The sequence below is a fragment of the Anas platyrhynchos genome, chromosome Z, assembly GCF_047663525.1.
Source record: "Anas platyrhynchos isolate ZD024472 breed Pekin duck chromosome Z, IASCAAS_PekinDuck_T2T, whole genome shotgun sequence".
NCBI classification, from domain to species: Eukaryota; Metazoa; Chordata; class Aves; order Anseriformes; family Anatidae; genus Anas; species Anas platyrhynchos.
Window position 1 is genome coordinate 17,842,111 of NC_092621.1, and position 144,179 is coordinate 17,986,289.

At 38.7% G+C, this 144,179-nt stretch overlaps 3 protein-coding genes and 1 long non-coding RNA gene across 4 annotated transcripts in view; 1 reads left to right on the plus strand and 3 right to left on the minus strand.

The window, feature by feature from the left end:
- Nucleotides 1-2,256: 2,256 nt before the first annotated feature.
- ITGA2 (integrin subunit alpha 2) lies at nt 2,257-69,358 on the plus strand. Its single transcript, XM_038170903.2, has 30 exons — nt 2,257-2,425; nt 21,422-21,545; nt 27,885-27,994; nt 29,145-29,236; nt 33,021-33,135; nt 33,433-33,560; nt 34,726-34,874; nt 36,030-36,180; nt 36,611-36,776; nt 38,025-38,098; nt 39,317-39,455; nt 41,341-41,486; nt 42,190-42,333; nt 44,643-44,846; nt 45,682-45,818; nt 47,243-47,382; nt 48,565-48,716; nt 49,815-49,925; nt 50,232-50,314; nt 51,738-51,879; nt 53,521-53,613; nt 54,544-54,620; nt 54,719-54,802; nt 57,623-57,725; nt 58,537-58,647; nt 59,168-59,272; nt 59,583-59,696; nt 61,907-61,996; nt 65,492-65,608; nt 66,360-69,358. The coding sequence occupies exons 1-30, from the start codon at nt 2,386-2,388 to the stop codon at nt 66,447-66,449; spliced, it is 3,531 nt and encodes a 1,176-aa protein (XP_038026831.2). The 5' UTR covers nt 2,257-2,385; the 3' UTR covers nt 66,450-69,358.
- A 5,985-nt stretch (nt 69,359-75,343) lies between these two features.
- On the minus strand, nt 75,344-79,738 carry LOC101801359 (molybdopterin synthase catalytic subunit). The gene is made up of 5 exons (XM_038170971.2): nt 79,623-79,738; nt 79,373-79,508; nt 78,294-78,447; nt 76,706-76,829; nt 75,344-75,453 (listed from the first exon to the last, which is right to left on the minus strand). The coding sequence occupies exons 2-5, from the start codon at nt 79,491-79,493 to the stop codon at nt 75,385-75,387; spliced, it is 468 nt and encodes a 155-aa protein (XP_038026899.1). The 5' UTR covers nt 79,494-79,508; nt 79,623-79,738; the 3' UTR covers nt 75,344-75,384.
- An 868-nt stretch (nt 79,739-80,606) lies between these two features.
- Nucleotides 80,607-83,420, minus strand: LOC113840208 (molybdopterin synthase sulfur carrier subunit). The gene is made up of 3 exons (XM_038170972.2): nt 83,289-83,420; nt 83,050-83,171; nt 80,607-80,745 (listed from the first exon to the last, which is right to left on the minus strand). The coding sequence occupies exons 1-3, from the start codon at nt 83,298-83,300 to the stop codon at nt 80,619-80,621; spliced, it is 261 nt and encodes an 86-aa protein (XP_038026900.1). The 5' UTR covers nt 83,301-83,420; the 3' UTR covers nt 80,607-80,618.
- Nucleotides 83,421-90,332: 6,912 nt separating this feature from the next.
- Nucleotides 90,333-144,179, minus strand: part of LOC110354079 (uncharacterized) — an 80,531-nt gene continuing 26,684 nt past the window's right edge. The window contains exons 2-3 of the long non-coding RNA XR_002405535.4: nt 123,174-123,312; nt 90,333-97,601 (exon numbers count right to left, since the gene is read on the minus strand). This is a non-coding gene — a long non-coding RNA (uncharacterized lncRNA). The remainder of the gene's footprint in view (nt 97,602-123,173; nt 123,313-144,179) is intronic.

Sequence of the window (144,179 nt, forward strand, 5' to 3'; positions counted from 1 at the left end):
TCAGGCAGACACAGTATTTTTGACAAGTGTTCTTGTGATTACTGATGAGCAAACACAACAGGGTGCTAAAAAGAACATCAGTAAACAGTGAAGACATGTAGAGCACAGAACGCTTATCAGGCCCCCTTTTAAATTCCAAAAATAATGAGTACTGAGCTAGCTTGTCTCTGAATTTTTGTTTGTTTTTGTTGATGAAATAGATTAAGGAACAAGTGTCTTATTCTTTCCTTCCTTCTTTCTTTCTCTAATTACATAAAGAGTATGTATAGTGTAGCTGAAAAAAAAAAAAAAAAATCTAAATTGTGAAATACTGCACAGCACAGAAAATAGGTTTTCTGTAATACACAATATGTAGTTCAAGATTATGTGATAGGATTATTAAAAAAAAATGCCTTGTAATCTATTTAAAACAAGTATTCATCAGTATATTGTTACAGAACTAAATAATTTATGCAGCATATATTCTCTTTTGACCTACTCTTCACAGATAAAGACAAAAATTAGTTAGGGAAGCAACACTCTGGGAGACAGCCTTTGTGTGTGTGAAACTATTTTTCAACATTGTGCCTGTATGAGGAAGAAAGTTTCGTATCCTGAGGGTGTATTTATAATTAGGATGATGTAACTGAATCAAAGACATTGTTCCTTAGGAAAATGAGGTGCCTTGGTCTTCAGAGGCTATTTTAAGGTGGGGCAAAGCATGATTCTAGGTGTATTTGATTTAAGAAGTCGTTCTTCCTATGCTCTGTTTTTTGTTTATTATTATTATTATTACTTTTCTTTGTGGTAGTATAGATTTCCCTCTTAATCCCAAAGCTGCACACATACTTACACACTCAGAACAGGCAAGGAGAAAAGAGCCCAGAACTGCTTTACACCTGGTACTGGAGCAGATGTTTCTGTTTTAGGTAGCTGCTCCTTGAAGTGTATATTTGCAGGGCTGTTGAGACACCATAAAGAGGAAATCGAGGGACTGAACTGAGACATGTGAGTCATTGTCAGTAAACGATTGACTGAGTCCTCAGAGGGAATGTTTCCTAGGTCAGAACTGACGAAGTCTTGGGAAGTGAGTCCATGTACTAGTTCATAGGTTAGGCTGAGTAACAAGACTTTGCGTCCTTAAAGAGTAAATATGTGCAAGAGACCAATATGAGTTATTCCGTGGCAGGTCCCTGCTGTACTTCCATCAAGGACATTAAATTCCCGATGAAGTTTTCTTAAACTATACATAGTTCCTAAAAAAAAAGCGATGTCCAAATAAATTCCTGTTGAACAATCCCCCATGTTAACAGGCTCTGTAAGTCAACAGACTCTGAAGTTAACCTGTCAACTTAAAATTCAGATTCACAGCATTAAAAAGACATAAGACAGTGAGAGAATACATGTATTTTTATAACACTCCTGAAATAAAAGCTATGGTCTATGTCACACCAAAATGACTGTGACCTAGGCGATGAACAGGAGGAAGGAAACATTTCTATTTCAAGTCCAGACAAATTGCCTTTTTCACTCCACTGTGTTATTGACAGAAAGTTCAAATTCATTCATCAAAAATCATTGTTGCAAAAACACAATGTATAAAAACAGGCAGGTTGTACCACAATATAGGTGGTACCACAATTTCTGATATATACCAGAACAGAGGGACTGAGAAAAGGAAGGTTTCTCAAATACTTTGAATATACAGTACTCAAACAGTACTCAAACTGAAAGCTGCACAGAATGGAGGTAAACCTGCACTTTGTGCTGATTTCTGATTTCTTTGTGAGCAGAATCCTCGCCTTCATGTTTTTACAGGCTTTCACTCCCATTGTGTCCCTGGACATTGGCAGGGCAGCTAAGGCAGCATTTTGCATAGGCATCGTTGGGTCACTCGGGTGGCAAGGCTCCCTATTGCACTCCTCACAGCCGAGGGCATATTCTGCAGGAATTTCATTTAAAGGAGAAGATGCCGGCTTAAAGCAATTGAGTACAAAGTGCAAAACTCGGTGAAGACAACTGCCTCAGCAGCCAACAATTTCACCACGGCTTGCAGCACTTTCAGCTGGCTCCCAAAGTGGGAAAGAGGACCCGTCCCCCGCCTGCGGAGGATTGGCTCAGGGTACCCGGGGCTGCCTCCAACCCGGCGCAGCCAGGAGGAGCGGGCACACACCGGGAACAACCGCCCCCTCGGGAGCGGCACCGGGGGCGGACCGCAGCGCAGGGTCTCCGCGGGGCGCAGGGGGCGGGCGGGACGAGGAGGAGGAGGAGGAGGAAGAGAAGGAAGAGGAGGGGTATTTTGGGGGCGGCGAGGAGCAGGTGGCGCTCAGTGCTGCGCTGGGAAGCGGCCAGCTCGGAAGCGGCACCGGCCCGGCTAACGCGCGTAGCACCGCTCAGCACCGCACCATGGGCTTCGCGGCACTGCCGCCGCTGCTTCTGGCTCTGGGTAGGTCTCAGCGCCGGGCTGCGCGCCCGCGGAGCGGGGCGAGGGGAGCGCGGAGCCCCTGCGCTGTTGCTCCTCACCGCGGCGCGTTGCTGCGCGCATTTCTGAGTGCGATGCTCCGGGGCAGGTACAGCCCGTGCTCTCCGGGCAGGTTGGGTCAATTCCTGCCGGGTTGGCACCGGGTTGGGATTTCAGAAAAATGGTGGTGGTGGTGGTGCTACGGGGAGGGTGCAGTTTGCTGCGCGGGTTGGCGGTTGTAAGGGAGTTGTGCCCTTTTGGGCAGGTGATACTCTTTCTTGTGAACGCTGCTCCTAATTTGCAAAAATCATCTACGTCTAATCCCACCCTGCTGGGCAGATGTTTGTCCTTGGAAAAGGACAGAGAAACTTGAACCATCTCCTCCTTCTCTTGGCTGACTAAATTACCATTACATATATTTTCCTGGGAACTATAAGCCATTATATTCATTTGCCATAAGCAAATTCCCAACCACGTTCAGAGTTTGTAATATTACTGTATGCTCTCTCAAACCCTTAATTAGCAAGTCACTGAGGAAGAGGCATAAAAATGAGTTTTAACCGATGAGCTGTTCCAACTTGTTCTTACAGTAACTATAGCAAACACTACAGTGGAATGTGCGGCTGCAGGGTATGAAATCAAATGCAATGATATTAACCTGTGATGAGATATACACTATAAAAACAACTTGGTAGTTTTCTTTAAAATTCTTAAAAGCATCAGGGGGCAAAACATCCACTCTGCACTTTTGCTCCGTCCATCCTTTATGTTTCTGGTTATGGTCACTGCACACTAGGAGCAATAACAGGCGCTGTCAGTCCCAGGCTAAAAGTCCTAGGACTGCAAAAGTTTGTCAAGCGGTGCTGAAAGCAGAAGATAAGGACTGGTTGTGAGAGCAGGATTCCCCTGGCAATGAGACTGACAGGAATGGGATAGGTCTGCTTTGTTCAGACACTATCAATGATTCATCTTCATTTATACAGTTGAAAGCTGACATACTTTTGATTTCAGATCTTTCGTGACATTTGATGTTAATAGATGTAATTGCTGGGTTAATACTCACTTTAAAGCCTTTTTTGATCTTACAGAACTACGAGGAAAGTAAGGAAAAAGTAAGTTTCAGTAATGGAGTGTTTTCTCTGAGTGGTTTTGTCCTGCGATGATTGAATTCTGATGAACTCTTTAACTTTCAAAGGCAGAAGTCTTAAATTTAACTGGGCTACCTTAGGCCATTCAGCAAGAAAATACCCCAAGTATATTTTAAACTTGATTTTGTATAATATATTAATTTCTGAATTATCAGCTATATTAAATGGACCACATAAGTGTATTGCTTTGTTCTATCTTCAAACTCTACTAAAAGTAACGCAACAGTTGGTAAAGGTGTGGGTTATTTGTTTCTTTATTGGTTTTGTTTTGTGTGTATTTTTATGGTTGCAAAGTCATTAAGACTTTATAAAAAAGTCTTATAGACTTTATATATATATATAGTCTTACAGCAAAGAAGAACTTTCTTCTTTGCTACAAGAAGAAAGAAATAGAAAATGTAATAGAACTACCATTTTGGTATTATAAACTTGTTACCAATCTTTTATTTGTTGGCCAAACATTATACAGTCTGTAGAAGTAGATTCTTTTATGAGGAGAAGCACAGAAGTAGATGAAGTTAAGAGGAGTAACTTCATAGTGCAACCTATACCTGATGCTTTCTGTTGCAATACACTGGTTTTAGCTGCTTATAGCTTCACCACAAGTAATTCTTTAAATCTGTATTTTCAACATCCGGTTTCTTCCTTTAGGCTGTTCTTTAAAAATTGGAGCCAAAATAGCCCAGTTGTTCCTGAGGGTGAGGCCAGTGGAAAATAAAGTGCCTTTCCTGGGCTCAGTATTGGTACCATTTACTTTGGAAAGTTCTAGTGCCCTCATACTTCAGAGCAGATATTTGAAATTTGTCAGAAGGGTGTTATTCGCATCGTCTTGAAACCGTACCCAAAGTTGGCCAAGAAACAAACCTTTGGAAAACTTCATTCCTCTGGAAATAAATTGATTTTTATCCGCATGGTTTTAACATAAATTCTGTCCATCCTTGATGTGGAGCTCAGTCAGGCTTTATTTGCAATTGTAGTTGCAATGGGCTGCATGAGGTCTAGGTCTATATCTGCAAACATGGAAACTGTCTCCCTTGTGTTCTTGTATTATTTGGTATTTTTACAGCAATCTCTTCTTTCCAGTTTGAATCTGGATGCTTCAGGAGATATAACTTTGCCATGTTCTTAAAATCCCTGCTCTGTCAAGCTTATATCACTCACACTATTCCACTCTGAACTAAAAAATCCCAGGTAAATAACAGTTATGCCTTTTGGACCATGTGTACCACTTGGGGACCACAAGCTCTTAAGCTATTAGGCCCAGACAGCCTGGAGAAAGAAAGCAGTCCTATGTGAAATGGGGAAGGGGTCGTTCTCTGAAACTTCATATAGAATCTGGAATTTCCAAGTGTAATCTTTTGGGTTTTGTTCTGTATGTATCTGATCCTTGCTGATGAAAAGCATCACATGGTTCCAGGAAGCAGCAGTGTCCCTCAGACTTGCTGGCAATGGGCTGAGATCTGTATGGTGAGAGAGGGGAAGACCCCACTAACACTCTTTTTCTTCTGATCAGTTTTGATCTTTTCTGATCAGACTTAAGTCCCAGAGAACTGGCAACTATTAATATGAATGCTATGATAAAACAACTGAGACAAAAATGTAACAGTTAGGAAGTGCAAGAAGTAAGTTAGAAACCTGGATTTGTCCCCTTTGCACATCCAGCACATCACACAGTGCTTTGAATCCAGGTCCATATCCTTCCTCCTCACTGATGTGGTTGTCTGTGAACAGGTGAATGTAGTCCCTAAGAATGTGAAGAAAAGTAGGATGAAGAGAAAAGAAAAGATGTATGTATGTATGTATGTATACATACATTGTTCCTTGCAGAACCGGATTTTTATCTGTTTCTTTTCTCTTTTTTTTTTTTTTGTCTTTTGGACACAAAGCCAGTGCAATTTCAGGCGAGTCATTTAAATCAAATCTTTGACACGTGGTTGGAGCTTTTGTGCTACTCTCTTTCTTTTTGCTCAGCCAGGGGTTCTCAAAACTGTAGCTGCATTTTCACAATCTGGTTAAGCTGACCTGAATGTGGGGCTGGTGCTGCAAGGACATTTCATCGTCTCCTGATTGCATGTTCCCACCAGTTTCCCCATGGTGATACTGGAACATGGTCTGGGGAACAGGTCAGGGACCCATTTGCCTGAAAAATTTTTTCCTCTTTTTGGGCCAGGTCAGTTTTGGAGATCAGCTAACCTGATCCTGTTCATTTGAGCAGTTTAAGTGTTAGCACTGGCATAAGGGACAGTCAGAACTTGTAGCCAGAGGTAGGAGGGAAGCTGGAAAACTTTCTTGCACTGGTAGCCAACACTTCCACTGGCTTGAGCTGCTTGTGAAAGTGCATCTTGACATGCAAGGCTGCTGTGTATTCACAGCTGTGAATGAAGTCAATGGAAATTGTATTTTGAATGTGCTATGTATTCTGAAAAAACAAGGTTTTAGCTGTATCATTAGATATCCAAAAGTGGTGAGTACTTTTGTCCTCAATCTTTTTAAACGGGATCTCTTCACATGAGTGTTCAAAAATAAATTCACAGTCATTTGCAAATACTTAGATGTTTATGGTCAAAATATGTAGGGATGAACACACAAGGAAGCTGCTAATTCAGCAGGTTAAGTTAGCAAACGTAAAAAATACAGACCATGTGCTGACCGGAAAGGAGGAAACTCTTAACTGAATAGCAGTTAGAAGTAAAAATGTAGTGTGTAATGATAACACACAACCCACCACATCAATTTAAAGCTGTACAGCTGCAATTAATTTTTGCCTTTCTCCCTTTTTGTGATCATCTTTTGTCATCTTGCTGTTTTAGTATCCTACTCATGAGTAATCTTTTTGTTTAAAATCATTCTAAAATCTGAAGACTGTTCAAAAGCCAGACCCAAATGTGAGCTTTTCTGAAACTAAAACTATCTCTAGGTTTTCCTACTTTCAGAGAGCTTGTCAGGTAGCAGGAGTGTTATTATATATTATTCTTGGAGTTGTGCCTTTCACAGCATTGCACATTGAAGCAAGGCATCATTCATACTGTGTTACAGGACTTGTATTTTGTACAAACTACATTTATTTTAGAAACTACACAGTGTATTACTGTCACACTCATAAACACATTAACAGCTAATGTTTATTTGTGCATAATTTGGGCAAAGCAAACATGAGATCTTACTAACAAGTTTTAACTATGTGCTATCTGATTCTGGAACAATTTTTGAATTCTCCTATGCTTTTTATTATTATTATTTAGTCAGTTGCACAGAATTTTCATTTAGGAAGTCAAAGTAAAAGGATGGATACTTTTTGATTTCATTGTGTTTCTTAGTCACTATATAAACGTTATTCATTGTGGTCTTTCTTCACTGTTGTTAATTTTGAATGAATAAAAGTAGTTTCTGCATGTACTTTGTGTAATGTATTTTCATGAGGGCCAATAATTGGAACTCCCAATACAATGCCTTAATCTCCAAATGGGTAAATGTGAATAAAACACTGTCCTTTACGGGTAATGCAGGTAAAAGGGAGTTTATCCATCTTCAGACCAGTCATTTTCCCCAGCAGAAATCTTGGCCAGTCTCTTGTCACTGTTGTTATTTTCATTTCAAGGTTTTCTTTGTTAGGCTCTGTGCAGGCTGGTTCCCATTTCCATGGTTACCATGCTGAAATGCAGACAGGACACAGGCTGGCTTCTCATCAGAGTAGCCATGCACTTGCATACCAACACATGCTATCTGCTTGTTTTAGGACATTTCCATTAGCAATGTTCATGTTTAGGACTTCTTCTTCACAAAGTGATCCCTGGCCCTGTGATAAAGAGCTGTGTTAGGATTTCAAAACCTTGCAAAGCAAGAGAAATTGAGTTGATAAGCTATTTTGTGTATGTATAAATAAATTGGCTGTACTGTTTCCATTCAAATTAGTCAAGGACATCAGAGAACAGTCTCAGCCTTAGTTTTCATTTCTGTTAAAACGGGTAACGGATCAAGATTTTTATTTATAACACATTTAAGTGAAATACTGATATGTATCTGTACTAAAGGGGTATGAACATCCCCCTCTTTCGTGGCACCGATAAAAGGACAATAAAAATAATTGAATGGGAATATGCTGGGTAAATGATAATTTCTGTCTATGTTAACTGAGTGTGAGTATATATCTCTGTAAAACAATATGAGATAATGTTCTTTCTGCTCATGCTGCACTCATTTTTTGGATGTGGAGGATACTAAAAGCATCCAGCAGAGTCAATATAAGCTGTGTGAACATTTATATCACTTCCAAATTAGGCTGGTATTTCTGAATTAGCAAATGAATTCAATAATCTGAGTGCCAGCAATTGTTACTTTGAATTAGTCCTCTGAGGATCTTAAAATACTATTCAGGGACTAAGTCAGTTTTATTTTCTCCTGGAGATGCATATTCTTCAAAAATCTAATAAGACTTGCACACTGATCAGGACTTAAAAGAGGAACTATACAGGCAAAGAAGTAAGATAAACACAGACTCTTTGCTGTATGAGCAAGGACACCTTGTGTTTAACTGAATGGCATGTTCATGGTTGAATGTCACACGTGATGAATGTCACAGATTCTTTTGTCCCTTTCAAATCACTGGTAGACAGGGTGAAGGGCTTGCAAGTTATGAACAGCTCTGGTGGAACTCTCCTGACTTATTGCTGATTTACTTTGCACTTTTAATCCTGTTTCCAAGTTTGTCATTCTTCCTTTAGTTCATACAGGGTACTTTTTTAAAATCATATAGATCACCTTGGCTAATACGATTAGTTATTTCTTAAGAACAGAGGAAAATTACTATTAACAACAAACTTCTGGAAGATAGAATATTGCATGTTGAAGGGGTCATTCTTAAATGAGATTTACCTATGGAAATAATGGAGTTATAATGGAGAATAATGAAGGATGGGGCTGGTGGTAGGGAAGGTTTGATTGTAGGTTTTTACCTTTTGTCTGTCTTTCTCATATATCCTTGTACAGGAAAGCAGGCAGCACTGGATGCTATATTAAGGCTGCAGCACAAAACTGTATGGAATCAGTAGAGGTAAAACTACAGATGCGTAGGCCACCTGACTCTCTGATTACCCAGTTAAGTATTAACTCAACCATCTGCAAGATCACTTACTTCACTGAGGAATAATCAACCTGTGCTTGCTTTATGGGAATTTAGTGCAGCAATGTTGCCACCTTTTGGGGTGTGAAGGTGCCATGCTCTATATTGCCTGCAGTAAGGCAGCTGCCTGGAGGTAAACCATAGGGATTAGAAAATGGCATGTCTAGTTTTTCCACATACGTAGCGGTCAATTCTAGTTTCCCAGTTGTTGTGACTTGTTGTGGTAGACCATAGTTAGTGCATGTCTCCCTCTGACTGTGAAAGTGCACTGAGTAAGAAAGAAAGTGCATAATTGCTAAAACAACAAGTCGGTAAGTTACAGAACTTTAAGTCTAAATCTACACTTGGCTACTCCTGTTCTCTTAGTGAGGTAAATGTATACATGAAATGTGTAAGTCAGTGTAGCCTGTGCTAAGACATAGTGTCCTGATTTCTTAATAGTAATATGCTATGATTCACTAAGGAAGGTAAAACATAAGAAGAATCTGCTTCGTATTGACCTGTCTTGTTCCTGGTCACCTAGTGCATCTTAGACAATTAAGAAATATCCATAGAATCACAGAATCATTAAGTTTGCAAAAGACATCCAAGATCATCTGGTCCAACCATCCCCCTACTACCGATATTACCCACTAAACCATGTCCCTAATCAACGCGTCCAAACTTGCCTTAAACATCCTCAGGGACGGTGACTCCACCACCTCCCTGGGCAAGCCATCCCAGTGTCTAACTACTCTTTCCTAAATTCCTACCTAAAATTATTTTCCAACATGAAAATATTTTGCTGCAGGATGTGAGACAAGAACGCTGGAAAATGTTGCCATGCATATATCTTTATTTGCACTTTCTCTTTCAAAATGAGGAGAACAATAATGATTAAGTAAAGAAACACACAACATTTTCATTAATAGCTTATTATAATATTACAGTATTCATCTGTTATACTGTCATAACTGTATATGTTAGTGTGTATATGTAAGACAGTCCATGTAGTGCTTTAATAAAGAACTAGATAGCATTTTAATCTTATTATACCATACTTTCCGTGTGGTATAAAACTGTGCTAACACTATGTGCACTACTTCTGATGTATATAGAACCAATTAATTAAATGCAGATTTAGGTGAAATTTCTCAAATGAGAGTTTAGCTGACCTTTCATAAGTGGAAAAAAAATTATCTGGCCTTACCCTTCATTTAACTATGCCCACCAAGTAATGTTCACATTCAGATATGCTTGCAATATATACAGATCAAACTTAGAACAACAGAAATTACTGACAGTGAAGTAACTCCCTTATTAAGATGGGCAAAATAATAAACAAAGGAAAAAAAATAAGCAGTACTCCTTGGATGGTAGTCAGTCCTTTAGTAGTTCTCTTAATTAGTAGTTATGATATTTGTTTTTTTCTAGTCAAATTTGCTTTCATTTCACCATGTCTATGTGTTCCCCATTTTTGTTATTGTTTGTTTTCTTTTCCAAACTGCCCAGAACCAGTTCAGTGTATTGAACAAATAAGGTAAAGAAAATACTTCAGGAGTCTCTGGAGTTGTCTTTCACAGAAGTTGATTACAGATACAATAGACTCTCCTTCTCTGAAGACAAAAAGCAACTGTTCAGCTTTTGTGGAAACAAAAAAGGAAACTCTTCTTAAATGTACATGTGCCCTGCTGTCTGTGCCCAGATTGTACAATGGCTGCATTTTTCAAAAAAGAGAATTTCTTTCTGAACTCTGATCGGAGATGGCATCACCCACCTGACCACAAGTGTCTAGATACACTGCAATCCTGTGTATGGTCTGGAGGGTAAGGCAGTGCACGATTCTGCCCCACAGCACCCAAAGACCGGCACCCCTGCCCCAGCTGGCATGAGTCAGAGTGACTGAGTTAGAAAAGACACTTTAAAAGGCACTTTTAAAGTGCATGAGAAATATTTGCACATGAATAGGAAGGCTCTCAAAGTCAAGCAGTAGACTGAGAGGGTATTTGAATTTTGTCTTCCTCAGACACCTGCTTTAGGTGTCTCCTTCCCTTGAGGTATAGGCTGGGGACAGTTTTGGGGAAGGAGGCATCTAGTTGAGCCTTTTTCAAGAAGTTGCTACCTGAGAAGTAATGATAATAATCACTTGGGACTTAGCTCTCCATTGAGGTGTGTTCCAGTGTGGATTCACCTCTCTCACTTTTCCAGAATCATATTCACTACCAGGCAGTAAAGCAGTCAAAGTGAAGTACTCTCAACCTCTGCTGCTGAAACTGGTCTCTGCTCATCCCAGCACATGTCTGCGGGCAGACAAGCGAAGGCACATCTTGCCTGTGGCCTTTTGGCTGGGGTACTAAGCTGGGAGAAGAGTTCTGAGCTGGTCATTTTGGACTGCTGGTGTAATTTACATTTGGAAAATAGACAATGCCTTAAAAGAACTTACTTAAATGTTTAGTTTAATTATTTACTTATTTAGAGCAGAAGTTATTCAATCCAGGAGTCATCCATCACCACTGGCCGTGATAGCAGAGTGTGTCTTAGGTAGAATAATTTTGCTGTTTGGGGTGCTTCTGCACCATTATGATATTCTAAGTATGCATATGACTTTTTTTTTTACACTACAAAACCTAGGAGACAGGTGATTTTATGTTCAGTCTGGGTTAGGCAGCTGCTGAAGTCTGGGCATCCTTGAATTGTTTTCCTGATTTTAATGAGTCCACATTCTGCCTGGTGCCAGCTGATGATTTCGATGTGCATTAAGGATGAATTCCAGGTGAGTGGCTGTGAGCACCCACCTACCATTCAGTCTGCTGGGCCATGAGCTACCCTTCCAACCAGTGGAGACAAATAGTCAGTAAGTCTGCTATAGGAAAACAAAAGTTATGATAATTATAGCTCTTCCAACTATTGTATTATATATCCTGTGGAGCTTTGGGGGTTTTCTTGTTGCAGGAAGCTAATGTAGTGAAGTTGTTACAGCTGATGCAGTTCTTGTATACAGCTCAGACAGCTGAGCTCCTGGCTAGTTCTTGAGAAGCTGAAATGGATGGTCAGGGTAGTAAATGTGGTGTCCTAATGTGATCGTGATGGTAGAGTTGCTCTCAAGTCACTTCAGTCCTCATGCTGCAGACTGTGACACTGGATCTGTCATAAGATACATCCCTCAGACTTTTTCTAATTTAGCCTTTCCAGGTGCTATAATATGAAATGATTTAATGTTCTTACAGGATACACACACTGAAATTCTCATATAGTCTAGAATATGCTAAGCATAGGAAAATATAGATCCCTTTGATTGTTTTTGGTGTTCTTGGTATCTGTGTACAAATGTGCATGTTCATCTGTGTACAGTCTTTCATAAAAGCCAAAAAGAGGAAATGCAGAAAATAGGATACAGAGATAGATAGCAGTTATATTGGTTTCTGTGTGATGACATGCATTTCCTCTTTTACAGTCCTAATGTAGCTCATGCTGCTCTGACTATATTTGGAAATATTGACGGTTTATAAAAAGGGTCAACAACCGATAATGTGAGCATGATGGAAGAGAAGTTGCTGGAGTGGAATTCCACGTGAAAAGTCATTTTTTTTATCGTAGGGAAACATATGAAACTTCTTTTCATGATCCTTAGTTATGAAGCCAGTAACTTAACTGCATATGTAGCATATATGTATGTACAGCTTGTTAGCCATGCGTACTTTTAATCTCTTTGTGGTATTATTGAGAACAAATTGTGGGAGTCTAAGAGCTAAGACAAAATAATCCTGAGTTGTACTGAGATCAAGGAAGAAAAGAAAAAAACTGCAAGTCAGTTTGTAAAGATGCAATTCCTGTCATCTTTCTGTAAAAGAAAAGTTATTCCTACTGGATTTAAAGATGGAAACATGCCAGGATAATAAGTCTGCGTAGGTCCAAATACTTGCTGTCTTTATTAAAAACATATAGGAAGTTGTCAGTCCAGCAGGAGTTTCTCTTGAATGTGACTTTGGAATCAGAACATGATTTTGGAATCAGTCCTTGTATATACAGTAGGTTGTTGAGATTTCTTAACTCCAGATGAAGAGCAGCATGTTCTGCTTTGGGAATGGAAGAGACAGCAACATGTAGGCAAAAAAAGGTGCTACCAAGGTAGAATTTTCAACAGTAACTAGTGCAGTGGTGGCTAAATTTATATAGATCTTGTACTATGTAAGAGTGCCAAAGCAGTAAAACAGACAGCGACTAGCAGCATTGTCCCAGGTTCTTCTACTTTTCATTCACTATTTGTTGTATTATATCTTATTTGCTATCATAGCAGGTTATTGGTAACTCTTCAATGCGGATTCTCATAAACAGCTGTAATTCAAGGGCAGTGACTCAGACTTAACACACACTCAGAAGCTTTCAGGCTCAGAGCTGACCTACTTCCATGAAGACACAGTTGGACAACTAAGCCAAAAAGACTTTATAGAGGGAATGAGAGAAAGGAAAAGGGAGGATGATTTATTACTAAATGAGGCATTGGCCATTAGTTTTTTCTTCCCTTTTTTTTCCCTTTTTTTTTTTTGCTTCTAATTTATTTCTATACTAACCTGTGTAATCTCGGTTAATTATTAAATAGTTTGATATATTGTAGCTGATGGGAAGAAAACTTCAGTCTCGAGATAAAAGAAAATAAAACAAACAGATGAAAGAATAAAGTAATAAAGACTTACCTTTTTAAGACTTCTGTAAACATGACGATACATAACAAAGTAATAAAAGTGAGGATTATTAGATATTCTGATTTCTAGTACAAAAGATCCAGTGTTGTGCCATTCACATACTTTTCTTCTGATTTCCTCTTGAAGGTTTACATTTTGTTTATTTATTTATTATTTATTTATTTAGAGGGGTTTTTCTCCATAAGGAATGTTCATTTTAAAATAAAACAGGTTAACTGTGATGATAAAAGCAGTGTTTCAGTACATGAGCTGAAAATTTCTAAGCATTGTTGTGAGTATACACTGATAAGGTTTTGCATATTGGAGAAAAAACACAAGCAATAGAGACGTATACAGCAAAAATCTAATAAGAAATTATTGTTTTACTTATCCTGACTTCTGCAGGTGAAGGTTAGTAAGCCTTTCCAGGTTAAATTATAAGTTGTTCTCTATTTTATCTGCTATATGCAGTTGGATTCTAATGTATGAGTATACTTGGAATACACAAAATTGTGATTCATATTTACATTCATGTACAGAAAATCCCAAAACAGTGCAACCAATATAGAATTATTTGTTTTACATTAAAAAGAATTTGGTTTGATGTCATTACCTGTGCACGTGCACAATGCACATAGCAGTGAAGAAAAGCAGATCACACTGAAGACTAACATGTCGGCAAAAGAAAAAAGTGGTTTTTGGCCAGATTTGCACTTCAAACAAGCTCATTGCAGTGAAAATTACTTGGTGGCTTCTGAAAGGCACAATGAAGAATTATTGAGAATTATTGTTCTCATAACATAGGTTTTGAATAGTAAGGGAATAGCTTTACTCTTATACTAAAAAAGCTTTTACGCTTTTTTTTTTTCCTTAAATAAAATAACACTGAATATATTTAATATGAAGCAAATACTACTTGACTGCCTTCTTTCATAACTTTATTACTCTCTTCCTGCCTTCATTCCACCTTTCTGGCCAGTATTTAAAGGACAGTAGGTCATTCACAGTGTGAGTGCCTGTAGATGCCTGTATTTCCCTGCTAACTCTAGAACCTGTTAGCCAAATTAAGCTAATTTTTGCAGAGGAATGAAAACAGTAAACAGATGAGCATTGGGGTGAGACAAAAGTGGCTTTACAAGTTCCCTGACAAATAAGGAGATTTAAAGTGAGCTTGCACAACTGCAAAAAGCCCATCGTAAAGAGAGCCCCTAGAATTGCTTCAGAGGTAGAGGAAGTTGGAACTAGAGCGTGCAATTCAGTGTGTTGACGCCAGAGGAAACCAAGAGTTAATTTCTCTCTTCCCTTCCACTACTTTCTTTTTCTCTGTCCCCACTGGGGGCTAGCAGGTTCCAGGGCATTGCTGATGTATATTATTTAGAGGAAGAAATCCTTAGGACTAAAGGGAAAATTTTCTTTGTAGAATCCTTTTTTGTGTAGCAGGATCCTTTTTTGTGACAGGACCCGCGGGAACAGGGTTAAGCTGAGGCAGGGGAAATTCAGGCTTGACATCAGGAGGGGGTTCTTCACAGAGAGGGTGGTTGCACACTGGAACAGGCTCCCCAGGGAAGTGGTCACTGCACCGAGCCTGACTGAATTTAAGAAGAGATTGGACTGTGCGCTTAGTCACATGGTCTGAACTTTTGGGTAGACCTGTGCGGTGTCAAGAGTTGGACTTGATGATCCTTAAGGGTCCCTTCCAACTCAGGATATTCTATGATTCTATAATTCTATAACTCTTTTGGAGCAGATTAAAATTAAATGCAACTTAAAGTATCTACTATTTCAGGAAGACAGCTTTAAAAAAAAAATGCTAGACCAAACTGTTACGAAGATGTAGGCTATACACATCTGACTGGCTGCTAATGTATGGAACTGCTTCAGGAAGCAGACAATAATCCATTGGGTTTTTTTGATCCAAAGCAATTAATGGACTAAAAAGCTATACAAGGATGTTTGAAATGCTGTCATGCTAGGTCATGGCCTTTGTCTTCCTCAGTGACTATAGGCTTAGTCCTTCCCAATCCATTACTGTATTTTTATTGTTGTTATTATTCCCTTGTATTTGGATGTTTTCCTAAATGAGTTATCACTTTTTTTAAACTTGGCAGTTGTTTCTGTTCAGTTACAAACCTGGCAGAGGTGCGTTGTTGATGTTGGGTGTGTGTTTACTGGGTTCTGCTGCCCTGTTTTGGGAGAGTTTCTGAAGCTGTGGTGCTGCACAGTGGGCAGCAATTGTGGTCATGTTTCAAGGCAGAGAGCAGCTTTGCATAGGGGCTGTTTCTGTTTCCTCACATGACACATTAGTGGAGTGAGGGCTCATTTACAAAGACAAATGGTAGCTTTAGTCGGATTATGTAATGAAATTTTTCTGTTTTATAGCTAATAGCTTTTTGAAGAATAAAATACCATATCATTGAGGAAAAAAAAAAATGAAGGTTCCTTCACTGTAATATTTTCTACTTGCAAGGTTAATACTAGATAAATTTATAACTAATGCTTAAGATGAAATGGATCTTTATAGTAGATCTTTATAGTGGATCTTTGTAGTAGATCAAATTCCACTGACTCTTCCTTTTCTTTGTATGGCAGTTGCTAGACCTATTTAGTTCAAACTATGGCAACAGGATATGCCTCTATTTGACTGTATATCTTAATCAGAGCTGAGATTTGTTTGGGCATAACTAGGTCAATATGATTATGAAATTCTGTCATATTGCTACCATTTCAGACTGCAGCATTACTTTTTCAGTGTAGCATCAGCTGACTGAAAATTCAGTGTTAGTGTTTAGACTTAAAAGAAAATGAAGGATTTATTGGAACACTTACTATGATAAAAAATGCAGCCCAATAATATTCTTAGTATATTTTATTAATCATTTATAAACTTTTTTGCCAAAATAAATTATCCAACACAGAGAATTGGATGAGAAAAATAAAATGAAACAATTAATTAAACAACTTTTTCTTATACTGCTTAATCCAACTAAGAGATTGCAGTCATTCTATTGTTATAATCACAGCATTAAATGATTATCTATTGACGAGACAATAGATATTTTCTGCTTGCTCACTTTAAGATCTGAATTTTGCTTACAAAATCAAAACAATTACAAACTGGGTGTACCTTATATAAGCCATTACTTCAAAAAACTTGCTCCAACTTGTCTTTGATGCTGTTGAAGTACATCATTAGACGTCATTTATAGTTACAGAAGAATTCACACATGTTCAGGCTTAAAGGTGGAGAGTCAGGACATGCATTATTTTTCATTCTCCCAGGAGCAAGAAAACAGTGGTGCAGAAGTATAAAAGCAGCTGTACTTCTATGCTGCAGTTCTTACTGCAAAAGATGGAATGCAGTTGCTGAAATGTGGGAATTCCCAGAAAAAAAAAAAAAGAAATAAAAAGGAAAAAAAAAAGGAAAAGAAAAAGCGAAGTGATATGGCAGTTTTATTGGAAGTCTTATAGTTCTTTTTATACCATTCAGGTATTTTTAATAACTTCTGTTTTTTTCTGAAGCTTTAGGTTGGAAGCCACCCTGCTTGATAAAGTAATCCTCTTTAAACCAAAGTGAACAAGTCCCCTGCCCATCCAATGGAGAGAAAGAGACGCTTTTGAAGTTTTAAGAGGGGCCTTCAGAAGCTTTAGGCTTGTATCTGGCTTCCTTTGTTCCATGCAGTCTGTTTATTTGACTGTAAATAAAGTGCCATTTGCAGACTGAAGTTAGGAGGTGGATTTTGACTTGCCTGACTAATCTCTCATCGTGATCGTTAAATCACAAAACAGAATTCTGTCACCAAAAGCTATTAAATCCAGATAGTGGATTAGTTTTCTTTATTTTGAGATTCTCAAATTATCAAAGTTCATTGCCTGAAGGCAGCAGCAGATACTGAATCTTTCCAGCCTAGAATGTACAGTACTTTGAATCTAGATGCTTCAATGATTGGCACCCTTTTAATGCATAAGAGACCCTCTTATTCTGGCACAGGCTTAAAATAGGTTTGCAGCAATTTTAGCATTTTCTCTTTTTTTTTGGCTACAAATACTTGATTTTCTTGTTCTGAATATGGTATTTAGATAAAAATACAAAAAGGATAAAGATGTCCTTATAGTGTAAGCACTATATAAGTTGGAGGAAAATGTATATTCATATATCTATATATAATATAGATATATTTTATATATACTCATAATATTCTTCTCAGGCCATCACCAAGGTCATAGTGAGTAAGACTTGTGTGGAATATAAAATAAATAAATTAATTAAAACCCTGCTAATGATTATCGAATTTCATGTGAAATTTTAAAATGACTGTCAATGAAGTATGTTTACACTATGGTTCACTTGGTAATGTCCCTGGTGAGTCAGAGCATCTTTGCCAGCTTTTCTACTTTGATTTTGTGAAGTAGTCATGGGTGAAAGGCAAATTTGATCCACAAAAAATTGTAGATGATAGTACATCTCCAGAGAGAATGTTCTCAGGTTGTTTTTTTTGTTGTTGTTGTTCTTTTCTTTGTGCTCTTTTTTGGTTGGTTGGGTTATTGTTTTTGCTTTGTTTTTTGACCATGGGAGGACTGGGTAGGGATGCTGCAGTGCCCACAGGAGAGCAAGGGGAGAGGTGGACAGGGAATGTGCAACCAAGCTTTCAAAACCTGTATCTGACTTGACACCATGCCATAGGTGAATTTGAGCCAGCTTGAGGGTTTCTCTTCAGGCTGTTAGTTGTGACATCTATTCTTTGTAATTTTGTCCAAGTCTGGCATTTTTTGCCCTGGCTCTTGCATTTAATAAAACCATAGCCTTGGACACATATGGAGAGATCTTCAATGGATTTGCACCTAAGTTGGCCAGTGCACCTAGAATACATTTAGATAAATTACAATTTGGCTAGTGGACTGGATTTAACACATACCTTTGAAACACAGGAGCATTAAAGCATGACAGTACCCCTTTCTACCCAGTGAAAACTGGGCACAGCAACAGTGTTAAGACATGTTCACCTAAGTCATACAAATGGAAGTTTATTTTGCAGGGTTTATCTTGCCCTTCTTCCAGGGCTGTAGGTTCCATTTGGGATGGCTGCAGTGTCAGTAGATGGCATTAGGAAGATAAAATCCTTTTAGATAAAATCATTTTAAATTGTGTTAGACAAATAGAACTGCTCTCCCTGCCCTCTGCAATCAAGTCCGTCCATCTAAGGCATAACCACATTACACTGCTTCCTAATATCACAGATGGAGATCCCGTCTAGTTGAAGCTACTGGAGGGTGGCAAGAATGTGGCCAGTGAATCTCATGAATGCATTCATCTGTTTCTTGTATCTTTTCTCTGCACTTACAACAGCCTGCAATTAGAGCAGTGCTGTGTTTCAGCTTTTGGCTGATTATAAATAGGCTCTACAATGCGTAGTTTTGGGAGCAAATCAAAAGGAAACCTTTCCGTACTCTTATTTTCTTTCCCTCTATCAACTTGTTAGGACAGGCTTACTAGTATGTTAAAACATATTTCACTCTTTAACAAGTGTAGTGACCAATGTTAGCAGTAACCTAATGCAGACATACATAGAAGTGAGTGTACAGACTTGGAGAGCAATGCAGCTTGCTGTAAGTGACATGAGGATAGAGAGCAGCACAGCAGATTAGGAACACATTTAAAATTGGTATATGATTTGCTAATAACTGTGTAACAGAGTCCAGGCAGTCAAGAAGATTCTTTGCCTATGCCACTGGGGTCGAACTTTAAATGTTTATCATTCTAGGATCTTCTTGGCTCCTTACTCCAACGTCAGGGTTTATTTGCATGTACACTTCCGGACTTGGAGATTTATTCTTCTCTTGAATTTGCATGTGGGAACTTAGAGCATACAATGTTGCTGTGGTGGAGCCTCCTGTGGCCTTTGAGAGTAATGGCACTGCTAAATGGTACTTGATTTGGACAAGATCTCCACTGGTCCTTTCCAACCTCATCCATTCTGTGGTTCTGTAATTTCTCACTGAGGACAATAAAACTTAAAAACAATTAGGACCCCAAAATAAGCCTAGAGTATAACATATGCAAAATATTTTGATGAAATGTCAATACATTAGATCACAAAAAAAATAGCGACAAAGTCTCCACAGTAATCTTACCTTGTATGTAGTCAATACCTAACCTATTCTTTTCTCCCCTTCCCAAAACCTAGACTTGAGCTATGACTGTAAGTGGTTGTAATTACTGTCAAAAGTATTGTGAAACACAGAGTGATACATCTGTACACATTCTCTTCTCCAGTCTCAAATAACATGACTGAGAAAATATTTTCTTTCTCTAATGATGTTTCTCAAGGAACTATACTTTCAGCAAATGGTGATTGTTTGCTTTCCAGAAGCCAGCTGTAGATAGTGGTTGTTTGAAATGACGAATGTATGATTTCCTGTTTTGAGTTTGTGGTCAAAAAGTAGTAATTGTGTGAGCTGTATTTTGTATTTTGCTAGTGACATTTGTCTTTTCTACTATATGAAGATACCTAAGATAAGAAATTCTATGATAGTTTGTACATGTAGTGAACTTTGCTTGCACACCTGCAGTTGTGATATTAATGTTATCAGTATGATGCTCTTTTTATTTCTATTACAGCTAAGCTACTGTGATGAGCTGTTTCATGCTAATTTAATCCCTTTGACCGGCCGATTTGGGGACCTGGAAGAGAGTAATAGCATGAAGAGTTCTCTCTGCCCATCAAAACTAGAGAAAATTTAAGCTCAGACTATTTGAAGAAGTCAAAGATCAGCATGTATTTCCTTAAAGGATCTTGCTATAAAGAATTGTCATAAACCCCCTCCCACTTTATTACAGAATGACTCGTACTAAGTAACTGTGATGAGACATATTTTGTGTGTAGAACAGATAAACTCATTCTGTCTGGGCAGACAGGAAGGGAGGGAAAAACATGAAGGAATTGTTTAACCAGTGAGTAACTCTGAACTTTTCTCACCTGGGAACCTCAGCAGTGCAACCAAAGGTCACCATTTCTTCCTTTGCTGTCATTTTTAGAGGATTGTCAGGAGCCTGAATATGTCCCTGAGCTGGGTGGTACCTTATTTCTGGGATTTTTCTGAATTTTCCCACCATTGTCTTAGTCATTCTACCTCCAAGCAGGGTTAGAATTATCTGTTCATGGTTATTCGTGGTCTCAAATAACATATAATAATAAACTGAGGTCCTCCAGCTTCTGTAGTAGACACTCTGATAACCACTTACAGTCCTTGATTAGAAAGAATTCAGGTCCTTTATGAAGGAGGAGTGAACCCATGCATCCTGCAGACTTATGACATGTACCAGCCCATGCTGCTAGTTAGAAGATGGAATGGAGTGGACCAAGACAAAGTTATTAATGCCATAATCACAGCAAAGTGAAGTTTTCAATATTAAGTGTCATAGTTTATTAATGCAGTGATATCTTCCATGTTTGTATTTCAAAGTTTTCCTGTTTGGACAACTGTTCTGGCTGTTTGGACAGAAAACAAACATGTTGTGATAATAAAATGACTCAAAAATGTAGGTTTTCTGATGCGGTAGATAATCTGATTTTGTTCCACTGTTTCAAACAATAAATAGCAGATAAACAGTAAAATATAAACAGTATTTACAGTTATTGTCAATGGATTTTCATTTTAACTTAATTCAGCAGGCCATTGATGTGTATGGGTGTGCCATAAGCTTAACACGTCTTCAGGTAAGGGAAGATAACAGACCTCTGAGTCACATTTCTTGCTTCCTTTCAGCTAAAACACTGCTGTTAGTAATGTTGCGACATTTGTTAAGCCAAACAGCGAACAAGTCATTAATACCTGCCCATAATATTATAACACCTGTAAAGAATGCTATATAATCATTATGCATTGGTATATGGGTACTGTAGGGAAAAGGCTTTTTGTTTGTTTGTTTTTAATTGCAGATGTCAAAGGCTACATCTTCTGTTGAGGGAGTTGGCACAAATTAAGAGCCATTTTCATTGGGATCAAAATTCTTCTTTAATTGCTTCTGTAGTAATATTAACCTTTCTGTTAACAGGCATTCTTCATAACTGCTGTGAAGCCTACAATGTTAGGCTCCTAGATGCAAAAATATTTTCTGGTCCATCAGCAGAGCAGTTTGGATATGCAGTTCAACAGTTTGTAAATGATCAAGGCAAATGGTAAGCAGTTTGAATATCTCGTTATATGTCCAATTAAACAGTTAAAAATATTGCACCTTGATTTTACACTTTAATTTGAAATTAAATTACTTCCAATTAGTTCACTTTTATATTATCTTTTTACTAGTAAATATTGACTTTCATAGAATCATAGAATTAAAACAAAAAAAGTTGAATATTTTAAAGACTCATTCATATGAATGTTCTTTTTTTTTTCCTTTACACAATGCATTCTGAAGTCTTTCTCTCTTAAGCTCTTACTTTGACCTCCAATATACTAGTTTCCTCAAACTCACAATTTCTTTTAACATTTTAAGTCTGATCTCAGTCATTTGTTTAGCAATAGGATCTCTGTTACACAGTCCATGTATTTGCAACATGTTTTCGTTTTAATGTTGGTGAGGTTAAAACAGATCTAAGAAGTTATATTTATTAAAATTAACTGAACTGAAACTTACATAATTTTGTTTCTGATATAAAGTTAAGTGCTTACTTCTCAAGGGACAACATATTTGGATGTATATCATAATACAATCCCAGCAAAGGCCTTGTGTCTGCTGCATTTTCTCAGGCATAAAATTTGATGTGAAATCCAGTGTTGCCACAACATTGGTCTTAATGAGTAATTAGTAAAATATTTTTTCTAGTAACATTGGTTTCAAAAATAATTTTAAAACATTAACCCAGAGTAAGCCCATTTAGTGGAAAATACATTGTTTTCTTCCCTTCTGCAATCTCAGCAACCACAAAGCTTAAGGTGTCTTTTCATGGGAAGGACTAATGAAAAGTCATGCAAACTACATATACTATAATAAACTTACACATGTTAGATGCATCATTCTCCCTAAATTGAAAGTCTCGGGGGGGGGGGGGAGGAAGGCAACAAACTAGCATGTTTGTCTAATTGGTGATGGAGAGTAGCTGAACTTTTTTTAAGTAAAATGTATTTTATAAATGCATAATAATGTATTTTATACTTAAAGTTCAGAAAAGCATAAACAAAACTACAGAGCTAGCTGGGACATCTTATGCATAGCCCTGTACAGCTGCACTGTGCAGTTGCAATTTTTTTCGTACGGAAAAATGTAAGACTTGACAGATCCTACTGCTTCTCTAGAATTCCTTCATTTACCACCAGTGACCAGGAGGGAAGTAAGAAGCTGTATCGTCTGATCTGAAAGCTCAATGTTTCCTCTCCCTCCTTTAGGTGACATTTCACCAGCTCCTTGCCTGATGCTGTGGTAGCTTCTTGCCATGTTTCTGCCTGCTTTAATCATGTGTTTAGTTCAGAGCATAAAATATTTTTATATATATATATATATATATATATTTAACTTCTGTGTAAAGCTGTTGAAGGAGAACAAAAATGTTTGCCTGAAGTGAATCAAATGCTTTGGTATTTTCTGGTATATTATTTCGTGCATTCTATTCCTGTAAATTTTTCTGTAAGCTTAGGAGCACTAGGTTCAGGACTCAAGCAACCTATTTTTGTTTTATATTTCCCTTTTTTATTATTACTTCTGATATGATAATTCCTCCTCCAAATCTCTTGGCTAACACTCTGGAGTTGGAGAAAGAAACTTTCTCTTAACTTTCTTTTCTCCCAGGTGTATGAATTTTATGAATCTGGGACTGTTTTCTGCAGATAGGCACTTCATCATTTGTTCATTCATTGCACAATGTCTAACTGTAAACTTTGGAGAATTTTATTAGCACTTGTTCTGGTAACCATGACTTGTTAGAGACTCTTGGTGAAAAAAAGCTCTTTTCAGTCTTCCTCTCAATAAATCACTAGACATGCTCAAAAAAAAAAAATCACTCATAGTTTACTTTCTTGTTCTCTTCATTTGTAAGCTGTTTTCTTTTTCTTGAGGACAATAGAGATTTGTGTGTGTGTGTGTGTGTGTGTGTTATTTGAAAACACTCAAACTGTTCATTAGAGTTGATTTCTCCTGTAAGTGATGCACAGGCTTGCAGTCCATGTGCAGAGCACTCGTTGACATGGCTGAGCTAGGAAGGAAACAGATAGAGGCTTTGCATAAGGATGGATGTTGCTTTGTGTTGGAAGGGAGCGTTTATCACCACGTGCTATTATAAGGAGTACTTCATTGTGCAGCAAGAGCATAAAGCACTTGAAAACGGTGTTCAGGAACAGTGGAGCTGCTCACTAGTTCAACACAGCAGGGGTGGCAGCTCTCTCCAAGGGAAAGGTTATCCAGAATGTGAGATCTATGGGAAATTTCTTCACTTCCTAGACCTTGCTTCTGATAATAAAATCAGATACAGCCATATCAAATATAGCTTTAAAACTCCTCTATTCTTTCAAAGAGCAGAAAGGAGAGATACAGAGGAAAATAAAATTAAAACAAACAAAACATAGCACATTCTAGTTATATTATTCAGATGTATTTCTGGGAGGTACAACAAGGCAATAAGAACTACAGGAAATGACAAAATTTTTGCAGATTTGGGACTCTGCATACAGAAGCATGTTACCACTTTTGCCTGGAGATGAGTTCAGAAAGAAGACAATCCAACCAGGAGTACAGGGCTATAGAGGGTGCTGGGTCATGTTTGGAAGCTGTGACACAAACCAGCAAAGGGAATCCTTTTTGTATAGAGTCAGATGATCCAGGATAATTGGACACTGCTCTGCTGTGCATTGCTGGCATGTGAAGCTCGTAAATAAGGACAAACTTGCAAGCCAAGCAAAGCTTAAGCTTTTCACAGTGTCTGGTGGGAATTTCCAGACAGGAACTCTTTAATGAGGTCAAGGAAAATTGTGAACACCAAAGAAACTCAACAAATAGAAAAATATAGGCTGACCACTGCTCAAGTAATTACCCACAACAGAAACATCATTCAATTTATAATCTGGTTCTCCCTGTCATGCAATTATCTATATTTGAATCTTAAATTGAGGCCAAATTCTGTGTTATTTTATTAACATATTGTGGGATAGATCCCACAAAAGAGCTAAAATCTCAGTATGCTGTCGCAGCCATTATTCTCAGTTGTATCTGCATGCTTAGGATGTGGAATTTTTCAATTTTGTTTTGCAATTTATGTTATGGATTTTGTCTTATTTATAATAATGTTACATTTGATATCACAAAAGTAATGATGCCTTAATATATACTGTCATTAGTGGGTATCACATGATCATAGCACTACTGAACAAGTTTAAAAATTATTTTAAACTGCATATTACCAATCAAAGTACAGCACCTTTCTCCTGAGGTGGTCTTTTGCCTCATTAGACCAATAAGACATTTTGTCAAAAAGACATATTTCTGAAGAAACTTTGGCTGAAATTGATGCATTTACAAAACCTTCTGGTTTTAATGAAGAGGATAGATTTTGGCCTTTTTTTTTTTTTTTTCTTCCTCAGCTACATGACCTACAGTTGACCTTTTCCCAGCTTGGAGAAGCAGCACTGTCTTCTGTCTTCAAGGACTTTTAAATTAGTTGGTCAAAACTCTTGCTACAACTCACTGTAGCTTTTGATGTTTTGAGCCTCTTGTTCAAAGGACTGAAAATTTTAGGTGGTGATAAGGGTTTTAGGGTGTGCAGAAAAGCAGCTGTGAGAGTGAAGAGTTTTCTGTTCTTCGTATCTATTAATCATTTCCTGTAATTGTAGAAAAAAGAACCACAAGATGAAGGTCCTTTCTACTTTTATATTCCTATTTCCTATTAGCCATCTTTGTTTTAAAAAAATACATTAAAGAGCAAATGAATAAAGAAAAAAATACAGCACAACAACATCACAAAATATAAAACATGGTTTGACAACAGCTGAGAATTTAGCCCTTCACCATGAATTCTGATTTTGTTTTTTTGCTACATCACACTTTGCCATTTATTCATTTTGTCATGGTGTAATTTCCCAGAAATAATTCCCGTTACACTTTGATCTGCCACTGCTGCAGCCTGTGTGGTATGGCATCGCTGCTGAACTTTATTTGACTTCATGTAGTTCACTTGCTTTGTATACAGTGTTGGAGACTGATTAAGAAGCTGACTAATAAAATCCATGGCAATATTACTCAGTGATCACTATAGTATTATGTAAAGATGATCAACAAGGATACATAATGAAGTTTCGCAAAAATAAATATTTAACTCATGCCTGAAAAAGGCCCTTAATTAACATACTATATATGATACAGTTTATTTTGAAACAAGTATTTTCAAGTATTTTAGTAATCATTTCTTGCATTCTTTCCTGAAACATTCTGTTTCATTCTGCTTCATCTACATCCTGTTTAATCACAGTCAAGAAATATTTTTGTCACTAGCAGGATACTAGCCAGATACTCTTGCTTAATTTCTGATGTTTTAGAAAGATACACATGTATTTTCCCAGAGCAGTATTCTGTAACTATGTACAGTAATGGTTTATTTTACTTTTCAAAGGAAAGGAGGACTTAATGATTTATAATATAGATTAAAGATTGTATTAAACTTAAGTAAGTCTCAAGACACTAGAGAAATAGTAATCAAGTTATTTCCTAGGACCTTTAAGATTGGAAACAAACAAACAAACAAAAAGTAGAGGCCTAGGGTTGGCAGAAATTGATTAATAACTTTTTCTCAGGCAAAGATTGATTAGTTAAGTCAAGTAAGGATATAGGCATAGTAACTATTCATTTTTGAAAATCACAGTGTTAGTTCTGTGTTAAATTCAGTGTGTAGAGTACCGTGTTCTTCTGGTTGTGCATCGTTGTTGTGCAGTGTTAACTAAATAAGAGCCAAAATTAAATTTATTTTAGGCACAGTTTGCATAGATTTGGATTTGGCTTTAGAATTCGAGGAGCTTACTTGTTTAGCAGGTTTTGTTTTTTTCCACACACCTACAGAATCACTATTGTTCCACAAGGTAATTGAGAAGGGGGTAGGTATTTTTAAAATATTCCTACACAAAGTAAATAGAATGTGAAGTTATGCTTAGCTGACCTGGTAAAACAGAATAACTGTTTCTCCTCTTAAGCTCATGTTTAACTGATGTGTAATAAACTTTTTTTTTTTTTTAAAAAAAAAGCAGATACCAGTATTTTCATTGACAAATCTGAAAACTACTCAAACTCTATTTTTTTACATTTAAAACATGTATTCTTATCAAAGCCATTTTACTCAAATGAACTACAGAAATGGAGAGATGAAATCAGACAATCCATGGGAAGTTAATATTATATTAGTATTCGAGGCAACTCCTTTGAAACATAATTATTACATAAAATGCTTTGTTTTGCAGTGCAAAGTATTTGTATTACCTACTTATAATTTCAGGGGATGACACATGAACCTTTAGCAATCTATTGGCAAATGGAAAAAAAACAGATGGTTTCATGTAAAACTCTGTATTCTGTACTGGGCTCCCTTTGTTTGTTCTCTTTACTGTACCATAAAGTCATAATTACTACTAATAGATTATGTTCCATGTCGTATGGCTGCTGGGACATCCCTGCTTTCTAATCATCTGTTTAATTTTTTTTATATCCATTGAGATCACATTTCACCTTACCCTTGTTTCACTTCATGTTAAACAGTATAAAGAATTGTCCTTCTCCCCCAGAGCTCCACTGCCCTATACTGTTTGGTTTAGTTCTTTCCATTGGCTGAATCTGCTCATTTTGTGAAGGCTTTCAGATTAAATGTGAAAGGTATTTTGAAGAACAGATCTTGGAGAGTGAATGGTACAGCAGATGAAGGAATGAGTTGGAGAAAGTGAATCACTTCATATTATAGGCATAAATTATCAAAGTCTTAAATTTCTTGTTCAGGATTAAGTACTTCATGCAGCAGTCTGTTATCACCTGAGGTATTTTCTTTCTTACTCAGTGTTGTCAAGGTGTGGTAGCTTTCAATCACAAACAAAAGAACCTTACTGTTGCTGAGCAGAACCAGTAGGAAAAATTTCATATCAATTAAAAAAAAAAAACAAAAAACTTAAAAGGAAGCAGTTAACTGTTACCTGACAGGAGAACAACATTTTTTGTCTCTCAATCCATAACCCATATATTTCTAAATTTATGTGATCAATATAAATATTTGTGCTGTGTTTCTTCTGACACCATGACACAATCTCACAGTAATAACAGTATACATGTTTGAGGTCTACTCCCCAGAGGCTTCTCTAGCAAAGCTGCCTGTTGTGAACACAGTATTAACATGTATGTAAAGCTCAGCTTCTGAACAGCTCTGAAGAAAACTCTTGAAAGCCTTACATTCTATATCTGGTAAAAGCCTCTTTATCTGCTGCCTTCAGTTTGCTTTGCATTAATGCTGTTGGGCTTTTCCCATACCGCTAAAGACCTAATGACACTCCTGTTATTTTAGGTTATTGGTTGGTTCACCCTGGAGTGGCTATCCATCTAACAGAACTGGAGATATCTATGCATGTCCTGTTGGTACCCCCAAAACCACGTGTAACAAATTGAATTTAGAAGGTAAGTCATAATAAATAATGTATCCCCGGAGATTGTTCAGATCTTCCTCATTATTATAGTAGGCCAATCTATCTCATAAAATAACAATGGGAAACTAGCAAGACCAATAGCAAAAATAGGTGTCAGCAAGGTATGCATGAATGCTGCTTCAAAGGAATTTCATTTTCACTGAAAAGGTCAGCATTCCTTGATCTTAGAATCCCTGAAGAATAAAAAAAGATCTTATTTCTCCGTTGTCCTTTTTTTTACTTAGCTGTATTTGAGTTCTAAAATTAACTATGGGTAAGCACTTAAATATATTTTTACAGCTGCCCCTATGATATGGATATTTACATGATTTTTTTTGCCTTTCTGTCATTTAAGGCACATATTCAAAAGGTCAATTTGATTTCTGACATCAGCTTATTGTACAACTGTACTATTATTGTTATTGTTTTTATTATTATTATGCACTATATCTTTTATGGAACTCTTTTTGTTTTGCCTTTATAAACTCTCCTATATTCTTAGTCATTTGTAGCAGCCCTATTATTAATGTTAGTACTAGTAACAATTGTAAGATACTTACTTAAAACTTGATCCTTGTTAAATTACCATTTTAAATTGTACTTTGTCAATACATATATGAAGCCTTTTCCGCTTCTGTGTGTTTACAGACTAAGTATAAAATGGGATTCCCTTCTGGATACAGTGAAAATACAGTATAACAGTATGTTTAGATGTGTACTTCATGTTTATTTGTGGTGCAGAGCATTTCTGTCCTCCACTGTTCCTTTCATATCTTTGTCTGAAGTGTGATACTGGATCAGAGAAGCCTGGTGTCCTGAGAAGTAACAGCAGTTGCTCACCTACAGCTACTGAGCGAGCCAAACATAACTGAATGGGAAGGAAGTTTCCTCTTCTCTTTTTCCTTCATATCTCGTAAGGGCAGGTACTCTAAATGGCCCTGCTTAATTAGTGTCCACAATAAATGGTTAGCAAATTTTTGATGGAGATTGGATTTCATTTCTTTTGTCTCAACATTTTATACAGGTATTTGGAAGAGTCATCTTAGATTCTGAGAAATCAAGATTTAGAAAAGGAATTCTAATTTACTAAATTGCTTCTGAATCTATTATTTTTGCTATTATATTTCCTGTTTTTATTTCAGCTTTAATAAATATTCCAAATGTGACTGAGATAAAGGAAGACATGAACCTTGGCTTGACTCTGATCCAGAACTCAAAAACAGGAGGATTTTTGGTGTGTATTGAGAACATATTCAAAAGATACATAAATTCATGAGGACAATGAATAAACTAGAATTTTCTACGCTTTTTAGTCAAGTCCAAACTAAATGTGCATAGCTTAATATATATATTTTAAAATACTCCATTCCACCCACTATCACTCTCTAAGATCTGAAATCAGGAAACTTATAAATTGTCTCCTTCTGCATTTATCCAAATACCCTGTGGAAGAAAGCCACCAAACATATAATTAATGATTCTGTAATTTAGGTCGGACAACATAGGCAGGAATATTTCCACCCTCAACATCTGTAAGGAAGTCTTTTCTGTCTCTGGTTATGCTTTCAGAAGATAGTATGAGATCTCTCCTCCAAGCCCCTTGCCCTTGCACAGTGACAGTTCTCCTGAGATGTCAGGATTTCCATTCCCATGGATCTGCCCTTTGCTTTAGCAATATGATTTATTTGGTTAGTGAGCTGGAGAAGGATGCATTTTCTGGGTGTATATCCTGCAAGCAACTCCTTGGAGCCTATAAAACAGATTTAATAACTGAAAGGAAGTTAAAGCCAATTTAATATGCTATCTTACGCTTTTAACCATAAGCCTGGAGTGTAGATGGTTATGATGTTGTTGTGGTTTAACCTGGCCAGCAGCTCACCCTCATCCTCCCTCTCTGGGATGGGGAAGAGAAACGGGAAAGTGAAGCCTGTGAGTTGAGACAGAGACAGTTTATTAAGACAGAAAAATAATAATAATAATAACAATGATGATGATAATAATACTAAGAATAATAATGTGTACGAAACAAGTGATGCACAATGCAATTGCTCACCACCGATACCCAGCCTAACCCTGAACGGTCCGGCCCTCCCACCCTGGCCAGCCACCCTAACAGCCACCATGTTTAGCATGACCCCATATGGTACAGAATATCCCTTTGGTTAGTTTGGGTCAGCTGTCCTGGGTCTGTCCCCTCCCAGCTCTTGCTGCACCCCCAGCCTGCCCGTCGGCAGGACAGAGTGAGATGCTGAAACCTCACTGGCTTGGTGTAAGCACTGCTCTTCAACAATTTAAACATCAGCATGTTATCAGCACTCTTCTCATCCTAATCCAAAGCATAGCACCCTACCAGCTACTAGGAAGAATATTACCTCTGCCCTAACTGCAACCAGGACAGATGTACACACTGCAAGTGTATGCAGTAATTAAGTAAAACAATAAAATACTGAAAAAAAGAGCTTTGAAACATACTTTAATCTTGGTGTCTTTCTGTTTCATGTTCATAGTAGTCGTAAAATTTTTAAATAGTTTATCTTCACTACCACATAACCAGCTTCGCTGAAGTACTTAAAAATAGACCTTATTCCAGCAGTTTTCTTAGCGTTAGTAAGGTTAATCCTAAATTGAAAATACAGCAACAGTTCTCTTTATTTCTGGCCTGAGAAGATATTTATTAAAAATGTTATTCTGGATCTTGAATAATACCTTTAATTACTATTAACACCATCCCACACATAACCACTTTAATCAGTATCAGTGATTGAAGCAGTTTAAAACATCTCAAGCAGAAAAATTTGCATTTTCAAATAATACTTGAACATCTTTCACTTAGGAATAATTTCCTGATCCATATTGTATTGAATGACTAATGTCTAAATTGCATGAAGTAAGTAACAAAACAAACAACATCAACGACAAAAGTTGAAGTCTAAGATGTGAACGGTTTGCCATTTTGGTGAAGGGAGTTCTTTTTGACAGAAGGAGAAATGAGTATTGGAGGCAGTTGCTTATCCGTGACTCCATGAATTTCAAAAACCCTGTGACTTAGATGTGACTGGAATTGGACAGCAAGCAGAGACTGTCTTTGCTTTTAATTGCAAGTTGGTGCCAGTGACTGAGATGCTGTCTGTGGCAGCTAGGCTCTGTGATGAGGCATGGGAAGCTCTGGGCTTCCCCATCCCAGCTTCCTGTGCTCCTTCCCTCTGGGGCTGCTTGTCTCTCATATAGCAGCCTGTGGTGTCAGTATGCGCTCCTTCTGAGGAGTTACCCAGGGCTGCTTGGCTGGTGTACACCTAGCCTAACGTGTATTTAACACAACATTCTCTTATATCCTTCTCTTTGCTGGACAATGATGTGGGTTTTTTTTGTTTTGTTTTGTTTTTGGCTAAAATGAGCTTTTTAAAACATACCTGTCTCAAATACGACTGACCAGATTTATGCTGTATTCCATATGAATCTTTCCTGGATACTGTTTTGTAAGTGTATTTAGTACTTCTCTGTCTCAACTACAAGTACTTCTTGTTGCGTACCTTCAGGCCATATTTGCTTTGAATGCTGGTCACTCTGTAATCAGCTAGTGCCTGATTCTTCTGCTCCTTGGTCTCTTCTATCCAATGAGCTCCTGGTTTATGTCCATATTTCATAAGATCGGACTTTAAGGGCAAGTCTATACCTCTTTCAAATATTCCACTTCTCATGTTCATCAATCAATTCTTAATATCAGAACTGGCACCTGTATTAATGGTGTGACTTAAATCTTTGACTGTAAACATGTATTTCTGACCATAATTATGCTAGATCACTGGAATGTTTCCCCATAGATATATGTCCTTTTTTTTTGTCTAGAAAAAATTGCCATCTTATCAATTGTATTAGGACAGTTTGATGCCAACTACTGCTGGTAAACCTGTGTCGTTTAGGTAATTTTCCATTTACTTCTGCCTTTAATTTATTTTTTATTTTTTTCCAGTATTCTTGACATGAGGCTATCACTCTCTCTTCTCTTCCTAAATAGACATGGTGCATTTTCTGTTTTACTGACTCTTCTGACTTTGATTGACTTGATAGGTCAGCCAGAAAGTATTTGTGTTGAAGCTAGTATTTCTTTTGGAAGTATTGAACACAAGTTAAGTGTTTTCTCCTGGAGTTTCTTACATAATTTTCTTTAAAATCATAATAATTTTAAAATTCCCTCAAATATCCTGCTGACAAAATACTGTCTTGATATTTGACTTTTTATCTAGGTACTTCTGTAAAAATCCTTCCAATATTAGAGTTCTTGCTTTTACACAACCAGCTGAAGACTTTCCTTAATACAGAGACCATTTTTCTCAAAGAACAAAGATTATTTTCTTAGAAAACAAGGGTTAAATGTATCTTTTTAGCTATGGTCAGCAGCTAAGTAGGATTGTGTATATTATACATCCTCACTGGAGTTGACAAAGAAGTTTAACATGCAAATATTTTGGCAAAGTGCATTTCCCTTGAGAACAAGTCTTTCCAAATTAATGTGTGCACTGATCACAAGGCTCTTCTGTGCTGTCACACGGTTCATGGTACTAGAATACACTGCAATAAAAGCACATCTCTGCATGTTTGGAGCTATGCAGATGCTCGTGGATATGGTGCCACCTCCTGGTTTAGTGGAAGTACTTCTCCACAATGTGGAAATACCAAACCTAGTTTTAAACCAACAGTTTGTAAAGCAGGTAGATTAAAGCAGCACAGATTCCTTGCACACTGAGTCATACTCCTAGAAGTTATAGCTGTGCATAGTCTGTAGGAAGATGTTTGCAGAAGGAGGCATTAGGATGACCACAAATAGAATCCTTTTTATGAAAAAGTATAAAGGGTTATCTGATGCTGCCATGGTGATAGCAAGGGACTTGGCCTGATATCCCAACAGGGTTCGTGGTATCCTATATTCCTGTTGTCCCACTTATTGTGTTTATGTAAATGAATATAGTCAGACAAATATGTATTGTTCTTATAGTTTCTTTTTGTTGTTATTTTTAAAGACTTGTGGTCCCTTGTGGGCACAGCAGTGTGGAAGGCAATACTATGCTACAGGAGTGTGTTCTGAAATCAGTCCAAGTTTCCAGATCCTAAGAAGCTTTTCTCCTGCTGTTCAAAGTAAGGCAATATATGCAAGACAAATTCAATTAAAAAAAAAAAAAATATATATATATATATCAAAATCAAGATACGTTGTGTTGAGGACCATTTAATTTGGGATTTTTAAAAAAATGTATACATGAAAAAGCAAAGCAAAGCCCCTGTGTGGTCTGTGTGAGATGTAAATATGCTCCTCTGGATTTAGCCAAACACTTGTAAATATATTGAGAGTGAAAGTCTCAATAAGTGCATTTAATGTCCACTTTTTATTTATTTATATTTATTTATTATTTATTATTTATTTTTATTTTTTAGAGTGTTCTTCTGTCATAGATATTGTGGTGGTTTGTGATGAGTCAAACAGTATTTATCCCTGGGATGCTGTGCGGGCATTTTTGAAGAAATTTGTACAAGGCTTAGATATAGGCCTTAACAAAACCCAGGTAAGTCAAAGACAGCTTTGGGGAGGGAACAATGGATTTTATTAGCAAAGTCTGACAATTTCAAAGGAAGCTAAATTCAATTTAGCATAATTACAGTAACTCCCCCAAGGCCATAGATTATGCAGTTGTCCTTTATGTTTCAGTATTGGGAGTTTTTTTCAATCTCACAGCTAATCTATTCCAAAAGGGACTAGTAATTTGATTTAAAATGTAGACCAACTACAATAGGAGTCTAGGTTATACCTCATATCTGACTCTAAAGTGTCAGATGTCTTTCATATATTAGATGTCAGAATAATTAAAATGCAGTCTGTGGGAATGTGTTAAAAGTAGAACAGTTTCTTTTATGGGATTTTCATACCAATTTTACTGTCCAACTTCTGTATCTTTAAAATATAGTTTTTCCTGCTTGGTTACTGTCTGATCTTCGAGTTCTTTTTACCTTTTAATTTGATGATGGTAAGGAAATTTTTGTTTCCTGCTTTTAAACATTTTCTGTCTTTGCAGTTGTCCATTTTCCATAAACAGTTCTGGAAACAAAGACTGAGGCACTGGAAATCTCTCTCCCAAAGGCTGCCTTCTTCATTGGGCGACTTTGGAAGTGAGGTGCTTAAAAGCTAGCCTTCCTGCTCAGTGTCACGAGTCCTTTCTGAACCTTACCTTTAGCATCTTCCCTCTTTTTTTTTTTTTTTTCATCATGCTACATGTACGTTTTAGCATATTTCTATAGCATTCATCTGTTTTAAAAATAAATAGGGTTAGCAGTACTGTCTTAAACTAACCTTTAGGACTTTCTTAGAAGAGATCAGAATGAGGTGCTATCAGCTTGTAGAATTTTTGCTAATTTCTTATTTATCCCACAGCTCACTGTATTACTGCTGTTCATAAGCTCTTTCAGAAGTAACCAAGCAAACATTTAATGCCTATTATTTCAGATTCTTTGTATTAACATATTGTAGTTTATAGTAAATGATGTACGATGCAAAAGTATTCAATTTTCTTTTAGCTTTCCGAATGTGTAAATATTAATGGGTTTAATGTTTTGAAAGAAAAATGGTACGTATCTGCAGATCCTTTACTCCAGCCTGACAAATAATTAAGCATCACTGTTCCATTAAAGTGATTGTAATGCATGATAATCTAACATTATTTCTTCATTTTGTAGGTGGGTTTAATTCAGTATGCTAATGATCCCCGGGTGGTGTTCAACTTGAATACATATCAAACAAAGGATGAGGTTGTTAAAGCAATGGAGAGAACATCCCAGAAGGGAGGAGATCTGACTAATACTTTCAAAGCCATTGACAATGCAAGGTAAAACACACTGATGATTACTGGTGCTATCATAACTTATGTCTCAAGGTAAAGAGCACATCATGAATTTCACTCCCCCATGGGAGTGCAAGTGCTTGGAGCCTCTGAGGAGATACATTTGTAAATAGGTACACGTAAATAAATGTACATCAGCTTTGTGTACAGTGCACTGAGTAGAAAAGGACAGGGATATGTATAATCAACTTGCTGAAATGCAAGTCCTTAACCTTTGGGTTAAGCTCTACACTGACATATTTCTGCTACCCAACAGACTTGTTTGGTCTGTCTCAGATACCTAACTATGAGAGTGCATCAAACATCATGGACAAAGCTTTAGGAGAGGTACAAAATCATTGAGAGTAGTAAAAATTATCCAGAGATTTAGTGGATTTGGTAACATTTGTGTTTGAAGGTCAGGTTAGCTGCAAGCAAAAATAATTCCTTGTCTGCTGTCAGTTTGTCACTATTGTACTAGCAGCATGAAAAACAGGAAAAACTTAAAATTATATGCCATGACTTTGAATGCATATACAAATCAGGGCCTCGGTTGGAAGGTACTGCTTTGCAGTTGGAATGAGAACAGGACTCTAGGCCTAAGCAGCTGTGGAATGAAATGGCCTTGGAAATTTTATTTAGGGGAAGTATCAATTTGGTGGAGTCCAAATCTGTAGCAGTATTGAGGAACCTATTCTTAATATTCCATACCTTTTGTTTGAAATTAGTGTAGCCAGTTTCTGAGTACTCTGACGTTACAAAACACTGATAGTTCTGACAAAAATAAAATCACCTTTTCTAAATAAAAAGTTTGTATTTTGTGTGTGCACAAAACGTAGAGCATACATTTCTATCATAAATAACATCTAGTTGTACTTGTTTTGTTTGTTTTCTACTTGCTAGATTACATTTTGGATGGTTCTTTGAGAGACCTGTACAGTGCCAGGAGTTGGACTTGATGATCCTTATGGGTCCCTTCCAACTTGTGATATTCTATGATTCTATGATTCGATGTAAAAGCTGTCAGGAACATAATTAAAACTCTAATTGCATTACAGATGCACATTGTTCTAAGTTAGCCATAGATGTATTAATTAAAAGATGTATACAGAATTCCATACGTTATAAATTACATCTGCTAAATCCAATATTTTATAACAGACAGTATGCCTTCTCACCTGAATCAGGAGGACGCCCTACAGCTACCAAAGTAATGGTTGTTGTGACAGATGGTGAATCACATGATGGCTCCAATTTGAAAACTGTGATAGGTAAATGTAATGAAGACAATATAACCAGATTTGGCATTGCTGTAAGTAATCCTATAATTATGTATCCTAAGGCAGTTTTAGAAAGATCATTTCATTGTATATATATGAAGGTGCATATTCTATGTATAAACTGTATATAATGCACACATTATTACAGTGCTGAGACTGCAACTAGGTGAAATTCGTCTCTATGAACTAGTGAAATGTAAGTCCTCTTTAATTGGCAGAAAAAAAAAAGCTGATATTATCTGAGAAACTTCAGTTGTTTTCTCCTTTGCTTTGGTTTACAACTTTTTTCCTGTTTGAATGGTACATTGGATTGGAATATAGTCCGATTAGCAATTCATTAATATGAATGAAATTAATTTTATTTTTGTTGTTATATGGAATACTTAAATAATATAGAAGGAAATGGAGGAACACTGTGGTTTCCTTTGCTTTTCTTATTTTGTCCATTCTATTCCCCACAAGGTTTTGGGATACTTAATCAGACATGAACTTGATACTAAAAACTTAATTAAAGAAATCAAAGGAATTGCTAGCCATCCAACAGAAAAGTATTTCTTTAATGTATCATCTGAGGCTGCGCTACTGGAAGAAGCAGGAACACTTGGAGAACGCATTTTTAGCATAGAAGGTAAAACAATCAATGTCTCTGAAAAAAAAAGAAACAAAAATTTAGATCAGATTCTCCCAGCAGAGAAGTGAGGATTTTATTTGGCTTTACCTTGGTGTAATACTGCGCAAATGAGAGGCAGCTGGAGCTGCAGGCTGCATGCTGCTTCCCAGGAGGGCTCTGTTTTGCACAAGCTTTTCCCTAACTACCAAATCTCTAATGAGCCTGAAATTCAAGTTTCTGCAGATCAATTGGAACAGTTTGCCAGTTGCTGAATTTCAGTCTAGTCCTGGGTTTCAGGAAACAACTTAGGGTTTATCCATACACATTCAAATGTTTTTGCAGCTATTGCCAATGGACAAATTAAGGTATCTTTTTGTTTTTAAGTCAACTGTATTTCTCTAACACTAAGCAAGTGTAAAGATAAAAAGTGAATCAAAATTTTGGGTTACTACATTGCTGTACCTTCTCAGTTTTGTAATCAATCTGCATGGTGTCTGCCATGCACTGTTCCTAGGATCATCCATGTCCTTGTACAGTTTAGTTGAAAGTGCTGTAGAGGTGGCTCAGAGGCACTTCATCCCCCTGAAAGCCATTTTTTCAAATCAAATTTAGACCTTGCTTGTGATATTTATAACTTGACCTCAGCCTAGGGAGCATTTTATGGCTGCAGCCTTACTGTATTCAGGATAAAATCTTCCCTCGCTCACCTTCTTCTGTTCCTTACCAGGGCCATGCTGCTAATCAAGTGGGTCAGTTGAGCTTCTCCTTCTTGGGTTTTGCTGAGTACTCTTGTTGATTTCCTGTTCCTCAAGTACCATCCATCTACCTTAGGAAATACTCTATCATGTCACTGTAGTTTCAAGACAATTGCAAGAGATGATAAACATTCATTTGGAAGTCGTGAATATAGAGTTCCTAAAACTGTTGATTTCTCTGTACTATTAGTGGTTCCTAGAGAACATAAAAACAGGTTAGCCATGTTGACAGCACTGTGCAGATGGATCCAAACCATCTTTATCATCTGCCTCTCTCGGAGTGTGCTTGTAATGTGGCTTCATGCAGCTATGTTAACAACTTAACATTAAATCCTCAAAATATTTGACTCTCAGATTTCCACTGTTCGTAAATGATGGAAATGTTTTTAGCAGAATTTAGTGAAAATGTCAAATTTATGGAGTCCTTGTATAGCTACACTCATGGGCAGTGGAATTGGATCTCCTGTGTGTTTCTGTAGGGTTAACCATACGCGAATTTTTATTTTACCAGGTACAGATCAAGGTGATACATTCCAAATGGAAATGTCACAGGTGGGCTTCAGTGCATATTACTCAGGAAAAAAGGTACAATCATTTATTTATATAATTAGATATAATTGCATAGACATGAAATCCAGTGTTTTTAGAAAGTTTTGAGTTCACCTAGCGTGAAAGATTTGTTCTTTCCAAATTAACATTTTGCAGTTGAATAACTTGGAAGAATTGAAATAATAATGTAATGCTGGTATATTTCTGGACAAGATTTATATAAATCAAGTCTGTAAATAATTGATTTAATATTTATAAAGTTAATGATATTTGCTTAAATTATATTTCCCTTAGAAATCAGAAAGGATAATAAATCAGGCGTATATTTCATGATAATCGATTTTAAGATTATCTTGACCAGATCTCACTGTAAAATCCAAGTGTGGCTCATTTTTCAACTGAAAATATAGGAAGTTTTTCTCTTTATTTTAGCCCTTAAAGATAATAAAACATGTTTTTTAAAGTCCCACATATTTGCACAAATTAGTATTTTAACTTACTAAGAATCTAATGCTAGGAAATAACACCACCAGCACCACCAAAAAAAAATAAAAATAAATAAATAGTCAAGTGCTTCCAAGTGTTTCTTCAGGAAAATTATGCATACTACTTTTGTTGCAATTTTCTACATTCTTATTTTGGTTCAACAATGAATTTTAATAATGTGAATAATCTAGATGACATTTGTTTTCTGTGTACATATTTAAGTATTTATCTATAAGCATATTAATCTAGATTTTAGATTTAACTATGATCTCCAGGATGTCTCCTTACAATACACCTACAGGATGAAATTTCTGACTTTTTCCAATAGCTTTTGTATGCCACTATTTACACTTGTAATGGCAAAAAGTGGATTTTAGCTTTTTCTTACCGTTTTGTTTGACAGTCTTAGGGGGATCATGAATGCATAAAAGCATAGATTTAAAGCCCAACACGGGGAGAGACAGGCTTAGGAAATTATCAGGCTTTAAATAAGCCCATTCTTACTTTTGAGTTTTAGTGCCATGGAAGATAAAGCTGACAGTTATCCTCTTGCAATAGAAGAGTGGTAATCCCTCTTAATGAGGTAGTAAAGTCCAGCATGTAAGTAAAAACAGTAAGCAACTCCCACCAACTACTTGCAGTCATTAGACTGTACATCACTACCTTAAATACAGTGATTTTTTATGTTATTACATACAGTAACTTCAACTTTGCTCACACTTCTGCTGAAATAGGGAGTTCTAAAATGTTGATTTTTATTTTTGAAAGGATGTTCTGCTGCTGGGTGCTGTTGGGGCTTATGACTGGAGTGGAACAGTGGTTCAGGAGTCTTCAGACAGAGTCACCATGTTTCCAAGCAATGTGTTTGAGAAAATACTGCAGGACAGAAATCATAGTTCATATCTAGGTAAGACGCTGAAATGCAGAGCTGGAAATGTATCAAACCTTTATTAAGATATTAAAGAACTTGGAAAATTCTCCTTTAGTTCCTGTTAACTGATTTGAGATGAAGAGACTTTTGCATCCAAAAACATTTCATTTACTAGACAAGAGAATATTGAGTGAAACACACTTTGTTGTGTTTTTAAAATTCTATTCACATCAATGTGTTAAGCTGAAAAAAAAATAAGTTTCTAGTTTCGTATTTGTTTGTAATTCCTGAGTTGCACGTGGATGAGACATTGATTCACTCACTGTAGTTTCATCTCTGCTCACTCTTTTCTTGGCCTTTTCCAGTACTGTTTATAGTTTTCGGCACATTGCTGCACTTTAACAGAGGCCTTATTTATAATCCCCATCTATTTTCTGACACATAGTTTTATGACCAAGTAAAGTCAGGAAGTTTGTCGTCTCAGTTCATTGAAATGTTTTCTGCAAACCTACAATATGCCTGCTCTGGCAATTTATTCCTGAGCAATACAATTGCATCTATCAAATATGATGAAGTTACTGAAAGAGATGCTATTTTTAACATTGATATGTACTCTTTTTCCTATGAGTTAGCATTATGTGTATCCAACACAATGAATCACTAAACCTACCTTAAAGAGCAGTAGCTCTTTTGCGTATCTGATTTCTTCAGATTTGCTGTTTCTCCCTTTTCTAGAGTAATTCTTAAAAGGTCAGGTTGCTTCTGTTGAACACTTCCCCACTAGGCAGTTTCTAGAGTATTGTCCTTATAATTTTTTTTGAGCCAACAATGTCTCTGCCTTTTCTTACTGCACTGTTTCTGTTCCCTCATTTATCTTATCCTCCTTCTGTTCCCCAGTAAGAGCTCTCCATGGCAGTGGACAGCTCAAGCCAAAGGGTTGCTAGCACAGCACAGCTTGCTAATTTGGACCCCATTCTGCACTGCACACTCTCACTTCCAATGCCTATATGCTGTATTAATTAATAATGTGGCCTTAATCTATGGAATAACGTCTTGTTTTGAAATTTTAGTCTCCATTGATGTTCTTTCCCTGGAAAAACAAAATGACCACACACAAATCCAAATTACACCAATATGTGTAAAGATCAAGACTTGATCCTTTTGGACTGCACTTCTTGCTTTGTACTCCAGCTTGCTAAAGACCTGCATGTTCTGCGCAATCACAGGGATTTTGCTACCCAGTTTAAGTAAAGACTTTAGAAAGGATGATTTTGTTTTCTTGTCTTGAAATAAACCTGGTGTAATTAAATCACAGATATGTAAAATATGTAGTAATACTAGCTTTACAGTGCTAATACATGTGTAATGTATTAGCAGGTATTAAAAGATGTTTCCTGAAAGCTAATAATGTTAGAATAATGGGAACAAGGATTAAAATGTTGAAAGAAGTTCAATCAACCTAAGCCGACAAGCTGTTACTGTGGTCTGTGTTTAGCCAAAGCACAGGGCTGTGGTTTTGTGAGGTGTGAGAAAATGCATTGAGAATTCTGCAGAAGCTAGGTGTTTGAAGCTGTGGTTGAAGGCTGGCTCAAAAGTTGTTCTCATGTTTCTCTTTATTTCCTCATTCCCAGGATACTCTTTACACCCTATGTCCTCCATAAGCATGATATTCTTGTGGTCTGTGTTTTACTGAATAGTCCAGGCTGTTTTCCACTCTATTCTGCAAACATGCTTAAACTTGATCTGTGTGTCATTGCTCTCTCTAGAAGACTACTGCAAGTTTGATGCTTATGTGACAGCTTAGCTTCCTGTCTGGAAGTACCATTCTCTGTCACTAATGCACCAGGTTGATGCCTTTATGAGCTGACAAATTGTAGTTAATGGTTTCTCACACATACTAAATGTTGACTTTTTCCCCCAGGTTATTCTGTTGCTGTTCTCTCAACTCAGAGCTCTGTCTATTTTGTTGCTGGTGCACCCAGATCCAACTACACTGGCAGAGTAGTGGTTTATGATGTTGATAGACATGGTAATATTGCAATTGTGCAGTCCCAGAGAGGCGAGCAGGCAAGTATATTTTGGTCATGAATGCAGCTTTTGAAGGCATCTGTTTTTATCAGCACAGCAGTAGATTGCAATAGATGTGTTTGTTTTGAAAATTCCTCTTTCTTGCAATTCATTTAGAATCCTGCTTGCATTTGTCTCTGCCATTAGACTGTTTTAGTTAGATTAGTTCTTCAACAGCATTTCAGGAAGTCATTCAACTAGTGGTAAAAGATAATGTACAAAACCTCTTAACGTATTATTCTGTTGATGCTTCTAAGTGGGAGAGACTTGATGAGCTCCACTCTTCCTGAGAAGCTGTGAAGTTGATGACATCAAAAGAGATTTGGAAGTTCATTCTATTTCACTATTTGGGAAAGGACGGAAAGCCTTTTGCTTTGCTTTGCTTGTATTGTAACAAAAGGATTGGGTAGTTTTACCTGTGCAGTTTAATATAAAAAGTATACCTTCCTTAGCTTGTTCTCTGTTTTCATTCATACTGTTGAGTGGTAAAGCCATAGCAGCAGCTACTGGGCAGAAACAGTGGACACGTAGTAAGGATATGATTCTTCAGACACTAGAGTATGTTATACAGGAATTTCATCCCAAGGGGTGGTTTTATTAGTGCTGGACTATTTCAAGTATAAGAGTTTTCTGGTTCAGCTGCTAAAACGTTATGCCTTGTAAAATCCACATAGAAACACAATTTTCTTATTACTGATTTCAGATTGGTTCCTACTTTGGCAGCGTGGTGTGTTCGGTGGATGTTAACAAAGATTTTGTGACAGATGTGCTGCTTGTAGGTGCACCAATGTTTATGAATGACCTGAAGAAAGAGGAAGGGAGAGTGTACATGTTTTCCATCACAAAGGTAAGAATGTTACTGTAGCAAATTGGCGTCCTGCATACCCTTCCAGAATAAGTGCTGGCACTTTCATTTTCATCTGAAGGATTTACCATTTTTCCCTGAATTAACCATTCCCTGAATTAGAGTTTTATCAAGGCAGTAGTACTTATTGATAATGTCTGTTCTGTTTCAGAATAGTGATCCCTGTACCCAAATCTAACTGGATCAGACTCACTCAATCTGGCATTGCTTAGCACTATCTTCTTGCAAAGCAGTCTGGCCACAGCTACACTAAAAATCCCTTGTCACCATATTTTGGGCCCTTAAGTCACTATTTTGTGTATCTTTCTCAAAGTGTTTGAAATACTGACAGCAGTGTTTTTATAATGAGAAAGTGTGTGTACTTTGTCTGGGTGTAATGTAATGGCAGGGTTAGGTGATGCAGACTGCCTGTTCAGAGGACTGCAGAATGAGTCCTTCCCAGTGCAGTCTTGCCTGTCCTGCTTTTTAGAAGCAGCTGCAAGCTTTCACTAGGACCACTTGTGGATGTAATCTGGTAGTAAGCCAGTAGGACCAGCCTGAAATAGAGCCACAAGGCAAGTCAATAGCTAAGCAGTATTAGTGATTAGGGGGCTGGCTGCTATAGGTTGCTCCCTGGCCCTGGTTTTAGACATTCTTCTATGTCTATGATTCATGTACATGAATCACAGAATGGTTTGGGTTGGAAGGGACCTTAAATACCATCTACTTCCATCCCAATGCCATGGACAGGAATGACAGCCACTGGATCAGGTTGCCCAGGGCCCCATCCAGCCCCTTGAACACTTCCAGGGATGAATATAACACAAGGTTGACCATTTCTCTTGAATGTTTAGCTCAAGGCTTTTGCTAACCAATTTTTTACCATTTGATTTTAGGAAGTTGGTTTAACACCTAACAGTACTCCCAAAACCATTTTGTAAATGCTTTTCTGCCAATACATTGTTTCATGAATGTTCACACTGAGTGGTCACTATTACTTATGTTGTCTCCTTTGTCAGCAAAGCCATGTTATTTACTTGATGCCTGCCCAACTGTTTTTTATTCAGACCTGTGGTAGGTGTTTTTAGAATATTCAAAAGTGCCAGAGTCTTCAGAATGGTTAATATAGGCAGTCTTGCAAACAATTGTGGGTGTCTGAATATGCAAAGGAATTTTTTCTGATTGAAGGCACATATTAGAGAAAATTGCATTTTTTCTAGGTAAATTGCAGTCAAATAAACAGAGATGAAATACCATCCTGTTCAGAGTAACTCACAGACAGTCAGATAGATCACCCTTGAGTAACATGTAAGTGTATCCTAGGGCAATTACACAGCTGACAAACTGCTGGAAGTAGTACTGTCGGCAGCTGACATTGGTCACCATGACTGTGGAACTGTGCTATTGTGACTGTAGACACAAAATACAGAAGAAAAGGAATTTTTTGCATGTTTTGAAAATGAATACATTGAATAACAACTCTTTGACAACAATTTGTCTTTGACAAATTTTGAATTTAAGATTATATAAAAGTTCAGTATAATGAGGGAATGATTTAAAATAATAAAATAAAGAAAGAAAGAACCTGGGCTTGTGTAACTATGTGTCTATGTTGCATAAATTACACTTTTCTACTCATTTTTAAAAAATAACTTGGCTGGTATTTTTTAAATTTTAAGCAAAGTGCGATAACTGAGGTTAAAAATGAGAGTCATACTTGCCAAGGAGTTGAATTTAACTTAATGTGATTATTTAAGTAAATGTGATTATTTAACTCTAAAGATCTCCAACCTTTCTTTCCTCATTGGCACTGGAGAGGTCAGGAGTTTACCATTTGGACACATGTTTTTTGCATTAGTTTAGTTAGGAAATTCCATTTCTGTTTCAAAGAATTATGTCCAGTTACATAATTTCCATTCCCTCTGCATAAAAACTGGTAATCCAAAACTGGAAACTGTATTTTTCAATGTATTGTGAAACTTCAGAACAGTCAGATGAGGACAGTGAGAGCATTTAAGCTTCATACATATGGTTATATTTGCTGTTAGTGCTCTGCATAGCATGCTTTAATTTTGCTGTGTAATGCTTGCCAAGACTCTGAGACATAATGCAAACTGAATGGGCAATACAATGGGGAAGGAATTCAGGGTTGAGCAGTCCGAGGGGAATGTACTGGGAGAGAAAAAAAAAAAAAAACACCAACAAACAAACAAAACAACAAAAGAAACAATGCACATAGATAATGTGTCTATGTCTAATCTGGTGCAATGATAGTTATGTTTTTGCTTTTTCTTCTTTTTCCCTTTTTAAAGGGAATTTTGGATCAGCAGGAACTCTTGGAAGGTCCACAAGGGTCAGAAAATGCTCGCTTTGGATCAGCAATCACAGCACTTGCAGACATTGATTTGGATGGCTTTAATGATGTTGTCATAGGTGCACCACTGGAAAACCAAAACTCCGGAGCAATTTATATTTACAATGGATTTCAAAAGAGTATACGTACCAAATATTCTCAGGTAAATAACTGTTGTATAATGCTGTACTTAGTGCCTTCATATCTGTTAAAGGAAAACTGAAGGATTTTCTCTCCTTTTCTTGGCTGCTACTTCATCATCTTAAAATAGTGTTATTATATGTTTATTCCAAGTTTTGTGCCCTCTCTACCCTCCCCACCTCGGCCCCCCTTCAATTCAGCCGTCAACACATCCTGGATGATATTGTTGTGGTGCTTTCAGCTGAACTGTGCAGAGAAAAAAGGCATGCCAGGTGCTCTATCTGAGTCTCTCATAATTTTGGTATCTGTGTGTGAAGTTGACTAATTTCCTATACCTTTTTTGACACACCATTATTCAAAGCTGAAGTACAACAATGGAGATTTGATACATTCCAGGTCTGTAAAATAATAATAATAATAATTTAAAAAGTGGTATTTGTGGAAAAGTATTTCAAGGATCTTTGCATATCTCATATATTAATATAATGGTAATAATTTTAATGTCACTGTCCATGCTGACTTTCTGGTCACAGAAAGTATTTGTCAGAAGTCCTGTTAGGATTCCTATTCTTTGAGTTGCTCAATGTAAGATGGAAAAATTTTCCAGTAAGTACTAGCTGGCATAAAGCAGCCAGTTACTTGATTTACTACCAAGACAGAAAAATCTAGTCCATTGTCTGCTCCAACAGGGGAGGAAAAAGTGCTTAAAAGCATTTGAGAAAACATTCACACAAATTTTTTGTTTAAACAATATATTACGTATTCAGAGAATATCTACAAAAATCCATTGCTTGGGCTAGTATCTACAGACTTAAACACTCTTCATGGTAATTTAGTAACCAGACTGTCTTTCCCAGAAAATTTTAGGATCGGATCCTGCTTTTGGAAAACAGCTCCAATTCTTTGGAAGATCAGTAGATGGCCATAGAGACTTAAATGACGATGACATTACTGATGTATCAGTTGGTGCTGATGGAAAAGCGGTTCTGCTTTGGTTAGTAAATTCTTTTAGAAAAGCTGCACTTAATGTTTCAGATGCCAGTCAAACATTTAGTTTATTAAACAGCAAAACAAACAAAACAAAAATCTCTTTTATTCCACGTGTTTTGCACTAACATGCTTAATGCCTCGTCACTACAATTACAGAGCTCAAAAACGGCATTGGACTTGTCGAACAGACATGACAAGCAAGGCTGCATGGTGGAAGCCAGGTGGCAGGGGCTGCTGAGAGGGATGCACGTTGGGATGGGGAGGGCTGGGAGACATGTGAGGGCATGTGGTCCAGAGGAAAAGGCTGGTAAATGGGAGTGGGGCTTGCTGGGCAGTATTTGAAACAGCAGGTCATACTTCAATAGCTGCAGTATAATTTTGATAGCTGAGTCTACCGAGATAGACAAAAGCTCTTCCCACACAACCTGCGTGACCTTTACTAGCTGGCAAGCTGATCTGCAGGAAACAGTAGTCCTGCAGGGTGAGGACAGAGAGCAGTGAAACAGTGTTGGCATCTACTTCTGGCAAGAAAACCATCTTTTCTGGCAAGTGGACCTTACCAGTGCAGTCAGAGTGCTTTTACAAAATAAAGAAGAAAGGCTTCACGGAACCCAAATCTTGTGGCTCCCTAAGTACCACTATTTCCATGAGGAGCTAAGTTAAAATGTAGCTTGCTCTCCAGCCTGTCACCTATCTTCTAGTCTGAGGTTCCGTGTTGTAACAAGAAAAAAATCACTGTATTGCTACTTATTTCATAATAAAACAAGATTATATAAAATGAATGGTCAGTTTGGACCCTTGACCCATGACAGAACTCCTGCTGGTGCTGATAAGGAGGGCATTAAAGAAAATTATGCTTCTTGGATTATCAGCATCTGTTTCAATTTGATTAATGAAGATGCTCATTTTTCCTTCACTCCAACATTTGGTCTGATTAACGAGTTTCACTTTTGATTAAAGTGTTTGCTTTTACACGTAGGGTTCCTTTGAAACTATTCTTCAAAATCTTGATTAATTTCATGAAAGTTGTTTTTTCTGACAAATAAGGATACAATTAAAATGAAGAATTACCCTTTGTTGCCTTCCTAGAGGAGCTGAATGACTTTTCTAAAGGAGCAGAAGAGGGCTACTTGTTCGGAAAACAGGGCATGGTCTTCATTTTGTTATCTTAAGGGAATACTTAGGGCATTAGGGTAAAGACATTGATTTTCCATTAATTTGATGTGATAAATTACTTATTTTAATTACTGAAAGCTACTGTATCAAAAAACTCAGTTACATGCAAATAAAAATAATTTTGCCAGTGCCATAAAATGTATTTACATTCAGGACCCAAAAGATCAATATTACATTTGCATGCAGAAAACAGCTTCTAAGCTGCCCAGTGCTCTTGAAAATCACATATAACCTTTTAAAAATATTTTTCAGGTCACAAAGCATTGCAAATGTGTCTATAATTGCCTCATTTAAACCTGAGAAAATCAGTCTGCTGAACAAGAACACAGAAATAACTGTCAAAATATGTTTTCAGGCTACATTTAGACCTGCTAACAGAAATAATCAAGTGGGTAAGAGTATTTCAATGGCTTGTTTTATATTAATTTCTTCAGAAGTCCATTATTCAAATGAGTAGTGGAAATATTGCATTAAATGTCAAGGAAGGTGAAATCACTATAAAATTTAAGTGCTTAAGAAAGTGTTTTTAAGACCTACTGTCATCACTGCCTCCATAACCTTTGATAAATGAGGACTTAACAATACAAGGAAAAGCTGTCCACCAAAACCCAGGAAATGTCATTACTAAGAAGCGATAGATATAGATATAGATATAGATATAGATATAGATATAGATATAGATATAGATATAGATAGATATAGATGGATCCTTTGCTCACTAATTCTATCGTTTTTCTTCAGCTGGTATCACTCAGATATGACAAGACACTTTAGGAAGGGTAACTGGATATTTCTGGAGAATGCGCCTTATGGGGACAGAGTCTGTGAGCTAATAGTTTCAACAGCAGACTGCAGACTTTTCTTCTCTCTGGCAAGCACAAAAATAATTCAGCACAGAATTTCTTCAGTACAAAGTTAATTTCCATAAGTTCAATGCAGATTTCAGAGAACAGTAGAGCACCAAATATTTCTGAGACTAACACTGGCCCCTTATGAAGCTATTTAGTTAAACATTTGTGTTGTGGATAACACCAGTTGAACTGCTTCAGTGCTCCATACAGTGTGTTTAGGAACTTCTGATTTTTAGTAATAAAATAAAGGTGAACTTCCACAGTGTATTAGTCATCATATAAAGAGAAGACCAATTATGATGTCATTGAAGAGAAGATGCAGGTTTTCTTTATAGCCTTCTCAGAACTGAGGAATATGGGTGCAAGGCTTCTTTACCTGCTGTAATCCTGGCACTGCTGGCTGGCTCCTTGCCTGAGTTGTGGGCTCAGACATCTGAGACACCTCAGACATCAATCAGTGGAGACCAGATTGATTGCCATTTAATGTGCTCTCTGTGGATAAGAACTTACTTCAGGATTTAAACTTATTTGACTGACTTGGAAAACACAAGGGAAAACTTCATTGTTTTGTGAATGCTCTGTGTTTAACAAGCCATGAAAAAAGTAAAATATTTATAGTGGTTTGGAAAGCCTGGTCATTCTGTAATGCTGGACATAGTAGTGAGATCATTAAGCATTAAGGCTGAGTGAAAAAAAAAAAAAGTACTATTATTCTTTTTGTAGCTATAAAGTATAACGCAACACTGGATGCAGATCTCCAGTCCTCTAGAGTGACTTCCAGAGGATTGTTCAAAGAGAATAATGAAAGGTACATGCAGAGGGATCTTCTGGTACGTCATGAAGAGAATTGTGTTCATGACATCTTCAGTGTACAGGTAAGTGCAACTGCGAGAAGCCTCATGACAAAAATGATCAGAGGAAGATATTGATGAATTTTATGTCTGTAAGATGAATTTCATATTCCTCTGATTTCATCTTCATGATTTAAGTTTCTCAAACTCTCCACTACTGAAAAATACACAATAAGAAGCTGATTTCAAAGAAACTAATAACAACTGACTTATTTAGCACAGCTGTTTAGGACAGTAGAGGCCATTGTTAATTATGTACTTCAGCTCTGATGTAACACAGAGCTCAAAGTCCATAGTTTCAATAGATTTTAATTTCCCTTTCAGTAGATTCTTCCATAAACAATCCTCCCTAATATATGCAAATGTTTTATCTCAGATTAACAACATTTCAGGTGGGCTTTTCATCTATGCTATCCCTAAGTATGCACAAGCTGTGTTTGGGAAAAATAAAAAACATCCACCTTTTCCTAGAACCGAAGACCAAATGCAGCACTGAGACTTGCAGTAAGCCCTCTGCATTGTGCTAGGTCAGGTAGTTAAAAAGCCAAAGGACTGATTAATGCTTTGCTTTGCAGTATTTGCAAACCACTAAGGTTAGAGCTGAATAGTAAATAGGAGTGTTTTCACATCCCTCTTTCTGATACTTCGTTGTTTTATTCATTGCATACCCAAATACTGTGAGGGCAAATATTTTTGAGTTGTTAATCACATCTAGTGTCACTGTGGAGCCATGGGCTAGAAGAGAATTTACCCAGAACCAAGAAGAAGAGACACAAGGTATTGTGTTTTAGTACTGCCCAGGGCCAGCTGCTCTCTGTGATGGAAAAGCAGAATGGAATATGAATTTGATTTCTGCAGTCAGGTGAGAAGAAAAATCACCTGCTGGTGGCTTTTGAGAACCAGCTTCCACAGATGCAGAAAGTCAGCATGTTTCTTAGCTCTAAAAGTGTGATGAATAGAGTCTCCAGGAATGTTCAGGAGTTTTATCACAGAAAAGACTGCATTGTTACTTCCTTTTTAGAGCAAATATTACTTTACTACACGTTATCAATTTACAGCAGAATTACCGGCTTTACACTATTTACTGTGCTGACAGCTATCAAATGAACATGTGTTTTACAGGAACCTTCTGATGCAGTGAATTCCCTTAGTTTGCGTGTTGACATTGGCCTTACAAATCCTGGCTCCAGTCCTGTCCTTGATATATATTCTCCAACATCTGTGGCATACAGTGTAAGTATACAGCCTTACTAACGGAAAAGACACGGCTATACTTCTGTGCATAACATGTGCCCATGCCAAAATGCTACATACAAATAAAAACTGGTGTTCTAGTTAAGTCACTGGACTGAAAGCAGGCACTGGTACTTTTATACCTTGGAATTGCATGGGCTCTTGATGCTATTTGGAGAGCCTTTCTCATCAGCAAAATAATGATGTACTTCCCCTCAAAGGTGTTTAAGACTACTGTGACTACGTAATTTTAAAGTAGAGCACTGTTATTACGGATTATTTTTATTATTATTATTTGTTTTGTAGATTCCTTTCATTAAAGACTGTGGTGAAGATGAACTTTGCATCTGTGATCTTGTTCTGAAAGTCCAGCAGAGGGGAGATCACAGGTAAGAGCTGAATAAGTGGAATTGGTGGGGTCGGGTGTTCTCTTAGTTTTCATAGGTTGGTTTTTCTATAGGCTCTGGATGAATTTCTAGATTAGAGTGTCTTTTTAGTCCAACACCTACTTTTAGAATCATAGAATCAGCACAGAATCACAGAATAGTTTGGGTTGGAAGGGACCTTAAAGATCACTTAGCTCCTTCTCCTCAGGGCTGCTTTCAGTACATTCTCCACCCAGCCAGTATTTGTGCTTGAGATTGCTCCAACCCAGAGGCAGGACCTTGCACTTGGCCTCATTTAACTGCATGAAGTTTGCACAGGCCCACTTCTTCAGCCTGCCCAGGTCCCTCTGAATGACATCCCTTCCCTCCTGCATGTCACCTGCACCACACAGCTTGGTGTCATCAGCAGACTTGCTGAAGGTGCACTCAATCCCACTGTCTGTGTCACTGACAAAGGTGCTAAACAGCTCTGGTCCTAGTACTGATCCCTGAGGAACACTACTCGTCACTGATCTTCACTTGGACATTGAGCCATTGGCTGCAACTCTTTGAGTGTGACCGTCCAGCCAATTCCTTACCCACCGAGTGGTCAATCTGTCTAATTCATGTCTCTTCAATTTAGAGACAAGGATATCATGGGGGACAGTGTCAAATGCTTTGCAGAATCCAGGTAGATGATGTCAGTTGCTCTTCCTCTATCTATGGTACTTAGAAATAGCAGAAGGGAGGAAAAAAATAGTAATAATAATTAGCATTTCTATCTAAATAACTAGTCAAGGAAAAAGAGGAGCAATATGATAACAGATACAGAAGTAGGATTCTAGTCAGTGTAAACACACCTGATTTTTGGTAGATTAGGGATGAGTAGCCAGTGAGGATTCAGAAGAGTCAGGTCTGGCTGTCTGCTGTCAGAAAAGGAAAAGTGCTGGGGGAGCAGCTGTGGCTGTTTTAGTCCCTCCTGCAAGGAGCAGAGGGGATCCTGCATCAGGCTGTGCTACTGGGTATCAGAGATCAGCTCTTTGGGCAGCACATAATCCAGAACCATATATTTACACACATATATTTACAGTATGCAGAAAGACTGTTTTCTCCTGGAGCTGCCATATGACTCAGCCACCCATTCTCTGCCCACCTTCTCACCAGGATGGAAACCTTGAAAATTCAGCAAAGTGACTATGACTGTACAGAATCAAGGTCCCAAAATTTAAGATGACATTAATTCTGTTTGGTTTTAAAAAACACCATCACAGAGTTTCTCATGTCAAAGGGTTTAGAAAGCAGAAGTCTTATGTGTATAGAACATAGGAAATGTCTTGCTGTGCTTGTTACTCTTTGTTGACTAGAGGCAACACAGTACAATATGTTTTCATGATCCACAGCTGTTCTGGTACCTCTGTTTACAACATTGATCTTTACCTTCCAACAGCAAACAGCAGTTCATTGTCAGCAGCAAAAACAAAAGACTAACATTCAATGTGAACTTGAGAAATAAAAGAGAAAATGCATATAATACCAGAATCCAGGCTACATTTTCAGACAACTTGTTTTTTGCTTCTTCGTCTTTACCGGTATGTGGTACTCATCTTCACTGTTTCTGTTACTGCCACTGATTTTTCCAGCTACTCAGGAAAACATTTTTTATTTCTATTAGTGTCTGTCCCAGGAAAGGAGAATGTGTGTGCAAACCTCTCTCCCAATTTATTTTCTTGGCTACCAGAATTATTCCCTTCAGCATATCAGTTTATATAGGTCAAGGAGAGACACTGCCAACTCAGCATAAAAGTTGGCAACCTGTTGATTTTGACCTCATCTCAGTATTTCAGTCATCTTTTCCTCACTTTAGGCCTTGGCACCCACATCTGCTGATTGACTCCCAACAACATAGTTGAATGCAGTTGCTGTGCCACAGGGAATTCATATCTGATAAATCAAGCATGCAGCATGGATGCACCTTTAAAGCACAGGCTTTAGATCTAGAAATAGTATTACTGCCAAAGCCATGTATTTCAGCTAGACAGTTAATCAGATTGAAATGATTGCTATACCAGAAACTCTTCTTATAATGAATTGTGTCTTAGAAAAGGAAAATAAAGGAATTTTACAGACTATTTTAGAGAGTGCAGTAAATCTTTAATCTGAATTGTTACTTCTAAACAATTCATGTAGGATGAAATCCAGACTTTAGTGGCTTTCTGTTGTCAGGCTGCTACTGCAGAGGTGTCTGATAATACGAGGGGTGAAATCTAGAGCCATACTGAAGGGAGAGGAGGAATAGGAACATTTATCACTCTCCAAGAGCTGTATTTTCCTGAAGAGTGGACTGGCAGAAGTACTCCATGAAGTGCTGAGGTTGCTCCTCTACTTCCGTATCCTGTTACCCAACAAAATTACTCACACCACTCATGTCAAAAGACCACACCAGAGCTATGATTTTTTTCTGCTTTGGAAGTCCATTTCATTAGAATTCTTTCAGCCTGCAAGTGAAGATTTTGCCTCCCAAAATGTTTCTGTTTCAAAGGGGAGGATTTTTTTTTTATTATTTTTATTTTTATTTTTATTTTTTCTTGTTGGAGTGTAAGTCATGAATATAGTGTCTGGTATATGTCTACCATAAGTGTCTGGTAGGGATGTGTTTAACAAAAAACAGTGCATTTTAATTAATTCTTTTCAATGTTATGATAACTGGCTATGGTCTATGTGTCTGTCTTTCCTTTGATGTGAGATGATGACATGCAAAATTTTCTGCAAAGTAATAAATAAACTTCTATGTGTTGTAGACTTTCCTACAAAAAGTATGATAGAGTTCTCTGCACACTAAATTCTACAGTGAGAGTAGTTAACCGTCTCTCAGGTCACACAAATATGACTGTAAAATTTGTGTAGTATTGTTGTAAAAAGCATGGTAAGACAATACAGTAGGCAGCCTGTACTCTGGGCTGTATTCCTTCTTCCAAGTGCCACACAAAATTCTCACAAGATCATGAGAGCCCACTGCAAGGACACAGGACCAGTCCTTATCCGACCTTTCTCCTGCCTCACCCCTAGCCTTGCCTCTCTTTCCCACCCATCTAATCTTTAGAAATTATTCCTGTAACACTTAGTTGTACTACCCCTTAATCTAACACAGGTCCTGTTGAAGATACGAATTGTGAATTTCCTGTCTTTTATCAAAAACTTATATTAAGATGACTTTTCTTTTTCCTCTGCAGAGCGATGGGACTGAAGTCTCATGTCAGACAGGAACAACACAAACTACAGTCATTTGCCAAATAAGCTATCCAGTTTTCCGAACAGGACAACAGGTACAAATTTAAATAACCTTGAGTGATACTCCAAAGCGTAGTTTTCCCTTATATCTGCATGTACTGGTGGTGAGCATTTTTAGATACGGCAGTTTTTAACTTCCCTTGGGTTTCAGAGGCACTAAAAGGAGCAAACTAAGGGCTAAACTTTTGTGACCAGCCTACTGGATTAAATAATAAAAAAAAATAGTTCTAAAACACATTTATTTCCACCCGTGGATCCTCTGTAGCTCTGTAACTCTTGGAGAATGAAGGCTGGGGACTGAGAGCAGTCAGGCACTGTGCATAGCCTCTTGGGAGCACAGCACAATTCCATCAGACTGAGATGAGAGGGGTGGCCCACACAGCCCTAGGATTGATCATATAAACTTTTTCTCTTATATCCCATAAAATTTAGGGGTATCCCTGTTTTTGTGGATCTTAACCTCTTATTCCCCTGGGGCAAAAGAGAAATAGTCTTCCAGCCTCTATAATAATCAATTGGAGCAATAAGAAATTTGCCAGAGGTAATATGACATTCTGCTAAACCAAAAAAATCAAAATAATAAAAAAATAAAAATAAAAGGCTTGTTTGTTCTGAACTTTTAATGGCATTCATCAAAGTGAACCTGATGCAATGAATCAAATTAAAATGCAAATAAAAAGCTTGTGTAAGTGCTGGTGTTTAAGAATGTGATTGAAGCAGTGCAAACACCTTTTGTTGCAGCTTGTAGCTAGTCATGTATCACTTGAAAGTGCTTATAGCTAATGTTTACAAAATGATGTCAATTTGTACATAAGAGAGAAAAAAGATTCTGTAGTCTTAGAGCTACTGAAATAGTACACAGAAATAGGAAAATTCAGTTACAGAGAAAAGTTCTAGATGTTTGCTCAGAGGAATAGTTGTGTCGCTATTGCTAAGTGTTCTTGGTGTTCTTGTCTCTTCCGCAGGTATCTTTTGATATTAGTTTTGATTTTAACCTGAAAAATCTTCAGAATATGGCAGTTCTAAGTTTTCATGCCTTGAGGTAAAGTATATAATTTTATGGAAGCAAATTTTGTATTAATACAATATTTGTTCAAAATAATATTGTAACACCTGACTTAAATGTGTTTTGTTGAACAGTGAAAGCAATGAAGAGCAAGAACAGGACAACCAGATCAGCTTATCAATTCCTTTGCGGTATGATGCAGAAATTCACTTCACAAGGTATGTTAAATAATGGAAAAAGTCATTGTCATTTCCTTCAAAGACATTAGAATATAGTAACAGTCCTGAAAGACCACTGATAATATACTGAAACTTATTTTTATTTTGGAATTCATAAGAAATTTTTATATTGTCAACAATAGCAGAACTTCATGTTCTTCCAGTAATCTTACACATAAAAATTTATAGAATATGTAGTAAGAAATTAGGGATCCATGTTTACCGTTGTACAATTGTTACAGGTGATCAGATGCTCACATGGGTGGAATATGTATAAAACTCAAACACTGCCTATGGTTTTGATAATAAAATTAGTATACGCTATATCAGGATCAGTCTCTGGTTCTCAGATGTTACTGAAGTTGGATCAAATCTGAAGTTAAACAGATCAAAACTGAACAAAACAAAACATTCCAGTTCAAATCCATACCTCTCTCAGCAAAGAACATTAAGGAGAATGAGAATTTCATGCCCTTGAAACTTATTATCTTCAGCCCTTGAAATATGCAGTGTTTTTGGATGTACTGAAATTAATAATTAATCTGTTACAGTTCTAGACAAGAATAATTCCAGTTACAGTTTATCCAAAATTACAAATGAAACAAAAATATACTGATTTGACTCTTAGTTTAAGACAGAATATTTTACTTTCCATCAAAGAAAAAAATGTGTTCATCTTTCCTAATTGCTGGATTTGTAGGATATAATATTTAGTTACATCTGATGCACTTAGTCACTGTTAGTGGAAAAAAAGACCTTTACCTCCCAAAGCATTCCAAAATTAACAAATGCAAAATGGTAGAAAACAAACAGCAATTGCTCAAACCATGACAGAAGAGTGAAAAAGAGGAAGCTATACAGAATTTAGGAAACAAACGTTCAAAGGCCACTGTAACCACAAGAACTAGCTCAGGTCGTGGCACAAATATGGACCCACAGTACAGAAGCTGATTTTAATTTGCAGTAGCAGTTTCAAAATATTATCAGACCCAGGATTCACCACAGTTGGGTGCACCAATTATAGTCTTGCAGAATTTTTCAGATTTTTTAAGTTGCTTAAATGCATGTATTTAGGTTAGTGATGCAAGTTCTTTCAACTAACTGGGAAAGTCACATGAGACATCAGCAGAAGAGATTTTTATTATTCAAGTTAGCAGCAGCGCAGAGACTACAGAAGCATCTGAGTAGGTGCCTATCACACCAACTTAAGTAGTAGTTCCTGAGAAATTTGAAAAAGCGCAAATTTAATCAGCAAATTTAATTTAACTGAGCACGAAGAACAGAAGCTCAGTGCTTCAGAAAAGACCAGGCAGAGAGCCTGTAAAAGAGTTACTCAAGATAAAATAGTGTTTCAAGTTCAGATGCATCTCCTGAAGTATGAGAAAATGCAATTTCATATGCAAGTCAGGGCATGAAGGAATCTCTAGAGTTGGAAAAAAGATTTTAGTTATTTTTGGTGATGAGCCAGCTTAAAGGAAGTACACATTAAGCCAATGCACAATTTTTAGTGCTTCCCTTGGAGATAGCTCATTTATACACCCTCTAACACTTAGGAAATATCTATCTGGAAATAGCTCCTTCCTGAGGCAGGTAATTTAGCAAATAACTAACTTTTTAATTTACAAGGGTCGAGAAGAAAGTATCAACTCATTGAAGATAGGCTTTTCTAGTGAAAAATCTCCTGATGTGGGTTTTCAGAGGTGGGAATCAGTCTTATCAGTGACTTCTGCGAGGACAAGGAATCTGATACCATGTAAACTAGAAAGGCTGGATATTTGAGCAGTAAGGAAGCAGAAAATGCTTTATGGGGGCTTTCCTAGCACACCTTGTCAGGAGGGTCTTTGAGGAAAGGGCCCTTGGGAGGAAGCATGAAGAAATGAGAAGGATTCCTGAAACAGTATGGAAGAACACAACTGATCAGAAAACATCTCTTTGAGACTGCACACATTAGTTTGGGATTGTGTACACAGATGTTACCCAGATTAACTGGATACAGCTGCATTGCCAAACAGAAGGGATCTGTGCTGTGTGCTACATGAAGAGCTGATGTAAGGAGTCATGATAGCTCCTTGTTAACTCACTCACTAGCTTTTCGTATTCAAAACTACTCAACTAAGCCTCCTGTAGGATGAACACCAAAAAGATTATGGAGTGGTTCAGCAGTAGTAGGTGGTCACAAGGAGCACATGGATGCAATTAACTACACAGGGATGTTTCTGTTGTCTTTGAGCACAGGCTCACCTGGTTGAACCCCTTGAGCATCCACAGGCCCTCACAACCTGTTTTTCCATCTCACACTTGTAATTTCATGATATAGCGGGCTGCAACCACCTTCACATTACTTTAGAAATTTTGAATGATAAAAACAATAGTAATTAAGAAAGTGGATGAGAGCAGACTGAGGGCTGTAAGGTATGTGGCATGCATACAAACAGGGTGCTGTGTGTTTCCACACCCAGGCAGTGAGGAAACAAACCCACTTGTAGCACAGGGCATTAGGGCCAAAAGTTGTAATTTCTGCCTGGGAGGGGAGCTTGCAATAGGGTTCTAGATGCACTTGCCAAGCACGAGTTTGAACAGAACCTACATCTCATGCTGCCCTGCTGTCTTCATGTGCTCAGTTGGCTTTGGGCTTCAGTATAGTACTTATTTTCTTAACTAAATTTTTAAAGTTCAAACAGCAGTACAAGTGACTGATTTTCCTGCAATTATAATTCTGACCTGATTCACAAACTTAGAACAAACCAAAGCACATTCAGTTACATATGTTTTCAAAGTAGCTGCCAAACTGAAATGTATTGTTTTATGGTTGTTAACTAGGCTTGCCAACATCAACTTCTATGAAGTATACTCTGGTCATAACATTCCTTCCACTGTGAATAATTTTGAAGATATTGGCCCCGCATTCAACTTCTCAGTTAAGGTTAGTAAATGTTTCTGTTTCTGTTTTGAGAAGCTGCATTACCTCCGCCTGCAGCTGGGTCCCAAAACGCAGTTGAAAAAAAATGCTTCTGATTTCACTATCTGATTTTGATGCTTTTGAATCAGTCAAATAGGGGAAGAAAATTGCAAATAGCAGGAGGGATAAATCTTTACAATCTTCATGAGGTCAAAAATGAAATTTGAACTTAAGTAGAATGGTGGAGCGATTGGTACTGCACTGTTTACGTATTTGGAAGAGAGTTAATATTAACTTCAGGCCAGCTTACACTATTTGTTCACAGAGTTAATTTGTCTTCTGCTCACTTGATAAAGGAAAACAAGTCTTTGCAAGCTTGGACTTTGAAATCGGAAGTTTGGCAAGGGTTAAGTGCTCAAACAAGATGCAGGAACTAGCCAGATCACAGCATTTATTACACAGCTCAAAAAAAAAAAAAAAAAGATACAAATATGCAACATGGAAGAAACTTTAATTATATTCCCTTTATATTCTTGTAACTGCTTTTGTAAAAGCCTGTTGGCTGTTGTAGAATTTTTGCTTTTCAAAAAATATTTAATGCAGATAATAAGAGCTTTGCTAAGGAAACAGGTAGGGGCCTGAAGCTATAGAGTATGCTTTCCACTAGGGCATAATTTCATTGTTTACCCCAGTAAATGTGACAATACAAAAACATTGATGCAAAAGGAATCCAGTTCTTCCATAATCGTCTGTGATTTCTGATTTTCTTATTATACCAAATACTTCATGTGTATAAAAGTATTGCTAAATTAATTGTGAGCTATTTATTTTGCAGGTAACAACAGGAGGAATTCCTGTGAAGATGGCAACTGTGAAAATCCTTCTTCCAGAGCTGACCAACAAAGACAACCCATTGATGTACCTAACTGCAATTGACACAGATCAGGTGAAGAACTGCACTATATAAGCTGATATGTTTGGGGGTTTTAACCAGCACCATTTACATCAGTTATTTCCTTCACAGTGTATCTGAGATTCAGATAATCCCTGCCATTTCTGTATGCCCCATGCCCCTTCCTACAAAGGGATGGGGGAGGACCACAACATCAACGGTACACCAGTCTATTCCTTAGCAGATGCCAATTATCTGTACGGTCCACAGCTGACTTTTCATATGACCCTGGAATTAGGTGGTTCTCCAAGATCCTGGGAAGACAATAGTAAAAATGGAATTTTTAGATCAGGACAAAACTTTCAATTTAGTCTGGGGGGGGGGGGAATTTATAAGAGTAGTTTAATTCTGATTAAAATACATAGTCTGTTAGATTCCAAAATCACCCAGTATTACATAATCCACAACCTATAATTTCACAGCCACCATGTCATCAGAAGTATATATTGTTATGACAACTATACATTTTGGAGTACGAGGTCAACCAGTTTAATTCCTGCCATCCCTTTCCTAGGCCAGAGGTGTTACTTGTCAAGCTCAGATAAATCCACTGCAAATAGGAAAAAGACCTTACTCTGCATCCTTCAAGAAAGAGAATTTCAGAGCTTTGAAAGAAATGGTGAGTACACGTCAGGTCTGCATTACCGCAGGACAGGGGTGCAGAGCTGATAATTACTGCTGTACCTCTGGGGATGGCTGTGGTGGCCATGGCGTTTTTCACTCACAGTGCAGGAGTGCCTCCTGTGGATATTCTCACACATCCTGCATCTGTCTTAGAGAGAAGCAGCACTACATGTTCTTCACTGTGTGCAAGCACTCAATTTGCAGGCACAGAATAGTAAAATTTTAAACTGGATATTAAAGGACCTATTGTTACAGTGTACTTTTTAACACATGCTGTTGTCTCTCCTTGCTGTTTTCCCTGGAAGAACTGTAAAAATGCAAAGTGCAGTACCATCACATGCAAACTGGAAGACCTTGTGCTGAAAGGAGAGTATTTTGTGAATGTCTCCACCCGGATCTGGAATGGTACTTTTGCTGCTGTGAGTATCACCTGCTTCTTCATGAAGGAACCAATACCCAAGTATTTCCTAGTTCCTGGTATTTTTTTAAAGTTCATTAAAGAGAACTTTCCAATCTAGAAAGATACTCTTTTATGTTATTGTGCTTTTCCAGATTGAAAAGTTGAATAAAAAAGTGAGGCAGCATAACAGAACTGCAAATTTCAGTCCAGGACAAACTCTAAGAAAATACAGTGATAATACAGACCTTCATAGCTATAAAAACATTTTCTGCATCTGTTAAATTCATTTAAGGTGAACTAGAGTTTCCACAAAATTCGATGTAGGACAGCAGAGCAGAGTATAGTCATAGCCTGGAAAATAATGTTGCTTTTAGCTTTTGAATGTCATAGGCTACATAGTGATCATTTTAAGTCACATCAAAATACGAAAAACCTATTGGTGCTGCCAGTTATATTTGCTAGAGAAGGTGTGGATTTTTATTTTAAATTGACTTTTTGTTTTTATCAGAGTTGGTGTCAAGGAAACATTCCTTGCTTAAAGAGCTAGAGGATGCTTAAAAATATGCATCAATAAAACCTTGACTTTCCCATTTTAAATCATAATGTGTCCTCCAGAATATAAATCATCTTGAATTACCAGACTTCTGAAATGAGACTATGTTGGCTCCTCAGCTAGGCAACCAACCAAACTGTCCTAGGCTTGCACAGAGCATCAGGAACATGACGCAGTCTCATTAGTCTGTCTGGCGAGTCTGATGGCAGGTATTGACATTGAACAGCAGGATTGTTGTCAGCTTCATCTTTCAGCACTTAAAGGAAAAGGTCAGGTTGATAATGTAATATACTTATGCAAGTGTGTGAAGAAAAGCATCTGCCTGTCTTTAAAGATGGTGTTTTTCAAGTCAGCTGGGTCAAGAACATTTGTTAGTGCTGATAGATATGCAGAAGGTGGAGGCCTGAGTAAAAGGTTGCTACCCTCACAAGACAGTGCATGGAAACAATTTGTTTTCCACTGGGAGATGGGAAGGGAAGACTGAATGTTCTAGTTCTCCTCTCATCTTCCATTTTGTTTTCTATTTTGTTTTCTGTTTGATTGTCAGTGCAAATACCCTTGCAAGCACTCAATGATGCACATCATAGCCTTGTTATTTAGTGGTTATCAATCACTGCCTAAGGAGAAGGCAGCAGATTTGCTGATACCTGCTAATCAAAGCAAAGAAAGATGTGTTTAGGAATCAGCAAGGTGCTTTGAATCATGCATAAGCAGGTTTCTACATATCTAGGAATGCAGGACAGACTACTTATGCAGGTAGCGGTAACCTGCACAGTCAATTCAATGCCTTGGTAGCTCATGTTCCCTCTGTCAAGTCCACCATGCCTGGTCCTGCCAGTGGCTGTAGGCTTTTTAGAACCAACTGCAGATATATGGCTGCAGAGGCAAAAAGACAAAGCACTCACTGCTTCTAGAATGGCTGGCTAGTGCTCCCATAACCTGAATCTGTTCTCAGCAGTCCTGTGGGAATCAGGAATCGCCAAGCCTAAGGCATGGGTTTAAGACCAACACTGAAATGGCAGAATAAGCACAGCCGTGCTCCTCTGCCTCTGGATACATTTGCAGAGGAAGTGGTATCTGGCATAAGATCTCATTTCAATTGGGAATTGGCCTAGATTTTTGTTGTCTTTGTTTAAGCTGAGGGCATGATGTCAGAGTTTGACTAGTGGAGAGGAACAAGCCATGGTAGGAAAAAATAAATGAGGAAAAACAGAGAAGCATTGGATAGAGGTGAGGGGGAAGAGAAGGGAAAGAACATCCAATTTCCATTTCTTTCAAAGGCCAGAGAGATTTCTCCCTTTCTCACCGTTATATTTTTCCCTATCTCTTCTCAGCTAGCAGAAGCCACAGATTTGAAATGACTATAAAAATGGGTATATAATCCAATTCTTCTATTTTGTTTGAACTATTCGTTAAAGAGGAAAAGTTAATAAAAATAGCAAAATTAAGTCTGTATTACTGATACATAATTACTTCCGTATGCACTTTATCTTGGGACAAATAAAAAGAAATATCATTTTAATTTTCTTAATTTTCTTAATTTTCTTACTGTGAATTTCTTCTGGTTCTGAAGACTTCATTTCAAAACAAGATAATTACTTTAGGATGTCTATATTCTAATGAGTTGTCCTGTAACAGAGCTTTACAGTTGTTTTTTTCTTAATCTTCTCTTTCAGTCAACTTTCCAGACATTGCAACTCTCCGCAGAGGCAGAAATCAATACACATAACACTGATTTATTTATGATTGGAGAGAATACCCTAACTGTAAGTGAAGTATAAGTAGACTTTTTCAATCTCTCTTTTCTTGAATTAAACTGATAACATGTAATTTTCAGTGTCATTTAGCAGTACATAGCAAATTACAAGCTCTGATGACATCTGAGTATGTTGAACTAATGTATCCTTTTGGTTATATACAAACTCCCTTAAGTTACTAACATGTTTTAATTTCAGCTGACTGCTATATAAACAAGACGGTTAAAACCTGCAGATTTTAAATAGATAGGAGAACTATCAGCAAAACTCAGCTGAAAAGTTCCGAAACTCATTCAGTTTTCTGTGCATGAAAAGATCAAAATTTGGACTTCTTTCTCCAACAGAATTAATTGCTGTAGATATATGAGCTCTGGGAAACATTCTAGCAAATCCGTTTTATAGTCTTCTGTTAAGTGTATTTAGTTTGATGTTTGTAGACAGATGTTTTGTACAGCTCTCCAGCAAGTATGCTTAATCTCATTCGTGAAAGACTGAGGAGCATTTTTGCATATGGAATGGCTGCATATGGACAATATGGACACAGCTAATCTTATGAAAAGTCACCAAACTACCACTTTGCTAGTTTAGAATCCTTTTCCCAGGGATAAGTGCTTAAGAATACATTTTCGCTGGGCTGTTGTAATAATAACAATAAAATACCTTGTTCTCCTGACTTATCTAGAAAGTGACACTCTTCCATTTGCAAGACTAAGTTTAGATTTATTTTTACAGGAGTTACCAGCCTCTTTCACCCATAAAAAATAACCAAGTCCTTTGAAGACCAAAATACAAATTAGTAAGGGAGACTGTGAGAGTATCTAGTATAGTCCATTCACAGGCAGTGGAAAATTCAGTTAAGTGTGTACCAAGACAGTTACTGACCAGCTGATCTGAATGTGGAAATAAGACTATATTCCAGTACTATTTTTTCAGTATTTTCTCATGGAGAAATTTTATTTTTATTTTATTATTTCAAGGAACCTCTAAACAGACCCTTCTATCCTAGGAAACCTACAAACCCTGAAGAAGGAAAGGAAATAGATGCATAGGCCTGGAACTAATGCCATTTTTTTTGTAGAAAAATTACACACCTGTATTTGAAGTCTGCTGAGTGTCTCTGTTTTGTGACATGATACTGCTTCTGCTAGGATATGATACTCATTAACATACAATACAAATATTCCACTTATGGTACAGATTTTTTAAATAGCTCACTGTGTATTTTTCCTTGGTTGGACCATGATACTACCAAATTGACCATGATACTACCAAATTTATATTTCCAGCATTGCTTTTGGTGATTCCAGGAGCACCAGAATTCAGCTATTCAAATTACTCTTACTTAAGTTAGATGACAAATAATAGGTAGTTCCTCAGCCAGCCATTAAAACATCAGTTGGACTTGATGATCTGAGAGGTCTTTTCCAACCTAAAGGATTCTATGATCTGCAGCTGGGACTTCTACAGCTCTGAGGCAGTGGCTGAGCAGACCCTGAAAGTAATCCACGGGGTTCCTAAGAAACACAATGTGTTTTAGTGAAGTTTACAGTCTAATTCTTACTCGACAGCCTCTTGCCCTGTGAAGACTCTTGGCAAATATGCCAGCTGACAAATGGCAGAGTACCATACACTCTCCCTAGGGCAGTTTCCTTTGCCACTCCAGAGATGGTGCAAGTACCCAGCACTGCACACAGTGCTTGGGAGCACAGAGTGGTACCCACTTTTTGCCCTTTCACACTTAGTTGGAATGGGACAGTGCAGTATCAATCTGAGTTTATTTCCTACTGAGGTGGTAGGATTAATCCATCTTAGTAACTACATTAGATATCCACACAAGAGTTAGTACTCCTATAAACCCTAATCAATAGAAAGAATAGGTATTTTTGAGATGCCATTCATCTCAAAGGTGCTGCTAAAAATCAGAAGATGAATTGTGCCCGAAAAAAAGGCCATCCTTCTCCATTGGAAGCCAAGGGCTAACTTGTAGGTAGACACAGTGTTAGATGAGGTGAATTCCAGCCACAGTGTCTTACTGACCGCAGTTTGACTTTAAGGAAGACATTTGTTCTTAGGCATAGATTTACCATTCCAGTAGTGCCACTTCCCTGTTAATCTAATACAGAAAGCATTATTAGGCAGGCTGCACATAGAAATTACACTGTGTTTTTTTTTTTATATAATTTCGATGAGCTGGATTGACATGTAGTCAAATAAATTAATGTGATTCTAGGTGGGGAAGCTGCTTGATATTTGTGCGTAAAAGCTTTCAGTTTTTTTCCAAGTTGGGAAAGACTGCCAGCTGGAGGACATAACATTAACCTGCTACAATCATCATTACAGCTATTCTGTTAGAAAATACCTAAAGCCAGCCTGCCTCAGTGAAATGAATACATATAGCCACAACTAACACAACATTAGAGCCTTCCAGCAGAAATGACTTAAATCACCGAGATGTCAGTTCAGTGCAAGTTTCCCAGAAAGTTTAGGATTAAATTACACCAGACAAATGCACTGAGCAAGCAACCTGAAGAAAGTAAACCAACATGACTTCTTTTATCATGTTTCAGGAAAGAAAAAAAAAGTCTTCATGCTAAATGCATGTCATTCCAAGCTTAAATCCAAAGATTTGACAGTTCATAAATATTAGAGCAATATCTCCCTGAGCAACTGTGTTAGATGTAACTATACAGTTGGTTATACTCAATGTAACTAGATACAGTATCACCTGAAAATGAATTTACAGACACTATGCTGTTCTGTGAGCTCTCTAGTATTGCTCAGGAAGCACAGGTGTGCTAGAAGCACTCCTGTTTGACCCATACATCTTACTGCAAATCCATAAAGTTAACTCAGGAGAACACAGATTAACACGAGAAGACTAGCAAGCTGTTTTGTGGTTTCCAGGAAGGCAGGAACAGCAGACAAAGGAGACTGAGGTGGTACTGCCAGGCAGGAGGGAAGAAATTTGAGCAGCCACAGTGACTGCATGGTGGTGTCTGGCCTCCGATTAGTATTGCCTCCTACGGTTGCCCACCACAAATAATGGATTCTGTAAACACTCAGCTGGACGTAGCTCTTCTCTAGCATCAGCTAGAGAGCAGGAGAACTGTCTGTTCTGAGCAGATGGGGCAAGGCTATTCCCAGCCTGCACTGAAGAATCTGTGGTTTACCTAGTGGTAGGGTGTCCATGTATTGTGGGGACAACTGTGAAAGAACTCTTTCTTGGAAAGGCAGAAAGCTGAAAGGAAGAGATTGCTTCTCTGCCTGTTGTGTATAGCCAAGAGTGATGAGGGTCCCTAATGGTTAAATGGCACTGCCCTGTGCTACTGTGGTGAAAGCAGGTGTTTATGAACACCAGTGAAAGGTTTGCAGTTCCCTGGCATGTTCCAGTCATTGATCCTGGAATGCATGCAGCACAGCTATTCTTGATAAGTATTTGGTTTACAAATCCTACTTAACGTGCAGTTAACGTTAACCCTTAATGCATAATCTCTCTGCTTTTAGATCCCAGTTACAGTAATGAAGCCAGATGAGAAAGCTGAGATACCCATTGGTGTTGTGATTGGCAGTATATTGGCTGGACTCCTCTTGCTGTTAATACTGGTTGCTGTTTTATGGAAAGTAAGTAGGTGTTTATATACTTAAAAAGAAAAGCAGAAAGGGATAAATACATTTGGGCTATTTTCTCTGGAATCTCGATTCTGCTGAACAAAATTGCACACACAGTTTGGTAGTAAGAATAACATTGCATTGGCATTGCACACTTGATGGGAGCATTTAGAAATGCTTTTAAAATCAAAATTCTGAAGTGAGTCACCATAGAAATTAGCAACATGAAATGATAAATGGGCTGCCAATGGCACAAAATGAGGGCAGCAGCATTTTTGTCTTTTGACACTGCCTGTCTCCCTCCACGATTCACCAACTGGACTCTGAACTCTTATGTTTTGAGTGGGCAAGGATGGGAAACATCAGCAAGGAGAGGACATACGCTGGACAGACAAAAAAAGAGAAGGGTGAGGGCAAAAAGTGATTTATAAAGGGTATCTAGGTAAGGGGGAGGGAAAAGTTTTTGTGTGTGCCAGAGCATTGGCTCTTGAAGTCCTGGCACACCAAGGAAGCTTAGAGATCCCTGTACCTTGGCAGGGAGACAACTGGCTACTCAGCACTGCTGTTTTGGCATTTGTGGTACCAGGCAGGAGTTTAAGGTCCAGCTCCTTTCACTTTACAGTTAGGAATCATTTACAAATAAAACACTGTATGTGTGCACATGCATGCATCATGCACTTCTACCATAGTACTGTTTAGATTAACCAGGAAATATAACTATTGATGACTGATTGTGACCTTGTTATTTTAATACTTCTCACAGGTTGGCTTCTTCAAGAGACAGTATGAAAAAATGACACAGGATATAGAAGATATTGATGAAATTACAGAACTCACAAAGGACAAAGACTGAAGATGAAGAGTTACCTGTGTAAAGAGAGGAGATCTGAGCCACCAACAGAAGTTGTGATACAATCAGTTCTTCAGCTAGAGTGCCTTAAAGCTTAATAACATTTAAACATTTTTAATTAAAGTGTCTTTTTTATAGATGAAAATATTTTACAGATTCTGCTCTATTATGAGAGTAACTGCAGGACAGTTTGTTTGTTTTTTCAAAAAATGATTTATAGTGCCTTTTCTTGTATATTTTTGCTTTTCAAACAAACTTAGCCTTTAGAACTGGCAGGTCCGGAGTTTACAGTAACATATTGTGCCAGCAACACTTCTGATCCACTGCAGAGTGAAACACAGCAATTTATTTCAGATTATTGTGGAACAGCATCAGTTCGTAATTCAGTTGACAAATACCATATGTGTAAAGGACACTTTCTATTAAGTTGATGATGAATGTGTGGTGAATACCACTTCCAGACTGGGAGAAGAAAACTCATTTTTTCATTGACTAGCTCCATCCTTATTGTTTTAGAGAAATGATTTGCACCAGTAAACCTTTGTCTTAATTATTCTATGAAGTGGGAACTGTGTATGAAGATGTCTGTGTGTGCTATAGAACAAATGGACAGGCATACTGTTCCAAAATACCACCAAATTCCTTGCATTATGGTCACAAAATACTGAAGTACACTGTGGTTTGTTTTTTTTTTAAATATTGCCAAATAATACATATAACTGCATTCTGCATACTGTCTCCGAGAAGAAAATATGAATTTAATAACCACTTACACCGTGTTCTCTGCCATATTATGACTTTTTTCAAATATCAACTAGAGGAGCACTACCAATACTGTTACACTGGGCTTTACACGCGCAGTCACTCTGACATCAGTTTGGCTTTTGACATAAGTAGGGAAGAGACTCAAGATCTTGCCTTTATTTCTGTACTAGAAGATTTTGCAAGACCAAGAGCATGAAGTGAATTAAAGGGGATAATGACTGAGGAACTATGCACTTGTTAGGACAGAAGACAGAGAAGACCTAAGCTCTATAAACTGTGTACTGCACTTTTTTTTTTTTTTTAGCATCTCAGTGCCCTCCAAGAGACCAAAGTTGAGTATGACCTTCTTACCTGTCATGTTTTATTTGGTCCCACGTCTTCGTGTCTTGAAGAAGCTAACTTATACTTTATACAGTAAAGTACTGTAGTGCACAGAATGAACTCTGAGCACACATGGTTGACTTTGTGTAAGTTACACATGTCAAATTTATCACATGCTGGCCGGTTTTAATGAAAGGTCGGTCTCACAAAATCCTATGCTGTAAGACTGGTTAACAGTCAGGGGATTTGGCCTTTTGTCTGCCTTTCACTCTGGCAATTATACATATGTTCCGTGGTGAGACAAAATGCGTGTGTTGTCTTTTTATGGATGCTGCCATGCAAGTAAGATTGTTTCTGACTCAAGGTGATTTACTTGAAGAGTAAAACATTTAAATGTGTCTAACTGACTCAGAACCTGAAGTCATGTTTTCATTCCCCCAAACCTAGTTTGTCAGTATGACTAGGCACCTTTCAAATTATTTTCTGAGGGACTTTTCAAAAATTAGATGTGAGCATATTTGAAAGTTTCATTCAGTCTTTTTTAATCACTCATGGGCCAACCAGTCTCTGGCAAATAACAGCTTCATTTGCAGTGACAGCTGCATTGTGCTCAGTATAATTTTGTGTTTTGGGTTTATTTTGTATCTATGAAAGGTTACACATTTTGAGGTGTGTTTTTTTTGTTGTTGTTGTTTGGTTTTGTTTTTTGACATTCTGAAAAATAATCTGGATTCTGATCTTAACTGTCAAATAAGATTGTTGCCATCAACTGATTTTGTGAACAAAACAATTGTGTAACAAGTTAAAAAAAATGTAGCCGTTATTTTATAGATCTAAAAAATAAGGTCCTGACCTATAGTTATGAACGCTGCAGGCAAATGCCCTAAAAATTATGATAAAAATTTGTCTGCCTCATTTTTTGCATAAACTTGTGAGAAAGAAAACAAAATCCCACACCTATATGTATGAGAAACTCCTGCCTAACTAAGGTCATTGCGATCCAGGCCAGAGGGCGAATTTCACAATGGAGCAGACTGTAACATCTTTCATTTCTGTTTCTGCTTGCACCACAAATGATTTAGGCAGTCACTAGACTTCCTTCTTCCACCTTAGGTGGCAAGTACAGCTTAGTAGCAGACACCCAGTTTCTTGGGTATTTAACAGTTTATCAGCTGGGCAGCAATGATTCAATTCACTAGTCTACTCTGTTTTTTTTTTTGCCCCAGACAACAGGATTCCCCCTCAGTCCTGGAAGTAAGACTTCTCCCAAAATAAAGGGAAGGCATTGCAATGCATAAGGTTTTGTATCTTAAGCACTTCAAGTTACTAGTTTCATTTTTCTTTTATGATTAATACTTACATGGCTAGTTCACAGTTTTTGTAATGGATGAGTTTACTGCACTTTTAAGTTGGCACAGCCACAAATAATGCTGGAAATATTATGTATATTTTGTACTGTTTTTTTGTTTGTTTTGTTTGTTAGTTTTACTTTTTTAAAACAGCATGTTACAGGTGAAATAATATTCTGAAATGCTGGGCTTCAGCAAACGCTTCTGTTTGTGCTTGCAGGAAGAGAAGTCAGGGATACCTTCAACAGTTTCAAGCTATATCTGATTCTGGTCCTGAATCTAGTTGCTGACTTCTTGAAGTGCTAGATTCAAGTCTAAACTCAAAGTTACATTTAGATTTGTGAACGAGAGAGTTTATAAGCAAACTGACTTCTGAAAGCTAGCATGTAAGCTCTATGGGAGCAGGGACTGTATCTCTGTGGTGCCTACCTGAGGGCCTAACAGCATTACTACAATAAAAACAAGAATACTGCTGAACACAGACTCATTTATTTTTAAACAGCACCCCGAAGAAAACAAATGCTACTGAAAAAGCACTGTATAAAATGGGGCCAAATATGTCATTGTTCCAGTAGCACATAGCAAAAACCCTAAGGGGATGACTCTGCTACAAAGAAGCTGCATTTAAAATCTTTCAGGTTATAGTCATGAGTATTACACTACCAGTAATGTAAATAGTACTACTTGTCAGCTCACATTAGTGCAAAATAACTGCATTTGGATAGCTCTGATTGCAGTTACAGCGGTGATAAATCTTACCAGGGCCAGACCTTCCTATACACATCCAGTTATCTTCACTGCAATCTAAATTTACATTGTTTTCTGCCAGTCTCATCTCTTGCATTCATATGCTTTATGGCTACATGCTAAAAATTCCGCAGTATCAAATCAATGGCTAGCAAATGTGACATCCATCTACAAGGGCCAGAAGGAGAATCTGGGAAACAACAGGCCTGTCAGTCTGACCTTGGGGCCAGGAAAGCTCATGGAGCAGATTATCTTGAGTGCCATCATGCAGCACATAGAGGACAGTGAGGTGATCAGGCCCAGTCAGTATGGGTTTACCAAAGATAGGTCCTGCCTGACTGACCTGATCTCCTTCTACGACAAGGTGACACACTCAGTGGACATGGGAAAGGCTGTGGATGTCGTCTACCTAGACTTCAGCAAGGCTTTTGACACCACTTCCCACAGCATTCTCCTCAAGAAGCTGGCTGCTCAAGGCTTGGATGTGTGTATGCTCCACTGGATTAAAAACTGGCTGGGTGGCTGGGCCAAAAAGTTGTCCTGAATGGAGTTAAATCCAGATCTTGGCTGGTCACCAGTGGTGCCCCCCGAGGCTCAGTACTGGGGCCAGCTCTCTTTGACATCTTTATGTCAAAGATATAAAGATATCTTTTATAATATCTATATATTATATAATATTTTATCTTTTTATAAAGATAAAGGGGAGTGAGTGCACCCTCTGTAAGCTTGCAGATGATGCCAAGTTAGGTGCCAGTGTTGAGCTGCTTGAGAGTAGGAAGTCTCTACAGAAGGATCTGGATAGACCAGACCAAGGGCTGAGGCCAACTGTATGAGGTTCAACAAAGCCAAGTGCTGGGTCCTGCACTTGGGGCACAACAACCCCAAGTAGTGCTACAGGCTGGGAGATGAGCGGCTGGAAAGCTGCCCAGCAGAAAGGGACCTAGGGGTATTGGTCAGCAGCCAGCTGAATATGAGCCAACAGTGTGCTCAGGTGGCCAAGGCCAGCAGCATCAGGGCTTGGTACAGAAATAGCTTGGCCAGCAGGACTAGGGAAGCGATTGTCCCCCTAGGCTCTGGGGAGGCTGCACCTTGACAAGGACATTGAGGTGCTGTAGTGTGTCCAGTGAAGCACAAAGAAGCTGGTGAAGCATCTAGAGAACAAGTCTCATGACGAACGATTGAGGGAGCTGCAGTTGTTTAGCCAGGAGAAAAGAAGGCTCAGGGGAGATGTTACTGTACTTCACAGTTACCTTACAGGAAGTTGTAGCAAGGTGGGGATAGGGTTCTTCTCACAGGCACAAAGTGATATGATGACACAAAATGGCCTTAAGTTGCACCAGGGGAGGTTAAGGTTTGGTATTAGGAAACATTTCTTTACTGAAAGGGATGTGTAGCGTTGGAACAGGCTGCCCAGGGAAGCGGTTGAGTCACCATCCCTGAAGTCTTCTAGAAACGTGTAGATGTAGAACCTAGAAGCATAGTTTAATGGTAGACCTGTCAGCACTGGGTTAAAAGTTGGACTAGATGATCTTAAAGGTCTTTCCTGACCTGAATGATTCTGTGGTCAAATGTCCCAAATCTTAAGGCACAAAAATCCATCTTTCAGAAAGTCTTAGTGTTTTGCAGAGCTGAAAACCAGATTCCTTATATACTGACTTGTGTCTATTATGTCTTATATGCAAAACTGGGGCACAACAAAAGCTTGTGTATTAAAGGTACAAAAATGCATCTTGAAACCTATAGTTAAATACCCCAACTTTATATTACCTTTAAAGGTAATTACTTTCATTACCTTTAAAGGTAATAAAGCGTACATAATTTACATAGCCTCAGAAAATCTGAATCCTATCTCTTAAGTCAACCTTTCTGCTCTCATTTACAATTTTTCACAGGCAGTCTTTGGTGTGCCAACAGTTTTAGTAATGTATTTACCTGTTTCCCTCAAAGCAGTGGTAATGGAACTTTTAAAACAGAACTGCTAACAAAATATATCAGGATACTAACTTTTGTAACACTTTTTAAGACCAAACTGTGTGGATGGTTGGTTTACTTATTTATTATCATTTATTTTAAGAAAAACAGTCACAAGGTATTCCAAGAAACAATATTTTATTGTCATTCATTCATTCTTAACTCACTCTTCAAATACTTGCACAGGACAACATTTAATGGAAGAGCCCAAAGATGAGTTTTCAAAGCTTGGTGTGGAATAATGACTAGTTTTAGTAGTCTTCCTCTTTCCCATGGTTTTGATGGAATTGTGTGATATATAGTCTATAAAACTACAACTTCCTTGAACAGCTACAGAAGTGAGCTGAAAGAAAAGACAGGATTTTAGTTCAAAGTTTAATAACTTAAAAGCCTCACTACTGTGCAACAGTTGCAGTTTCATGGGTTACAGCAGAAGTGAGTACCTGTATTTTGCAGTAGATGGAGCCCAGTGCAGCTGGGCTGTGCTTCCCAATGGCTGCCAACCCTCACAGCTGTCCCTCTGCTGCCATCTCCTGGGTAGGTGTTTCTTCCATCAGTTATGTTTTCATATTACATTTTCATAATATTTATCAGTCTAAGCTTCTCTTGAGAACAGGACAAAACAAAATTTCGTTTTGAGGCAGGAAACTTTAAAATTATGCAATGCTGATACACAGACATCCTGCCAGACCAAGGGAACAGAGTATTTGTATGCTGCCAGCCAAGAACAAGACATTGTTTCAGGACAAATTAGCACTCTTAAGATGCATGCTTTGCACCCAATGCACACCTTGTCTTGCAGATCACTACACAAGTTACAGATTTACTCTCTGGTCTACATAGTCTGCTCCTAGGAACATCCATCTCCTCATGGAACCAGCATCTCTACAGCATGCTGTGACACAGCTGGAAGAGCTGCAGTAAGGTGGGATTTCCTTCCATTATAGCCAAGGCAGAGAAACAGCTGGACTCATCCCAGAAAGCTAGGACTGCATTTTATATTGATCTGCAGCTGCCTATCATTCAGCTCACAGACCTCATCAGAACACAAGGTAGTTTCCATCCATCAGCCTGGTTCTGTGAAAACAGGACATGTGCAGCCACATCTTTCCTTGACACGCAGTCAGAAGCAGCTGGGATTCATCCCCCGGCCTGGAAATTTGGAAGCACTTTCTGGGTCGCTCCAGACATAGCCTTAGGCAGTTATCTTGGAGGAGAGTAATTTGCCTTCTTAAGATAACATCTCTGTAGCAGAGAGGTAAGCCCTTCAGATGGAGCCTGAACAAGGAGCTCAGAGTATGTACTTAAATTTCAGTGAGATACGTTTTACCTCTAATTATGCACATCATCCCTCCTAGGGGCTTTTCCATTTCGCTTTTAGATGCCAGCTGAAGAACCCAAAGTTACACAATACTGATGCATCATTGTTCCAGAACAAAGCAGTACTTGCCTCATGCACAGCTAGGGACACAAAATGACATTTCATTGTTTTGACCATGGCAGTGTACACACATTGTAACACTCAGTTGTGACTCAGTACAACATCTCTTCCATTCATTGTTCCTGGTCACTGCAGGGAAGTACAGCATTATTCTTTCTCTTCTTTTCTGCACCCTCCTTCCCAGCTGCCTTGCTGATGGGGAAGGTGCACTTAAGGTCACTCTGGATAAGTCTTCCAAGAGAATACAGCACTAGAGAAGTACTAGTGCAAGACAGTGATTACATAAGCATTGCCCCCATCATAGGGCCCCCAAGTACAATTTAACTCCTAAATACCAATTCTCCTGCATCAAAGCATAGCTCTAGTAAGCAAGCACTGCTCAGGTTTTACTTCATTCATAAACCACAAGGCAAGTTAGCCATTTGCATGAAATCAATAAACTAATTAGTTGCAAACATTAAACAAATTAACATGAAAGAAATGAATACCAAAAATAGGAAACTATTCGTGTTATTAGCTTTTTTTTTTTCTTTTTTTCTTTAAGAGCAGAAAGAATTGCTAGTCTGAGTGAGGATTCTGTAAAATTCTCAGCAAAATGACACTCAAATACCAGAGGCCTTCTCTTCAATATCCAAAGCAAAGAAAAGTAACCTTGAACTTGCTCAGCTCTGCCTAGATAATAGGCCCCACATGGTTTGGAAGCTGTGTATGTGCATGCACGCAAGAAGCAGCTGCTGGCCTGCAGAGGAAGAACTCACTTCCATTGAGGGAAAACGCAGCAGTAAGCTAATAGGCAGTTTAACCATGTCTCTATCTGAAGTTGTGCGTTTCACTGGATTTTACTTAACCTAGATATATTAAACATCACTAAGTAGTAAAGCTGATTGAGATCACGGGGGAAAAATTATGATTGCCTATATTTCTTGTTTTATTTTGTGCTGCTAGCAGCTTTTTGAAGACTTTTACTGCAGACACAATGAAAAGGATTTATACAGCTGAAGCTTAAGACTGTGTTATGATATACAAGCATTAGTAAATCATTTTACTTCTCTTTTCCCCACCCCCCCTCCCTTATAACTATCTTATCTACACTGATAATGATGACAAGATAAAAAATGCCTCTTAGTGTTGGTAAAAATGCCATACACGATGACACCTTGAACTGTTAGCATCTAAGCTGTCTTGGTTAAGAACAGGAAGAAAATAATCTTACTCCTATGAGCAGCCCATTATTTAGAGAGCACAGGCTTCTTCTTAATTCTTCAGGCTTTTTCATAATTCTTACTATGTCAGTCTTTTTTTTTTTTTCTTTAAGTAGGTTTCAAAACAGTAATGAAATAAAAACTATTAAAATCATAAATGTGAATTTAAGCTATTCATATATAATAGCTTAAAAATAATATAAAAATATTTATAAAAAATATTAAAAAAATATTTATAAAAAATATTAAAAAATTAGCAAAAAAATCTAAAGATTTCAGTTTTCTTTGAACAACTACTCCATTTTGATGACTTTGAATCCTAGCCTGTCTAAGGTTAAACTACTAAAATTAATTAAAACTATTCTTATGTCCTTTTTTTCTGCATCACCACAGAATTACACAGCCAAAAAACCTCCTTCAAAATTAATCATGTCTAGACATCATCAAGTAGTTTCAGGTTTACATGTTATAGCTAATGCAAGTTTGTTGCTGGTAGAGTATTAAAATTAACTTTGAATCAAGGTCTGTACATATTTTTTTAATGTAATGGACTTCTATCAGCTGCATGTTTCTGTGAGACACAGCTACTGGAAAGTAACCGCTACTAAAAAGTTAATAACTCTGGGGTATAGTTTATATGTTCTTCCCTGTCTGTACCAACATTTTTAATCTAGTTCAAGTAGCTTTCATGTTACAAGAATGTCAAAACAGCATAAAGCTCGCAAACTGACTCTGCAATCACATAAAATTAAACTTTTTTTTTTTTAAGATAAAAAAAATAACCCAATTGTCCTGTTGTGACCTGTCATGCAGACAACTAACAAAGACTAAAAACAAAAAGGAATTAAAGCAGTATATATCACAGAGGACTAAATGACTTGCAACCAAGAATTTTAGGGAAGAAAGTTTTAAAAACAAACTCCATGCTAAAAAGCACAAAGAGACGATTTCAAAAGAGAGTCAAGAACATTCAGAAATCCTGATTATTAGTCATTCATTTTATACAGTCTTGATTAAACTATTCAGATTGCAATGTCTGTTACAACTGTTTAAAATCATATAGATTCAATAGTAAGAACAACTCAAAGCTACACCAGTATGTTCATCAGGAGCAGTAAAAATTTATTTATAAAAGAGTACAGTTATTTTTCTGAATTTGCCCAAAAGCATTCCTTGTTTTCTTTCCAAGAATATTCATCCTCATAAATCTCCTGCAAATACAAACAAAGAATGGGAAATATTGTGGGAGTCTGCTACATACAGCCGCAAGCCAGGCCAAACAAATCAACAGCCATCCTGCTATTATTTACTGATCACATCAGGACTACACAGTACTTAGCTGGCAAACAGAAAGGGGGACAACATCCTTAGAAAACACTGACTTACATGTGGGCAGATGCTGAACCTTAGGCTGAACCTTTTAAATTTAGAAGTACCCATTTAGAAGGACCCATCTATGCTGAGGTTCCTTAAAAGAGATCTAGAAGAAAAGGACGTAAAAGCTGTAGAGTACAGAGTGTTCGTGTCTGAAATACTGCCCCTTTTAGATGATGCCATGTTAACCTGCTATAACATAATTTTTAGGAATGAGAGTACGTAAATGTATATAAAATGATGATGTTAAAAAAAAAAAAAAGAAGAGACACCCCAATACCCAAAATACAGCTTTACATTTTCAGGACAGACTGGACTACTCAGCAGCAGTCCAGTCCCAAGTGGCAAATTCAGCAGTGTTCTGAGCCTGATTATTCTTTCTGAGACCACAAAACTCCACACTCCTGAAGGAGGTGTCAGAAAAGCAGAGATACTGAAGACAGTGTTTTACAATGAGCAGTAACTCAGAAAAGCACTGTTACGACATGCCAAGTTTTGACTAGGATAGAAGGCAGAGGTAATGTTCGTTACTTCCATGGAACACTGTGGTTATACAACACGGCTCTTTCTAGACCTGGGCTGGTCTCTTCACACATTGTTGTGTCCCCATATGAGCTTTGGGACCTCTGCACATCCCTCCATTGTGTGCTGTTGCTATGCTTACGTGCACTGTTGCTTAATGCTTCGTGCTTACTCAAGGCCATGGGGAAAAAAAGAAAAATGCCACTTTTACTTGCAAACTGCAATGCTGTCCAATGCAGAGCTGACTCAAGGCTCTTCCACAAGCCTACACAGAACTGAACTTTGCCACCCAAAAGCGAGCTCAAGACTCTTTCAGTCTGTCCCCAGGAAGAAGTAAAGAAGAAGAGTATCTGGGAGATACAGGCAAGAAAGGACCTGCCAGGTGCCTGATGTACCACAAATAGCCTGGCTGCATTAAAGGAAACTTACCACTGCTAAAAAAAGCACCCCATCAGGAGCAAATGCTGCACATAATGCTTCGGCTCTTTCCCACAGAGCCAGCAGCAGCCTCCAGCCCAGCTGTTTAAGACTCTGCACAGGCTGGAATCAAATTTGTCCCAAGCATACCTTTTTCCATATTGGGACGAACGCTTTTAAGGTGTTGATGCAGTACATTACAGCCTCAAGGGATTCTGTTCTGTGTGGAGACGACACTGCAATAATTACACTTGCTTCAGTTATTGGAACCACTCTAGGGAGAGAAGAGGAACAGCAGCTTTAGCTAATGCTTAACATCAAGAGCACCCAAAAGTCGTAGCCATGTCACGTCAGTATTCTGGCCACATGCTCTCCTGACTCATTCATACTGAGCAAGTGTCAAGCCATGTCCAAAAGATTATGCACTTTTAAAGAGAAAGAAAACCACAACCAAAATCAGTACCAGATGTGAGAATTCCATACTCTAGAATAAATAAAACCAGCCATAGGCATTTTTCTTCCATTCTTTTTATTTTAAAAAAAGTCTATGGAATTAAGAGGGGAAAATTGCTATCTGCAACAATGCATAGGAAACTCGATTGAAGCTGGCTCAAAAATGAACAATAACAGGTCAGGAACGTATTATCTGAAACCTGAGAAATCATCTCAGTCTGCATAAGAATATGTGAAACAGGCAATTATGCACCTCAAACTACACAGATTTTGCAATAAAACTTTAATTTGAAATCAGAATTTGGCAGAAGTATGTTTTTCCATTTAGTGTGTGTCATTTTTTTCTAAACTAAGCTAACAGAAGTAGCACAAGGTTTTGTCTTCCTCCTCACAAGGACAGTATTCCTAAAAGCTGCCTTCCAATCCTCCTTCTATAGCAAGGCTTCATTGGAAAACATTTCAGAGGAAAAATCTAAGCTTCAGTGCTTTGAGCTGCCTTTGAGAGGATCACTTTTTCTCTTGACTATAGAGGAAATCCAAAGAAACTGCCCTTCAGAGCTAACATTAACCTTTGTGATCACACAACGTTCCTCCTGATGAGAAAAAAGGAAACAAACATTTGTAAATCAAATTTGCATGCAATGCAAGTCCTGATATTTTAGTCAGAAACCTGATGAACAGTGAAGGCTCAGGAGTATGTCAGACACTAGTGTTCCTTGTTCTGTACCCAACAAAACATGCTTATCCAGGACTCAAGGAACAACTGGAGGTTTTCCTACAAGCATGGCTGCCAATTATCATGCCTTTCCCTTTCTTCATATTCTAAGCTTTTAGGTTCTGTATGGTAAAACCTAAATCTGACAAGAAACTGACGATCTGAAGCATTGCAATAGAAGAGAAGTGCCAACTCAACTTTGTATCTTCTAAAATAAATAAATAAATAAATAAACAAAAAGGAGGGTGGGATGCAAAAAAAGCCCTAACAGCATCTGCATTCCTGCAAGTAAATCTTGTTTCCTTCTCTGCACTCTCAAACCATCACACCGGGATCAAGGTTCTGCAGGTTCAATGGGTTCCAGCAAACAGTACCAGTAAACACATTTCCAAAAAAAAACCAACAAAATTTCTGAAACTTATTTCTGCAGTAACAGCTTGATCCTGCAGCAAGTTCTGCTGCCTTGTATCACACAGACTCCTGCATATCCTGTAAGTATGTAAGCACGCCCAAGAACCAGACAAGGATTAGTATACCATTTGCAGAAAGACGGGGCCTGGACATACATACCCAAGTCTATGGTGCATTGCAATATGTTTGACTGATGGCCATTTCTGTCTAACATCTCTGCAGATTTTCTTTATTTCCATCTCTGCCATTGAAGTATATGCTTCATACTCTAAGTGAATCACTTTTTTCCCTTCAAAATTATTTCTCGTAGTACCTAAACACAAAGAATTATCAACCAAAAGCAACAATAAATACTGAGTAAAGCTCAGGATCACCCACTATGGCCAAGGTCAGCACTATGCAAACACAAATGCTTCTTCTAATCATGTCTGCAGAGAGATTATTCAAACAATACACATTTTTAACATACAAGGATGAATTTACTCTACAGATACAAGTCTGCCGTCTGTAAGGCCCAAGGCTGGGGCATCTTTTGTGATAACTATTTAAGTGTTCAGTATTTAGAAGCCCACTGGGACTTAGGTTTGAGCAAAAAAGGGTTTGAAGATCTGGACATTAAGTGACAGGATAGAGCTATCAGCCTTGACCTTCAACACTGGTAGAACAGTACTTTGCCTTCAAATCATAAAATCATAGAATCATTAAGACTGGAAAAGATTTCCAAGACCATCTGGTCCAACCAACCCCCTACCTCAAATGTCACCCACTAAACCATGTCCTTAAGTGCCAGCTCAAACCTTTCCTTAAATACCCCCAGGGATGGTGATTCCACCACCACCCTGGGCAACAACCGAGATCTGAGTTGCAGCAGCTTTCACACAGGTGAGGGCCTAAGCTTTGCAGAGCCACAACTTCCCACTTCCCACCACAAATAAACTGTGTCCAAGGGGATAGCTGAATAACTCCTAAGCAGTCCTGCCCTCCAGCACTGCTGTTCTGTTCAGCCCTAGGAGACTCATACCAGCAGTAAAGCTTCTCACCACTGAGACCCAGTGCAACTGTTTAAGAGTTGCCATGGTCTTGTTCTAAATATTTCAGAATGAGTTTTCTAAATGTCCTGGGTTCAGTCCAAAACTTTATTTATTTGAGAAGCACGAGTCTTGTGTGTGGGACAATCTGGGTTCCATTTATTAGACTATTAACACACCAGAGATCCAGCTATGAAACATTAAACTCACCAATGAACAGAGACACTGCCCCACAGTTTGGTGAAATGACCAGCTCTGACACTTCATCTACAGACAGTTTTTCAGACTTGAGCTTGATAAAATCTTTTGGCACATCTTCGCTTTCATCCATGGCTCACTAGAAGAGCTGAAACCAAACAGACTGATGTTGTTTTTGGCAATAAGAGCATTTGCCAACTGCCTTTTATCCAGTACTGATGCCCCAATTTATTCAGAAAGCATGCACCATCTAGTTACTTACCCCAAGAGACCAGTCTCTATGGCAAATTCACTTCTCGGCAGACTTGTTGAGAGAATATCAAGTGGAAATATCATGGATCGACCTCTTTCTAATGCATATAGGCTCCTTCCCTGTAGGAAAGTCTGGTTCATTAGGATGCAACAAGAACTAGTTCAAGGCCTTGGCTTAACAGTACAGTCCACCAGCATGGAACACTGTGCTAGCAGATCTGTGTTAAGATTGTCAGCCCCTTCTCCCTGTCCTATCCTGAAATCAAACAGTTTAAACCAGAGATTTTGATAAACACAGAGATTGTTGGATTCCAATCTGAAGTTTAATTTACTCTCCAGGACATTCATCAAGTCTTCATCCTATTGGCCTGTTTCAGTGACACTGGTGCCACTTCTAGCCGCTCTGTGTAGAAACCAGTTACTGGTTTGTCTAAGAATGAAGAGGAGATGCAGACTGAGCAGCAGCAATGAAACAAGTTGCTTTAAATACAGAGTCTGGCACTTGAAAGCATGCAAAGAAATGAGATATTCTAAGGATACCTGATCACAAAACAACCACAAAAAAAAAGTGTTTTTAATCAGCTTTTTTTTATACCATCTTTACTGTTAAAAAGTGGTGGGACATCTTTCATTATTATCTAACACAGACAAGCTGAGTATCTACTGACAGCCAGAAACAACTACTAAAGTGTAACAAGACCTAAAAAAGAGAAACCGAACAATGCCTGACCTCGCTAGCAACTTTCTTCCACTTACTGCATACGTGTTAATTATTTATTTATGCAGCACCTTATAGTTTCTGGTAAGCACACTGATTCTCTCCAGCAGGAAATACAAGTTATGCTTTTTTGGGAGAACTGCACATCACATCTCTGGACCTAAATAAAAAATATAAGAAGATTATACAGAGTCCTTGAGATATTCTAGCTCAGGATGATCCTCCACAGGACATTCTCCTAAGCCAGAAGTGATACGTTGATACATACCTAACAGAAGTTGCATAAATTCAGCCTCCACTAATTGGTGGGATGATGGCAACCTCGTCTCCTGTCTGCAGGACCAGGAGCTGATCTCCAAGAAGCACGTACTCCTGCTGAACAGCAAAAATCACTTGATCCCGGATGACAGCAAGCCTGAAGGGGAATGGTAGAAGAACAAATATGTTTCTAAATAGAGTGCTTGCATTTAACAATGAGATTTCATTAAACAACAAACTGGTGTGCAGGCTAGGGCAGCTGAAGCTAATACGGCTGAGACTTAAGCAACTCTGCTTCCAGTATACTTTTAAAAATATCATACATCATGAACACCCACCTCCTACTCTTGGATTTTTTTTTTGTTGTAGCTAGAAAGAAACCAATTAAGTACCATTTTCAGAAGTCACATATTGAGGTTTGTCATTAGCTTGCATAAACTACATCAAAACTTGCCAATTTAAACCACTTTAGAAGCTTCTAACAAATAAGTATGTAACTCGAAAGCATACAAACTATCTGATTTGGGATTAGAAGGCAATGTTCCCCCAGTTCAGTCTGGCTGGACTGCACAGCAGAAAGAAGTGTTGAGAGATTTAATTCGTTTTTGTTATTTCATGAAGTGGTCGAAGTATTCCTCTTTTGTAACCTCACTGATTATGAGGCTTTTGGTCTTTTGCAGACTTGAAATTTGCTATTGATAAGGGGGCAGCAACACTGCTAAGAGGGCATACAAGGTGCATTTTCTGGCATATCTTCCGGGTTTTTTTTTGGCCTTTATGTTTGTGAGATGTTGGTGTGAGAGTCCACAGCTCTGGATACCATGAAACAGGGACCTGCTTTCACAACCAAGAGCAATTACACGGTGAGTATGAGGACAACACCAGTAAGATACCAGACAAGTATGCCAACATTTTAATTTAGCAGATGCACACATAAGAACAGTATTGTTTGAGACTACAGAATCTAGCGCAGACAGCAGAGAGCTGTATTGCCTAGAAACTAGCATGCATGCCAAAAGGGTACATCTAAAAATCAACTTATTTCCTACCAGCCAGATAGACAAAAGTGGGCAAGGCACTGGCTGAGCACAACACAGTAGCACTGACTCAGAAGACAGACTGAAGGGAGGAACTGTACAAAAGTAAAGCAAGTCACCAAAGAACTGCGTGTAACTACGGAACTAAAGTGCCCATTAAAAGGATGGTTTCTAATTAATGTCACTTGCAAGTGAATTCATTGGGGAAAATGGGTAGAACAGAAGAGTATTGTCAAGTGTGCTCAAGCTGCAGTTTGAATATCCATTAGCAATGTGAATAGAAGTCTGTGGTCAGTGCCCTACAATTATGTTGAGTTTTTCCAGAAAAGCTAAGAACAGAAGCATTTTCCAAGAAGGCCGCTGTGAAGTAACTGCACATGCAAAATGTATGGCTCCAAGTCATCTTTCACAACAGGGTGAAGCTGACAAAATTCGCAAACTGACCAAAGGTGTTGCTGCTTCTGACACCAAGTAATAGACTAAGAAGTAAAATATTCCCATTTCTTACTGCCTCCTCCACCAAAATGCACTTGGTCGCATTGTGTGTGATGAAAAGCCCCCTGCTCTAAAGTCTTTTTAGAGCTTCTCCTTTGGAAACAGCTGCCATTGCTAAGAATTTTTTTTTTTTTTTCATATCCTTTGAGATCTAATAAAGAAGCACTGTGCCTAAAGGAAGACTTTTGATCCTAAGTCCAAAGTTATGGAAACTCTGCTACATTCAACAGTAAATCATTAAGATCTTAACCTCTGTTACGCCTTTTTTTCTTTATTTTCCTTTTTCTAAATGACATTGCACCTTTGTGCGTTAGATTTACTCCTGTCAGGACTGAGCTCATTCCCTCTGCCTTAACCTGAGATGGCAATTCTGCTGCCACCCCCAGGAAGCACAGCATCAGACTCCCTATGAAATGCAGACAACAGTGCTTTTTATTTTTCCAAAACAGAGGTGGCCGAAGGTGTGAGAGCGACTGAAAGAATTTATTCTGTAAGGGTTGCGTGGCTGGACGCCTGAGCCTGGGCTTCAGTTCCCTTTTTCACCCTTTTTCCAGAGAAGCACTGTAAACTCAGATTAATAGTCAGTTAAAGGTAAGTGATCAAAACATTTATGCACAGAGTTACTTCACACTTGTTCTCCTGGAGAACAGGACCGATGCCTCGCTTTTAGGTACATATATCAGACCTAGCCTTCCTTGGAGTTTATGTAAAGCCATACTCTTTGTAACTGGCCAACATATGAGATACTCACTGGAGGTTACAAGAAGAAAAGTTCACTTCTGTTAGGATATCAAAATACTGATACTTGTTATAGCTGAACCCTAAACGCTGAATTTGTTTAAAAAAAAAAAAAAACAAAAAAAAAAAAACAAAAAAACACCCCACAAACGCTACACAGTGTGCACCTCAGCAGCGCCTTCCCCAAATACCTTGGATGGATCTTAACAATTTCTTCCCAGAGCTGCAGGGAGGTGAGCCGCTGCGGCACGGAAACGCTCTCGGAGCGCAGCCCCGCCAGCTCAGCGCTCCTGGCAAAGTACAGCACCGTCACCTGGGGGGGGACACCGGGAAGAAGTGTTTTTGTAACCGAGCGCGGCCCCCTGCCTCCTGCAGGCCCGGCATCGAGGGACCCCCGGCCCGACGGGAGGCCGGGGCCGGCGGCACTCACCTGGCAGCGCATGGAGCCGCCGTGCCCGGCCGGCACAGCCTCGGCCTCACGCCGGCGCCTGCGCCCGGGAGAGCGGAGCCGAGCCAGGCCCGCCCCTTGCGGCCTGCGCCTGGAGCGTGGCGGGGCCCGGCTGCGGGCTGCTAGGCCGGGCCAGGCCGGGCAGGGCGGCTCCGCTCCGGGGTCTGCGCCCCGCGGTGAAACCTCCCGGGGAGACGGCCCCGAGGGGCTTCGGAGGGCGGTGGCGGGTGTGCAGCCCGCACATGGGCCGTAGCTCTGGAGGCAGACCCCCAAAAGGCAGATCTGGGGATAGGTTTGGTCCCTGCAGTGCCTGGGGGTGTCTGCAAGTAGTTACAGGAGTCATGCATCCACTGCACGGCACATGTTGTATGTAAGCTGCACGTATGTGTCATAGGTACATGTAACGTATGAAAGCCAAAAATCCGCTCAAACATTGATAAAACCTCGCTTAGAATATAGAGACTGCCTTGGCACAGCATTGCCTGTCTCCCTGTGGAATAGAATAGAATAATTAAGGTTGGAAAAGCCCTCCAAGATCATCTGGTCCAACCATCCCCTTACCACCAACGTCACCCACTAGACCATGTCCGCAAGCACCACATCCAGCCTTCCCTTGAACACCCCCAGGGACAGTGACCACCTCCCTGGGCAACCCATCCCAGTGCCTGACCGCTCTTTAAGAGAATAAATGTCTCCTAATTTCCAACCTAAACCTCCCCTGGCACAACTTGAGGCCATTCCCTCAAGTTATCACTAGTTATCTGTGAGAAGAGGCTGACCCCCAGCCCCCCCACACCTTTCTTTCAGGTAGCTGTAGAGAGCAATAAGGTCTTCCCTGAGCCTCCCCTGGACTGAGAAACCCCAGTGCCCTATAGGCCTCCAGTGATTGCTCATGTGGGAAGGCGGTGGGTGGAGGAATCCAAGCTGGTGGCCTGTGCAGTGAGGGGACAGCATAACAGTGCAGGGTGTGTAAGTGCCAGGCAGGCCTTGGCAGTGGTTTGGCAAGCACAGTTTGCCAAACTCCAAGCTCCAGTCCCAGCCGTCTTGTGTGGCCAGGGTTATTTCTGTGCTGTTTACTGAGCAACACAGAAAACCTCACAGCAGTCAAACAGCAAGTCCTTCCACCACACCAAGTAGGGGGAAACCCTTAACTGTTAGTAGTGATGTTGAGCTTGCAGCGTGCAAACAGGTGTTTGTGGTGGGGGTAGGTTGCAGTATCCTAGATGGATGCAATGCTGGCAGAAATAAAAAAATAAAAAAATAAAAACTGCCCTCAAAATTAGAACTGCTATCCCATCGTTTAAAAAGGTCACTGAGAATAGAAATAGATCTTTCCACATCTGATTCTTGCTTCTGAGGTACTATGATACAGACAGTAGGAGCTTTCTACTGTACAAAGTTAAAGTGATAAAGTTCTTCCCTTCCACACTGACTCCCTCCTTCCTCCCCCCCCCCCCCCCCTCACCCCTGGAAAATGTGCAACAGGAATGCAATTATTTTCGTGGAGTTTACATTTTGTACACCATGTCTTATTCCTCTGCTGTGAGGAACAAATTAGTTATTTTTTAAAATAACTCTATTTTTTAAAACTCTATTATTTTGTTTGTGAATGATTAACTACTGTTACAAATTGAACTCTCCTCAAGAGGGCATGTGTCAGGTGAATAAAATAGTTGCTTTCTTTTTTTCTCTGGGCTATGTAATTTTGGATCTATACATCTTAAATGAAATAGATCACTTTGACAAGGTACATATGACCTAGCCACTAGCTAGAAAGTTGCTGGCACATTCTTCCAGTGCAAAAGATGTGCCACAGGTGTCATATCCTCAGAGTCGAGCAAGTGAGTAGCTGAGCTCAGCTGCAGCGAATTAGCCGCTCAGCTCAAAAAAACGTAAGCTCTGAAAGATTTATCCCTAGATTTGGAGTTGGATTTAGAGTGAGGTCCACTGTGGAATAAGGAGGGAGCAGTTACAGGCAGCAAGTTTCTAGATTTTCTTTATTTAAGCTCTAGCTAATAACTCACCAAAGCCACTTTTTGTGCATGCTTGAAAGGATGGGTCAGTTTTCATCCCTGTTATGTGACTCAGTTAAAGACAGAATTTGGGCCAACATGGCACATATGTGTGACTCTTAGAATCTATTAACTATGTTCTAGAACCAATTAATGAGGCTAGCAGTTCTTAAGAAAAATGATCAGAAATTAAGCCGAGGTATATTATCAATATCCAACAAAAACTGTCCCTACGTACCTGTTAATTGTGGAGGTCTTTTATTCCAAGAATGTTAGACTCAGAAACAGTTTCTTGGTTTCCAAGAGTGAATTTTATTGAAATTGCTTTTCTTTTTTTTTTCTTCATCTTGGCTTGTTTTGTGTTTTGTTTATGGTCAGTACAAGTACCTATGAAAAATGAAATTAAAAATATTTCTACTGGTCTGGAGGAGACACAGTAGCACTGTAGAGACTGGGATTTTAAAACAGTCTGTTCTCTTTTTCTCTGTGATTCTTATAAACTATATTCACGTGATTGTTCCCTTAACATCTTGCCTGTTTTGGATCCTTCTTTCAGGCACCATTTTCTTCTTGCATTGTTTGGTTTGGACTGCAATTGTGAGTAGCTCCGGCATGTAATGGTTAGTTCTAAGTGTTGTTTATTGAGTCTAATATTTTAAAGTAAATCTTGTTCTAGGGCATGGTCTTTGCTTTTGCTAACAGATGTGTGTGCATCCTCCCATGTCCATATGTACTTTAGCATCTTAGATGATAATTCTTTTGGATGTCTTTAATTTTAAAAGCTGTTGCAAAGCCCTTCAAAGCAGACATTTCATATTCTGTTTTCCAACCTTTCTTTATTTTAATAGTTTAATACTGAAAAATTGCAAATCTTCCTATACAGCATTTTGTTACACCACTGCAATAGAGAGTGGCTTAATAGAAATTTCATTCTAACAGTACCAAGGAGAGGCAAATGTTGAGGAGCTACTATTCCTGTTAATTTGTTTCTTACCTGCCGGCAGCATACTTGGAACATGAAGATCTAGCTTAACCATACCCAGGCACTAGGCTTGCAGTTAAGGCGCGGATAGTGTATTGTGCTGTTGAATGGATAGAACCACAGCAGAGCTGATGAAACTTAAGTAGGTAAAGCAGACTGCTAGTCCTAAACTATTTTTGTAGTAACTTACTACAAGAATTGTTATAAAACATGACTGGATGCACTGGGAAAACCAAAGAGGAATGAAGTGTTGATGTATTATTAATCTTATTAATTTCTTTTTACCAATGATAAACTTAGTGTCACTGCAGTAATAAAAGTGATACTTTAGAACTGTAAAAGATTGTGACTGTCTAACCTCTACTAGACTTTCTGTTTCATTGTGTTTTCATTTAATAAGACATTTTCTCAGGTCTCTTTGTATAAATCACAAGTTATTGTTCTGAAGTTCAGATTTATACTTTGGAAGCCTTGAGATAACTTCTCTTATTCCTATTTTACAGTTGTGATGAATTTACCTATGTTAGCACTACACCTGAGTGCATTTGTGCAGAAATGTAGATATTGATGCATGACACTGTATTTAGAAGAATGGACATGATCACTTTTCTTCGTGCTTCCTGAATTAGCCAGGGAAAATAAAAATTATCATGATCTGGAATAACCCTTCATTACCTTTTACACCCTCCATTTGTCTTGGGCCCCTAGCCAGATTTAAAGTCAGTTGATCATTAACCTCCCGCTACTGAGTTCATTTAAAACAAAACAAAGCTGTTTGGGATAACCTACTAGGATCTGAAAGAGGGGCAGGTATAAGAGAGATATCACCATGAATTCCAGTCATTCCAATGAATTTGGCCTCAAATATGTCAACACAGGTAATAATCTGGAAAACATTTCCTTCCTACTTGGGGAGGAAAGAGAACTGTTCCTTGAGTTTCCATGGTGGAAGAATGGAGGGGAAAAAAGTGAAAATATGAATCTGTCTGTGGCACTATGACCTCTAGAATTCCTGTGTGTGAGGTATATGTGGCCATTTGACCAATGTCTTTAACATCCCCCTTGGCACTCTTTGACATTGTCTATTACAAAACAGATGGTGCAGTAGTTACTTTTTGAAGGGCTACAAGAGCATGACCACATCTGGAATTAATCTTTAGCTCCCTAAACCAATAGATCACCCAGTTTTAAGAGGGCCTTCCAATATAAATGCATTGCACAAGTACAGAGAAAGAATACACAGCTTTAAGGCAGAGTATAAGCAGTCTGGAACTATAATTCATAGGCACACAAGTATTTCTGCTCAACTGTTTCATTTACAGGCAAGTCTTTTCTACAAGATTTTTTTAAAATTTAATTTTCATTGAGCAACAGCAGTAAGTGAAATATATAGCTTCTTAAATGAGATTTTAAAAATCCATAAATTTTAATTTTTTGAAAAATTATTTTCCTTTTCTGTTGATGGCTACAGTATATCTAAAGAGATGAGCTTTTTCATTTCCATACTGTCCTTTGCCCTGAAGGATAACTGAAGGTTGTATTAAACCAGCAAACACATGGCATTATTTGAATAAAGCTAACTATGGAGTTTTGGACAACCATTAAGCAGTATAATATATGCTTTAAAGAATGGGGGGAAACAGCACTAGGATACTCAGTGATGATGCCAAGTTAAAAACTGTTTCCACAATCTTTGATGCCAAGGCAAAAGGACAAATTTTATCCCAAAGAACCTTGTATTTCAAATTGCCTGGCACTGAACTGCATCTACCTGGCTAATATTTGATCTGGAGGATTTAAATATTTAAAATATCCACTGTGTGACCTGTAATTATGCAAAATAAATAAATAAATAATTGTAATGTCAAAAATGCATTACTTACCGCAAAGGCCCCAGATTTTTGTAACAAAGCAGTGGTAAGGGCAAAAAATTCAGAATATTTTCAAATCTACAAATCATGTCTCTGATATGGTGTTTAAAAACATAATATTTCTCTCATACCTACTGTTTCACTTGGCTTGTATGTTCTCCTGAACTTCCTTTGTATAGCACTTTGCACAGAGATATGTGGAACACTCGTAGATTATTTGTCATGTTAGTTTATATTCCCAGATTAAATTGTTGGCCTGCTAGCTTTCATAATGCATAAGAATCTGAAATATTGCACAAGATAAAAAATGTTTCACAATGTGGAATTGCCATAGGCAATGGAATTCCATTGGAGTTGTTCTTATCCATTGGTGGTTGATGGAAATAAAATCAACCTCTTTACCTACTGGAAACAAAAGTTTTGAGGTCGATGCTTGTCACATCAAAATACAGATTGCAGCTATCAATCCTTTATGATCATTGTAGCTACTTTGCTCAGCTTGAAAACTGATTTATTTATTTATTTATTTTTAAGTTTTGCAGTATTTAGCATCAGTGTCTTTACCTACCTCTGGAAGCACACACAGAACAGTCATGATAGGATGCCAGTCTAGCTTAATTTAGACTCTGATTGTATCCCATGATTAATTCCTTCAATAACATTTTAAGTATTCCAGTTATTTTGCCTTCAAGCTTTTATTTTTACTCTTACAAGGAGTAGATTTAGAACTTTGTAACATGCATTTGTGGTGGACTTGGCAGTGTTAGGTTAAAGGTTGGACTAGATGATGTTAGAGGTGAACCTGAATGATTCTGTATTATACAGCTGACGCTGTAGATTGCTGGGTTCACGTCCTCATTAATTCAACGTCTAAAGCTTAGTGTTTTTGTGTAATAGCAAGAGTGCACAAGCTCTGTAAAGATGCAGAAGTTCTTCACAGATGAATCCTACTGTAGGTGGTTTGAAACACTAGGGGTAGATCTGCCCTGCCCAGGTTGGCTGCAGCATGGAATGTGCCATGTTCTGTCTTTTCCATCTACATGGGAGCCTTGCTGAAAGTCTGCAGATCTTTGTCATCGTATTGTCAATATATAAACCTGAATCAGTATTCTTATTGAAGTGTTGGATGTATTTCACTTAACTGTTTTGCACATTTCAAGAAAAACTTGACTAGATCCTTACTGGTAACATCCTGTGCTGAGGCTGATCGAATTGGAATGATTTCCATCGGCCTATATGCACTATGTATATTCAATTCATCTCTGTTCTAGTTGACATCTGGAATGCTTTTTTTTTTTTTTTTAAATGCATTTTTTTTCATAAAATATTATATTCTGGTGATTTTTTTCCAAACCCTAGAAAAATGTGTAATTAGTTCTGAAAGCCAGTTGCTTAGTCGCTTGATTACATTTACTTTTTAATGTGAATCAATAGTTTATGAGGGAGAGAGAGAGATTGTGGCTGTGTGGTTAAGAATGAGTTGAATTTTGTATTTCAAACTTCAATTGAGCCATGCTATATTCTGGCATCCAGCTCAGGAATTCTGTTTACAGCTACACAAGATCGCCCACATCTCAAGCAAATAATAAAAGCCTATCTTAAAGATTGTCCAAATTTTGCATGCAAAAATTCTGTCCTAAAGATTGTACAAATTCTATGTGCAAAACCAAGACTAAAGTTCCTATTGCTTTGTTTTGTCTTATACATAAAAGCACACATGTCCACATGAGGGCACCAGCTGACATCTTATTCTCAGATCAATGTGTAATCTGGTTCTGTAACAAACATGTCAATCAATTGTCACTGCATCTTTGTGCTTAACAGAGCTAGAGAAAAGATTGTAATCTTAAACATTATGATTCCCAAATTTTGTTTTATTCTTTTTCAATTCTTAGGGCAAAAATGTTTTCGGTTTTCCCCACATTCTACATACAGCAGAAATCTTAAAATTAAAACAAACAAACAAACAAAAAAAAAAAAAAAGGAAAAAAACTTTTATTCACATAGAGATGGGTGAATGTTAAGGTATTTTTTGAAATAAAATTAAAATCCTTTTTTAACCTGGCTGCATGATGACATTAGTGAACTTATTAAAATTTGTAATGTTTATTATTTCTTAACCTTGAAAAGAGAACAAAAATCCAGAGTTTTTAGCCGCATTTTTATTAAATCCACAGAAATATGCAGACAACACCCATTCCATTTGTGGAAGTTATACAATCTTAAAAAAAAAAAAAAAAAAAAAGGCAAAGAGCAATTACTCTGGGTTAGACTGAGGATCTGAGGATTCAGGACCAATACTGCCCACTTCCTTTCCCAGTTGAACTCCAAGAACATTCACCAACGTAAACACAGAATGTGAACCATCAGGTTTCCTCTCCAGCTCCCAAAGTGCCAGGCAATCAGAACTGTACAGGCATGATACATTATTCAGCAGGCCAGCAGACTGCACGCTTTGAGGAGGATGTAATGATGTATTCATTAAATAGGGAAGGTTACACCAAGCAGACTGCAGGGTTGTTTGATAGAGATGACTACACACAACGTGAGGTAATGCAGAGGATGTTTTTCTTTGAAATCAACTGCATAGCATTTTAAAGGACAGAAAAGCTTGACAGGAATTTCCAAAACACTTTGGAAGGCATTCAAAAAAACTGTCTTAACCTGGTAGGATTGATCTCCCTAGACTCTGTGCAGTGAAACCCCCTGCATTTTTCTAAACAATCATTCAGAAGAGCTGAATTAAATTATCTTGCTTGACCCTGGTAAAACCTGTTTCACCATTGACTCTTGGGGTAGTCTGGGGAAATCAGGCTCGCTGGGCTAATCTTCGTCTTGTGAGTACTTTTCTGGTGACAGGGGAACAAAATACTGTTATTTGAAAATTAGAAATACCATGGTATAGATCTCTGGAATTGGAGAATATAGGAAAATATTTGCATCCCCAACAGGAAGTCAAAGCGTTGGAGAATTCAGAAAAGGTGTTGTGCTGAGGACTATCCTCAGTCCTTGCCTCAAAGCGGATGCTTAGACAGAAACATGTTTCATAGCATGAGAACAAACTTGCATGTTGGATTGGAGATAAAACAATTGTGAAGATGTTAATTTGCTGGATATGCTGATGGAGAAAGGTGACTTAAAGAATCCTTAGGTTAGTTTTACTAAGAAAAAATGGTAATCTGGAAGGACAATATCTTCCCTTTAGCACAGTAATTTAGTCTTGAAAAATTTACATATATTCTTGAGGTCCATAATCCTCAAGAGACATTTTGGGGAAGGAAGAAGAACTTACGATTTATGAGATTCCTCTCTGCATCACCTACAGACTGAGGAAGAAAAGTCTCCGTGCAAGAGTTTCATAGCCACTAAATATAAATTAGTTTCATGCCAGAACATCTGGAGGTGTATATGTATACAAGCATGTATTTTGAGATGTTGTTTTGGCACCAGACCTACTCTAAGCAATTATTTCCTTTCTTCAGATATTAACAAGAAAAGTACAAGAGATGATTAATGGAGGTTTGTTTGTTATAGCCCCCAGCAAGTATTTTTGGTATCTCTCTGAGTGATAATTGTGTATCAGGGGAAGGGAGGAGTGGAAAGAGAGTTGTTTGATTGTCTTACTGCATTGCCTTTTTTTTTTTTTTCCTTCTAAATTACTTTTAAGGGGAACTAATCAGTAGTCATTAAGTATTATAATAAAAGAAATTCTGGTTGATCCATAAAGTACTCGTTGAGCTATCTAGATCACCAAATTAGGTGAATATATATTCACCAATGAAAATCCTTATGTCTTGTGCCTTGATTGACTAGGGTAAGCTTTTTTATGAATGTTACAGCTGAAATCAATTAAAGATGAGAGCCTATGCAGTTGAGTTTGAAACCATTGCACTGCACATGTTCAGCATATGAAGAACATGCAGTGAAGTTTCTGTTAACAGTACCTCCAAGCTGAAGCAAAAGGATGGCCATGCACTGTTGTGTCACATTATTAGAGTGATTTCAGTTTAACAGAACAAACCCAGGGACCCAGGAAGATTTCTAAAATCGCTGGACAACTGATTTTAAAGTAGACTAGACATCAATTTAGTTCAACACAGCTGATAATATAGGAGGAAATAAATTTTTCATGTCCTGAGAGAAGATGAAAAAGCTAATCATGCATAACAGGCAACCTGAGATTTCAGCATGCACTTTGAGACAACAGAAACAATGCAGGAAATGTGGCTTTCTCACCCAGTAAAACCCTGAGACTGTTGGTGTCCTAAGCAATGCAGGAATATTGACAACTGAGAGAAATTATGATGCTGATGTGTGCCAGACACTGTTTGCTGCATATGAGTCACAAAGCCTTGTGAGCCAAAGTGACATTGACTTCTCAGGGGAGATTTTGAGGGCATTGCAGGAACTAGAAGAACTAAGATAAGGGTTAATAAGGCTGTAAACTGAAGTAGCAGCACAGAGTGGTGGCAAAACCTGCTACAGTACCTGAAATTTCTTTGACTAGCTTCTTATCTGAGGTCTGTCACAAAAACAAAGTGGGAGTCCTTTTGCCTAAATTTACCAGTCCAAGTGTTAGGCTAACTTGTGGCCTAGGCATCTTCCATAGCTAATGAAGAGACAGAGGCAGTTCAGGTCTTTCCCACCAGTTAATTCTCATACCATGCTGTCTAGAGACAGCTGTGGAGCTTCAGGAGGAAGCTTCACTCTGTGACTAGATTAGATATCTAACTTTTTCTGTCTCGTTGCCGCTTGCTATGCTCTGGACCGCATGGCCAACTAGAAATATGACCACTCAGGCTTCTGGGACCTCCTGGACCTGCTCAGCACTTTATCAATGACATTCTAAGAAAAATAATAAAAAAGCAATGAAGTAGATGAGTGATCCAGATGCTTTGTTATACATTTGTGAATACAAAATGCAGTCTTTGAACATACAACATGAGTCCTTATATGGAGAAATGATGACTTTTTAAAATAGATACAGCAATAACTAGAGAGGTCTTGTGTGGTCTTTCCCTCTGCAACACTCTCTTTAGATGCGTGGTGAGAACATGGATCTTTCTGCATCCCTAGAGTTTCTCTTCTTTTGCACTTCAAAATTACAAATGGAGTAAATTGTTGCAAATATTTCACAAACTGAATCCAAACATGTTAACACAACATTTGCATGATACAAGCCATAAAGTTTTCTGAAAGGTTTCCGCTTTTGCAGTGATATATTTGGAATAATACTATTCAATAGTATTAAAATTTTAAAAATAAGAAAAGCAAAACAAAAACAGACACACACAACAAACAAACAACCCCCTGCATATTAAAAGAATAATCCTTCCATGGCCAGAAGCACTAAAATGTTGTTGTTGGATTAACTCAGATGACTTAACAGATATCTCTACCATGGAGATAATGATATATTTGGTAAAAACAGTGCAGTTTGGTAAAGACATAGTGCACTTATGGCAATTTTTTTTCCAGCTCTCATGTAAACCTTGTCAGTATAAATTATACTTGAGCAGAATTATTATTATTATTATTTATTTTTAATTTGGGCAGATCTTCCAATTATTTTTCCACCACCACATTCCAGCCTCAGCATATTTCTGGTCTTCCCTTTCTTAACCTGGACTTCTACTGGACTCTTCAATTTTTATCTTTCAGCTTTCACTATATAGCCAAAACCAGGGAACTGTTACCTCTTTTCCTAGGCAGCAGCAGGACCTAGGCATTCGTGTTCCCAACTGTAGTTTGCTCAGAAGGTAAGACAGCAGTGATTCCTTCTTCAACAGCCTTTCATTGACTGGAGAGAACCATATGCTGCTGTACTGTTGCACAGCAACTTTATAGGGATCTAGGACTTGCAAATCTTTTTAGAGAACAAATGTCCCTCCATTATATTATGCAGTACTGATACAAATGGAAAGTGGTGATGAAAGTTATTAAGTATTGAGTAAAATACAGAAATGTATCTTTGCTTAAACAGGACACTCGGCGTAATACCACTACTGAAGTTCAGGTTTTCCTGACTGATCAGAATTTATAGCTAATCCTATGAGTAGTCCTGTCCCTTCCTCTAAGCCTATATACCTAAACACTGAGAAATAAAAATAGCTGGAAAGTTTGAAGCACACCATGTCTGCTTAATACATGAAGTTTGGTATCTATAGGCTTGAGTTTCACAGAGTTTTATGTGTTTTCTGTTGTGAGGACATCTACAGTTTCGTTGGAAGAATTTGTGCTTACAGATCTTGTCAAAATTCACAATGCTCTTGAAGTATTGCACATAGGTAGGTAGTGATAAGCACTTTTTTTGATAATGAGGGGATACAGTCCAATTAACTTGACTCTAATAATTTCTAACCTTGTATTAAAAGGCTATTGAAAGCATTTGCTACTGCAGTTTGTGCATGCATAGCATTTCTCATCCCGTAAGCACTTTCAGCTAGTGCTGCCAGCGTCACCATCAAATGTAGTAACTGCTGAAAGCCCTCTAGTCCCAGCCAAGAAATACTTTGCAAAGAAAGCATATCTGTTCACCATGCAGCTGTGTAGACATTGATGCCAACTCAAGAGAGAAGGTATGGGTGGGAACAAGTAGTGGGAAGGTGGGATTGTTTGTTTCAGCAGCAGTGTGGGGTTCATGCCAAAATAAACTATTTGTGGGACTACTGACTAAGGGTTGCCAATATAACAATGATATGTAAGTAGAAACTCACACTGATAAAGTCTTTTGTTAGTCATTCATAAATTTAAGAACAGAAATGTGAACCCAGATTTCAGATTTTTTTTTAATCGAATAACAGAATGAAATTGTTCTCTCAATGCTAAATCAAAAAAAATAGAAGTTTGAAATTTGTGCATAAAGAGCATGCTGATGTCAAACAAATGAAGGTGCGAGTTACTGAAATTGAGTGCATTTTATCTTCTGTTCATGCACATCATAAGCTGAGCTACAATAATAAGAGTCAGGGTACTGGAACCCCCAGACACAGGCTGTGATTGTGAGCACATCTAGGGGTGGTGCCTTTGAAGTAAAGTTGTCCTATATTTTGAGAATAAAGAAGTGTAAATTCTGTGATTTATTTATTTTTTTTTCAAATTAAAAACTCAAATGAGTCACTTTTCCAATTAAAAATCAAGTGACTTGTGTAGCTAAAGAAATTATATTTGAAGTTATGAAGAGAAACCTCTAGAATATCAAGTAACCTCCTACCATTAACCAAGGGCCTATGGATTACTCAACTAATCTGGCATAAAGCTCCCACTGTAAAAGTAAACTCTCCAAAGTAGAAATTGATATGGAATTTCCTTTGGGCTCACAACTCAGATCTCTGACCTGGGAAATGAATGTGATCTGTAACAAATCTAATATGGGCTCAAAAGCTACATGGCCTCCTTCAGTGACCCCAAGGTAATCATTCTTTTCTTCAGTGCTTCTGTTGCTACTATTCCTTTGGTAAAAGCGTCATGGGAAGTCTTCACAGGACTGAGGGAAAAGGCCGATTTTTCAGTCCGCTCATCCTGAACTCCTATCTCAGTGTCATATCTCTGGCGTCAGTCCAATTTAAAACTGGCCATGTCCAGTTTTATCCTCTTTATAACTAAAATCAAACAATACACACTTTCATCCACATGTAAATTATCATGGTTAGTGGCAGCCTGTAGCTAACAAGTCTATAGTAGATTTGAGATTTTGATTGGGCTCTTTCCCTTGGACTTGAACAGAGAGAGGATGAAGCTGTTTGTGATTTCTTTTTGGAAAAAAAAAAAAAAAGCATAAATAATAAATAAATTGTTGCTTAATACCATGCTTTTTCTCTCCAGCAAGAATAAGACTTCACATATTCAAAAATCTTCAATGCAGCAACATTGTTAGTTTTACAATACAGCTTATGTGGAAGAAGGGATAGAGTGCAAGTGAGGAATTGTGGTTTGGGCTTTTTTTCTACTGTCTTGTCCATTTTTGACTCTCTGGATACATGGTGATCCTGGTGTTGTAAACTCTCCTGGGATCTCAGAGATTTTGAAACCAAAGGTGACAGGATCAGAATTAACTTCAAGTAATTGCTGACCAGTCACAATATTGGTTTTGCCTCCTGTGTGCCTGTTTTAGCTTTTTACATCTGTAGAATCCCCTCTCTGTGATGCAGTGGAGGCAGAGAAAATATAAAGCTTAATTCATTTTGTATTTGATGCAAATTACAGCATCACTTCATCTATACAAGCAAACTACCAAGAATTTTCACCGTGACATTGCATGTTACTGAATAGAGGTCTGGCTTTATGCCTCTTCCAACTGTAGATCCTTCATCTCTTTATAGGAGGCTAGAGTAAAATAGAGAATAGGGCAACACTCAAAGAAAATTCATATTTGCAAATTCAGTAGATCCGCAAGATCTATATTTGAAAGGACTGTATGCAGCTCAGCCACACAGTGCCTGCACATGAGTGAGATACAGTAGCACTTTCAGAAAGTATGACCTGGGATGGAAAAGCAGAATATGTTTCTCATAGACTGCATCACCCCTGTTTCTACATCTTGGAACTTCTTCAGCGCTATCTTGACTGCTGTCAAAGATGTTTTATTGTTAAAATCAGACTACTGGGGCTTCAGACCCATTGCTACAGTTTACTAAATGTGGAGAAAAAGTATCTCACCTTTAACTTACAGAATTTATGTAAAGGAAAAAAATAATGTAAATTGTCAAGAAGAGATTTTACTTAATTCTGTAGGAAGCATATTCTGTTCAAATGTAGTGCATTTGAAGTATTTCCAAGCACGTGAGACTTTTCATAATGTTGCTGCCCTAAGAGGGTACTTCATATTTGCTACTTCAAATATGATAAAAATACATGAAATTATGCTCATAAGTATTCTGTTCAAAAACAGTCTGGATTTTGTACATTGTACACTGTACAATGGCACTGTACATTGCCATGCAGACTAAACCATGTTAGATCACCGTATGTTTAAAGCATAAAAATGTGTCAAGGTAGAAAGAGGACATGGCCTTCTTTCAGGGGGTCACAAGCAATACAGCCTTCTGCTAGCATCCACAGAGGGTATAATATGAAGATGTGTTGTAAAAAAAAACAAAAAAACAAAACAAAACAAAACAAAGAAACAAAGAAAAAGGGAAACAAACAAACAAACAAAAAAACAGCAATCAGTGAGACACATTTGGCCACAGAATTAAATGAAATGTATATATTTCTGCAGAGAAAACATAAGCATGACATCATTCTATTAATTTGGACAGAGAGTTGCGGAGATCTACCCACCACTAATATCTGCTGCAGAACTTTCCCAGTACTCACACACATCATCCATGAATCCCTTAGAAATTCACTTGCCTTCCCTGCAGGTGAAGATGACCATGGAGCATCCCAGCATCATTTCACTGAGCAGTCCTTGGTGTCCAGAAGCCCTCTGATGGGACAGAGAAATTTGCTGAGCATATGACAGGAAAATAGTAAACTTTTAAAATATGATGCAACACCTTTTGCAATTATGTCAAGTTCAGTGCCTTTGCTGGGCAAAATTTGTAGCTGGGTAATTCTCATACCACTTCCCTTTAACTATTGGCATGTATTGGCCATTCGATCACTATTACATTTAATCACAGGGAAAGAGCAGAATAGTTGCCGTAAACACTCTCAGGAAACAGGGATCAATGGCAGAATTGATTTAAACTGACCCTGACAATGAAATGATCTAATCACAAGTTGGAAGGGCAGGCACTCAGCTCTGCTCTCTGAGGACAGCGACAGGACCTGAGGGAATGACATGGAGCTGGGACAGGGGAGGGTCAGGCTGGGGGTTAGGGAAAAGTTCTGCACCCAGAGGGTGGTCGGGCACTGGGACAGGCTCCCCAGGGCAGCGGTCACGGCACTGAGCTGCTGGAGCTCAAGAAGCATTTGGACAACACTCTCAGACACATGGTCTGATTTTTGGGTGGTCCCGTGCAGAGTCAGGAGTTGGACTCAATGATCCTTGTTGGTGCCTTCCAACTCAGGATGTTCTGTGATTCTGTGATTCTGAGTCTCTGCAGCCAGGACCTGTTAAAATAATCATTTATTTTCCTTGTTGTTTTTGAAACATGGAAACTTTTTCAACCTTGAAACAGAATGAACTGCCAGCAGTGTAGTTGTTTTGAGTAAATATTCCCAGAATTTCAACACATCATGGATGGCAGTGACGTCTCTTTTAATGTTTGTTGTCCTAATTCCAATACACAATGCTGAGTGTAAAACACAAAACTGCAGGTTACTCTGCAACAGATTTTTTCAAATAAAACAAAAATCTTAGCAGCTCTGTTATCTTCCCCTTGTATTTTAATCTTGCTGTGTCATATCCAGAATTTCTAGCTCTACCAGTTTCTGCAGAGGCTACTTTTCCAAGAACAATTTTCTCAAGGGGTAAATTGGAGAAGAATAATTCCATTACATTTTTTTTTAAAGTTTCCATTAAAAATAGATAGATAGATAGATAGATAAGAAGTTCTTACTTTTCCATCTCTTCCAGGAAATGTTTAGGCTGAACTTTTTTATTTGGGGGGAGGGAGAGGGGTGGGGAGAAGTGTGGGGAAGCACTGAACCTCCGAAGCAAAAAGTGCTGTCTTCGTCAAGTCATTTCAAGATAAGTGGACAGTTAGAGCCATATTCATTACATTCCCCCATAAGCACTCTTGGAATTACCCACTGAAGATAGTAAATAAAGACTAATTTTCACAACAGCATTAGCCAAGCACTAGAACAGGTTGCCCAGAATGAAGATGGAGTCTACATCCTAGAAGGGATTCAAAATTTCATTGAGCAGGACACTGAGCAGACTGACCTGACACTGAAGGTTGTTCTGCTTTAAGCAGGTGCTCAGACTGGATGATGAGATGTGATGTAATGACATTAAGTTGCTTCAGGAAGAATTAGATTGGGTGTTAGGACAAATTGCTTTATGGAGAGACTGGTTAGGCATTGGAACAGGCTGCCAAGGGAGATGGTAAAGTCACCATCCTTGGAGGTGTTCAAGAAATGTGGGTGTGGCACTTAGGTATGTTTCAGCAGTGAATTTGGTGGTGTGAGGTTGTTGGCTGGACTTGATGACCTCAAAGGTCTCTTCCAACCTAAGTGATTCTATGATTCTATGACCAGAGGTCTTCTGCAATGTAGACTCTCCTATGCATCTATCATTTTCAGGACTAACACAGAAAGTGCTCATTTCTTCAATTCATACACTTCAGTTCTTCACTCAGAGGGTGATGGGACCCTGGCTGCCCAGAGAAGCTGTGGATGCCCCATCCCTGGAAGTGTTCAAGGCCAGGCTGGATGGGGCTTTGGGCAACCTGTGGGAGGTGGCAGGGTAGTTGGAACTGGGTGATCTTCAAGGTCTCTTCCAAGTTCTGTGATTTAGTTCTCCATGGATCCCTGTGCTCAGGACCACATATTTATTATTTCCTCAGACTTGCAGCCCATTGCTGAACCCTTGTTAATCAGTAAAGTAATATAGCTGGCTGTAGAGGAGAAAAAGACAGAGGTAGAGATTTTTTACAAATTAAATGTGTATTTTAAAAGTGGGACACTTTTCTTATGAAATTGGTAAGAAATTAATAATTTTGGTCACCAATAATAGAAGGTAGATTTTTTTTCACAAAAACTGTCTTTATAGCTGTCAAACATCATTGTCTTGAATGGGGTTAATACTGATCTATATATTCTTGAGATCAGAACCAGGTCATCGTTTCTTAATAGCCTGGAAGCCAAAATACTTCTTTGTGCTGGCTGATTTTACTGCAGTTTCACGTGGTAAGCAGTATTAAATATTTGCCATCAGCCCTGAGACAGGGAAAACAGCAAGTTCATGTTTTTCTTCTGCTGAGGCACGGTCTAGATTTTTGCTTTTTGTCCAGGTATTGGGCTTGGACCACAAAATGCTGATCCACAGCTGGAACTATCCCAACATTCAGGGCTCTTCCTACACAGATTTATTCTCAAGCCCATTAGGTTGCAAACAACAGAAAATGTCCTTATTTTTTTATCTTCCTCAAAAAATAGAGTAGGAGACCTGGTTCCACTATTTGACTGATTTTTGTGAGTTTCTTTCAGGCCTCTCAGGATTTATTTCTCACTGGCTGAATCTCTGGGGATGTAAGAAACAAAGACCAGCACGTTTTTTGCCTGTAGCGCTGAGCAGCACTGTGGCGTCTCTGGTTACCATATGTCCCAACATGCAATAGCATGGTGCCAGCTCATGCAACTACATGCACAATGCTACTGGCTGAACAAAAGTGTCACACAGGATTCCGCTACATCACTTTCTTGCCTGCAGGTCTCCACTTTTTCCTCTCATTCTTACTCAGTTTTATGCATGTTGAGTTAAGGTTTGTGTGACATAATCTGAAGGCAAAGGCCTGATTCACATAGTCTAACTGAGGGACTTAAGTGAGGAGCATATTTGCCCTAGGCTACCTTAATAGTCTGTTAAGAAAGAGAGACATTTTCAGCAGGGGATTTAGGGGTGAGCTGAATAACAGTTTGGAAAGATTTTCCCTTTTCTCTTTCAAGAGGGAGCTAACAATGAATACTTTCCTAATTAAGGTACCTAGCCAGCTGCCTAGGGTTAGGTGAGATGAAACCAGCCAAAGCATAAAAGCTAACAAGGCCAACCCTAGTCACAAACTAGTCCATGTAACAACCTTATTTTTGTTGTTTGGATTTGACCCTACCACCTCCCAACACCACAAGAGAAACTGTCTTGATAGTACAGAAAAGGTGAAGCATGAAGAAGCTACAAAGAAGGAATAAACTAAAATGGAAATGAGAATTGCAGCAATTGTGTTTTCCTGGATTCTGCAGGAATTCCTTTTTCCTCTCTTGGTTCACTATTTCCATATCACATACCTGGCTGTCATTTTGTCAATAGTGTCTGTCAGTCAGTACCGGGTGCATCTCACTGGCCTCCCACACTCCTGGGATCAGAGAGCTTCCAGTAGCTGTCAGCTTTATCAGGTGTTGCCTACATTTCTAGGGAGAAAAGACCTCAGTCTGTGGGAAAGCAAGACCTGCAGTGGTATGGGACTCTGCCTGTCTTTCTGAAGCTTTTGTGCACATGCATGTTTGCTGGACTTGATGCATTCCTTTTAACTGCTGAGCCTAAATTCAGGGGCACCATTAATCTCCTTAGATGTAGGAAAGCATCTTTTACCATACAAAATTTCAATGTTTTCTAGGAGATGTTTTGCTTCATCCCTAAAATGTTATTAAATTGCTGTCCTGATCTTATGTATCAGACTAGGTAGTAGAAGAGGGAGCAGGATCTAGCAGTACTGTTTAGTTTTCTGTTAGAGGTTTTCCATACAGGTTTCTTAGTTTGTCTCTGACCATCTATTTTTTGTCTACAATCATTCTAGTGTTAACCTTGCTATGATACCAGATTAATTTTATAAACATGCAACCAGAGGTGAGCCCGGTCCAGTCTAAACTGGTGTGTAAGTTTTTGTGTTTATCTTTGCCTCTGTGAGAGGCTTATTTTCAAAGAATCCAAACCTGGATCCAAATCCAAAGTCCTCAGATGGTCCCTGTCACTGCAGAAGGCTAAACCAAAACAGCCAAGCACATCTTTGAAGGCATTTAGATTCTGAATCTTGATCCAAATGACTTGAATTCTTTCCCTTCTCTCATCTCTTTAATCTAGATTAAAGATAAGATCTTGTGAGCACGGGAAAAAAAAGAAAAGAGAATATCAACAGTTGATATTAATTGCCTTCTATCAATCCCTGAAGAGTTCTCAAAATATTTAGACAGTCTAATGCGAGTAACAACATTAATAAACTAAATGTGAGAAAGAAAAAATGCTGCTAATTACAGCAGTTTAAACATCACATCTGATATATAACAGAGACATCTAAATATAACAAATAAAAAAAGATAAAACAGAAAGCATAGTAATGAAAAAAAAAAGAAAATCAAAGCATTGTCCTCAGTGCCATAAGGGTCACATCAGTGAAATAACTCTAATGTCTTTCCAGAAAGAAAACATCATTAAAGGCCTGGAAGAATTGAGTTCTGAATTAATTCTCCATCAACATTCAGAGCACTTCCCCCTCCTTTCCATCCCAACATTTTCCTAAGGCCTTTTTCTTGACCCATAAAAAAACATGTAATTTTCATAAAAACAAACAAACAAACAAACAAAACACTTCTAACCACTAACTGAAGATTAAAACTATATAGGAAATAGATTGGAATAGTCAAATCTTAAGCCAAGAGAAGAGTCAAGGTCTAAAAGAGTCTCTATACATATTAATGTATGAGATGTGTTCATTTTATTATTACCTATATATACTGTGTTTGCTAGTCAATTACATTTATTATTGTTTTCAGTAGCAGGCAGATTTGTTTGATTTACGGGAAAAATAATTGTTAATTCTTAATGGCAGATCTGCAAAATAGTAGTAGAGCACAAATTCTTACCAAAAAGATTGCAGTCAGTGCAATTTGCAAGGTTTACAGTGGATTAGCTTAATCCAACTTCTGGAAAGTAAAGTGGCTCATGGTATTTTTTTTTACTGGGCATGAGTGGGCAGATGTCCTAAAATCACTCTTATTGCCAGCATACAAGGCATCAAGGCAGGTGACTATTCAGCATCCTCTGCCCAGCGCTCCCCTCTGTCTCCTGCTGGAGATTCCTAACCTTCTTCCTCGCTGCTTTACATTTGCTGTTTTTCTTCTCTTTCATCAGTCATTTCAAACAGAGTGAAATAATGGAGTTCAACAGACTTCACTCAATAATAGTAAGTACATTTTTCCTGAGTTTTTGCTTGCCTTTTCTTATAAGTTACATTTCATTACGGCCCTACAATATTTTCATTAAGATGAAACACTGGGGACATTTCTACAGAGATGAAGGATATGTCACAATTTTAAAACTGTTTCTCATGTGGTTCTTCAGTGACATATATATATATTTTATTTTTTTAATTTTGCTGTAAAAGAAAAGCACAACAAAAGAAATTGGCCCGGGGAAATGCCACTGAGATACTGTTAAGAAGTCTGACTTAAAGCCAAGTAGCATATGCAGAGTGAATGCTCAGTCCACCCATTGTGCTTACAGCCACAGGGGGCTGAGAATAATACCCTATGTGATTTTAACAGAAGTGTGGTAAAAATATTACGGTCTAGCTGTCTCAGTTGCTGAAATCAGAAACCTTTATTTTTTTTTAATTAAATGTATATGTTATTTTAGCATCGTCTTTTATTTCTATTTTAACAGTGCATAATTATGCATTTACAGAAGAGCTGTAAAGAGAATGCAACCCGCCTCATAAGCATACAGCAGCATTAACAGCTTTAACTGTGTACTGCTCTTATCCCAACAGAGGTGATGAACCACAGATAAGGAGTCAGCAGTTGCAGAGGTTATGGCCACAGTGCATTTACTAGCTGCTTCTTTGCCCATAAAGAACCTTATAAAGAAGTGCTTGAGTCTTACATAGTTTTGAGCAGTTTGAGGACTGTTTTAAGTTGTACGAAGTACAGTCCAGAACTAGAAATGTGCAAAGAAGGATCACCTTCATTCGTTTTTAACTCCCCTGTGCCCCAAACAGCATGATTTACCAAAGAATCTGATCCATATTGACCAGCGTTCCTTTCAGTTAATAATTTAGGGTCATGTGATAGTTTGGAAAGCGTAGATGTGCAAGGCAAAGAGGGAACAGCATGCTGTGCTCTCCAGCGTCCCAGGAAATGCACTTTAGGAGGCAGAGACCTGGTGAAACCACTGCCTCCTCAGATCACCAAAATGGCCAGAGCAGGAGGTGGCTCCTGAGACAATAAGAAGAGTCCTGTCTTCTTCTGGTGAAGCCTCTTGCTTAGGGCTTGGAACAAGTCCACAACAGCCTTAAGGAAAGGAAACTCGCTTAGCTAGAATACTAACTACAACCTTCAAAACAAAATTCTTCATTATTTTGTCACAGAAAGCCTGTAGATTTATGAGGTTTTGGGAATACAATAAATTAATCACACTAGTACTTCTCTGTTTGTGTGAAGATGTGCAAGACAAGTAATAAAGTGTTGGTGTTATTTTCTTACTCCAAGCCATTTGATCTTGTTCACTTGGATCTAGTTTCCTTCTTTAAAATGAGCTATGTTTGAATACATATAAAAAGCTATCAGAGCTTGTAGAATTTGATTGGGATTTCAGGAGTCACCATCAGAAGTCTTATCAAAAACCATTCAAACCCAAGTTTGATCTTCACTGCATTTATTCTTTAGCTGAAACAGCCTTGTATAAATTTGACAAAGACTACATGGCACAATATACAGCATTACAAAGAACTAGCTAGAAAAAAGGTGGATTAATAAAGCTAATAAACACTGACTGTCCAGCAAAATAAATGGAAATAACAAATGGTTTCATTTTATCTCTTAAAATAATGAGCAATTGAATAGAAGCTTTCCGTTTAAGAAGACTCAGATGTTTTTTATTAAGACTGCTAAAAAGCTTAACAAACTGTTTCAGAATTTGCCAAATTACATCCATCTGCATAAACTAATAAAATATAAATTATCATTTCCAGTAGTTCTGAAGATATATTAATTCATATATTGATATATTAAGCATACTGAACAATATAATTCAGTTCTTATTCTTCATCCCACGGTACATTAGAAAATAAGAGTTTTACACATAATGCATGCTGAAATTGCAGATGTCCCACGCTATAGCAATGCCAGCCTGAACTCCTGGGGAATTCCATGCTATCTGCATGCTACATTGCCTTTTGAAGGCGTCTGTTTTCTCAATTGATGATATTGCACTGCTTTTTTTTTTTTTTTTTTTGGCAAGGGTTTTTCGGTGGAGTGACATGATGTGAAATAGAATAACCTGATGAAATATAATAAGTTAATAATAGTGTTGTACACAGAGCACCTTTCATCATGACAGATCCCAAAGAGTTTTACAGACTACATATAAAAATCATTCTTCACCCACCACTGAAATGTAGTCACTGCTGGAGAAGACTAGGGTAAACCATACCATGCCAGGAATAACAGCTTTTTGAGGAAGGGAAGTTAAGAAAAATGGTTTCATTGGAAACAATAATGGGAATATTTAGGGAGGCCAGATCTAATTATTAGCATTTGTATTTGGTCAACGTGATTAAAAGATTTCTTGTAAATATATGAATCAGCAATAGGGATATAAGTATTTCATTTTCATTTCTCATGACTTTGTTTTGCCTTTTCTCAGAAACAGTACTTAAAGCAGCAAGGGCAAACAAAAAGAAGAAAGAAAGAAAGTTACCAATTTAAGGGCTTTTAGTGACTAAAAGCCCTCTTCAAAAATGCTCACATTTTCTCCTAAACTACTGGACAATCTTAACTCTTCCATCTGATGCAATTCAATCAAAAAGGCATTATGTCCAGGTTAAATTTTACCACATCCAAATCTGAGTCAGGGTGTCATTCAGTGCAATAGAAAAGCTGGCAGTGGCAAAACTAGTGTTATATTTGGTTTCAATGGTATGTGTATATATGTGGGTGTTGATACTGTAAATATCAAAGCAAATGCATTTACAGCACAGAATTAGCACCCTTGATCTCAAAAGTACAATTAAGTTGTCATAAGTCATCTGAGCCATAGTAATTGACTGTGTATGTTCTCCTTTACTAGTTGCAAACTCATTGGAAATAGATTAAAGTTTTGTTTTGTTTTGTTTTGCTTTTCCCTTGTAAATTGTCTATTTGCTGTGGGTTAACAGCACTCCCCATAAGAGGCTCATTTGATACAATGGGCACTTTGAAGCCTGATCATATACTCTTGCTGCAAAGCATTACTGTAAAATGAAAAGGGCCATCTGAGAATAGTTAGGGAGAGATAGATGGATCATAGCATCCTCAGTTTATTGATACATAATTCAGCATGGAAGTCCATGAAAATTATTCCTATGACATTGTATTTAGGGTATATCTAGCCAGATATAAGAAAGGAACTTCTTTGTTGCTTCTTGAAAACTTGGAAAATTAATGTACATTGACTCGGAAGTGAGTAAGCACATGAGTAGAGCATTCACTAACTGGAGGGTTATAAAAAAAGGGTAACAGTTAATGGCAATAGGTCAAGCTGCTGGTGAATTATTAATGCATTGTCATAGGGATTAGTCTCATTGCATGTCAATATTGATTCACTAGAAGAGGATATTAAAACTACAGCAATTAAGATTGCAGATGACAGAAAGCAGGGAGGTGAAGTAAACATGCAGGAAGTAAAAATGCAGGAAGCCAGGAGTAATAATAAAGTCCACAAGGAGAGGTGAGGAATATGGGTTGGGTGTATTAAACTCTGATTTAGCCTGATTTAAAAATAAAATAAAATAAAATAAAATAAAATAAAATAAAATAAAATAAAATAAAATAAAATAAAATAAATAAAATAAAATAAAATAACATAAAATAACATAAAATAAAATAAAATCTAGAATGTCTGGAAATTAGCAAAATGAAAGGTAACAGCAATGGACAGCAGATTGGATATGTGTAATTTGATCTAGTGCCTAGATAAAAGCCTAGATAAAAACTGTGTTTCAGGTCTACACACTCTGAGGAGAACAAACGGCAGAAAGGGGCAGAAAAGGCAGAATTACAAGTCAGGCTTAAAAAACAACTCTATCTGAAGCTCTTACAAGGAAAGTAGACTGTGCTGGGTAATAGCCATCTAGCATGCTCGACTTTGATCTGATCCAAAAAGTGAAACATGTAACTCCTGTGGATTTTTTGACCATTGGTACAAGGAAAGTCTACTGTCCCTTCCTTCCATGAGGCCACCCCTGAATTTTTACCTCACTGATATTACGAAAGTTAGCAACACATTATGATTGTAAACCTATTCCCAGTATCATTCATTCTCCAGCTCCTTCCAATCTTCCATTATAGGAAAAAACCCTATAGACTCTTATAAATAAATAAACAAATAAACAAATAAATAAATCGATCAATCTTTTTCACAGAATTTTTGCCAACTCAACAGAATTTCTCAGCTTGAAAAACTCCCAGCAAAGACTGCACTGGGGGTGAGAATGAAGTAATTAAGGATTTAGTTTATGATCAGGAAGGCTGCAATTCATACCCTACTCAAGCCCAGATCACCTATTTGATCACAGCATTGTTCTGGCTCTTATTCCTCATCCCTAAAATGGATTTAATAGTCCCTCACTACATCACAGTGGTCTTGTAAGAATAAATATGCTACAGATGGTAAAGTATTCAGATATTAGCATCCTGAGGGCCAGAGGAAATCAGAAGTTATATCCATGTATCTGTCATTGGAATCATTTGAAATTGAATGGACAAAGCTTTTAGAGAACATGCTAGAGACAATTGCTTAATTTACAGCACATATTAAATTCAACGAATTTAATTTCCATTATGCTTATGAATTGTCCATGAGTGGTTTAGGAACACAAGAATTCCCACCCCACCAGGAGGACAGTTTAATGGAAGGCAGGCATTGTGGCACTGCAGCCAGGGAGTGGAGCAGTGCACAGCTTCCTCCAGCTCCCGCTTCTGAGCCTCTCCCCAGCGTACACTAGACTAACTTGCATCTTTAGTGTTTTGCACATACATTTACTTCAGCTGCTTGCATATAAATATTTCAATCCAAAATATCATTTCCTGAAATTTCTTTTTCCTTTCCTTTCCTTTCCTTTCCTTTCCTTTCCTTTCCTTTCCTTTCCTTTCCTTTCCTTTCCTTTCCTTTCCTTTCCTTTCCTTTCCTTTCCTTTCCTTTCCTTTCCTTTCCTTTCCTTTCCTTTCCTTTCCTTTCCTTTCCTTTCCTTTCCTTTCCTTTCCTTTCCTTTCCTTTCCTTTCCTTTCCTTTCCTTTCCTTTCCTTTCCTTTCCTTTCCTTTCCTTCCCTTCCCTTCCCTTCCCTTCCCTTCCCTTCCCTTCCCTTCCCTTCCCTTCCCTTCCCTTCCCTTCCCTTCCCTTCCCTTCCCTTCCCTTCCCTTCCCTTCCCTTCCCTTCCCTTCCCTTCCCTTCCCTTCCCTTCCCTTCCCTTCCCTTCCCTTCCCTTCCCTTCCCTTCCCTTCCCCTTCCCCTTCCCCTTCCCCTTCCCCTTCCCCTTCCCCTTCCCCTTCCCCTTCCCCTTCCCCTTCCCCTTCCCCTTCCCCTTCCCCTTCCCCTTCCCCTTCCCCTTCCCCTTCCCCTTCCCCTTCCCCTTCCCCTTCCCCTTCCCCTTCCCCTTCCCCTTCCCCTTCCCCTTCCCCTTCCCCTTCCCCTTCCCCTTCCCCTTCCCCTTCCCCTTCCCCTTCCCCTTCCCCTTCCCCTTCCCCTTCCCCTTCCCCTTCCCCTTCCCCTTCCCCTTCCCCTTCCCCTTCCCCTTCCCCTTCCCCTTCCCCTTCCCCTTCCCCTTCCCCTTCCCCTTCCCCTTCCCCTTCCCCTTCCCCTTCCCCTTCCCCTTCCCCTTCCCCTTCCCCTCTTTTTTTTTTTTATTTTATTTTTTTTATTACTTCAAGATTTTTGGAAATCTAGTTACTGGGGAATTATAGATCCCAGTGAGGATGATGGGATGATTGTTTTTGTTTTTGTTTTTGTTTTTGTTTGGTTTATTTTCAGAAAAGAAACCCAAATGAGGCCATTACCATCAAGCTGTTACAAATGTGGATGGATTTAATGAATATGTCATCCGTCAGTGAGAAGCGTCTCACCGTCAGCCAGCCCACCTTATGCATTTAGCAGTGAAGCATTGCGTGTGGTAATGCTTGTATGTATGCTAGCTAGTACATTTATAAACTTGACCTATTTTCTGAGACTGGACAGGATCTGTGTTTGAGTAGATTTGGGGCTTGGTGCAAATATTTACAAATATTTACAAACACAGTTTTGCTTTTTACCAGAGAATCATACATCTGCATTTCTAAGCCAGAGGTTTCTTTTTCAGTAATAGGCTTCCTATCTTTTCAACACTCTGATTTGACCAAAAGGCTTTTTTTTTTTCTTTTCTTGAATAAAACTGTTTTCTTTAAATCAGCTTTTCATCAGGAAAAGACTCACTCATGCTCATGATCACTTTCTTCTTAAACAAAACTGCTATTTGACCTTACCAACACATTAATTGTCATTAACTTTTTAATTCATACATCAAGCTTTGAGATCATTATCTTCTTACTGAGCAGCTAAGATGTGGAAGCAAAGACAGTCAGAATATGTGACACTCCTCCAGGGCACAAAGAAATCATCAGCTGAAGACAGATTAAAATACTGTTTCCTTGTCTGGTATTTAGATACTTTTCCTCTGATAACTTATTGTCCTGTTTCTCATTGTGCTTATAAAATACAACATTTCTTACAGCACTTGAGTTTTGAACCGCTGTTTTTAGAGGGACCTAACAACAACAGCAACAGTGCCCAAACCCTCCTGGGTTTTATGAAGAGCTGAAAGAGAGATAAACCATATGCCAAGGGAAAGGGGACATCATTTTGATCTTCTGTAAGGTGAAGTTGTCCAAACAGATCACTAGTAGGTAGCTAACAAAGCTTTTCCAGCTTACTGGAGAAGAATAGCATAGAACAGTTCACTTGGAAGGGACCTACAAAGATCCTACAAAGGATTCCACCTGCCGGACTTCTTCAGGGATAACCAAAATGTAAAGCATGTTGGTGAGGGCATTTTACGAATGCCTCCTGAACACAGATAGGCATGGGGCATCAACCACCTCTCTAGGAAACCTATTCCAATGTTTGACCACCCTCGTGAAAACTATCACTACTGTTTCAAGACCACTATAAGTCTGCCTTGTTTTACAGAAATAATACCAAAATACCTCTCATCTAATTTGAATGCTGTTATTTTCTAGGAGAGATGGAGACATCCTCTGCAGATAGATATCTGCAAAACTGTATAATGTGGTATATAGTCCTTTTTTTCAGTCTTTACAAACAAACAAACAAAAACCAACCACCACCACCACCAACAACAAAAAACCACAGATCTTGCACATTAGCAAAAACTTTTAGGTCTTGGCTACTTTTTCCTATTAAATATGTCTTGGCACTTGCCTAGATTATGGAGTAATCGCTTGCACAACATCATTCTTTAAATAGGTCAGCCAAAACTCTATATCCAAATACACTCTAAGCATTGCTCAGATCTCACTTAGAATTTTACAGTTGGGTTCTGTCTCTCTAATGGTCTGAATCAAAACTGTGGATACATCCAAATACCCTGAAGCAAGGGTATTGCAAATGCAGATCCAGTCTGTCTGGCACAAGTCTTTCATTTTCAACTAAAGCTTCTTCTTTTTTTTCTTTTTCTTTTTCTTTTCCTTTTTTTTTTTTTCTTTTCTCTCCTTCAGTTAAAGCAAAATCACTTTGTGATTCCACAAAACCTAGAAGTGATTATTTTCCAGGAGGTGTGATATCCATATGTGAAAAAATGAGAAAGTGATTAACTTGCAATGCATCTTGAGTGAAACTGATGGAGAAGAGTAAAAACATGGAAATTCAGCACATATGTTTTGTAAAGAAAACCTATTGTCCTCTCTGGGAGGCTTTATTTCCTCAACTTTTTAGGCAATGCTTCTTTGGCCCATAAATCAATATGGAGGAGGTCCTGGTGCTCAAGCCTATGTTATTAGATACAGTTGCAGAAGGGCTATGTGTATAACATGATGGGCACCAAAGGTCTATAGCAGACCTCTCAGGAGATAACAGTAGTTATGACTACTTGAGGTAATCACATAATATACAATGCTTATTGTTTTACTTTGATATTTGGCTTTGTACCTTAAGAGCAGAGTCAGAACTCTAATTAATCCTAAAAATCGCAGTGATAAATTTTCCAGAGGATATGTGAACTGAGACTAGTTTTTCCATGGTTTCATAAAGTCTCACATTTACTTGATTTTGTTTTAAACTCTGTATTGTTGCCATAGACAAGAATAGGATAAGATCTCAGCATTAGTTATGTCTTGTCCTCCAGGATATAATTTTTCATAACTGTCTTTGACTGAAAGGAATTGGCTTTCCTTTGTAAGTCTATAAAATGTGAGGTGTGCTCAGATGCCTAAGTGCATGCATTAACATTTATGTTAACCAAGGTCTAGTTTTGTGACTGAACTGTCTAGAACAGCATACCAGAGCTTGGTTTTGGCATACTGAAACCTGTCTTCTGGCCGCAGGTATTTATATTCCAGCACTTCCTATCATTAAGAAAAAAAATAATAACTTCATATTTACAAATTATTCTGCGAATAGTAAGGACAAAAGGAATTTGTAGATACTTTCTTCTTCTGTTGTTGTTGTCTAATCATGTCCCAAGCACCTTGATATGTTGTGACTGCACTGATACCTCACTCCATACTCTTTAGTGATACAGCTTTGGTGCCCCATTCATCTCACAAGTACAGCCCTTCACATTGCCTCATCTACACATTTTTCTCTACTTTGCCTCAACCCTTCCTTACCATTGTCACCTGCAGACTGGAATACATACATGAACTATAATGGCAGCTTTATTCTGTGAAGAGTAGTGCCAGAAAATAGAGAAAACATTATATGAAGTAGTTCGTACATCTCCTCTGCATAACTCTCAGCAATCTTCAGTGCTTTATCTTGCCCTTCATCATCTCTCCCTTTACCACTTGTGTGCCCACAAGAAGAAGAGTGTCTTGGACTAGGCTTGACCTCATTGCATAGGTGTCAGAGCCAGTGGTAGCATGTCTGTGCTGGGGCAATACCTGAAAGTCCCTTAGAGTTCCTGTGTTCTAAGTACTGTACACAAGTACTGCATAAAAGATGTCCTCACCCCAAGTAAGTTACTCTTTGTTAGCATGTGTTTTCTAATTTAGCCCAAGTACCAGAATTAGGACAGTCTGTACATGAGACCATGAGAAAGGAGATGGTCTTCCTAAAATTTTATGCTACAAAAACCAAAATCTGACCATAAGTTTTGCTTTTGCCTTTTTTTTTTAAGTCCTACTTGTTGTTGGCATGATTCATTTTTTGTTTTATAATGTTACCCAGATGTCCAAATCAGTGTCCAGCTGTGCTTAGCACCACAGAAACATATAAGATGATAGTGGCTTTCCTCTGCAGAACTTAAAATATAATTTAGAAGAAAGCATAACAAGGAAACATAGCAAGCAAACACAGGGACGTAAACAAGGTGACATGGGTTGCTGTAGGTTGGCAGTACTCACCAACAAACAGCGCTAAATCTTGCATAGGGACTTTTGATATAGGGAAGCCTCAATCAGTTGCCCATTGTGGTTATGTCATCAGCCAGTGTCTATCTCTTGCTGTCTTTGAGTGTGAAGCAAGGCCTGAAGCAGCACTTGGAGTTGCTAAGATAAATTTAGTAAATAAAGCCTTGCAGAGTGAAGGTGAAACATGTAGATTGGTTAGGCTGGGGTTTAGTTTTGTTTTGTTTCCCTTTTTTGCCCTAATGAAGGGACTGGAAATCCCTGGCAAGCTAATGTTGATGGGCTTGGGGAACAAAAGCTGTGGAAAAGTATTGAAAAGGAAAGGAAGGCTCCTTGGTGCAGCAATGAAGGGGAAAATCCCAGTTTAGACAGATGTTCAGCTGTCAATGATGGCACAGTGTAGAGAACATTGGAACTGACAGAATGAAGTTTAGGAAGGGGGATTCAAAGGGTTAGATTTTTTATTGTAATCCAAAAGGTTATATACCTTTATGTAACCCAGTAATAATTCCCCTTTGGATCTGAAACACCTAATATCCTATTTTCTACTGATAAAATACCAAGTAAAGTACCAAATTCATTATTTTATGAACAAAAGCATGTTTCTCAAACAGGCCACATAAGTCATTTCTGAGAATACTAGTTATATTTTCTAGACTATAGGGGAAAGTGGTGCTTTTCATTTAATTGACCATGTGGTGGCAGTACACGTTAGCAGCAATGCCTTGGTTTTGAGATGATATAATGTTATTCATGATATTTACATCTCAATTTTGTTCCTCTCAAGTGTATCAACTGCAGGACCCAAATCAGTACAATCTTCACTGCTAAAGGATGAATGCCTACTCTTAAAGCACAGTATAATACAAACAAGTACGTGGGACCTTCATATAACAAGAATAATTGGGATGACTTGTTTGCTTGCCTTTCACAGAACCTTACCTAGTATTTTCATGATACTATAAAGAAAACAGTTCACATTTTCTTCCAGATATTGTTTCTTCTAAGGGGCTGTGACATTTTCATAGGAATTCTGCACATCATGAAGTATTATCAATATGCCTGTAGTCCTTTGTTTACAGGTAAAAATAAAATGAAGGCAAATTAAACAAAGTTAACTTTAATGGAGTGCATACAAGGAAGGGATCCCATCTACATGGAAAAACCATAGAGAGGATTTCTGAAGGGATGCTCAGCTATCTGTGGTGACAGGCCTGTGTTACCACCCTCCTGTAAAACAAAGTACACTGGACTCAAAGGGAATAGTTTTATCTGGTACAGTTTAGAGAGACGCACAATATCCTGTTTTTAATGCAGCACAGGTGTTGGCAGATCAAGTTTCCAAGTCTCACTAAATCATATATATATATAGTCATGATATCAATTTTCTATTTCTTGTATTTGTGTACTAGATTAAATTGTTAAAACTAAGACATGGGAAGTGAAGAGGGGCCAGTTATGGTACTCATAGGGGTTGATAGTTGCTAATCTCTGTTTCAATCCAAGCAATATTTCATTTGACTGTTTATTTTCATTAAGATTCTTTTTGAACTTATTTATTGAGCTATGGTACTTCTTGGGTAGTGTTTCTGGCTGTGGACAAATACCATCTGCACTAAAGTAAACTTGTATATAAAAAAGCTCATTAGTACAAACTAAAACCAGAAAAGGATCATAGAAAGAGCCCAGGAAGGGAACCTACAACAGTAATGGCAGGATGGAAGGGCAGAAGGACATGGCGCTTCAGGACTTGTCTTACAGTATGGCTTCCAGTTAAACAACAAGTACTCAGCTTGTATTAATATTACTGTATGCTCTGGACCATGCTTCAACCACCCACAGATCATTCCTGGAAGCAAGATACTGCCTAATATCAGATATGGGGGAACCAAATCATGTATTACATATATATACAAATTGTATATACACAGAAATTGTCATATTTATCACATACACATATGAATATGAACAAATATTCATACATATATATGAATATATATATGTGTGAATAATTTTTTAAAAAATGAAATAGAAGGTCTGCATTTTCAAATCACTTTGTCTGAAGTTTAAAAAATGTAATCAGATATAGGATAGTTAACAGCCTCAACCTCACAGGTCTCTCTGTTTTCCCCATGCACTACAGGTGTGCACTTGTTTCCAGTAGCAGCTGATGCAGCTAAATGCTTGAATGGAGAACAAGCTGTTTAGCTTGTTCTTCCCTGGTTTGAAAGTATGGCTTCCTACATTTTATAGTGTTTGCATTTTCTCAGTGCAGAACATCCAATAAAAGCTCAGAACACCTCTCGGCAGTAGACAAGCATTGCTACTCCTCAGTTTTGACCTCTAGAAGTGAAACAACAAAGCCATTAAAAACATTGCAATGCCATGCAATGGCCAGAAATACAGAAATAGACACAGTCTTGAGGTGGAAGTCTACAGCTCTGAGTCATGTCATGAATATCTTTCTTGCCTTTGCAGCCTGTTTAATTATTGTACTGGGAACACCACTGCTTCAGTTCCGATTTCAGAAATCTGTTTAATGCATACCTTTTGCAGTAACAACACAGTTCTAAATAAAAAGTACTGTGTATTCTTGAAAGATGGTCAGTATTCTCTTTGAGATTTGGACATAGTTACCTTTATTAGCAGTACTTGCAGAGATTCAGTCCTACCTGCAAATCCTTATTCCTATCATTGGGAATACACAAGATATTGTAAATAAGAGAAGGCTGGGAATTTTCAGTGAAAATCTCAGCAGCAGAAGAGGAGAAGTTGCCACCCTCTTCTCACCCTCCAGCTGTTGCATTATCTCCTGAAATTAGAGGATTTCACTGGCTAAGGAAAGTTTCTTAAAGATTACAAATTTGAAAGTTAAAAGGAAGATAAAAAAAATGTAGCAGGCACTGATTTAATGAGCTATTGTTTGTAATAGATAGTGTCTGATTTCTTAACAAGTGGATAGTTCAGACAAAAGAGTGATTTGTGGTGTATACAGGGAGATCACCCTGGAAGATGAATAGTTATTGAACATTGACTTTAGGAAAGATGTGAGTTCCCTCAGTTCCTGTATGCCAGGACTTTGTCACATGAACTTGTTGACATAGAGTCATGTGTCACTTTGGCCACTCCATGGAGTAGTTCCTTGACCACCACACTCTCTAGTAAGTACAAACTAGTTTACTCCTACTGCCATTTAGGAGTGAATTTCCTGAAGAGCAGGCACAAGGACAGTTTTCACAAGTAGCTAACCCGTGTGGTAACCACAGCATGTTTGAAGTAACAAACTCATGCTCCAAGAACCAGAGACTGAAGAACAAATACAAGGTAAAAACTAACTGAAGACAACTCAGCTTGAGGTAAGCCACCTAATGTTAGAAGATATATATTTTCCTACAACCTACCAAAATGTGTGAAAATCCTGTGCTGGTGTGACCTCAAGTACTGTGAAAATTATATATATAAAAGTAACAACAGCAACAACAAATAGAACATCCAAAGGAGGGCTACAAAGCTGGTGAAGGGTCTGGAGGGCAAGATGTTTGAGGAGCAGCTGAGGCCCCTTGGTTTGTTCATCCCAGAGCAGAGCAGGCTGAGGGGAGGCCTCATGGCGGCCTGCAGCTCCCTCACGAGGGGAGCGGAGGGGCAGGCGCTGAGCTCTGCTCTCTGGGGACAGTGACAGGACCCGAGGGAACGGCATGGAGCTGGGACAGGGGAGGGTCAGGCTGGGGGTTAGGGAAAGGTTCTGCACCCAGAGGGTGGTCAGGCACTGGGACAGGCTCCCCAGGGCAGTTGTCACGGCACTGAGCTGCTGGAGCTCAAGAAGCATTTGGACAACACTCTCAGGCACATGGCCTGGTTTTTGGGTGGTCCTGTGCAGAGCCAGGAGTGGGACTTAGTGATCCTTGTGGGTCCCTTTGAGCTCAGAACATTCTATGATTCCATGAAATCTATAAGCTGCCTTGTCTTTGCTAAGATTTTGTACTGTGGTAGTCATAATGTTTGACAGATCAATTTTCCAAATCAAGAAGCACCCTATATCTGTTTTCCACATTTGCAGTGGTCTAAACCAAAGACATTAAATACAGCTTTTTACCCTTTTCATACAGTTGAAATAGTGAAGTGATCATAGTTTTTTGTGTGGTTGTAGTTGTTGTTGTTTTTAAAAAGGCGGGGCCAAGCCCTTATTTTCAAAATCTTGTGTCTGTCCATGAAAACTGGAACAACAGCATGTATCTACTATTTGCTGAAATGAGGTACAAGTATTTTTAGGTAACATAATATTTGGTGAAAGTGTAGAGAAACCACAAACTTTTAACTCGTAGAAATGCTGGTAAGCAAAAATACATTTTTTTCAGGAAAACCATGTCTTCTCACCTGTGATGGAACCATCTGGACTCACGTTTTTGCTTTTCCTTTCCTCATTGTTACAAGATTCTTTGGGATCAACACTATAAAGATTTATTCCTACCATTGTCCCAGCAGTGAAACCACGCTTTGGCTACTGCTATTTCTGCATTAAACAACTCCCATCACATTGCTTTGATATGTGGCTACATTGCTGTGATGAAAGAAGTGTTCTGATCAAATATCTGTGTTTTTTACCCCTACTCACCACCTACTGCTTCCTCACAATATGGTGTCAGCAGCATATTTCATGAGCACAGTGTATCCCACATGGCTCCAAGGAACGGGCAATACAAATCAGTATCTTCCTATACAGTAGGAGCATAATATTAGACAGAATCCAGAGAGTTCCAGATGCAAAATCCAGCACTCTGGGACACTGTATGTTTTTGTGACTCCAGTTCCCTTTGTGTCAAAAAAAATAAACAAATTAATCATATTCATCCTTCTGCCTTATTTTCAGACTTGAAAGATACGGCATGGCTGTGACATAGTATGCTCTGTGATGGTAGACAAACTCTGTGTGCATAAGATCATTCTATGTGAAAAAATGAACCTTTTGTATCTGCTACTGTCCTTCTTTTTGGCTATAGAGCTCCCTGTCTCTTAGTTTTTAAAAACAACATTAATGACTGAACTTAATGATCATTGATGGAATCAAGATATATCAGACAGATCTATCAGACAGATCTATCACAGGTAGCAGCATGGTCATGTAAGCTGTCCATAAAAGTACCTGCCAGATCATTTGTAGAACCAGTATCTCCAGTCATATTAGATTTGGGTGTTTTATTCAAGGAAAACCACAGCTGTTAAGAAAATTTATCCTAATTTTAATTATTGAAGACCTGGTTGCATCTCACTGAACCAAAAAAGAGCCCAAAGTAATCACTCTAGGTTGGACAACATGACCTTCAGAGGTTTTTTCCAACCTCAGACCTTCAGTGATAACACCAATGGACAAGAGCAGCATGCAGGCTTAGGTGTGGTATTAAGATCTGATTTTCTCTCCTTGGAGAGGGACCCACAGTTCATGCATGCAGAAGGATGGAAAAAGATGGTTGTGTGCCTCATTTTCAACCCAGGCAAGCAGTTATGTCCAGTCACCACTGGGAATATCACAATGCCACCTCCTTTATTTCTAGAAGTAAAAGAAATCCAGACACTAGGATCTTAATTTCTGCTATTGGCTTATTTTTCTGTAAAGTAGGATATTAGGCCTCAGTTCAGGAATGATACCATGGAGCAGAGCCAGAAAGTGCTCAGTATGGCCCCATCTTATAATTAATAATTAGTTATGATGCTCTTACTGGACCGTTGGCTTGACACCAAACAGAAAAGAGGGTTGTAATCTGATCTCTCCTTGTGCATGCTTTAACCAGTGTTTTTTTCCATATAGGACATTGAGTCTATCCGTCTGTTTACACCTTTATTTTGTAAGTACAAATATAAATAATTGACGTTCCCAAGCTGCCCCTTATTCAGTCACTCATAAGCCAGTTGATTTCTGATCCTACAACAGCACAAGCAACATAAAGAGAGGATCTGGAATAGAAGAGACTTGTTTCCAGTCAAGAGCCATGTACTTCTGTGACAGGGAAAAAATCACAAAATCATTCATTGTTTAGAAGATTTTGCCACCTCCACTGTAGAAGAAGTGGTCACACAGGCACAGCTATTCCTTCTGTAAAGGAAGTACCAAATTCATCTTTGCATGAATTTGTAATGTCAGAAAGAATTCAGTTCTGCACCAGCCAGTGGGAGCACCCGGAGAGGCCTGTGCATGCCTCCCCTTGGTGACACCACGGTAGAGCCATTGTGTTTTAAACAATGGGGAGGGTAAATGTAAATGAGGAGAGGAGGTAGGAGGACTGGCCTCTGAGGACAGAACCTCTGCTACCCTCCCTGAAAAGAAGGGAGGAAAGGGATAAATAGGAAAATGAAAGGAAAAAGAAATAGGTCAGAGACCAAGGGACTCATCCTGGAGACATGGCCTTGCTTACATTCTCCATCTTCCTGGCACATGGCAGGACAAGGGTAAGCAAAACTTGAGAGACTGAGAAAAGAAACTTTAGTGTGCCCATTCTCTAGGCTTGATCCATTTTAGAGAACCAACCTAGGTTTTCAAAACCTTCCAGACTTCAGAATTCCAAGTCAGTTGCCAATAAATTGCCCATGCAAATTTAGGTATCTTAGAGCAACAGCAAAAACCTAAGAGCAAGCTAAGCCAGGAGCTACCTTATGTCAGTTAACATACAGCTGCCAGAAGCCAGACAAAAATGAGACCCCAAGGATATCATGTGTCTTAGATCTTGCCCTTTACTCAGGGCTGCAAGAAATTGCTTTTATGTACTTGGTATGCACAGCCAGGACCCTCACTGGAAGGTATATGTCTCTAAAGAGCTAGGCAGGACTCATTTGTTTCTTTTAAAACATAGCCAGAACCTGTGCTGTGCCCTTCAAAACTAGTGAGAGTGCTCAAGGGAAACAGACTCGTTTCTTTCCTCATCTCAGAATGCTTTAATCCCTCTTTCTTTTCCCACTTTCCAGAAAATGGAGATTACCAAGAGGTTATCTAGGCCTAATGTGGGAAGTAGAAAAGGACTCCTCTCAGCCCCATGGGAAAACTGTGCTTCTGTGCAGAAAATGCTAAAGACTCACTAAGAGAGGCAGAGCATGACTGTATAGTCTAGTGGTTAGGCTGACAGTGAGGAAGCACAGTTCTGATGCCTGTTTCCATGACTGCTCCTGTATTTTATCTGTTTTATCTAAAATGCAGACTCTGTCTTGGGAGCAAAAAGCAGAACTCAGATCTTTTTCTGTAGAGCATAGCCACTTAACCATTAAAATCCTGAATCATGTCCATAAACCTTGAAGGCTTTTCAGTGAAGTGTTGTAGTGGTGAACAGTACTTCTGTCCAGAGTGTTGTGTAGCCTGGTGTCAGGACATTTCCCTCTAAAGGAGGATGTATAGTGCCGAGTCATCTCGTAAAGAAGAGGGAACTCAACTTGGATGCCCATGTCAAAGTGGGGTGATAGAGATATACAAACTGAGTAGCTTTGGATGAAAATGTAAAGTGAAAAAAGTCAAACATCTATTAACCCTACATGCCTCCAGGGTTGGGCAGGTATTTCCAATGTCGAGTTTTGAACTTAAGTGCCTGAATTCCACCTAGATCCCATATAAAGTGCTTAAGTCTTCTTTTGGAGCTGGCCCAAAGTCACGGTTAGATCTGAACACAATATTTACATTTAAACTCAGTGCTTTCTCACCTGAGTTTTGGGTGCAAAGTTCACTGAGTTCATGAACATAAGCCAACAATCAAGAAAGTTTGGCAAACACAAGCTGAGGTGGTTCAGAGAGCTGGGAATCTGGCAGACCTACAATGCTAGATTTCTACTGCTCGTACATCCTCAAAGCAAGAGTGATTATATTTATGACCCCAAACACCAACCTGAGCAGGGCTCAGTGTAGAGAGCTGGAAGGGAAGTGAAGGAGGGAACAAAGAGTCTGAACAGGTCATGGTGTGCCCGTAAATGCTATGACATTCAAGATGCTGCCCAAACTGCACAGGGAGCTGCACTTCAACAAACCTGCAAGCTGTTCATGAGCACAGTTTGCAATATCCTGGCATTTAGGCTGATTGCTTACAGGTGGTTAAGGAGACCCCAACATCCACTTTGAGAGCACCTTTGCTGAGGCTTGCATGATATTAGCCACTAAGGCACACAGTGCAGACAGGTGACAAATTGCACCTGCAGCTCTTACTTACATGTCTCTGTGCATTTACAAGGAAGCTGCATGGGAGAATGATAGGAAAGGTGGCTGGAAGGGCTCTCTAGGGATCACCCAATCTTGCCCCCCATCTGGAGCTTGAAATTGAGAGGTTCTTTTCAGTGCCTCACTCTGAATGTCTTTTCAGACCCCTTGAATGCTGACAGACTCAGAGATGTGGAGTACTGTTTGGGTTCTGTGCTGTGAAAACTAAATAAATGATTAAAAAATAAAAAATAAAGAGAGAGAGAGAAGAAGAGGGAAGTCAGGACAGAGCCTCTAGTTTCCAAAGGCATGTTGAGATTCCCAGGCAATCTCATAAAGACTGAAGTACGTGGAGCTTTTTTGCCCTTAACCTAAAGATGAATGACTTGTTTTAAAGACAGTAAAAATGCCATGTTGTGCAGGTGTCTGTATGTGTGGGTAGATTTCTCAGGAGGACTTCACGGACTATAGCCACACCAGTTGCACTCCTGGGAAGCAGCTGCACTCCTGCACAGCACTTTCTTTCCCCAGGTCCTCCTCCCTATCACTGTCCCATTCACCAGCAGACCTGTGCATGTGAAACTGGAGGTAATTAAACAAAATGTGTTCTGAGTAGAGCAGAGACTAATAAATGAGCAATAGACATACATGTATTTTAACACCAGAGGGCAATTAGAAAAGGAGTTGAAATGGGAATAATTAGATAATATACTTCTAAATGAATGGCAAATCATAGTTAATCCTGTTGACTGTTTATGATAAATAGAACAAATGGCTTGTCAAAGTACTGTTAGTTTTTCTATGGCTTGATAGATCAAGGTTAGTTACTGTTAGAACCACAACATTATGCTTTGTTTCCAACTGATGAAGGAATAAGATTGATTTGAAACATATGGTGAAAAATACTGCAGTTCTTTGTTTGCATCTGTTATACTTTTGCTTGTTAGTAATTGGTTCACAAGTTGCTTTTCTATTTTTTGCTGTATTTTTTTTTTAATATATTAAGTGAAAACAGAGACTTTTTAGCAGATGTACAAATGAGAGGATAAACATCTCAAAAAGCTTTGAAGCTGTGTTGTTTTTTTCCTCCAGTTTGTTTTGTATCTCTTGGACTACACACAGGATTTTCTGCTAGTGAGCATGGGAGTAAAGCCCTTTTATTGGGTCACCTGGACCTGGTGAGAAAAAGGTCTGTATCTGACATCCTGTGATAGCATTTTTCAGAGAAATGAGATTTGCAGAGAAACTATGGTATTTGAAACTTCTTCTATGGTATATTCAAATTTTTAAGGGGGTTAACTCTTAATGTATAAGAAAGGTTCTGAAATGAGTTTCTGAGTGTTTAGCTAGCTAAAGCCAAGGCACTCTCAAATGATTAATTCTTTTAAAATGCCTTCAAATTGCAAGCAACATAGCACTTAAAATTAATTCTTAAGGATGCAATGTCATGTATTCACGTTTTCACATCTTTATTCCCTTGTTAGAGCATGAAGAACAGCTAATCATAACCCTATGATCTGTGAGTGTATACCACAGCAAGCCTAAAAGCCAGTGGAAATTACAATGTGTGTGCTTCAGTACAATCAATTTTGTTTGTTATTTTAGTGGCATGATTCCTGTTTACAGCAATCAAGCCATCATGTCGCACAAAGTAAATCAATAGGGTGATAATGTAGCTGTTTACTATACTTACAGACTTGTCTGTGACCATGTCTAGGACATCCCATATCCTACAGTGCAATGTTCTTCAATTTTATTTCCCTTTGGATCAAGGTTGACATAACTCACAGGTACTAGGAAATCCCACCATGCTACAGAATTTAACTTTTATAAGAGATACATCTGGTACATATTTATAGTGAGCAGAATAAGGACTTGTTTCGATTATGCATGTGGATTAGCTCTTTGAAGAAAAAAAGTAGGTGTTACCTCATGCCCATATAAATCCAGTGGTAAAATGTGCCTAAAACTAAAACCCCCTTTACGTGCCTTTACTTGTAGATGCACATTAACATGTTTGAGGCACAGCTCTGAACAAGATACACAGACATATGTTGCTATGAATCTTGGAGAACGCACTGTGCTTTCATTTTTCAAGCTATGCAACAATTCCTGCCATAGATTTATGTTGTGCCAGAAAGGGACAATATATGGATATCCTGTGGGCATAGAACATATTTTCAATATATACCAAACACATATAGGCAGAGGAGCAAGTTACTATTGGGTAAATTAGGAAGTGAACTTTCAGTGTTTCAGCTGTTTGTGGCAGCATCCTGTGCCCACATTATTACCTACTGCATCTCACAGTGCACCCAGGGCATCCTGTCAATCTCTCATTGAGATATGAAAGCACTGAAAGCGTATCATTGAGCATCATCTCTGGTAGAGGACACTGCAGGGCAATACTGTCACACGGTCCACTGACACAGTGTGAATGCTTTGCTGCAAACTTACTCCAGCCTACTCTACAGCGGCCGGATCATTAGAGAAAAATTAGCAATCAAAATGGGTCAGCTAATTGGTTTTAAGAGTTTATGCATGTCCATTCCACAAGATGGAAATTGTAGACTGGGGATATACATCCCTTTTCTGGGAGGCATGGGAAGAGAAGGGAGGAGATGGAGCAAGAGGAGGAGGACCTGCTTCAGAAGAACATCCATGCAGAATACTCCTTCCTGGTTCAGCAAGACATCTAGTCAGTAATGGCATGGGTATAGACCCAGATTTGCGTAATTTTCAGGAGGGCTGTATGCTGTCACTTCATAAACCGTGTTTTGTCTGAAAGAAAGAAAAATGAAAAAGCAGGAAAAAAAATGAAATTTATGATTGCAAACTTTCTGCTTCCTTGTCTATCACTAAGTTACATTTTGCTTGCTGTATTCTCTTGAAATGTATTATAAGGGGTGAGATCTTGAGGCCTCCTCAGAGGGTACTCCTTGCAGTATGGGCTTTTTTGAAAGTCAGTGACACTGATTCTCTCTTCCTGAGTTTCTCCTATTTAAATGGTTTCTAGAGTACAGAGTTGCTGCCTCTGTAATGTGCCCATGGAAAGAAACCACAGTATGTCATGGTCTGCAAACTTTACATTCCCCAGAGCCTGCTAAGTTCGGCACTTCTCCCCCCATATTCCACAGACTTCCAAATCTTCCCTTGAGGGGAGCATTCTTTGGCAATTCCCTAAGTAAACCTTCCTTTGTGTCCTGGGATTTCTGTATCGCTTCCTTTGGTTTTGGTCTATGTGAGTAACTTGCAGTCCTGAGACTTCTGGCAGATGGAGGTCCATTGCTGCAGACTCCTGCAGGGTCTCTTTCAGGGTCTAGATCATACCAGGTAGCAACATTTTCTGTCAGTCCTTTGATAGCTTTTCTATAACATCTTTGCCTAATAAGCATTTGTAAAATCAGATTTGCGTGTTTAATAAAATGAATGCAACTTTTAAAGACAATTTGACATTTTATAGAATTCCATTTATTTGTGTCTCAGCTAGCCTTGTTAACGATGGCAAAGTTAGTAATGATGTTTGGCAATCAAAACGTGTTATGAAGTATTCAAACAATACAAGGTTAGTTAAGTTAAAGGAGATGTTGTGCAGAGCATTTCAAATTGAATTTGGATAGTGGCAAGCATCTGTGTGTTTGGAAATCTCTAAGTTTCTGCCTGAAGGGTAAATTGAAGCTTATATAAACAAGAACTTGTGATCTAATGTTTGGGCTTTTACTGACACAGACACAAAGACACACACAGATGCACACACATAAACCTCTATGGGAGGTTACAAAAGATACAAAAAAAAGAGAGGGAGAGGGAGAGAGAGGACGTAGAGGAAGAGATGAGACATGTTAGCTGTCTATTTAATGTTTTTCACTCATGTAATACAGTCTGGCAAGCCTTTTTCCACAGTTCCACCAAGCCAGACCTGTAAAAGCAATTATCTGTCATCATAACGTGAATCAAACTTGCAACTGCTGTGGTTCTGAGAAGCGTGACAAAGTTAATTGAAATTTAGGCATTGAATAGTTTTCACTTCCTGAGATAAGGTGTGTTTTCAGGGGAAGTTTGTTGCTATGTTGGCTTTGGTTAACTATTCTTAAGACTCTTGTTAAAGGATTTGTGTTATTTCTGTGGGTGGATCGTAGTCTCATCCAATTATGACTTCAGTAGAGCCAAACTTTGTGTCATATGCTTTACTAGCCCATACTGGTTTGCACATTCCTCTCACTTCACAAGAAGATATAAAAAAAAAAAAAAGAAAAAAAGAAAAAAAAATATCTCTCAAGCAATTACAAAAAGTACTTTGGAAGTATCAAATTTTACTGAAAGTTCAGTTCACTCCAAAAATATCATTTTGGTGGCTTATTGGCGTATTGTTTTAGTAGCTACAATAAAATTATTTGAAATGTCACAAAAAATATTAATTCTCAGCCCAGAAGCCAAATGTGAAATATTCTTAGGTTTTCTTGGCTAGTTATCTTCTAATCTGATTGTAGAGCAGCATGCATTTGCTTTCACCTGGTTTTACACTCTTTTTAAAATGATACCTGCAATAAAATGTCTTGCTGTTAACAATTGAAATCCTAAAGGCATTCATGGCATTGGTACTTGTGTGAGTAATATAAGAATATGGAAAGGAAACTGGAACTTTCTGAGTCCCTGGGGTATATTACTTGCCTGATTCTCTGATTCTCTTTTTAGCCCTATTTTGCTCTAATACTGTTCCACTGTCTTGCAGTGGAGTGGTTCCAGAGCATGATCTTGTAAGATGCTTGGTATCCTCAACCCTGACTGAAAGAGTACACAAGGAAATTGTGTCTTCTCTCCTGATGCCAAATCAGAAGAAATATAAAAAGTAAACAAAAAAAGCATTTGATTTTAGGAGATTTTCTTTTTATATAGACCTTATTGTTTTGATCATAGAATGATTCATAGAACGGTTTGGGTTGGAAGGGATGTTAAATTCCATCTAATTCCAACCTCCAGCCATGGGCAGGGACACCTCCCACCAGACCAGGTTGCTCAAAGCCCCATCCAGCCTGGCCTTGAACACCTCCAGAGATGGGGCATCCACAGCTTCTTTGGGCAACTTGTGTCAGTGCCTCACCACCCTCTGAGCAAAGGTTTTCCTCTTAAACTCTAATCTAAATCTCCCCTCTTTTAGTTTAAAGCCATTCCCCCTTGTTCTATCACTACAACCCCTGACAGAGTCCCTCCCCAGCTTTCCTGTAGGTCCCCTTTAGGTACTGGAAGGCTGCTGTAAGGTCTCCCCAGAGCCTTCTCTTCTCCAGGCTGAACAAACACAACTTCCTCAGTCTGTCTTCACAGGAGAGGTTCTCCAGCCCTCTGACCATCCTCATGGCCATCCTCTAAACTTGCTGCAACAGCTCCATGTCCTTCCTATGCTGGGGGCCTCAGAGCTGAACATAGATTTTGTTTTGATGTTGACCCTTGGTTCTTCCTTGTGGGGTCTTTTAATTTCTTTCTTAAAGCAATTTTTAGTCACTTTGAAGGAAGAAAAAAAAAAGTTCTTAAGAACTGATACAAGGTAACTAAAAAATATTTTGTGAAAGTATAATTACTATTTCAGTGAATGTTTCCAGGGAATGATATACCAATAATAGAGCTAGGATCTGTATTTACTAAAGACATTTTCAGATTTAAGCCCTAATAAAAAGAAGAGAAGGAAGTGTTAGTATTCCTCTCAATCTCCATGTAACATAAAAGTTCAAAATAGCATTAAACAATGTCCCTAAACCCTAGGGCCCCTGAACCTGTAGGCAGGGGCTGGAGAAGTGAAATCCCTCCCATGTTAAGTAAAAAGTAGATTTTAGACCACCTGATGAAACTGAAGAGGTACAAGTCTATGGGGCCTGATGCCGTGTATTCCAGGGTCCTAAAGGAACAGGCTGATGGAGTTGCCAAGCCTCTCTCCATCATATTTGAAAAGTCCTGGCAGTCAGGTGAATTCTTCATTGGCTAGAAAAGGGCAAACATCATTCCCATTTTTAAAAAGGGCAGAAACATAGACCCAGGTTACTACAGACCAGTGAGCCTCACCTCTGTGCCTGGGTAGATAATGGGAAAGATCCTCCTGGAAGCAGTGTCAAGGCACATGGAAGATGAGGTGCTCAGAGACAGCCTGCATGGCTTCACCAAGGGTCTGACCAGTCTGGAGGCCTTCTATGATAGAGTGACTGCATCAGTCAACAATGGAACACTGACTGATGTCTACCTAGCCTTCTGCAAGATCTTTGACGTGGTTCCACAATATCCTTATCTCTAAATTGGAGAGATATGGATTTGTAGAATGCGCTGTTCAGTGGATTAGGAATTGGGTGGATGGCTGCAGTCAGACAGTTGTGGTCAACAGCTCTATGTCCAGGTGGATGCCAGTGCCAAGTGGTGTCTGTCTTGGGGCCCCTGCAGTTTAATATCCTTATGAGTGACAGAGACACTGAGATCAAGTGCGCCCTCAGCAAATTTGCAGATGACACCAAGCTGAGTGGTTCAATCAATACACCAGAAGGAAGGGACGCCATCCAGAGGGACCTGGCCAAGCTGGAGAAGTGGGCCCACGTGAACCTAATGAGGTTCCACACATCCAAGTGCAAGGTGCTGCACCTGGGCCATGACAATCCCAGACACAAGCACAGACTGGGAGAACCCACTGAGAGCATCCCTGCAGAGAAGGACTTGGGGGTTCTGGTGGACAAAAATCTTGACACGAGCCAGCAGTGTGTGCCTGCAGCCCAGAGGTCCAACTGCGTCTTGGGCTGCGCCAACAGAGGGGTGGGCAGCAGGTGGAGGAAGGGGATTGTGCCCCTCTGCTCTGCCCTGGTGAGGCCCCACCTGGAGTGCTGCATCCTGGGCTGGGGCAACCAACACAGGAAGGATGTTGATCTGCTAGAACAGGTCCAGAGGAGGGCCACAAAGATGATCAAGGGGCTGGAGCACCTTTCCTATGAAGACAGGCTGAGGGAGCTGGGGATGTTCAGCCTGGAAAAAAAGAAGGCTCTGGGGAGATCTTATTGTGGCCTTTCTTTTACTCAATCAGATAATGACAGGATGAGGCGGAATGGCTTTAAACTAAAAGAGGGGAGATTTAGATTAGGTATTAGGAGGAAATTCTTTACTCGGAGGCTGGTGAGGCACTGGAACAAGTTGCTCAGAGAAGCTGTGGATGCCCCATCCCTGGAGGTGCTCAAGGCCAGGCTGGATGGGGCTTTGAGCAACCTTGTCTGGTGGGAGGTGTCCCTGCCCATGGAAGGGGGGTGGAACTGGGTGAACTTTAAGGTCCCTTCTGATGTAAGCTGTTCTATGAGTCTCTGAAGTCAGAGTTACAGGGTATTTCCTCTCAAAAATACTAAGCTGCTTTATGGCAGCGTCCTGCAGCTCCCATTTCATCTTCTCTCTAACCTCAGCATTCCCCAAATATCTTTTAAGCAAAAAATAAACTAAGAGTGAGTATGCAAGTGAGGGTCACACCAGATACTAGTCTAGAAATTCTGGGCAGTTGTGAGGCTCTCCAGGACTACTTAAGACCTGATACCACTACCTGAGATTTAAATTTGTTGTGACTCTAATGAGAGTCCAGACTGATGCCATAGAAGGCAATCCAGCTTTTAAGAACAGCAAAAGGGTTTAAACTGTACAGAACAGGCTTCCATGACCTAATAATTTAACAACAATATTTCTGTACTTCTTTTTTTTTTTTTTCCAATTGTAGAGGAACTACTCAGACTTACTGGGTATCTGGGGCTAATGCACAGACCTGATCTTCCTGATACTGAGCCTGAGCCTGGGAAACCTGTGGAATTGCACTTGAGGAAAAGTAAAGCCCAGCATCTGAGCAGGTACCATGGGACTGAATCAGCAAAGGAGGAGCATGCAGCTAACCCTGCAATGGTTGCATTCTCCTTCCCCACTGCTCTGCTAAACACAGTTATTTGATTATAATGATTATAATTCAATCTACCATAATGCAATGGAAATTTCCCAGGACAGACATTTTTTGCTAGAAATAGGCTAAATGAATCTTTTTGGAAGTGTTATTTCCCTGTAAACTGGTCATATTGTCCTCTTTCGTGCTTTTGGTACAAGCTCTAATTTGGGATGTGCTTTCCATTTTTTTCCCATGCTCTCTACCCTCTCCACGCTGCTGCATTTTTGAACACTGAAGTACATGCATTGTTTAAGTATTACATTTCTCCTACCTGGCCTGCAGCCATGCCCCCTTAGGCAATGAGCTCACTGGATCTCATAAACCATGGCAGGGTTAGGCCAGGTCAGTGTCTACTGGAGAGCATCTCCAAGGAGAAGCTGGGTGCTGTGGGAATCGTGGGTGCAGCTCAGTAGGTGGCACTCTTTCCTTTGGGTCTGCTCTGAAACACTGCTGGATTCACTCTTGCCATCCAAGTTCAACCCAACCCTACAGTATCACAGGTCCATGAGCACAGGGGTGAGTATCCTCTTGCATTCTCAGGGTTGGTGTCATTGCTATCCCATTGTTGGATGCTGGTGTTCCCCTTTCACACCTCTCACCAGCCTCATAAAGCATCTGAGCAGGATGGAGGTGGGGAGAAGAAACAAAGCTTGTCCACACCCTGAGGAAGCTTTCCCATTGGGATATCAGGACCACGTGGGAGCTGAGAGGTGCAAAGCCAAGTTTAAATGCGCTCTAAGTATTGGGATGCAACTACCCCAAATCTCACCAAAGCATGTAGGCTTCCAGCCCCCTTTGTAGCTCTTTGATGAGTTGCTCTGAATCATCTACTTCTCTGTTTTGTCTTGCAAATACTTAAGGCTCTCTGACTCCTATAGACACTGAGAATATAGCCAATGTCCAAAAATCATATATTAGTATTTTTCCCAAAAAAAAAAAAAAAAAAAAAAAAAAAAGGGCTCCCCAACCCAGTAGTTTCTCAGCTTTTTTGCTCTGGAGACCATTTGCATGAGAAGAAAAAAAAAAATCACCCTCTGAAGCATTCAGTTCTTTTCCCCAAGATCTGTCAAATATGGCGTAGCTCCCAAAACATTTAATTCCCCAGACCACCTGGGAGAGTCCCACAAACCACTGGTGGTCCATAGACCACAGTCTGAGTGCCGCTGTGTTAGGCTACTGCTTAAAGGAAAGGAAATTAAACACAGAAAGCTGTTAAAATGACATTGCATGTGAGTCATGGCTCCACATTAAGTAATGTTCTTACAGAGCACTTGTCTTGTCCCCCTGGATGAAAGCTCCCCACCTTCTGTCTCTAGTCTCTACCCCTTAGTAATAAATATCATGTTTTATTATTACAGGAATGAAAGAAATGCTAATGCTTTGTCTGAGAAACAATGAAGTGTTAGAAATAGAAATATAATGAGAGGTGTACGACTGAATACAGCACTCATATTTCTGCTACTGACATGCAATGAATTCTTTAAATTTCCATTGAAGCCCGTTTAAATGAAATTTGCCAAAGAACACTTCTTTTTCACATTCGCCCTCTCCAAAGTGCACCCTAGTGCAACCAGACTCTGTCTTTGTTCACTTAATATTGGGCTGTAACAAGCTTGCTTCAGACCTGCCTGCTGACTGGTGGGGTCATGTAGAGAAAGAGTCTAGCGGCCAGAATTTCACGCAGTTCCATGTCTGATTTTTAAGCCATTTTTAATGAGCTAATTTTTATGATTGCAGACTCACTCAGGCTTTAAAAAAGTAGATTTAGATAGGTGGAAAGGCTGTCGTGCGGCAATTGGCCCATTACTACTGCAGTCTATTATTCATCTTTCACCATCAGATTACAAATATTTCTCCCTCAAACCTTTAAATCCCAGCTCTGAAAATGCTTGACACAGAACTCAACCCTCAAGATGACCAGAAAAGATGACTTTATTTGGTGCCCACCCACTTCCAGGTGTTGCACCCAACACACCCTGCTAGTTTGCAGAGCTGTTGGTGAGAGGACAGCGTCTCCATCCAGATGTCTCAGGTCCATCCCTGCCTGTTGACATGCACAGAGTGAGCAGAGCTCCAGACTTGGCTGATTCCTTTGGAGAAGCAATGGGGCTGAGGTGTGGATCTGTCATACTTGGGACCTTCTCCCAGCACTGGGTGGGGAGACCTTGTGCAACATGTGGCCAAGGGGAAGGGTCAGAACGATAACTGTCTGCCAGCAGGGATATGAAAAGTGTCAAAAATATGGTTTGTGATGTGCACAGGATTACTGTCAGCCCTTTGAAGTGGTAAAGCCCAAACCCTACATTTTCAGCTCAGTGCCTTCTCCCTAAGGCTGTTGGTTACCCTCTCTCCATAATGCACTGGAGGCGCGGATAGACAAGAAAGGGCTGCCAAGCCCTGCTGCATGAGGCACGGGGAGCTTGGCAGGCTGGCAGGCAGCTGTCTGTGCTATTGCAGCAGTGGGGCAATGATCCCTGCCCTTCCTGCCCCAGGGCTGGGATCTTGGCAGCTGTCTGCCAACAGAAAGGCGAGATTTCTAACTCTTGTGTTTCCAGGTGTCGTCACATGAGCTGCTGGTTCTGTGTTTTTATTTTGTGAGAGCCCAATTTGCTTCACTCCTATTCTTTATAAAGGAAAAGGTGCTTTTAAAGCATTTCTCAGCAACTAAACTGTATTCACAAAATTTCTGCACGGCCTGGCAGCATAAACATGGAAAGAAAGAGAGGGATGATACAAGTAGGACTCTCCAGGTGAGCTCCCATCAGGAAAGGCTGAAACCTGAATGGTCCAGCTGGTTTCCTTCCAGCAAAGGTTACACAACACCCAGTTGATCTCAGGCTGGAGACCACCAACACAGCTCCTTGGTGATATGTGTACAAAGAGCTGAGTCTGAGGAATTTAAGGGAATTTGCAGGAGCATGTTGGCCACTTCTGAATTTCAGTAGTGATGTTCTGAGTGTGGATGGCTGATACATGGTATCAACCATCAATGAAAACACATTGCATTAACAAAAATAGTAGTAACAGGAATAATTAATGGTAGTAATAGTAAGAAACAGGAGCAGCAGTTTGGACCAGGTGATTTCCAGAGGTCCCTTTCCAGCTCAACCGTTCTGTGATTCCAGGATTCTGTGGTTCCGTGATTTTTTATTTTTTTGGGGGGGATTCTCTGTATGTCAATATGCAGATATGGAAAATTTCACTGTGCCTCCAGCAAACTGATCAGGACATACCCTAATCCAACATTGATTCTAGAACATTTATGATAGTAATGAGTGCACATTTTCTTTGGTTACTTTTAGCATATTTTCATATTAGTGTGATATAAATGAAATGTTGAACTGGTGTTCATTGCCAGATACTTTACTATTCACACATGGATAAAAAAGTTCAGAAAGTAATTAATCATACATTTGTAAATTGTACTTTGATTAGGCATTTGAGGCATCTTGATAATGCTAGAAGTAGCAAGTAAAAAATTATGAACAAAGCATTGGCAAACCACATCCAGAGCTTCTGGCATAAAGAATGGAATTTATGTCCCTATCAGGTGGGGCAAAGTAAGCACAGTCTGGTGGAACACTTTGTTCCCATGAGCTTGGCTTCTAAATTTGGTTGGCCTCCATATGGGACATCAGCATTACACCAGGTGAGGTACCTGAGGGAGGACATCTGTGAAGGACAGATCCAGCCAGAACTGCAGAGAATCCAGAGAGCAGCCACATGCAGCTACCACTGCTGTGATTCAATCCAAAGATGAGGCTGAACAGATGAGTGTAGAGACCCACAAGACAGTCCAGGAACTTTGTACATCTCTCTGTCATCCAGTGACCTGTGCAAAGCAAGAGCAGGAGAAGCTCCTGTTTGGAATTTGAGGTCTGGCAACTTTTATATCCATATGGACTTTACAGAATGCCAGAATTTGGGCAATGGCCGGGGTCTGGGGAAAGCCAAGTATCCCAGAACACCAGGAGTTGAGATCCAGAACAAAAATGTTATGCTAATTGGAGGCATCATAGTATAAGCAGAAACATGAATAAATTATTCTGGAGCTTGAGAATAGGTTACAAAGTGCATATGGATATAGCCCACAGCAAAATTATTCAATAGATACTTAGCACTTACTAAGTTAGTTCTGTCATCTCCCCCATCTTAGTACATGAAACACTTTGGCATAGAGATGGTCTGGATTACTGTGGGAGCTAAATGAACCCTTAACCATAATAAATATGGAATGGCGCAGTATTCCCTTGTTTATTTCATGGAAAACAGGGCATGATAGCACTTATGACTTTCTTGCTTTTTTATATGGCTCTGTTCACTCCATGCACCTGGTGCCTTTTGATGATTCATTTTAATGTGTTCAGCACATGCTCATACACAGACTGAGATCGCGATAAAGAAGCACTGCAGTGTGAGTATCCAGGGATCTATGCCCAATCAGTTGTTGACAGTGACAGAGTGACAAATGCTGTCAATATTGTATGATGTGGGATTAAAAAAAAAAAAAAAAAAAAAAAAAAAAAGAAAATTCAGTCCTGGAAAATTCTGAAAAACAGTTTTTCCAAAGGTTTGGTGAAATAAGCAAAAAGTCCCCCAAGCACATATTTCCCTTGAAGAATGTAGATGGTTTCAGTACTTAAAGTCAAGCACACACATATGTTCTCTGGTGATCCAAAGCTGTTACCACTCAATGTGTACGGCTTTATCTCAGTTCCCCTTCTACTATGATAATTTATGTCAGATTTATGATTTACTGTAGATTTATGACATACACCAGACTGTCATTCTTCATAACTAGATAGCTGAAGTAATCTCCAAAATATTTAGCATCATACCTAGAACATTTATTGATGGTGGAGTAAGTTTTGCATAAATATATGAAATTTCCTTATATGTGTATGCAGTACCCAGTATTGATGAGGGATCCAGTGATGGAAAATAAAGTCTCCTGTTACTGCAGAGTAATACAGACTAGGTTTTGAGTGCATTTTCAGCCTTGTTTCTTTACCTTTAGGAGCACACATTACTTTTATTAGATAGACAGACAGACAGACAGACTGATAGATAGTTATGGCTAGAAGTACCACAACAGAAAAACAATGTTTTTCATTTAAATTGTTTTGCTTTTCAGTCAGCTTGTCTTACTCAAAAGCAACAGAAGACCCTTGACTTCATTTATATTTCAAAGCCTAGTCACTCTTTGACATCTGTTTTGGTGGAAGTTTAAACTACTTTGCTGACTTTGTTACTTTATATAAATGTTTAAAGACAATTCAATAAAGTGCAATTTCTTTGAGACAGGTACTATCATGTCAGTTTGAGGTAATCATGGCCATGCCTGCTTACATGTTTCTAATGCCATTTGATAGGTGTCATTGACTTTTATGAAAATCTTTGAGGCACTTCCTTATAGACTGTGTTTGGAATTACTGTACATATCTCTTTCCTGGCCTCTGGCTGAATCTTACAATGTAAATAGGTTCATGTGGCTGGCACAGAGAGGAATAAGGTGTGTATTACTAGAGCCAATACTTCAAAGGGGTATGCATGGTTTCAACCAAAATTAAGAACAGGAGAGCCCTGTGTAGACACTTCTTTTTTTTTTTTTTTTTTTTTTTTTTTTTTCCTAGTTCCTTCTTTAAATGAAGAATGTCTGGGTGAAGCTTTCCAAAGAATTATTTTAAATAATTTAAGTAAATTTATGTGTCATCCTACTTGGATATTTTTTTTGTTTTGAAATTGTTGCTATTGAGACATAATAGCCTAACAATCAAATTAGTAATGTTAGAACCTCTCAGATATATCACGAATTATCAGCATGTTGAGCAATGAAAAACATGTAGTTGATAAACACACAATTGTTACTGACAATTAAATAAAATGCTTGAAAAATACAACTGTGAAAAAATCAGCTATACAAAGTAAAGTTTTTATAGATTAAAATAAACTATAAAGACTATACAAAACACTTAAAAACTGTATACAGTAAAACATCAAACCTGTCACATGTAAAAATGTTACTGGAGTAAGTTATATTCATTAATATGTTATTTGCCTTGAGAGGTAAGAAATGTAACTGAATTCATGATGTGAAGCTCCTGTACCAAATAATGTGACTTCATATAATTTTAGTGTTGCTAGCAGAGTGAAAAAAGTACTCTGTTTTCATTTCAGGTGGGAACTGAAAACCATGAAACGGAAAATAAATAAATAAATAAATAAATAAATTAAATAAAATAAAATAAAATAAAATAAAATAAAATAAATGCTTCCACTACAGCTAAGGAAACAATTCTTTCAAATGAATTGCACTTAATCTCATTAACACTGAATTTGGTCTGTAAGCACCAGTATAATTGCTGTGGCACAAATGCTGTTATGGTTACTTTGTATTGCTATAATAAATAGATTTTTTTTTTTTGATTTTTTTTTGGCAAAGCCTAGGAAATGCTATTCTCAGTTTAGAGTAGACAGACCTCAAGTCCATAGAGGAAACTAACAGACTGCGACAGTGTACTGGGTCTGTCTGGAATGTTAACTTTCCCTGCAGCAGCCCATACAGTGCCGTACTCTGTACTTGTAGCTAGAACAGCAGTGTTATCACACCAGTGTTGTGTCTACTGCTGGGCAGCAGTGGCACAGTATTGGGCCTTTCTCTAACCCTCCTAGGGGATGGGCAAAAAGTGAGGAGAGAAATATCACTAGGGCAGCTGACCTAAACCAACCAAAGGGATATTCCATACCATGTGATGTCACACTCAGCAATAAAAGGTGGAAACAGGAAGAAGAGGGGAGGGGTGGGCTCTCATTGAGAAGACGTCGGTCCTCCTCTCAATACTGCCTGTGTGCGTTGAGGCCTTGCTTCAAGGACGTGGTCAATCATCGCTCATTTGTGGGAAGTAGAGAGTAATTTATTTCCTCTGCACTTCCATATAGCCTTCATTTGTTTTGTTTGTTTGTTTGCCTCCCTTCTTTTTGTTTTCCCTTTTTTCCTCCCTTTTCCCCTTTCCCTTTTTATTTCCCCTTAGTTAAATAGTTTAGTTCATGGTAGTCTTTATTTAATTATTATAATTATTTCCCTTTAATTAAATTATCCTTATCTCAACCCGTGAGTTGTTCTTTGCTTTACTTCTCCCCCTCCTCATCTAAAGGAGGGGGAGTGAGAGAGCGGTTGTGGGGTTTAGCTGCCCAGCACGGTAAAACCACCACAGACAGGTTCCTCAGGGGTCTGTCCTGGGACCGATGCTGTTTAATATCTTCATCAGCGACACAGACAGTGGACACAAACATCTCAACAAGTCTGCAGATGTCACCAAGCTGAGCGGTTCAATCAATACACCAGAAGGAAGGGATGACATCCAGAGGGACCTGGCCAAGCTGGAGAAGTGGGCCCGTGTGAACCTAATGAGGTTCCACACATCCAAGTGCAAGGTGCTGCACCTGGGCTGTGACAATCCCAGACACAAGCACAGACTGGGAGAAGAACCCACTGAGAGCAGCCCTGCAGAGGACTTGGGGGCTCTGGTGGACAAAAAGCTCGACACAAGCCAGCAGTGTGTGATGGCAGCCCAAGCCAACTGCATCCTGGGCTGCACCAACAGAGGGGTGGGCAGCAGGTGGAGGGAGGGGATTGTGCCCCTCTGCTCTGCCTTGTGAGGCCCCACCTGGAGTGCTGCATCCTGGGCTGGGGCAACCAACACAGGAAGGATGTTGATCTGCTAGAACAGGTCCAGAGGAGGGCCACAAAGATGATCAAGGGGCTGGAGCACCTTTCCTATGAAGACAGGCTGAGGGAGCTGGGGATGTTCAGCCTGGAGAAGAGAAGGCTCTGGGGAGATTTTATGGCAGCCTTTCAGTACTTAAAGAGGGCTTATAAAAGAGACAGAGAGCAACTTTTTACATGAGCAGATAGGACAAGGGGGAATGGTTTTAAATTGAAAGAGGGGAGCTTTAGATTAGACAGAAGGAGGAAATTATTTACTGTTAGAGTGGCAAGGCACCGGCACAGGTTGCCCAGAGAAGCTGTGGATGCCCCATCCCTGGAGGTGCTCAAGGCCAGGCTGGATGGGGCTTTGAGCAACCTGGTTTGGTGGGAGGTGTCCCTGACCACGACATGGGGGTTCCAAAGTAAACCACCTGTGATTCTAACATAAAAATGACACGTATTACAAAATTTTTTAGACTTTTCTCTACAGATCACACTAAATTATTTGATGCTGAATGTATATGTAACTGGGTTTTGGCCAAAGCTGTCCACTTAAAAGCTTTCCCTTTTTCTTACTTTTGTCTAGCTTGTATTTTGGGTATCACTCTTAAGGTTGTGGGATTACTGTCATAACATTAAATTACATTTTAAATAAATAAATTTAAAAAAGCAAAAACAAAACAAACAACAACAACAAAAAATGCATTTTAGTTTTGAATCTCCTGTGATTTGGGGTGGGGGAGAAAAACACAACACAGTTCACGACTTTACTGTTCAGTTAGAGATAGCAGCCCCTTTGTCTGGAATGCAGGCAGGACATGGGTAAACCTAGTCACCTGAATGAATATCACATTTTACAACTGAGTTTTATGGGGCCACTCAACTTGAGCTACAACGACACAGCAGATGAAGAATATGCACTGCCTTCCAGACAGTAACTCCTCTTGCACAAAAGCAATTTGTTGGACACAAATATTGCAGCGCTATTCTTATCCTACAGATAGTACATACTCTCATTCCTACTACATGTAAACAAAATAAAAAAGCAGCAATATAACTGCATTTTTGTTAATAGAATTGTGTGTGAGACATGAAACCAAGTAAATAATAATTATGAAGTGACAAGAAAAATAACAATGTTCTGCTTATATTTATAGAAGATGAATATCCTAAAATACCAACTGCAAATTGTGCATCATATGCCATCTGATTCTTTTTTGTTTTGTTTTGTTTTGTTTTTTTGTTTTCCTGAGTATGAGGAAACTATAGTTACATCTGCTGAAAGCAAACGCTGCTTTGACCTTCTGTATGCAGTTTAAGAGAAATCACCACAAGTTTCATTCTGTAGGTATGATCTATAGCCTGATCCATCTCTTCACCAAAATATTGTTGGCTAATAGTCAGTACTTCCAAAGAGCAATTAAGATGGGATTTGATGTTATACTTAAGTCAGAAAATTAGAGGGACCTAACTTACATTTTTGTATAGAAACATCAGTCATCCTACTGGTAGGAATAAATACTGAAAGGAACATCTATCAAGACAAATTAGAAAGATGCTACTGATGCAAACTTTAGGAAATGAAATACACGTGGAGATGGCATCACAGCAAAAGCAGATGCCAAATTTAAACCTGTGTTTGAATTGTTAGAAATTTATTAAAAATAAAAAATATAAAAAGCGAAGAATTGGATTTTTTTTTAAATAAAATTTATCCATACTTCTCTTCTATCAGACACACTAAATCTAAAAATAAGTAAATCACTGTTACCACCTAAGAAAACATTAGTGACCCTCACAGTTTGCTAAATTTGTTTCTATTCCAGAAAGTTATATGACAATTTTACTTCCAGTACGAAGAACTCTGAAAAGAAACTCTGTGTATCAGTGATCCCATTAGCTTCCAGCACTCTTGACAATAGGCCTTTGTTATACAGAAAAAAAAAGACAGTTTATTGCTATTTTCAATTAAGTCTTGAACTGTATTTTTTGTTCCCGGAGTTGACATTTGTTCTTGACAATGCTCTTTAATTTTCTACTCCACCATAAACCCCTTTTTGTCTTCATTTTGTGCTGGACAGCTAACGATTTTCTTCCTTCCAACAATCTGATTAATAGTGTATGTAGTTTGTGCCCAGCTACCTACAAAGACATAGGATTGCATCTGAGGTGTCTTAAGTCTGAAGGTCTTGAATGGCTGGAGTAACTTCTTGGTGGGCTTGTGGTGCTAGACTTTCCACCTTCATTGTCCATAACTGATTTTTTTGTGAGCATTTGCCTGCCCTTTGAGGAGGTCTCTTCCCAAACAAGTTTACATCCTGCTCAATTTAACGCGCCAATACAAGATCAGTAAGAGTTGCCTGATGTTTAGTGGTTTCTAGACTTAATTTAGTTACTTTAATTCAGTTTAGTCTTAATTGAGAACATTACTAACCACTTTTACTTAAACCACTGGCAAAACCTTGACAGGAATGAACTGTCCTCATCCAAATCCAGCCTCATCTTCTGGGTAGCCAGGAGCAAGTTGAAAATAGAGAAATTTAATTGAAAATAACAACTTAGGAGTGGAAAAGACTCCATAAAGACCCGAGAGGAGATTCTGAACTTGTTGAGTTCAATATAAGAGAGCAAGCAAACATATAATTCAATATTCAACATAGCCACTTCTGGCTGTTGGCTCACAGGGACATGTAACTGATTTTTCTATCACATAGTTTTGTTTTCCAGCACATAACATCCATGAAAAATGACCTGTTATAAGACTATGTAGCTTAAATACCCATTTTCACATTCATTAATTAATGTGATAGTGCAGTCCTTTGCCCAGCTCTTTTTATACAGTTTCTGCAAATGTGCAGCAAAATACTGTATTAGTTTGGATTAGTTTCTTTCCTCCTCATACTTGAAGTATGTAATAAGAACTATAAATAGGAATACTTTACTGTATGTAACTAGCTAAAAGTAGCAGAATTCCTACACTAGTCAGAGCAAGCCAATAAGTGTAGCATTAACTTTGGCACAATAAAGAAGACATAGAAGAGCTTTTTCTAAAAAATCATTCCCTGACAAGTGTTTCTCGTGGTAACTTTGAGAATTATTTCCATTGTGCTTCTGCAAAACAGAAAAAAATGGCAGTTAGATTGTACCTTGGACCTTTTTCATAGACCCAGACCTTTTAACCTCTGCACTCAGGAATGCAGAGATTTTTCTTATTTTTCAAGTCACTGGGTATCTTATGTCACAATTACAGAGGTGCAGGTTGACATACATATTTCAGCTCACTGCCCATAGGGTATTGTTGATGTCATGAGGAAAAGGCAGGTGTTTTGCACTCTTTCACTGAAACTGCTCTCAAAAGGTTGGTCCAGTTATAAATGTTCTTCAATGCCTATTTTGTTAATACCGCGGACCCAGTACCAAGCATGTTTTGAAGGTTTGCATTTTCTCCACACACAAGAGAAATCTCAGGCAACATAATTTGGTCCTCAAGTTTTCTCTGACAAATTTCTTGGCTTATGCTTCTTTACAAAAATAAGTAAACAAACATCAGTTTGCCTTCTAGCCCTTTCTAGGTCTTTGTTTGGCACACATGTTCATCTTTCTAATTGCCACCTCAGGGTGCAACTTGCATTCTTATCACGGAGGGGCACAAAAATATGTGTGCATAATGATCCCCACCCCCCCTGTGTACGTGAACTGGAATGAAATACAAGATGTGTGTATCATATAGATCTGTTCATATTTGATTTGAGAAATTATGTTGGTGATTCAGTGCTGAACTGATGTCTTGTAGCACTCGCAGTACTTGTACAATTGCATGCTGGAGACACCATATCTCATCTGGACAAGTAGCACCGCAAAGGTCTGGTCTACTTTGAAGTCACTAGAGATTAGTCTTTGAAAGAGAATCAAATGTTGGGCATTAAGTCTAATGTCTCGGTTAACTTGCAAGTCTGGTACTTCCAGAGGCGCACACGCATGCAAGCAGACAAACACATATACACATAAACACTTTAAGAGTTTACATTTAAATGCTGCCTTAAAAACACACTCCAGGACACTGTAAGTGCTAAATATTACAGTTACTATTAATACAAAAATTTGATATTCTTCCAGATAAAAAAAAGTTTATCCAGAAATGTAAATTTTTCCACTTTTTTTTTTTTCCTTTCATAGTGCTTTGGGGCTAATGGGGACCATTAGATCATCTAGATTCATCTCCTGTATGTCACAGACCATTAAATTTCACTCAGTTACCCTTGTATTAAGTCCAATAACTTGTGTCTGAGTAAATCACAAATTGTACGTGGTTCCAGCCAGGCATTTCCATCTGGCTGGTGTGACAGGCCCCTTCCTCAGTCCCTCGTGATCCCACATTTCCTACAGAAGTATTCCTGCTGCCTACAAGTTTCTCTCCACAGTTATTATTCAGTTAAAAATAATAATTGGAAAGAAAAAACAAAACAAAACAAAAAACATTGGCGCTCAGTCCAAATTCAGAGTTCCTACTAGTTGCCCAGTCCAGTATTTTTTATTTGAGTTTGTCTCTTTTACACATTCTGGTCATATGTCCAGGTCTTTAACCTCTACCGACAACAAACATACACGTGTGCCATAAGCGTTGGATCACAGTGTGCTTCAAGGTGATTTTACACTGACCTCCTTTCCTCTGACCTCTTTGCTGGCCTATTAATCAAATATTTGTACTTGTGGCTTTCAGATATGTAGGGCAGCGTAGGCAGTAGACACCTTCATGTTTTATGTCTGTGAAAACAAACCCTTGGTAATTAGTGGTTAGGTATTGAGCTGGTAATCCAACAAAATCTGTATTGCAAGAATTCGTTAACACTCTGCAACAGTGTTTGGGTTACTGAATCAATGGACTTGCTGACCACTACAAAATACAGAGAGGGGATGGATGACCCCTGAGTTGTATTGTGCTTGCTTCCACTTTCTGTTCTCCGTTGAATGCTTTCCTCCTAGCAGTGTATGCCCACTATTTTGTTAGCAGGGACAGCAAAATTAAAAGCTTCCTTTCCTGAAATTATTAGAAAATACTCCCCAAAGACAAGCCAAAGGTTGATGACCTGATGACCTGACTGAATTTGCTGTCCTTGTAGATGGCTGCAGCATGAATCTGTCAAAGAAACACCTCTAAAAAAAAAAAAAAAAAAAAAAGTGTTTTCCTCTCTTCCCATATTGGTAAACTAGTTAATGAGATTTACATTTGTAAAGAAGCCTGAAGCCACACTGCAAAATCAATATAAAGCAAATACAATTTAGAAAGCTAAATGAAATAGTCGGGGTCTGATTTTAGCATTTAGGGGAACAATAGGTCAAATTCAATTATCTGCTTTCCAGATGATAATTTCTATTTTACCAAATATCACAATGTCACAGAAAATGGCTGAGGATAGAAGGGACTCTAGAGATCATCTAGTCCAACCTGCCTGCTCAAGCAAGGTTCCACAGAGCATATTAGTTAGGATTGTGTCGAAAGAGCTTTTGAATATCTCCAAGGAGTGAGGCTCTGCAACCTCCCTGGGAAACCTGTGTCAGGACTCAGTCAACCCTTGCAGTAATGTTCTTCCTTCTGTTCAGATGGAACTTGCCATGTTTCTGCTTGTGCCTGTTGCTTCTTCTCCTATCTCTGGGCACCACCAAAAGGAGTTTGACCCCATTGTCATAACACCCTCCCTTAAGATATTTATATACAATGACAAGATCCTCTCTCAGACTTCTCTTCCCTAGGCTAAACAGTCCCAGCTCTCCCAGCCTCTCCTCATGTGACAGATGCTCCAGTCCCCTCACCATCCTAGTAAACCTCCACCGGACTCTCTCCACTATCTCCATGTCCTGCTTGCACTGGGGAGCCCAGAACTGGTCTCCAGGTGAGGCCTCACCATGGCTGAGCAGAGGATGAGGATCACCTCTCTCAACCTGCTGGCAACATTCATCCTAATGAAACCCAATCCAACATAGGCCTTGTCCACAGGGTCCTATGGCTCATGGTTAACTTGCTGTCCACCAGGACCCCCAGCAGTTACCTTCCAGTATGTCAGTCCCTAGCCTGTAGTGGTGTATAGATGTTTTCCTTCCCAGATGCAAAACCTGCACTTGCTTTTGTTGAATTTCAAGAGCTTTCTCTCTGCCCATCTCTCCAGCCTGTCCAGGTCTCTGTGAGTGCCACAGCACTCTGGCCTACCAGCCACTCCTGCCAGGTTTGTATCATCAGCAAACTTTCTAAGGAGGTACTCTACCCCTTCATCCAAATCACTGATGAGTAAGTTAAACAATACTGGACCCAGTATTGACCTCTGCAGTCAATATGCCTCTGTCAAGGCTGGCAAAAGCTCCATTAGTGGATGAGGGAAGAAAGAGAGGAAAACAAGAGTAGCAGAGAGTTATGACCTTATTTTACCTTTTCTAACAAAAGCAGATAACATTGCTAGATTGGAGGCAGCATCCCACAGGCCACCAAAGGCTCTTTGCTGAGATGAGATGCAGTTTTTCTCTTCCAGAACATCTCTCACTTCTAATTTTATTATCTTGACAAAGCCCTCAGCACTCATTGTTACTTCAGAGACAGAAAAACTTCACATTCACCATGGTACAGAGTTAGCACGAGGTCACTTGCTTCCAAATAAGAAGCTGTTCTGAAGAGCAGCTGACAAGACATGCTCCATATTGCTGGTACTACATCTGTGTAAGGCAGGGAGGTAATCACAGCAGCACAGCATAGCCTAGCAAAGTCGTATTTTGCCTGCATAAAATGATAGACTGCTAAAATCAAGTAGGATAACAATCAATCCTTGGTTGTAGTTTAGGTTAAATTGCTGTCCCTCCCATTTGTGTACTTCACTAGCACATCACCTGCTGGTATATTGCTTAGGAGTAACAGCATCAGAAGCTGTGGAAGTGTAGGGTTCAAGTAATTAATATGTAGATGCTGCTTGTGGAAAGACAAAAGTTCTGGCAAAAGATGGGATTATTAGATATTCTATTATCTCCAAAGCATTGGAGGTGTCTGTGTGTTTGGCATCTACTGCAGTTGAGACAACCGATATTAAGATGCTGAGACAACTGGTATTTTAACGCCAGTTATGTGTTATATTATTTTCTCCTTCTTTTGAAGACATGGGTGATTTTTAGTTGTTCGCTACTCATCAACTTTACATGGCAATGAGAAGATAGAGGGATCCAATGTCAGGCATAATATGTCAATACATTAGCTTGATGCCTATGCTAAAATACCATCTTTGAAATCTCAACCATCTCAACCCTTAATTTGTTGCAGATGCTAGCAGACTTATGTGCTTGATGGTTATTTCTGAAGATCTTGCCCTTCATACAGGGAGACAAAAGTTTTAAATGAATCCACAGATGATAGTTCATAGAGCTGTGACAATGTAAAGATACTATAATTACATCACAATTTATATAGCCATGGAATTACTGGAAACATATTTTTACCTGTTTCAATGTAGAAAACCAAATTTTTTTATTCCCAACAGCACTGTGAGTTCCTCTCATCATATTATCTGGTCAAAATATCACAGCACCATTGCTGAACAAAGCAATAGATAGATCATTCCAATTTAAGAGGCAATTTATTGTATTGTCTTTCTCCAATTACTGCCAAGATTTCTTTACATTCAATAATAATAATAAAAAAAATTAAAAAAATTGCTCAGTTCATTTTGGCACTTCTGTCTCTGAGTGCCAGCCAACATCAGTATCTGGCAGGGTGCTCTTGAACCACTCTCCAAAATAAACATAGCAGATGTCAGTCAGGTGTTTTTCTACCCATGTTCAACCACTTGCCAAGAAATACATTTTTATTTTAGACCCATATCCTAATAATCTAATGAATGTGTTATCTAAATTAGATGTCCTATTTAAATAAGGGAATCATGAAATATACATGTATGCCTTCAACATCTAATTTGGTAGGTTTGACTCTGTATCTGAGGTACCTGTATTCTAGAAGGCCTACCCGGT

Excerpts from the sequence above, each read along its gene's own strand:
- ITGA2 (XM_038170903.2), top strand. The coding sequence starts at position 2,386 with ATGGGCTTCGCGGCACTGCCGCCGCTGCTTCTGGCTCTGG. Across the intron at positions 38,099-39,316 it reads CATATTACTCAGGAAAAAAG|GATGTTCTGCTGCTGGGTGC; the intron begins GTACAATCATTT and ends TATTTTTGAAAG. Across the intron at positions 42,334-44,642 it reads ACATGTTTTCCATCACAAAG|GGAATTTTGGATCAGCAGGA; the intron begins GTAAGAATGTTA and ends CCCTTTTTAAAG.
- LOC101801359 (XM_038170971.2), bottom strand. The coding sequence starts at position 79,493 with ATGGATGAAAGCGAAGATGTGCCAAAAGATTTTATCAAGCTCAAGTCT. Across the intron at positions 76,830-78,293 it reads GCAATGCACCATAGACTTGG|AGTGGTTCCAATAACTGAAG; the intron begins GTATGTATGTCC and ends TTCTCTCCCTAG. Across the intron at positions 75,454-76,705 it reads TCGTCCCAATATGGAAAAAG|GAGATTTATGAGGATGAATA; the intron begins GTATGCTTGGGA and ends TTGTATTTGCAG.
- LOC113840208 (XM_038170972.2), bottom strand. Across the intron at positions 80,746-83,049 it reads ATTGTTAAGATCCATCCAAG|GCTTGCTGTCATCCGGGATC; the intron begins GTATTTGGGGAA and ends ATTCCCCTTCAG.